At 35.5% G+C, this 135665-nt stretch overlaps 2 protein-coding genes and 2 long non-coding RNA genes across 9 annotated transcripts; 2 read left to right on the top strand and 2 right to left on the bottom strand.

Annotated features, from left to right (window-relative positions):
* Positions 1 to 2913: 2913 nt before the first annotated feature.
* LOC127866914 (uncharacterized) lies at positions 2914 to 26476 on the bottom strand. The gene is made up of 2 exons (XR_008043159.1): positions 26268 to 26476; positions 2914 to 6804 (listed from the first exon to the last, which is right to left on the bottom strand). It is a non-coding gene; the product is annotated as an uncharacterized LOC127866914 (long non-coding RNA).
* A 32987-nt stretch (positions 26477 to 59463) lies between these two features.
* Positions 59464 to 66216, top strand: LOC127866912 (uncharacterized). The gene is made up of 4 exons (XM_052407776.1): positions 59464 to 59715; positions 62239 to 62412; positions 63656 to 63946; positions 64583 to 66216. Exons 1-4 carry the CDS (start codon positions 59492 to 59494, stop codon positions 65346 to 65348), a joined length of 1455 nt encoding a protein of 484 aa, XP_052263736.1. The 5' UTR covers positions 59464 to 59491; the 3' UTR covers positions 65349 to 66216.
* A 5326-nt stretch (positions 66217 to 71542) lies between these two features.
* LOC127866913 (uncharacterized) lies at positions 71543 to 110547 on the bottom strand. 5 transcript variants are annotated; one of them, XM_052407778.1, is made up of 13 exons: positions 108787 to 110547; positions 103099 to 103858; positions 81048 to 81116; positions 80191 to 80496; positions 79366 to 79595; positions 78907 to 78978; positions 78470 to 78550; positions 78026 to 78099; positions 76489 to 76572; positions 74958 to 75229; positions 74461 to 74670; positions 73183 to 73366; positions 71543 to 71685 (listed from the first exon to the last, which is right to left on the bottom strand). In XM_052407778.1, exons 5-12 carry the CDS (start codon positions 79489 to 79491, stop codon positions 73314 to 73316), a joined length of 972 nt encoding a protein of 323 aa, XP_052263738.1. In that variant the 5' UTR covers positions 79492 to 79595; positions 80191 to 80496; positions 81048 to 81116; positions 103099 to 103858; positions 108787 to 110547; the 3' UTR covers positions 71543 to 71685; positions 73183 to 73313. The 5 variants fall into 5 exon arrangements, with proteins under 5 accessions (XP_052263738.1, XP_052263739.1, XP_052263741.1 ...); XM_052407779.1 differs by lacking the exon at positions 108787 to 110547 and having other exon boundaries at positions 103099 to 103230; positions 103699 to 108777; XM_052407781.1 differs by lacking the exon at positions 103099 to 103858.
* A 131-nt stretch (positions 110548 to 110678) lies between these two features.
* LOC127870494 (uncharacterized) lies at positions 110679 to 116130 on the top strand. Of its 2 annotated transcripts, none has more exons than XR_008044850.1 (4): positions 110679 to 110842; positions 112180 to 112288; positions 113708 to 113859; positions 115508 to 116130. It is a non-coding gene; the product is annotated as an uncharacterized LOC127870494 (long non-coding RNA). The 2 variants fall into 2 exon arrangements; XR_008044851.1 differs by lacking the exon at positions 110679 to 110842 and adding an exon at positions 111765 to 112001.
* Positions 116131 to 135665: the final 19535 nt, after the last annotated feature.

Below are 135665 nucleotides of genomic sequence, written 5' to 3'. Positions count from 1 at the left end.
CAGTGACCCGAACTAGTAAAATGGTTTTCGGATGATAACTCAAGAACGCTTAGGCCTAGGATCATGAAACGTGATAGGTAGATTGATCATGACTCGCAGATGATCCCTATTGATTTTCAGGTCACTAGGTCAAAGGTCAAGGTCACAGTGACCCGAAATAGTAAAATGGTTTTGGGATGATAACTCAAGAACGCTTATGCCTAGGATCATGAAACTTCATAGATAGATTGATAATGGCTGGCAGATGACCCCTATTAATTTTCAGGTCACTTGGTCAAAGGTCAAGGTCACAATGACCCGAATTAGTAAAATGGTTTTGGGATGATAACTCAAAAACGCTTATGGCTAGGATCATGAAACTTCATAGGTACATTGATCATGACTGGCAGATGACCCCTATTGATTTTCAGGTCACTAGGTCAAAGATCAAGGTCACAGTGACAAAAAACATTCACACAATGACTGTCACTACAACGGAGAGCAAATATGGGGGCATGCATGTTTTACAAACAGCCCTTGTTAAATTTGAAATGCGAATCGGTTTAAAAAGTAGTAAGTGTTCCATTATTGGCAACCTTACTGTAGTGTTGTTATTTATTTGATATAATTGTACTTTTGCGGTCGGAAAGTGAGTGAAATAGTTGTATTACGCTATTTGTAGGTATATGTGATTTGTTGTGATAAAATCCTGTAAGTATATGATCATTTATAGCATGACTAGATTGGACTCTTTATTAAGTCCACGTATCTTCCAAGTAGTTGCCACATAACAAAAACGTCCAAATGCAATCCCCTACCCTAAAGTATGTCATCTACATTATAAGTGATTAAATGTATGGCCATTTATCTCGACGTTATAACGGTCAAATACTGATCGAGTATAGAAAGTCATCGCGCTGTTCTCAACCTCGCAAAATATTAATTAAATAATGTATTTCCATTATCACCTTTTTACACAGGGTAAAGTATTTAGTGAATAAGGTTATGTATACAGTACATTTATATTTTACTAACAATAATAAGTTATGTTTATTGTATCGGAAGTAAACGAGCCGCCGAAATGGCTGCTTGCAAAACTGTGTCTAATTATTATGTTTGTTTTAATAAATTTTGTTTGTATGCGATGGAATCATGTTTTAATATTATAGCTTTGTATCGTTTCATGAAATCATTATTTGTGACACAGTGTGTAAATGTTATTAAGAATAAGTTGTGTTTCATCCAATTTGAGAACTAGCAAGATATTTACATGTTTTAACAATGACAATTTATTTTGGTAAGAGTCGTCCTAACAACAAAACAAACGAGTTTGTTCTTTAAAAATTATTGCTGTTTATTTTGCGACTTGAATCAAGAAAAATGCCCCTTTTTTCAAAATGAGCCGCTTTCTGGGAAAACCCCGCCACTTGAGCCATTTGCGAAAATATTGAGAATTTGGCTCAAGAAAATTCTGATTTGCGAACATGCTAAAAATCTCGTTAAATTTCATTGAAAATTTTCTTGAGCCAAATTCTCAATATTTTCGCAAATGGCTCAAGTGGCGAACGAAAGCGCGAGCCCGGGACTCCCGGGCGTAATGCATCCCAACTTGTCTGGATGTTCGTTCAGAAGACACTTCTTTTAAACGAGACATTGTGTTAAAGCAGTACCATACTCCCGGAGTAGCCTGTGCAGATCGCACAGGCTAATGTGATATTATACTTTACGTCAGCGCTTGTTGATCTGGAAACGATACTTTACGAGCATTCATTTAGCCCTTTTTCTCAGAGTCGGCTTGAATGTTATCACCTTTGACCTGTAACTTACTTTAACTTCCCTCGTTAAAATTACGTAAATTGTTTCTACATTATTGATTTATATAAATATATAATGTGTTTAATTTATGATGACGTATCTCTTATTTCTTTTACGCTATTAAACACCAGCATTTGACAATGCACGATAAATGTAATATTTTTTCATGTAAACGACATTCGACCGATCACAATAAAAAATATGGAAATCTCTCAAATAAGAAATATTTGGCATCGCACTGAAGTGCGGCGACTAGTATGAAATACGTTTTTTTCGCTTATCGGAGGAGAAGTTATTTTACGGATCAATGTATATATTATTGTGTCAGAATATCTTGCATAGTGGTGATTTTTAGTGTAAATTAGTGTAAATAAGTACTGCATGTGTGCCTTTTACATTTACTACGACATTTATTGCCAATAATGCAAAGCTAATTCTTTTAATTAATAACTGATCACAGGTACTGGGCAATAATAAAAGATCACAGGGACTCGGCAAATAAGCGAACCGGTGAAACTCTGGTTTTGTATAAAAACAAAACTTCTTTGTACCACTATCTTAGCATTGACCTTGTTACTAATAAAGGCGCTATAGAGCGCGAAGCGTGACCCGTATTATTAATTGTAATCATGAGTCTTGATAAAGGAAGCAGCCGTTTACGATATACCGCTGTTTACCAAGAACTATATCAACGCCCTCTCGAACACGAGACGCATTGGCACGATGTCAGTGGGTGCCGTCATCAACAAACATTGCAAGCATAGCCGGTAAAGATAAGGTTGTAACGAACAAATGTATTGACGTTTTCACACGTTTTTTATCACGAAGGCAAGTCAAGCAATAGCAATTCGTAATTTTCAAAACATCGCTCTTACAGACATTGCGTATATGTGTGCTCTACATAAATTAACATGAATGTATCAATTATCAACTATTGATTGATTTCTTTAAATAGCGCGACAGCACAACAGAGCTGTTTTATTTAACGCAGTTTTGTATTTTAAGAAAATGTAAAGTTTAAAAACAGTTGACATAAACACTTGAAAAAAATATTTGTATGTGGAAGAGAAACCCCCAAATATCCTTTTTGTCACGTAATATGAATCACAAGTCTGAATGTAAAGTTTAAGTTCTTTATTTAAGATAAACAAATAATTTCAAAACCAAAGTAAATAACACAAAATGAATATTTCCTAAGAGAAGGCAAGGGTGTGTGTTATTTGCATATTTTGACGAGGTATTTATACCAATTTCGTTACGTACTCGCCTAATTCGTGACCCACGCCTGTCATCAAGTAATGGGCGTCAAACATGTGATTTTGCCGTTCTTGGACAGATGACATATCGTCCCACCGGACTTTACGCCTCTGTACTCGCGGGTCTCCATTTAATTTTACATCTCCAATTTGTATTCAAACCTGTAGTGCGTTCAGTTACAGCGAACGTTCGCTATAATTCTCGAACGGTCGCGAACGTTCGCTTTTGAACGCTCGGTTCGCCGCGAACGTTCGATAACCGAGGCGAACCCTCTCGGGAGGTATTTCGCTAGCGAAACCAAGATGGCGGACAAATAAATATGTTGTATTTGTTCAGTGTAACTTCGATATTTTTTCCTTTTTTGTAGTACATAAAATGAATTGAACAATAAACAAAGTGTATAGGAGGTTTTGGGGATTCCGATAATGACGTCACGTTTGCGCATCCTCAAATTTTGGCCGTCAACACTGCGGCCATTCTGCTATTGTTTGCATTTGCGTTGCGATCGTGATAAGATTTCAATCATATTCGCGACCCAACAACATAATACTCAGAAATTGAAATTCTTTAAGATTAAATAGAATCCAATGAATGAACACAAATGAGGACGAAAACAAACAACTTGATTGATTTTATGTAATCAACATAAAGAAACTATTTGAACCTATATGTCCGTAAAAACTTAATTGTTACAGATTAACTAAATCCTCTTGATACATGTAAATGTTTTCATTTAATTGTTCACACCAATTTCGAAACTCCTTATTTCAGCATTTTTAACCACCCATTATTTAATTGCCACTTTGTTCATCACAAACAGATTATCTCCATATGATCGGATACTGTCCAGACAATAACTAAGAAAACAGGGTGTCATAAACCCAGGGACCCATATTTGTATGACTCAGTATGGGGTCATTAACCACATGTGTCTGGTCATTAAACACAATTTATGATACCTCCGTGTCATCTCTTGGCATATTAAGCCAAAAACTTAACAGTTGCTTTAATAAAATATTCGAACATATTTAAAAAATAGACGTACATTTGTCCGAAATGGATTAACAGGGACTATTAAGTATATATATAAGCCAGTTTTAACATAACACTTAAGTGTTTTATAATGACAATACATTGAAAAATATTGTAGAAATTTACTGCTACACAATTATCGTATTTAACGGGTACCTGCAAATGTAAACTCCGATGTAATAACGTGTAAAGATCGTGCGTTTTTGCAGTGTTCCAAACATCATCGTGAAAACAAGTAATCGCGTTTGATCATAATATCGATATAAAATACTTGGGTAAAATAAATGTACAGATTTATGGATTAATAAAATGCCAGATTAGTATCGCTCATAATCACTACAAAAGAGTTTTCAATATACATGTGCATTCAAAGACAATTCAATTCTCAAAATATGTAGGTGTTGTTTTTTCCATTTGAATGCTAAAATTTATTAAAATTTTCATTAAATGTAAACGAAACGAAAATTCATTCAATGTAAAAGAAAATTACAACTACATTTGAAGATTGTAATGTATTGCGCTATTTTAGGGCTTTGTTTTATAACTGATTCAATGCACCTCTTACACTAAATTTCGATCGCTAATGAAAAATAACACTATCGCATCCACACCACTTATAATTATAATCAAATTTTTATAGGTTTTATTATTTTTGAAATATCTGTAAGTTAAGTACTTTCTGTGTTATTAGCGATTTCCGCCATCAAAATCACAATCAATTTTCTGGGAGCCGCCATCTTGCAACGTTCGCGCCGAACTTATCGTTCAATAAGACCGAATCGGAAACGAACAATCATTGGCGAACGTTCGCTGTAACTGAACGCACTACTGGAAAACGCATCGGAATGTCGCTTCTCCCCGCTTAATGTACTTACTAATTGTTTCTATGCATTTAACAAGCCATGATACTTTTAGGTATTACGTAGAAGAGACCTAATAGTATGTTATGACGTGTTAATTACTTTGTTTTCGTTTGGTATCTTAATTACTAACCGTCTTTATTTAGTTATAGTGTAGTTACTTATGATTTTGTACGTTTCTTGCCTCTGTATTACAATTTGATTATAAAATTACTAACCCTAATATAATTACAATTTGATTATAAAATTAGTAATCCTAATATAATTTTCTGTGTTACGTCACATACCTCATTTTCATCGAAGAAAGATTTTATATTTCATGATTTAAAATCTTTAGAAAGATCCAATCCTGAATGACAAGATATCAGTACAAAAATTTATGTTATGATAAAAAAATATTAGATTTTCGACGACAAAATGTGAACAATTTACAATAATGAAATGATAGATGCCAGAGTATTACAAATTTGGTATGATATGTAACAACATAGTTAAAAGCATAATTAACAGCATCATGAGCAATGACAACATTTTCTATGGTAATATATCAAGTTTTTAAAAGTAAACGCTGGCATCGTGATGTAAAAGTGGGATGACTGGTATGTATAGGACCCCTCGCCGGTGACGAATCGTCCGGTCGGCAACTGCTTCCGGTGGCGTTGAAGGGCTCGTCCGCTGTAAAAAGTTGTAGTATCAAGTAATTCATGTTCTATGCAGACAGAAAGCGCGTAATTCATCAAGGCTATGTGTCTTTATGCAATGTAAAGCTCATCATTATTAAAATTATATAACAAGACTGCATAAGTAAACAGGTATATCATTGGTATAGTGTACTTAATTATTTACAATGGTTCATCAATAAAGGCAATACCCGTTACCCATGCAGGTTTCATTATGATTTCTTAACTCAAATAGCCATCACCTACTAATACTTTTTTTAAATTCATTATGAGTTCAGAACAAGAGTTCATCTTCCCAGTTTTCAGGCTCTCGTGGAGGACTTGCGGGTCGCGGTATTTGTCTGGGCTCCCTTTTTTGACAAAATGTACACGTTTGGGTGGTTTCCGTGAAAATATACGAATCGCCACAACTGGCGTGACAAGCAGATGGACAACAATCATTAAAATGATAATTGTCCAATACTTGGTACCAACAAACGTGACATGCATAGAACTGAACACTGGGAAGATGTTTAAAATGTAACGACATAGATAAATCCAAAAAATCCAATGCTTTATCATTCATCCCTACAAAGTCGGTCATTGGTAAATGTCGCCAAACGTGTGGGAGAGAATTTGAATGGGTCAAACGAAGGTTAGCTGTTTGAGCTATATATGAGTCGATGCCAAAAACGTCTATGATAGATAGACAAAGTTTATAATTTAGAATGTCATCGTAATGGAGGAAATGGTCAAGCATTTGATCAACAAGTACGGGAATGTGGAAATAATCGATGCAAAAAAGTAGGTTAGTGATAGAAATTCTGTTAGAGAATAGCATATACGAGAATACAGAAATTTTTTCATTGTCGTGTACTTTGTCTAAGTCATTGAATGTTTCGAAGTAGTACGCGATTTCCCGTAGATCCTTCTTATCTGACAGGGGTAATTTAATTTTTATGTCTTGGACTGCTTGGGAATGAAACCGAAAGAAAACATCGAAGAAAGAGGAATGGAAGGATTAAAACCCAAAGTAGTCGACAATTTCAGCGAACATGCTTATGCTACTATTGTTTGCGTAAATAATGTTAAGGTAAATTTCTCTGTGTCGACTTTCGTCGCTGGTCGATGAAATCGGTGGGTGGTTCCGGTGGTGATCGTCAATTGATTGTCTGTGGTATAGCTGTTGTACGTCTTTATATCTGGAAAATAGAATTACAATAGACGCAACTGAATAGCAATCACGTTGATTTAATATGAAAGTAAAGGTTCTCATATGGCAAAGAGTACTTTGGACGAATAAAACGTTTATTTGCCGCTAGGTTTTTAGTGTTAAACCATTTAAGGATTTATGTAAACAAAAGTAAGTACGTGTGATTATTTAAACATTTACGCCGAAATGTGGGATTATAAAAACGCTCATCCATGCGTCCGTCCGTGAGTCAGTACGACATCTGTCCGTGTAACTTTCGTGCCAGGTCTCCTATATAGTTTGAGGATTTTCATGAAACTCGCTTCAAATATTAAGCATATTGAGACGATATGCAAAAGACACGAGTCAGGTTTGTAGACTCACATAATTTTGAAGATTTGAGCAACCGTTGTAGTGTCCGTTTGATCTCATTCACCCCATGATAAATTGTTATGAACTGGCCTTAAGTGTTAAGGGCATCGCTACGATGTGCACAATTCACGATACAGTAAGGGCATCGCGACGATGTGCACAATTCACGATACAGTAAGACTAAGGGTAAATATCATACTTTCAGGTCAAAGATTTGAGCCCCCATTATAGTAAACGCTACATACCTCCTTTGCCCTTAGATGGGTGTCATGCAACAGTCCAAAATGTTCAGTTCATTGAATCTAGTAGCAGACGGCAGTCGCACTGGGCCAAAGTCATACTTCAAGGTCAAAAGTTAGAGCATCGATTGACATATGCCTTACAACTTCCGGTATGATAAAAGGCCAAACAAACTCTTATGATTTGTTTACGTCCTTTTAGTGAGAAAGGAAAATCCTAAATGTTTGTCATGTTTTTTCTCTCTCTATTTTTAAGCAAAATCCAAGACCAGTATTCAACCAAGCCCCAAAGAAAAGGAGACAGTACAACCCAGACTCCCTTTTCAACGGTTATAAATATGTCATTGAACACAAGTTTCCTGTAGAAAAAGCTGCTCGGGTGTTTAATGTACCTGTAATTACATTGCGGGACAGGGTGTTGGGTAGGGTGGACCCTAATTGTCAGACCACTGGTAGTTCTACTGTGTTTAATAATCCACAAGAACAAAAGCTTGTCAATCACATTATGAGGATGTCTGAATATGGCTATGGGTACACCCATCAGGAATGCTGTGACATAGCAACAGACTTTGCAGTTGAACTTTGTATTCGCCAGAAACACCAACCACTAAAATTGAAATGGTCTAGGGGGGTCATCAAGCGTTGGCGAGTGTTGAAAGTCCTGAAGCCTCGTGCTCTTAAACTAGCATTGAAATACAAAGTACCACTTGCTTATGTAACGAACTAATTGCCTATACAAAGTACATATTGCATTTATAAACTATTAATTGTGTAGAACAGTACTCATTGCTTTTTAAAACCGATATAAGTACTAATTGCCTATAAAAAAGGTGCAAAGTACTTATTTCCTATTCAGAACCTGTGCAAATTATTAATCGCTTATACGAAACCGGATGATATAAACGGAAATATAAAACTAGAAAATAAAGAAAGTTTCAAACTGGTATCATTTCTTAGTATCGACAAATTAAAATGAAGTATCTCCTAAAGGAAAATCGAGTATTGGCGAAACATTTTGTGCATGATTATCCACTTCATTGGAACGACGGTTAAAGCACTCGCAGTTAGCCAATTTTCCTTGAACTCGACAGAGTATGAGACAATACCAAATATTCTAGCCGTAATGATTATACATACAAATTACTATTTATTGATTTTTTTTGTAGACCAATCCACGAATTTAAGAACCCCACGAACAATTGTGACTAACGTTACAGTTATAAAAATAGCACCATAAATACATTAAATTCTACACACAGTTTCCACTTGTGCTTCGAAATCCACGTAAATCCAGATAATGCACAAAGGGAGGTGCATAACAATGTGTACTTAGGTAACACATAACATTTCCTGTAAAACGCGAATGAAGTCAGGCTGTGTCGAACCGTCATACTCTTTTTGGTAAAATGGTTAGAATAAGTGGTAATTGTTATAACCCTTTATGTGTATTGTCATTTTCAGAGATGCTGTATTTTAGTCACATAACATGCAGCGGATGAAAGACAACATGCGATTTTATAATACGACGATTTCTGATCAACACCGAATTGAAATAGGTGTACAACATAACATAATGCAACGTGCAATAGTAATTTAAAATACAAATAAACACAATCTATGGCTAAAACTTTCTATCAAGGCGGTAAAGAACATTATTTAACAGTTATATTTAGGATCGTTTTTTAAACAAAAGTTTCTTTGATATATTTTTATTAATTCGAAATTACTGATTTGTCACGTTAAATAAATAACTTGTAGAATGTACAAATAGATAAATGCATATAAAATATATGGCTAATATATGTTTTTCCTAAGTCATTGGAGGCACAACATTTATACATGAAATGGCATTCGTCTTCTAAATAAAAGTAATCACAACATATACAATAACGTTCATTCTGTGGAAGCTCATCTACCAGTGTTAATTCCCTACTGATGTACAGACACTCTTAATCTCACAAAAAATAATCGAAGACGTCTAGGAATTCAGTTTAATATTCTACATAATTCAAAAGTTGTTTATACATATCCAAAACAAAACTGTTATTCATTTTACCATACCTCTCTTCTAAAAAATTGTCAACAAGTCAAGATTTGAATTTGTTTCCAGGTCTACATTTGAACTCGCTAATTAAACTATTTACTTGCAGCAGGGACGTGTCTAAATTGTTTTCAACAAATAATAGTAAATCAAAACAATATCAACTATATTTAATCCCATGTTACGGTTATCACGTATGTCAAGTTCAAGGCCTTTTATAAATAACAAAAGCAAAATCGGCGACACCACCTCTCCTAACGAAATTTGACTGTACACTTAATGATAACCTTCCCCGAATTATTACTTCATTGTTGTTTTTCGAAGCTGTTGTAACAACATATAAATATTGTATTATGTTACATGTGAATAATAATAAAGATCAGTTCTGTTCACAGTTCCTCCCGAAACAGTATCATTTGTCAATGAAAATACGATCCAAACAAAAGAGAAACAATGGCATTCCACACATATTATACACCCTTTTGAATATAATGTCACAACAAAACACTGATTAAGGCATATCTAAATAATACATTGATGTAGACACAAACACATTGAATACTATATAGTAAAGGATGATACATGCCAGAGTTCGGAAATACAACGACAGCCTCTCAACATATCTTCCAGATCGATGTTCGGAATGGCTTGTTGAATGTCATACTGACTTAGATAAAAAAAGAATCAAACCAAAAATTGATCATTGGAATGGCATGTTTTAGGTCATAGAGACATAGATAAAGACAACAAGAATCAAAACAAAAGAAAATGTAAGCAAGAAAAGTTGAGACACTTGTGAATATCGAATTTTTTTAAATATAAAACATCGGTTCTAATATAACCAAGGCAACAGTACTAACGCACCATAGATTTCAAAGGAACTTTTCATGCAACGTAGTTAATCTTCGCCCCTAAAATGATCAAAAATATTGTGCATCAAGGTATATAAAAAGTCACGTGTAATTTCAATTATAATAATTTACATTTCAAGATAGAAATGATTCAAAATAAATAATCATCACTATTGTAATTTGGTGTATTACACCAGCTTGCATTTAGCGCGTTACATTAGTGTTGAGCTTTTGATAATATATAAGCTTGATTATTCTGTAAATCTGAAGACATGTATCCTTTAAACTTAATACTCCAATATTTAAAGACTAATAGCGTTATAATGACGAATGCATTAGCACTTTTGTGACCGTGAGCCCTGATCTGTCTTTTTATGAACCGCGTCGTGCTAAAAAGAGTCGTATGCCATATAAAAAACAAGAAGTTATTCGTGACTTTTAAGCGGATACTGTAGCTCTTTGCAAGACTACACGAATAGCCTCATATTGCATAAGACCAAATTCGCATGATGTCGATCGATTTCAAAACCATAAACACACCATATAACTCGATAGCGAATCTTTCAAAAGCAAACAAACAAATGAAGATTAAACAAATTCTGATTAAATAACCATACATTGTCCATAAATAATAACACAAGTTTTTTGATAATCGTTAGAAAACGAAATGAAAGTTATTTGGAAGAAACAACTGAGCATACTTATCTTGGAATGTAATTGAAACAAAGTTCTCAACAACGTAAAACGTTGAATCTAAACAAGTATTTGGCTGTACAATTGGAAATTCCCAAATATGCGTGTCATTTAAAACATGAAGTGATTGCACATCAATTAAAAGAACGCTTAGTCAATCTTAGTATTTGCTCACTCATTTTAAATATGATTCTTAAAAATGGAGCGACGTGCAATAATAAAGGCAAGATACATAAAATATATCATCGTGGATTGATAATATCGGAATGATGTTGTGGTTAATAAAATGCTGTCAGACCGTATTATTGTATAAATGTTTATATAAAACAATGTTGATATAAACACGATGGAAAGGTGCATTGAATGTCAGTTTATTATCTCCCTTTTATAAACTGTACATTAATTGTTTTGTGGGAATTCAGTCCTCTCTTAAGTCTACAATCACCCATGCATGCTTGCACAAGTCGTCCGATAACACTCATTAATTGCTCCAATACAAGATTCTCATGGGTCAGCTCATAAAAAATAGATATAATTGCAAATTTACTGACCACGCTTGTTTTTGCCAACACCGTGGACTTAACTCCATTAATAGTGTGGTAGAGTATTATACATCCAATCAAACTTCTATTCCATGACATATGACTATTTTTTTTCTGTATTGTGTTATGATATCCATTCATTCATATTTAATAATAGCAAATGCTTTGATTCTGCTAGTAAACATTTTCATTGTTTCTGTATACTGTATGTCTTTTTGTCATGTGACAATAGTGGTAGACGTCAATAAATGGATAATATGAATCAATGGACTTTGTATGGCATGTTTCCCGCCTAATTACTACAAAGGAGAACGATGCTATACAATGGCTAATAAAGTGCATGAAATTCGGATACAAAAAAGGTAACACGAGGGTATCCAAATTAATTATGTTTATTATGATAAATAGAATACATACACCGGCAGAACATACTAAAGTTTTTGTAAGTTACAAGTCGTAAATAGAATTTCTGTGAAAGCATACATTCAATAAGAAGATCCAGTTAACTGAACGATCACTTCGAGGTCAATGGAGGTTACGTAATAACATAAGCAGAACATGACTATTTCTTAGTTTTCAACTGTCAGCAGGAACAGAAACCTGCAAGTAAAAACGCTTATTATTCGCTCAATAAACGAAGTGTTCATGAACAAAACACACATATATACGTGTATTTACTAAAGTGCATGTTCGTTGCAATTTGCTTAATTTCAATGTAAATGATCAGCATGTAATTGTTCGTTAGTCATGTGCATTTTGTTTTTAAACGATTAACAGTGGTATTTATGTTTTCGTAAATAAATTTGAATAAGAAAACTTGTACATTTTACTTTGATTGTTATGAACGGCAATGCACGCAGTTTGTGTGAATATGACTGTAAACTAATAAATGGATAAGGAACAACACTTGGAATATACACAAGTTTTGAAAAGTTACATGTAAATTTTGAAGGATGAACATGTATAAGGGTATAATTCTTATAAGCCATAGTTGTCCCCGTTCCGCAAAAAAAAGAAAGACAGTCAAAAACATCAATTCGGCATTTTTGGGGCTGAATTTAAGAATGTTAAACGAGCACAGTTCATTCATGGTCCATATGTTTTTACTATAATACGTACATGAATAATAACGGTAGTGAAGTGGTGCAAAAAAAAACAACTGTCAAATGGAACACATAGTAATATACACACGATCTGTTGATAAATTAACATTTATATTAATAACCTCAATATTATATGAAACTTAGTAGTTATAATGTAAAAATTACAATTTTCCAAACAAACATTTAATAATGGCCTGGTATTTGGACGGTTAAGAGTTGCATATCGGCCCGACATCAGTTTTTATAAATGTCCAAAATAAAACCTGAAAGACGGCGTGATTTCGAACCGACACGGCATATTGTCATCCCTTTTTAATCGCAGTTATCCCAAAATTTAAATTCTCCAACCGACATCGCGTCAATATAGATATCTACATATGTACGATAACGGAGTTATCTGTCGCCCGAGAACGGACCTGCTACATGATGCGATGTTGACCCGACTTTGACCTCGGAATTCTGCAATCATTCCAGCGCAATGTTTCCGATATTCAAAATCGCTATATTCTTCTACCTTTGAAACCTTATTGACTTTCACTGCGTTCAAGTTATTGATCCAATGCTCCGAAAGTTTGGAAACAAAAGACTAAACAATTTTTGCTTATGTGTTTTTTCACGTGATTTTTTCTACAATCTACCATCTCGTATTTACATAAGACATTTTAATAAAATATAAACACATTTTTACATATTCTCAAATGCATTCAACAACCAAAACTAAACTCATTGAAAAAGCAGACTTACAGTATATGTACAACATATACGATCAAGCAAGTTTCAATCGCTTCCTTCTACTGATGTTGAGAGTATGTTTGCAAAACTTCCCGTTGCTGTGAAACTGTTGCTTCCTCTCGCTTAAGAATAACAGTTAACATTCGATGTAATGGAAACCCGATATTTTGATAACTTACCTGTAATATTAGTATACATTATCATTAAATCGTCGAACACAAACATCACGCAAGGCAACAATAAGATGCTCGCGGATTGTTAAACAACTACACACATAATTTAAGCAAACACTTCGCGAACACATTAACTATTACTTTAAACAATCACTTCCAAGAGGTAAAGATCCACTGACACACGTAAACACATCTTTATACGCAAAATGAAAAACAACACAGACAGGCATCTTTATTTTGAAAACAAAGAATGGAAACCAAAAAAATGTATGGCCATATTTAACTTTTCATGTTCATTCTAAACAATATAAAGAAGTAAAACTCCAGTTGCTGGAACAGTATTGCATTCTCATTATAAACAATTAGCTGGTCCTTTATTTAAGGCAAGTGACCAATGACCAAAAACAGTACGAAACAGCACAATACGAAACAACATAAACCCATAGAAGGGGTCACCGCCTTGGAACGGTTAATGCAAAGCATTGGAGGTTTAAACCGGTTTTAGAGCGCTCAACCTCACACTTGGCCCAGCAATATTCAGGATACATATAAGTGTAAATAAAATTTAACCTCATAGCATTGCAACTCAAATTAAACAATAATAAAATAAAATTAAAACGCATTCAATTTAATTGACAATATAAATAAATAAATAAATAAATAAATGAATAAATAAATAACTAAATAAATATTTATAAATAAATAAATATTTATAAATAAATAAATGTATATATATATAAATACGTTTGTTTAATAAAGCTCTTCTAAAAACTACTTAAAAACCATTAACATAACATACATTATAATATAGTTTGTGTTCATAAGCAAGTGTCCTTATCTCGGCTCTATGTCGCGTCGATTTCATTTATTTTTCACTCAGTATACGTCTATTGCAAGGGAGGGTCGATATTCGGAAAATATTCGTGTGTACAATCTGATAATTGTGAATTCTTTTTAGGTATGAAAGAAATTGATTTAATTGAACAATACCTATAATTATTCCCAAAAGAGAAGCTTAGAGAGAACATATAACCTCGCATTTGGGACTATATTACTAATCAATCCACTTGTGTATTTCCTGTCATATGTCCCTAATTAAGCCATAAACAGCTGTCGATTTGTGTGATTATCCCCCAGGCATGCGTACAGACGATCTAACCTTCGTCAGCTAAAGTGCACGCTTCATTGACTGTAAGTAATAAGCTGCGCTATTTGATTGGCTGAAGAAGATACATTCAACTAATGAAATTCATCCATACATTTAGCTATAGTTAAATGTTTACAAATGGCTGCCGCATGAGACTTGTGAAAAACAATCTTTCAATTTGTAGCAATTAAAGAGTTTAGACGAACGCAATGGACAATCATTATTACTTTTTCAGTAATTTCTTTGATGAATTTAATTGGTATTAGCACTTTAGAGTGATAATCCTTTTGAGTAACAAGTTATTGCCAGTGAAATTCAACTGCACACTTAATGAATGGCAATTATTTATTTTTTTGATTTGTTTTTTTTTACAAATCGGGCTAACTGCTTTGATGTTCATCCATAGTTTTTAAATTAAAAAAGACTAAAAAATGAAGAATTACTTTGCTATATGAAACTAAATCATTTTCTTAAAGCGTGACAACATCGAGGCAGCAACACCCGAATTAAACTACACAAGACACCTAACGACTCCCTTTGTTGACACTTTTGTGAACGAAATGGACTCCCGATTCAGTTATTTCAGACTAAGGCAGCCATGGGATTGAAGTTTATACCTGAACAAATGTGCTCCTCTCCTGTCAGTGCTAGTGACATTGAATGTTTCAATGATGATCTCCCTTTCTCTCAGTCCCTCCCTGCCGAGTTGCACTTTATATGGCAGGCTAGGTGGAAAGGTGTACCCAACCCTCCTACTTCCCTTCAGGGCTCTGATGCACGTTGTGATTCCCAGCTGTACCCCACCATTTACACTGTTTTGTCCATATCATGTGTGTTCCCTTTCACATCATGCGAGTGTGAAAGGAGTATCAGTGCCCAAGGACTTGTTAAGACAAAACTAAGATCATCAATGGGTCAGGACAGGTTTTCCGCCGTGTGCCTGCTTTCCATTCATAGGGCCATGGACATAAACATTAATGTTGTACCTCAGTTGACCTAGTAGGATATCCAACAAGGTTAAATAGGAGGTCCACCCATCTTACACCGTTAAAAAAGTTATGGATAAAGATAATGTATCCCACCACTTTAGTGGTTTGAGAGACATTTGATTTACCCCTGTGTGTCTGTCTGTCCGTGTGTCTGTCACACTTGATGTGTGAACTCAAGTTCTTATTTGTTTCACATGCACTTTTATCATGCAAAATGCTGATTAGATAGCAGGAAATCGCATCATTTCAAGGTGCCATTTCAAAAAAATTTCGACGACGGAAGGGGACACCCATCCCGTACCCTCCCCTGTTGAGCCCCCCCCTCTGAAAATTTTCTGGATACGCCACTGTATTAGCCATTCTTAAACTCACGTGTAAGTGGCTACCATGATACATTCAACATTGGGTCGATATGTACATGATTAACTTCCCACCGTTCTCGGTAAAATCTGTGTAATATAAATGATTTCAGCATTGAAACGTACATGCCAACTTCTTAAATAATGATACATTGTGAAGGTCACCATTTTTGGTTATTGTCGTTGAATAATTAAGTTTTCGAAAACTGATGAAATATGGACCAATAACAAACTGGAAAAAATATCTGAAGAACTTATAGTGGAAACTTATCTTAATTAATTTTTAGCAGTAAACAATTATCGAAACTAATTTTTAATTGTTAATACCGTTCGTATGCATTCAGAAAACCCACAAAGGGTCATACCTTATATTAGGAAATGGTAACCATAATGTCTTAATGCAGTATTATTTTCAGATGATTTATATTGCGAAAATGATGACGCGTATGAAATAAAACTCATTGACATGAATGAATCTGACCAATACAACGGGCTATCCCTCCCGACATTGTGTCCTGACATCACGTGGGGAATTAAATTTATTCGGTTCTTAAAATAGAATGAAATAAAAATAATAGCAGGGCACATTTATACAAAATTGTTGTATCCATGCTATACAAAGCATTCTTTAATCCAAATAAATTAAGTATACTATTTTATGAAAGAGTATTAAAGTAAATTAGACCCCTTCTCTGCCCTTCCATAACTTTATTTCGAATGGAGTTTTGCCTTCTTGGGATTAAGAGAATAGCCTACGCCAATCACAAATTGTCTATCTTAGGCTTAACAAACATGCATGAAAATCAAACAACGTTCCTTAATAGTACAACGCAAAAAGACCATTCAGAATTTAGAGTTTCAGCATTTTATACAATGATTTGTTATTACTTCTGTAAATTGAATATTTGTTTGTACCTTTTATAAATCTGCTATTGTGTTTTGGATTTTAAAATGACAACACATTTTGAGTTTGAATTTTTACATCGACTGTACATATTATTTGGACCTCAATCCATACTTCTATCTTTCACTTTGATCTGTGTTGCATTTATTTTTTTGACTTTGACAGTCAATGTTTTTCCCTCCTGATAACTTAACGTATGCTTTATGATTTATATATATATTTAAAGAATTAACGTAATTAATATTGATTGACACTGGTAAAGTCAAACAGACGGACAAGTATACCGACAGTTTATTATGACGACGCAAATAGGTATAAACATAACATTCTGTAACATCCAATAGTTATTTGAATACATATACAAATGAACAAAACAAATAACAAGAACATATAAGTGCTATAGAAGCGTTAATGAACATAGTTATTTAGGATCGAATTTCTTATAATCAAAGCTTCTTTTATTTATTTGCATTCGTTAGAAATGACTAATATGTCACATGAAACTTGTGGAATTAACATACATAAGGGTGAATATAACATATACGGCTGATATATAGTTTCTTAAATCAATGTGACAGCGCTATTTACATATACAATTGGAATTGTCTCCAAATCAGTCAATACAACTAAGACAATAACATTAATTTCGTGGAATGTTATTATATATGAGCACATCTGCTAATTTTGATTCCACACGGCGATAAAAGGCTCCAAATCTTACCAAAAATATATATCTTATACAAAACTGTTGTTCATTTTACTTTACCACTCTTGTTGTTATTTGTCAACAAATCTACATTTGAACTCGCTAATAAAACTGTTTACTTGAAGCAGATGACGTGAAATGAAAACAGCCATGTCATGAGCAAATAATAGTAAAATCAACACAATAGATTATATACTAGTATTATAACCAGAGTTAATATTATCTTGAAGGTAAGGCGCAATGTTTGCAACAAATAAGGCAACCCAAATCTGAGAACACACCTCCCTTAGATATCCAATTATAAACTTCTTAATTACTTTCGACAAATAAGTAATCAATTGTTATTTATCGAACCCGTTGTCACAATACATGTTATATGTAATTATGTTACGAGTGAAGCATAATAATGATTCTTTTTGTTCTGTTCACAGTTTATCCCGAAACAGTATTATTTGTCATTAGCATATGATCCAGACGAGAGATAAACACTCGCATTTCACATTCTTTACCCTTTTGAATACTATGTCGCGACAGGACACTGACAGGCATAGTTAATAACGGAAATACAACGACAGTCACTCAAGTTAATGACACAATTCCAGGTTGATTTGCGGAATGGCTTGTTGTACGTCATAATGACACAGATAAAGAAATATAGAATAAAAAATGTAAGTATGAAATGTGGAGAAAGTATACATGTTTTTACAGTATATTTCCACACTTAAACATAAAACATGGCTTCTATGTATACACTAGGAAACAGTCATAACGCACCATATAGTGCAAAGAAACTTTTTAATTATCGCAGTTTAGCTCCTCCCCCGTCCAAAATAAAATAGATAAATAAATAAATACAATAAAATACAAATTTCATATTACACTCAAGCTATGTGGATTAAAGGTATATTAACAAATTCATGAGACATTTCAATCATAATAGCATATATTTCAGAATAAAATTGCTTCTGAGTAAATAAGAATCAAATTTCTAAATTGTTGTAATACAGCTTCACCAGTTCCCAATAAGTTTGTCCTACTATTGTTGTGCTTTCGATCATAATATAGATTGATTATTTTGTGAATGTGAAGTATAATGATAATGCACTGTACATTAAATTCACATTTGTTTAATACAACTCTCCTTCAAACTGTCACGTAATCGTTCCTAGTTCATGGACAACACATAGTTACTAGCAATGTTCATAACTCTTAAATTACCGACGTGTAGCCTATCATTCGATATCTCGTCATGCGCGAATTGCCAAGATGACGAGATTTGCATTAACTACCATTTTCTCGTGTCACGCATGGGACCAGTCGGTCCCTCTGTATTATATCGGTTTCTCTGCATAATATAGGATAAAATATTCAGCAACACCATGTATCAGTTTCTAGTCCAATTTAATGTCTAACATACTTAATATTTTCGGTTATACAAATACGTTGTGATTGCTACATGATTGTGTCTTTCTCGATCCGTACGTCTCCAAGTCTAAACGCTAACTGCCTTGTTTCCCTCTAACATCTGGCCCGTGAAACTCAGTTATGAATCCCATTGGTCAGTGTTCTATACGTGCTTGTTCCTGATTGGCTGACTTTCAACCTACTGGAGAAGTCACTATTCAAGAATGCACACGTTAATGAGCGTTGTGGTACAAATAATAAAAAATGCAAATACAGCCTAAGGCTTGTGTCAACAGCATTGTAACCCCTTTGTTGTTAAACACACACCAGATCCAAATATTTAATCTTTTGACCGTCATGCATACTCGCTACTGATACACTTGTCAATATTTCGTACATAAAGAAACCCCAAATATTTCACCCAATTTCTCATCATTATTTGACAAAACTACTTAAAATTCATGAACTAACACACACATAAGTGTATTTGTGTGTGTTCATCAGAAAGTGCTGTGATGTCGGCCCTATGTCGGGACGATTTCATATATGTACTCACAATACGTCTATTGCGATACATGGGGTCGATGTCGGTCTTACCTATATTTGTGAGTGCAATCAACATCTGTTCATTTCGCTTAATTCAATAGGTATGAAGTGCTAGGGCTTTATTGACATAGAAATATCACGAAAAAGAATAGCTCACAACAAACACAACAACTTCAACATCAGGCCTATATTAGCCCTTCATCAGCTTTCGGGTTAAGTATTACCATCATACTGCCAGCATTAGGCCGATATGGGCATGTCAGCTGTATATTTTGTTATATTTTTATGTATGTTAAATAGATTCAACTACTGAATATCAATAATTATATTCTTCGTATGATATAAAAACTAGTATAATGGGATTTGAAAAACTAAACAAAAAGAAACTAGCCTTGCATCGGCCGCAGTTTGCCTGGTTCTATTGAGCGCAAATCCGGCCCGAATTCCAAACAACATTTATGTCGAGTTTAACGAAGTCATATCAATTATGAACCAAATCGCAACACATTTGTCAACGTCGGCATCGTAATGTCGCTTTCTATCAAAACAAATGTTTGTGGTACGAGGCATCTCTCCAAAAATGTTGTTTACGCCTTAATTGTCATTTGCCTAAAGCAAACAATCACGTTTAGCGTGAAATTCCATTAGCCAATGAAAACGTAATCTAATTCTGATTGTTTGTTCAAACCTCTTTGTTCAAACAGGCTGATAATATTGTTTTTGAAATATTGTCTACGTGTCTTACGTACACAAACAATTAAAACATATCACACTGATTGATTTTTTCTTTGGAAACACTTGAATATGATAGAAAGTTCATTTGTTAAACGGCATGAATAAGATGTCCTTGAAAGAAATGGTATCTTTTGTTCATTAATGAAATATTGTGCAAATCGTGTCTTTTATTTCACTGCAAATTACGTGCACATATTCCAAAACAAACCGTATAACGTACCAGGGTATAAAAAGCTTGCTACCTAAAGAGTACTGTATGATGCTGATGACTTGAAAAACAAGCACAGAAACATAAATGCTTGTAATAACGCAATGAGAAGTCCTTTGACTCAATTCATTATGCTATAGCAACGTTATATTGACTGCATTATTAGCAGTCTCGATTGACAGCCAAGAGCCACTTTGCATGAGCCACCTTCGGTGAGTATGTTTCTCTAATATTTAAGATTCATCAGAAAGTGTTCATTATTATTTGAATTCACGTGATAAAATAGTAACATGTGTTCGTATGTACACATTTTCAGAAAGGCCTGTCTAAATGGAAAAGCATTTCCCGAAACTTAGTTTTTCGACAGTCTCTGTTCTTGGTGGAAAACAAGAGAGATACAAAACATAATTGCAGAGTAGAGAAGTCATTAATATATAAAAACATTACATATTGTTTTCAGAAAACATGACCATATTGTCAGATCATTTCGTAAATATATCTCACTTTTATGAATGCAACACATCAACGTATTGTTATATATAATGATCACGTCAGTCATGATAACCCCCGCCTACCATGTTGTATTGCTGCATGCCTATCGCTGTATCTGTGTAGTATTAAACTAGCAATCAAACAGACCGGTGTTCTCGCGTTGTATTAAAACCACATACACAACAATTGGCGACGAGGATTGAGCAGAGGTTTTATTTCGGGAATTTTATCCTTTCTTTCAAAATGAAGTATTGTGCATAATGTTGTGTTTGGGTAAACAAACGAAGTGAAACGCATATAATTTCATTGGCTACTTTATTATCCTTCAACGATAGAAGCAATCAATGCCTAACAACTAACTAACACAGAACAGTGTGTGTTGTTGTAGGTTATTTACATGTCGTTCCCGCGTCTTCGTGACTACATTTGGTATCGACCTGCCCCTGTGATGTTTCAGGGGAGACAATCTCAAGACAAATTCTTGTCTGGACGCAGCTCCGCCGAGGGAGTGCAGCAAGCAGCTCTGCCTTTTTGGCCACTCTCGTCACCGGCCGTCGTCTTCAACCCCGAGACGGTTTCCCCAGTGCGTTGAGCGCACTGAGTACCGCCGCCCCGGGTCCACTATCTAGGGCCACACCCTCGATGTTCTGATGCCAACACCAGGTCCACCCGTACGTCCTCCATATTGGTAGGCTCCCTGTCCCGCTCTCTCCAGTCCCTCTCTTGGAAAGTATAGTGTGAAAGCCACACTACCTCCTAGGCCCTTGCATACAGAGTGGCTCGGGCCCCCGGTCTTTAAGATCCTGGAGATAGCGAACCCCCGTCGATGTACCAGTCCCTCTCTTGGAAAGTATAGTGTGAAAGCCACACTACCTCCTTGACCCTTGCAAACAGAGTGGCTCGGGCCCCCGGTCTTCAAGTTCCTGTATCAGCGGTTGACGAGACCGCTGTATCTTCGGGGAGACAGCGAACATAGCAGTATAGAACACGTCCGGCTCGAGGGTGGCGGACTCAGCTGGATTAGCAGAGCCGCCCGCAGAAGTTCCCTCTATAAGGAAATATGTACAGGTGAGATCTTCTGCGGGTGACTCTCGCCTCGGTCGCGACGCGCACGCTCCAGCTGCTGACCGAGACTAACACAGAACAGAGGTCAACATGCAGTTATGAAGAGCATGGGGCGGAGCGTTGCTACGCTTCATTTACAAGTAGGCGTGGCGTAGCGGCATTATCTATCGTGTGTATTCTCTCAATGGTGAATTATCACAACTGTTTTCTAGTTCTTTAGGAGTGAGACAAGGGGTAAATCTATCTCCTATACTTTTTGAATATACATGAATGATCTTGATGCCTTCTTACAACAAACGGGTGATGGAATAAATCTAGAGGTTAATATAAATAATTCAATTCACTTACTTGTCTTGCTCTATGCAGATGACACCATAATCCTGAGTGAAAATAAGGATGAGTTCCAAAATAAACTTAATTTCTTCTATAATAATTGCAAGACTACCACTTATAGCTGACCTTTTTTATATTGTTATGAAAGCGAATTTATGTTAGAATTATCTAAAACTAAGCAAGTAGATTTGATTAATTGTTTTAACCTTACTAGTAGGTACATTGATGACATACTTAATTTAGATAATCCATTATTTGAACAATATATTCACAAAATCTACCCAAAATAACTAGTCTTAAATAGATCGTGTATATTCAATACAGACGCTGCGTATTTAGACTTACATTTAACTATTAATTATAATTTGATCAAAACTAGTTTATACGACAAACGGGACGATTTTAACTTTGAAATTGTGAATTTTCCGTTTCTAGATGGCAACATCCCTAAAGGACCTTCCTATGGTATTTACATTTCGCAGTTGGTACGTTATGCCAGAGCATGTTCGTGTATTAAAGATTTTAATGATCGTAATCTAATATTAACTAAAAAATTGCTAAAACAAGGCTTTTTGTATAATTTTGTATAATTTGCTAAATTTTACTCTCAGTATGGTGATTTAATTTCAAAATATAATGTTTCTTTAAAATGGCATTTAAATAATGGAATCTCCCATCCATCATTTTACGGAGATGTTTTGAAGCGTGTTCGCAAATTAAAATATGTTAAACCAAATGTTCATATTAAACTTTTCAATTTAATTAACTTGTTTTTATCAAAAGGATTCGATGCTTATGTACTTAAAAACACGTGTTTGATGGTTTTCGATTCACTATATCTTTCTTCCCTTAAAATTTGGAATCGTTAGTGATAATATAGGCAATTTTCACTGTTGAATAAAATTGTGTTATTGTGTCGTATGAACAAATCTGCATGAATACTACATTATAGGCATTTTTCACTGTTGAATAAAATTGTGTCATTGTGTCGTATGAACAAATCTGCATGTAAACTACATTTGGACTCAAATCGTACATCAAATCATTTCTGTCTTCATTTGTAAAAACACCTATATACTGTTTTATTCTAATAATGTCGCTTTAATGGAATTACCATTTTCATTAATTTGCTTCTTAATATTAAATCACCTAAACTTGTTTTATTAGCAGCACAGCCCTATTAATATTTTTATTTAGTACTGCCCTTGGAATTTGTTCACGTCATTATGTCATTATGGATTTTTGTGACGTCATACGACCGACTTTCCCAGTTGTAATCTACATGCATAGGTCATTGGGTTTATAACGTTCCATTTTATTTATATTTTCTCTCTGATAGGCGTTTCTTGTTTGATTTAATTATTTTTAATTTGTTTAGCAGTCACAAAAACAACCAAGCTATGTAATATGGAATTTTTACACCCATTATTGCTGCTTCTTCCTGTATTTGCGCGATGATTATCTGATATATTAACTCTATGATTCTATATTCTCAAATCTTTTCTATAAAGAAGGAATGTAGTTGACAATTGTTAATAGTTTTATTTGATCGTTCGTCAAAAAGTTGTAATTCTGTTACTCTTGTATCTTCAATGCAATTGAGTAATTAAATAGTAATTGAATTGAATGCGTTTTAATTCCCTTTTATTATTGTTTAATTTGAGTTACAATGCTATGACGTTAAATTTTATTTACACTTAAATGTATTATGAATATTGCTGGGCCAAGTGTGAGGTTGAGCGCTCTATAACCAGGTTTAAACCCCCAATGCTTTGTATTGACCGTTCCAAGGCGGTGACCCCAGCTTTATTCATAGTTTGTGTTTATGTTGGTTTGTATTGTGCTGTATTGTGCTGTTTTGTACTGTTTGGGCAATCGGTCACTTGCCTTAAATAAAGGACTAATTGTTTTTAATGAAAATTCAATACTGCTCCAGCATCTGGAGTTTCACTTCTTTATATTGGAAATTAAATATTAGTTATTCCAAAACTAAAGTTATGGTCTTTGGTACAACTAAAATTTCCAAATAAAGTTTCCATATAAAAAACCACTTGCTCGAAACAGTCAAAGAATACAAATATCTAGGCGTTCTTTTCTCCTCATCTGGAATTTTTTTAAACTGTAGAAAATATCTCGTGGAACAAGCCAAAAAGGCATTGTTCAGCTTATTCACTAAAATAAATAATCTAAATTTACCAATTGACACGCGAATAAAACTATTTGACCAAACTATAGTACCTATACTTACATATGGTTGTGAGGTCTGGGGATATGAGAACTTAGACATTATCGAAAATTTCCACTGTACTTTCTTACGAAGAATAACTAAAGCTAAGAAATCAACGCAAAGATATTGCTTATATGCAGAACTTGGAAGATACCCGCTCGATATTAGGGATAGCATCGAATACCAATATCGGTATTCGAATGTTCGCAAATTCATTCAATCGAATATTCGCATAAAACGGCTGGATTGATTTTACCTTGTTATGTGTTAATTTCCATTGGTTTGTAAGTTATATCCGTTTGCTAAATACGAGGCTGTTTATTAACGTTGCTATCGAATAATTGTATCGCTGTCGACTAATACTATGACCGATACTGTGATCGGGCACAAATAGAATGAAAAACATCGTGTCATTGAATTTTATTTTCTAATGATTCCACAGATTTGTAGCAGACCGCGCATATGTAAAACTAAGTTTACACACGTCACACGTTGCGGTCTGCTTATCCACAGACCGTGTAAAGTATTCCATGCTGCAGAAGGGGCTGGTGGCATTTTCAGATTTGAATTATGATTCCTTGATGATTGTTTAATTTATATCATCTGTTACTTTTGAGTAATTCACATATTTCAATGTCTGCTCAAAATGTGATCACTAAAACTTAATTATTATTCGCAAGTAAATTGAAGCCCTTAATTGGTACCTTTTTGACAAACAACAGTTCGGGCCCTTTCTTATAGTAAGTATATTGCATTGCGCGATTTGAGTAATTCACACATTTTAATAGCTGTACATACTGTAATCACAAAACTTAATTATTATTTGCCAGTCAAGTGAAATCGTTAATTGGCACCCCATTGGCAAACAACAGTCGTGGCCTTTCTTAGAGCGTGTATATTGCATTGCGCAATCAACACTGATACGGGCCGCGTCATCAGTTTGACACGAAGACATCACGTCAAACATGTTACTCCCAGGTGATTTCGGCTGCTTGTTAGTAAGCGGTTCGCAGGTCATTAAATATTGGTGAAATTACGTTTGGAAAAAATGCGAATATCATTTTTATCATTCGAATGCTGACCATTCAATCGAATATTCGAATAATTTTGCCATCCCTACTCGATATAATTATAAAACAAGAATGATACAATTTTGGAACATGATAATAACAAGTAAACACAATAAACTGTCATTTTTGATGTACAAATATATTATCAACTCAAATATAGACATAAATGGACTAACTTTATTTCCAGCATCTTACATTCTACTGGCCTTTCATTCTTATGGTTACAGCAAGAAAACATCTTGACTAATAACATACATACGCAAGTCAAGACAACTTTAACAGACCATTTTAAACAGGGTTGGAATGCTCAGATACAATGCTCCGCAAAAGGCAAAATGTACGGATTATTTAAAAATAATACCAACTTTGAACATTACTTAACAGCCTTACCACAATCACTCCGACTAAGTATGCTACATTTCCGTACATGCAATCATCTATTCCCAGTTGAAACCAGCCGCTTCTCTCAAAACTTCATATCTCATGAGAATCGGAAATGTAACCTCTGTAATAAAAATGACATTGGGGACGAAATACATTACCTTTTAATATGCCCTCACTTCAGAGAAAAGAGAACACAATTTATCCCTTCTTATTATACGCATCGCCCAAACGTCATTAAATTCCATGCTCTAATGTTCACTAACAATCCTGTCACACTTAAAAACACAGCTTTATTTATAAAACACTTAATCAATGCCTTTCGGCGCTCGTAATTAAATAGTTGCATACCGTAAGACACATGATTTCCTTTGAGTAGTATACCTTTAATACTTTAGCACTTATGACCCACTATATAACATAAAATTTATCTTCCTATGACGCATGAACTAATCGAAATGCCATTGTTTAAATGTCCACTCGTTCACGTTTACAAACAGTCCAACTCAGTCATCAATGAACTTAAACACTACACTGCCTCATCATGTTTATATAACGCGCCCGTGAATGAATTGTCTGTTCTCGCTTCTAATAACCGTCCCCTAACTACAGGGGCAACATAAAGGGTTATCCACATGCTATCGTTGACATTTCATGAACTGAAATCCATGAGAAATGTGTAACCGAACTATTTAATCGCTTAAAAGTTCCCCTTCGGTTAACCTCCCAAACTTTACTTTCGATGGGAGAGTACTCCATTTATACTAAGGGGAATCGTAATTAAATTTTGAAATAGATATTGCAATGGTTAATCTAACTACTGAAAGACATGCACATGTATGTATTATTCATAGTAAACGACATAGCGTGTAAAATAAACTGAATTTGAAGAATTATGTTCCACGGCTAATGTTAACTGTAATTCTTATATCTGCTTCTTCAATCTGTATAATCACAACAATCATTATCATCATGACCATCATCATTGTTGTCGTCATCACATCGCCATCTCGATCATCGCCATGATAACTATTTTCATCATTATTGGTATTATTATAAGTATTATCGTTGATGTTGTTGTTGTTACTGTTATTACAAGTTGTTGTTTTTTTTGTATTTTTTTCTAATTAATGCTGACGTTGTTGATCATGAATCATACCTTTGTAAATAGAGCGTATCCACATACAAGTTTTTAACTAATAATTAATCGTTAAATATTAATTGTTGTTATTGTTGCTACTATTACTATCAATTATTATTATAATCAATGTTGCTGTTGTTCATCATTAATCCCACTTTTGTAATTGGAGCGTATTCAGATAATTACCAATTAAATATGTAACACCTACTGGTTCCAAAGCTAATTTTTTTTTCTGTATAGACAATAAACTGTTTAAATAACCATTTCGCTACTGACCCTCTACTTGAGGCTCTCCACATAACAACCACTTTCCCACATGAGCTTCTGTGATTTATCGTATATACTACTGCATGTTTGATATTTATGTAATGATTTATCGTATATACTACTGTTTGTTTGATATGTGTGTAATTCTTTGATGAATAAGCTCACATGTTATTAAAAAATGTCACTGTTTTGTAACCTGTGAATAGGAATAAAGTACTGTTCTGTTCTAAATACACAACACATAAAATTCTGGATATTACATCTGTGATAATCATGGCAACAGCGTTAATAGGAAGCATTAATACATTTGACGGTTACACGGAAACGTGGACTTCTTTTAAAGAACGCCTGGAGCAATATTTTATTGTGAACGATATTGAAACTGAAAAGAGAGTGGCTGGATTACTTACCCTCCTAGTGGAAAGGACATATTGTATTCTCAGGAGTGTAACGTCGCCGGCAAAGCCGTCGGATAAGACGTACAAGGAACTGTGTGATTTGCTTAGCACTCACCTTAGTCCAAAACCGCTGATCATTGCCGAACGTTTTCGATTTCATACACGAAATCAGGCGACAGGGGAATGTATCAAGGACTATGTAGCGACATTAAGGAAGTTGGCGGAATTTTGTAACTGGGGCATCAACCTTAACGACACATTAAGGGACAAATTCGTTTTAGGTCTTCGTGAGGGAACAACACAAAGTAAGTTGCTTTCAACAGTTGACCTAACATTCGCTAAAGGAATAGAATTGCGACTTCTATGGAAACATCGACCAAGGACGCCGCAGAACGTCAGTCGTCGGCAGCTACCGGAAGTGTACACCGGATAGCTAACCGTAAACACACAAAGACAAGACCACCGCCTAAAAGGGAAACGGTGCAAATTACTTCCAAACCTTACTGTATTCACTGTTGGAAGAACAACCATGTGACACAAAGATAAATGTCTGTTGAAAATGCCGTATGTCACTTCTGCAAGACAAAAGGACACATTCAGAAAATATGTCTTAAAATGAAACACGTCAATGCAATGAACACCACAGATAATGACAATGTTTTGATTATTAATTCTGTGATCCGTGGAGACAACACAATAACAGTGTCACCTGAAATTGACGGACATATATTCAGAATAGAAGTTGACACAGGATCGGCAGTGACATTAATGTCGGAAATTGATTTCCTGAAACGGTTCGGAAATGTACAACTACATCCCGCGAAATCAGTACTTAAGACGTACTCCGAGGAAATCATAAAACAAGTAGGTACCAAGGTTGTAACAGTAAAGTACAATGGACAATCAACACAATTACGGCTTTGTGTGGCTCAAGGCACTGGTCCTATGTTGTTCGGGAGAGACTGGCTAACGGCTATCAAGTTAGACTGGCAACGCATTGTTACCGTAAAGAGATATTGTCAAAGACAGACTTAACACAATTTTGAAAAACAATGCAATTGTTTTCGATGAAGGTATCGGAAAAGTGAAGGACATAAAAGCCAGGTTAACATTGAAAGAAGACGCGTCACCCAGATTCTTGAAAGCAAGGACAGTTCCGTACTCGATGAAACCTAAAATAGAGCGTGAACTCGACAGCCTTGAAAGGCAAGGTATTATTTCGAAGGTAAATACCATTAGACGGGAAACGCCAATCGCTCCAGTATTGAAAAGCAACGGACAGGATGTTCGGATTTGTGGAGACTTTAAAGTGACAGTCAACCAAGCACTTAAAGTTGACAAATACCCCCTACCAAGGATCGAGGACATCTTTGCGAATCTGTCACACGGACAGAAATACTCGAAACTGGATCTTCGCCAGGCGTATCTCCAACTTGAGGTCGACGACGACAGCAAGCAATTGTTGACCATTAACACTCATCAAGGGCTATATCGGTACAACATATGTGTGTACGGAATATCGTCACTTTCCGCAATCTGGCAACGCACAATTGACCAGATACTTCAAGGAATACGGAGTGCAATGCATTCTTGATGACATGATCGTGACAGGGGACAGTGATCAGTTCCATTTGGATAACCTCGAGAAAATGCTTTGTCAATTGAACGAGTTTGGTTTAAAACTAAACAAAGACAAATGTGTGTTCTTTAAGGATAGAGTTACGCATTGTGGACACGAGATCGACAAAGATGGATTATGGAAGTGGAATGACAAGGTGCAGGCTGTGATTAACACATCCACACCTAAAGATGTTACTTCTTTAAGGGCGTATCTCGGTGTTCTCAATTACTACCACAGGTTTCTGCCAAATCTCGCGACTGTCATTAAACCACTAAACGCGATGCTTGAAAAAATCGTAAATTTATTTGATCAAAAGAATGTGGGATCGCGTTCCAAAGTTCAAAAAAGCTGATCACTTCTGAGCCCGTGTTTACGCATTATAACCCAGATCTACCTGTAAGACTGGCGGCGGATGCCTCTCCGGTAGGAATATCGGGAATATTGTCTCATGTCATGACAGACGGTTCTGAAAAACCTATTGCTTTCGCGACAAGGCCATTAAGCAATACCGAGCAAAGATACGCGCAGATTGATAGAGAAGCGTTGGCTATATTCTGGGCAGTAAAGAAATTCTACTTATACCTGTACGGTCGAAAATTTTGTCTAGTAACGGACTGTCAGCCGCTGCCATCAATCTTCAGTCCAAGCAAAAGCATACCCGCAACAACTGCTGCGCGCGTACAAAGATATTCTTTGTACCTATGTGGTTTTGATTACGACACAGATTACAAATGCACAAAACGGCAAACAAATGTTGATGGGTTGTCCAGATTACCCGCGCCGAATCATAATCATAACTTTGATGATGTGGAAGAAATATTCTACACTTCACAATTCGAGCAACTCCCTGTAACAAGTTCGCAAATTAGCCGCGAAACGCAGCGCGAGCCAGTTATGCCACGCGTCTTAGAATACGTCAAAAGGGCTGGGCTTCAAACGCTAATGACCCAGTACTCAAAAGCTATTATTTCCACCGAAACGAGATAAAACTTCATCGTGGGTTTCTGATGTGGGGAAATAGGGTTTTGTTAAATATACGTCACGAAGACAAACTCGTAATGTAATTTAAGGAGACTATAATTACATATACATAATGCCATATCCACAACATATACACAATCCCCGAGTAACCACATTTATAGGACCTATATATCCCTATTACATTCACTAATTCCCTAAATATTGTACAAGTTGAGACCGAGCTTGTGACGTAACAACTATATTACGTCACAACTGGTAATACAACCTGGGTTTGTCATGTGACTACTATTATCATTCCCATTAAACTAAGAACGAGTGTGCTCGATCTGTTACATGGTAGCCACCCGGGAGATGTAAAGATGAAAGGACTAGTTCGGAGCTATGTCTGGTGGCCGGGGATTGATGCCGACATTGAAAGTCTGGTCAAACGTTGTAATTGTTGTGCAATGCAACAAATTACCAGCGCATGTCCAATTACATCCGTGGGAATGGCCAAGCTCTAGCTGGGAGCGGATACATGTAGATTTCGCGGGCCCGTTTCTAGGACGAATGTTTTAAGTCATGGTTGATGCTCACTTTAAGTGGCCTGAGGTCATTGAAATGAATACAACGAACACAGAAAGAACAATTAAAGTCATGCGAACCGTATTTGCAAGATATGGGTTACCGAACAAAATTGTTTCTGACAATAGAAATACGTTTACATCTGAAAGCTTTCAACTGTTCATGAAAAGAAACGGAATTCTCCATATAAGGACTGCGGTCGTTAAGTCATCCACAAATGGTCTTGTGGAGCGCTTCAATGCTTTTTTCAAATCTAGCATTCGCGCAATGAACAGCGAAACGGATGACCTTAACCAGAAACTGAATTGCATACATATCGTATTACGCCGCATTCTACAACCGGCAAAACACCAGCAAAATTGTTCTTAGGTCGTGATTTGTGAAGTAGGTTAGATTTGCTTAAACCTGATACTAAGCAGCACGTGAATGACCGACAAATGAAAATGTCAGTTCCGGACAGAAATAAATTTCGCGAACTAGATTTAGGTAAGAGTGTCCTTGCCCGAGATTTTAGGCCTACCTCTAAAGAAAAATAGATAAAGGGCACTATTGTTTCACGCGACGGACCACTTATGTACTAAGTGGACATCGGTAATACAGTGTGGAGAAGGCAAATTGATCAGCTTCGCGCTACGGACGTGCAAAACGCTTCAAATAAAAATGACACAATTCCATTACCGTGCGAACCGCTATCTGTTACCGAGACTCCGTGTCATATCCAATTAATGTCAGACCACCCAGTACTAATTGAGAACAAAGATAATCAAAGCGCTGAAGGCACTGAAGATGTTCGCTATTTCATAATTTAACACGCAATTCATTTTTGAAAATCAATCGCAAGTTTGAAATGAACACACGCCATTCAATTTTATAATGTGTTTGTCATAGCGCACGGGTCGAGTTTTGTGTGCACTTTTTATCATCCTTATTATTTCATAGAAATAACTAAGACAAAATAAAAACAAGGGTCAAAATTGTCACAAAACCAGGTTTTCATTGTGAAAAAAAAATCTGATTAAGGGAGACAACTCAAACTGAACTTTTGAAATGAACAAACAAAATTAACCCCCTTTGTAAGTTTGTTTCAAAATAAATCTATTTTAAGTTGTGGTGACCTTGACATTGGAGATATTGACGTGATTCTTTCTTGCGACACACCTTCCCATGATGGTGAACAAATGTGCCAAATAATTGTAAAATCTCACAATGAATGACATAGTTATGGCCCAGACAAGCTCATTTATTGCCAATTTTGACCTTTGAACTCAAAGTGTGACCTTGACCTTGGAGATATCAACGTAATTATTTCGCGCGACACACCGTCCAATGATGGTGAACAAATGAGCCAAATGATTTTAAATATGACAATGAACGACATAGTAATGGCCCGGACAAGCTTGTTCCGCCCGCCCGCCAGCCCGCCAGCCCGCCAGCCCGCCCGCATTCGCCAATCTAATTACCAGTTTTTTCCTTCGGAAAACCTGGTTAACAACATGCTTTTTGGAAGTTCTGAAAGCATAGAAAGTATGATGAAAATGGTAATGAGAACTTAATATAAAGAAAATTTGCAGTCACCATCATATTAAAGGAATATTTTTTTCTAATATCAAATGACTATCTCACCTAAAATATAAATTCTTAATGAAAGTTCCGTGTACAAAACTTTTGATTTTTGACACCATATACAAATTCAAAATATACAATAATCTTCGTATCTTGTATATGGAAGAGTGAAAGTATATAAACACTGCTGTTTATGCTTTACTTGTTACCCGAGCAGTTCACACTGTGTCAACAACGCTAACATAAACATAGGTATAGAGCACTAATGCGCTTTTAGGAGTAGCTGTTTCAGTGACTTTTACATAACGCCAACAGACACGCATGAATATTTTCGAATATTGAATAAGCTGATTCGAGATACAACCTCTGAATTTTTGCTACATCAATGCGTATGTGCTCAATTCAAAGGATGTAGCACTGTTCAGTGTAAGGAATTCCGGACTACTCTCCGTATGCTCAAACGACACAAATTGTGGCCCTGTTACAATTACGCGTTACAATCCATCTCGCAGAATTTAACTTTCGCCTCCAAGATGAGGAAACAATCATTCGCGAAATAGTATAGTGTCACGATAAGAGAAATTCGTTTAATTATCATACCACAATGTTTGCCGTGCTTGGTCAGCACGTCTGGAAATCATTCCTGAATGTGTGTATAGGCTGCCATTATTAACAAGTTTGCTATTTTGAATTCAATTTTGTATCAAAAAGCATTGTTCTTGAATGTGGCATTTTCAATTCGCAATGAGATTTGTAATGACCCTCGTCATGCGAAAATGGGTCTTATTCCATATGCGCCCATCATATAAATAGCCCACTCAGCTTTCCCTACTTCTGGTAAGTGATTTTAAAGCGAACAGCATCGCCTATGACCTGACTGCGCAAAAGCACATGTTGGGTTTAACAAACGCTTGCCGAAACGCATAAGACCCATTTTCGCATGACGGCGCTATTGACGTGTGATTTAAATGTGTCGAAAGAAAACTGCGTTTAAATCAAATATAAACATACGATATATTTCGATAGTGAAGAAAGATACTCATAACAAGGCATATGAGGACACAGGTGTGCGGTAAAAATGCCAGAGGTATTACCGCTGGCATTTTTTCTTATGGCATTTTTACCTAAGGCATTTTTACCACTTTACATCTGGCATTTTTACCTATGGCATTTTTACCTCTGGCATTTTTACCTGTGGCATTTTTACCTCTGGCATTTTTACCTACATTCTCGGACACATGAAGTGCTCTCCCGTAGAATATTTTTTATTTACTCACACTAATGTGTGGTTTGACAATGCTAACACAAATTTCATGCGTTGAATATGCAGCTTACAAGTGAAAAACACAACACAATAGTTTAACTTTTGTTTAATTGTATTGAATTATTTAGAAAAGTAAATTGCTAACTTTATTTCAAAGTCAGCGTATACGCCGACTACATTTGTAAAAGACATTTATTGTTATAAATATATTTAATATAATATATTAAGTTGTTTTCGGTTTTAGCGATTAAAAAGGATTTTCGAGGTTGCCTATAGTATGCCTGTAGTAATTGATGAACTCATATCCAACTGTCTATGTATTGAGAACTGTGAATATAAATAAGCTTAACCTTCTACTAACCTTCTACTATTGCATTCGTATTATTATTATAAATTGTTTGTTATATTCGGGTTTAGCGATTATGAAACTTTTTTTTGTCTATCGTATCGCTGAAGTTATTGTTGAACTTATGTTCAACGTTTTATAAATTGAGAATATAAATAAGCGTCAACTGTTTCCCGAATCTCTCAATTTACGACCTGTACTACGTCATTGAGTTGTATGCGAGAGCGTAACCTATTGCGTTGTTATAACCCGTTAACTTTCCATTGTTTATCGACAGGCGCATCTTATAATAGCCGCATATCATGAATGCCAAATCACCCGCGAAAAAGAACCACGTGGTCAAATAGGACGCAAAACGTAAATACCATGCGACTACGACTATTATTATGTAAGAACGCTCCGCAATTCCTTTGAAGCCGGAGCCTTGTGATTGCTATTACGTAAAGAATTGACCTCTAACTGAAGTAAGCAGACAGACAGACAGACAGACAGTTTATTCCGACTTATACACAAGTACATCGTCTTCATACTAAAGTATATACATTTTTTCTGTCACGTAACTAGGTATAACAACACAATATTAAATAACATAAAATACACATTAACGAGTACAAATACTTATAAACTATCAAGGCGGTAATAAATTGTATTAAACAGTATTATTTAAAATCGTATTTCTAATAACAAGTGCTTCTTTGATATATTTACATACATTGAAAATAACTGATTTATCACAGAAAATTAATAACTTTTGGAATTTATATACTGATGGGTTAATATAAAATATACGGTTTAAATATTTTTTTCTTAAATCCGTGTAACAACGGCATATACATATAAAATGGTATTCATCCTCTAAATCCAAGTCATTACAACATAAACAATAACGCTCATTTCGTGGTATGTTATTTTGGGCGTATCTGCCCGTTTGGATTCTCAACGGATGCGCAGAGACTCTTAATCTTACAAAACATAATCGCAAACGTCTGGGAACTAAGTCTAAATATGCTTCATAATCCAAACAGCTTTTAATAACTTTGTACATCACTGAAACAGAACTATTATTCAATTTACCGTACCACTCTTGTTTAAAATTATCAAAAAGTCTACATTTGAATTCGCTGATAAAACTATTAACTTGTACAACGTTTGGATTTTCAAAAACATAACTAAATCCATAATTATTTAACAAATTCTTTACATTTGAGACCCAGTTTGTACAACCTTTATTTCAATCATTCAAGGCTTGTTTGTATACAGTTTACATTATGATATTCTCATTGTTGAGAACCTTAAACCAATATTTAACAATTTTAACAAATCTGTTAACATACAATGGGAATCTACGTAATTCTCCATAAACAGCAACATTACATGTATTTATTTTCACCTGCAGCAATCGTTTACAGAATTTCGAATGTATACGTTCAATATCATCTGACTTGGTGAAGCCCCATACTTCTGAAGCATAATTTAATATAGAACCCACAAATGAGTCAAACAACTGACAAAATATTTTTGGTTTTATGTCAAATTCTTTGCATTTAAACAATAATGTATTCATGGCTTTAAGGGCTTTACCAACCAAATGCTCCTGAGTAAGTTTAAAACTTCCGGTATAATTTAACACTGTGCCTAAATAATTAAAGTTGTCAACCACTTCAATAACATAACCATTGTATGTCCAGTTTTCGTTATCTTTTAGTCCGCCCCTCTTCCGAAAAAACATTATTTTTGTTTTATCAGTGTTTACATTTAACCCCCAAGAATTGCAATATAAGTATAAGTTATCTAAATGAGTTTGCACTTCAGCTGGTGATTTGCCTAAAATAGCCATGTCATCCGCAAATAATAATAAAATTAACACAATATCTTCTATATTCAAGCCAGAGTTAATGCTATCTTGTAGGTAGAGTTCAAGGTCTTCAACAAATAAAGAAAACAAAATCGGTGACATTACCTCCCCTTGTCTCAGGCCAACAGCATAACTAAAACAATCTGAGTAAGATGAACATGATTTAACACGAGACTTGACATTTGAATACATATCCTTAACTATTCTAAGCAATTTGCCTTGAAAACCAGACTTAAACATTTTCAGCCATAATGCATTACGGTATATACTATCGAAACATTTTAACATGTCGACGTAAATTACATACAAACGTTTATTTTCATTTAAATAATTTTGAACGATTGACATCAGTATAAAAATAGCATCAACAGTCGAATATCGTTTCCGAAATCCGAACTGCGCATCCGAAATAATAGTATTTTCATTGCAAAAACTTTCGATGCGCTTATTTAAAATCGTGGAAAATAATTTTGAAAAACAACTTACTAGAGTAATCCCTCTATAGTTATTGACATCGTTTACAGAACCTTTTTTATGCAAAGGGATTATAACGCCTTCTGTCCACTTATCGGGAAAGAAACCCGATACAAAGATACCGTTAAATAAGTCACACAAATGGGCAGATAAAATATCAGTAAGCAAAGGAAACGCAGCACCTAATTGACCCATTCCTTTTATGTGCGAAGGCAGATTTAATTTTACTAATGTATGGTTTGCGAATCTATTATAACACACATTATAATGCGGTAAATATGCGACTAACAAGTAAAAAACACTATAATTAAACTTTTGTTTTGAATTAAGTTATTAAGAAACCAAAATTCCAAACATTATTTCAAAACAGCAAGACTACATTTTTTAGAGAAAATTCTTGTTATATTTAAATGTTTTTCAACAGTTTCAGCGATAATGAAACATTTTTTATGTTGTCTATCGTATCCCTGTAATAATTGTTGAACTCGTGGTCAACGTATTATTAATTGAGACCTGTGAGTATAAACAAGCGTAACCTTATACTAGTGCGTTATTCTCACCCGGACTCCCCTTTGTTCATCGCCAGCCTCAGAGTTTTGAATGAGATGAGCGAAAATACTACGTCACGCAGACGAAGCAGAAAGAGGACTATTTTAATCATTCATAAACAATCTCCTCCGCGACACGTACAATACGATCATTGTTTTTTTATTCTTTTCTATAAAACACCATTCGAAACTATTGCATTTATCACGATATTAATATAATGTTTCTATTTGTGAATAAACATTATTGGAGAACTCAAACCTCTTGCATAAATTATACAACTCTTTCTTGCGCGTAGTAAGCGGGAATTGGGTTAATCATACCTAGGCCGTACTGACCTGAATTTTACACTAAGCACTAAAAATGATAATGATTCTCAAAATGATCCTCTGGTTTTAAATGAGCAATTAAATAAGGAGCTTCGGTATCCATTGATAAACAGGCGACAGCCTTGACGACTGTCTAATCAGTAGTAATTTGTAACTAATCAGATTAATTGCTGCAGTACTTTTCCTCGGACATTTTGGTACTTGTGAATGCTAATGAGCTGTGAGGAATTTATATCATTGTGTAGTAACGATATATAATTATGGACAATTAATGCGTAATTTCACAGTAATTAGATAAGAACACTGACTGAGTTGATATTTGAACAAGAAATGTTATGTTTGAAAATGATTATTCATATTATTTTTTAAATGTATTATGAATTGATTTTTATAAATAATTATATGATCAACACATTTAAAAGGGGAGAATTGTTATGTACAATGATCACGTCAGTCATGATAAAACCCGCCTACCATGTTGTATTGCTGCATGCCTATCGCAGTATCTGTGTAGTATTAAACTAGCCATCAAACAGACCGTTGTTCTCGCGTTTTCTTAAACCCACATACACAACACGTATCATTTGTTTTTTACTGTTGATATACGTCTTATTTAAATGAAAATGTCTAGTGTCCTTATATAATAATGTGTGTTAATGGTCTACACACCATGTGCTTTGTGTAATAACGTTAAAATATAGTTACTCATATACTTCAATAAGTTACTAGGTAATTTATAAGTGATTTTGAAAATGAAAAGATAAATATATCTTACCTGATGTTTGTTTACCGTTCCTTTTTGTTTTATTGCCAAAGCAATGTACGCTGTAATTTAATTCCTTTCAAATAGTGTGATACCTTTTTCAACATATCTATATGAAGACAATAAATACATATTACTGTTTGTAATGCGTGTTAACACAGAGTACTGCAATAGTTAAACAACTTATATTTTTATTGTAATTCCTATACATATGGTTTTTTTAAATGAGATTTGTTTCTACAGTTGTATTTTTGTTTTAAGTGAACCTCCAATATTGTTTTTAATATTACTAATATGTAACTGATTCCAATGCAGATCAATGGAATGATTTGAAAACGGATGATCCTTTTTACTGTGTTTTTACTTACGTTTCTTAACCATAGTGTTCCTTGTATATATGTTGTTGTCGTTGTTTTATAATCTTATTTGTGATAGTTGATTTTCTTGTTATGATACCGAACTAATTGAACTATTGCTAATTCGGTACGCCAATTTGTTGTTAGAAATTCTTATAACCTTAATATTGATAAACTATAACATGATATACCATTTTACGATTTCATCACAGGAATTTATGAAAATGATTTCACAATAACACATGTTGTTTAACCGAAACATTAACTACTTCAAAATCTAACATTAAACTGTCTGCATTTTGTGATCCAATACATTCATATAGAGGCTATCAAAATAGGCGTGCGAAACATGCAAGTGGTGGAATTATTGTGTATATAAGATATAATATACGAAAAGGAGTATAGGTTACAAAATATGTAATAGATGGTTTACTGTGGATTAAACTTAATAAACAATACATAAAATGTCATGTATATTGCGGTAACATATACAGCACCCGAAAATTCTCCTCTTAACGCCCGATTTGATAAAGACGTTGTTTAGATTGTGGAAACGGATATTAATAATTTCAGCGAGCTAGGTGCGGTTTTTGTATACGGGGATACAAATTCAAGAATCGGACGAAAGTTTGATTATATTGCGTATGATCGTAGTTTAATTAAGCCTACAGACATTGACAATCCTTTGCCTAGGGCAACTTGTGATTTAAATTCATACCGCTTCGGGCACGCATTGTTAGACCTATGTATGGCTACACATTTTCGAGTTGTTAACGGTAGATTACATAACGATAAGAGAAGAATAACGTGTTTTGAACACAATGGGCAAAGTAAGTTGACTATCCATTAACACGGTCGGCAAATTTTGAAAATATTATGCACTTTGAAATAAGAAATTTTGATGAATGTTAAAAGCATGCCCCCATTTAATTAAATCTAAAAACTAGAACTACTAGCAAAAAGTATATGCGGGCCAAAAAACATTTGTTAAATGAAATTATATGTGTCGCATAATTTGTGGATAACGCAATAACATAAACGTACACAAAGTCCTTTTTTCTGTGCGTTTTACTTATGCTTATTAAACTCAACACAACGTTTTCAAATGTTTGTAAAATTCAAAATAAAAGCGAATACCCCCAACGGCCCCGCCTGCGAGACAAGGGGCTAGGGGCGGTGTTGGGATAGTGTGATATAGTGTATTTTGAACGAAAATGCCCAAAACCATCAATTAACTCTATCAATTAACAACAAGAACTTTTAGAACAAAGAATTGACAATCCTATTTTGAAGAACTTGAACAGTCAAAAAGTGCCATGCTTGTTTACTCGGTCGAGAAGTCGCTACACGACGAACACCGACATTCAGGAACTAAACACGTGTCTAGAACGCATGTGCACACACTGATCCATCTTGTACTCTGAGAAAAACACATACAAATAAAAATCACTTGATTTCTACCTGCCGAAAGTGTCAGATTAACTTATATCTTACACAAATTGTGATGATTTCAAATTGTGTTTGTCAAAACAGCCATTAAGATCACGTCAAGCTTTGTGTAACACCTGAGTCCTCGTTTCATTGGCTTGTACTGGACATACTAGCACATCAAAGTCACTCAAAGCTTAGCAAAGTTTTGCTTACTGGTTCCCTCTCTGAAAATTGCCATTCCGTCGATGTCGGATACCACTAAACCAAAATGAGATGTAAAAAACTGGTGTAAATTTCAACTTCCAACTCGTTCAATATTTGTGAGAACATTTGTAAGTGTAGTTAAGTCAGTTGGAGTGCTGACACACACTTTGGGTCTTCACACAATGCATCCTTAGGAGTAACATGAACTTCCAAACATGCCACACCCCCTTCTCAGCATGAAAACCATATTTACATACATATAAATAAATCTAATAAACAAATATTACCAATTGACACTCATATTTATTTTATTAGAATTCAATGTAATAAATATTGAAACTTAAATGCCAATTTAAACAATTTTAGATAATGCACGTGTGCGCCAAATGCACGGGTTTTAAAAAGCACTTGTCAATGTTTACAAAATTACACTTGAACCCGGCCTCGACTATAAAACAGTTTGACTCACGGGCCCAGAGGCTTTAAAATATTGTCCAATGGCAAGAATCGTATTAAAAGTTGCTTAGGCTTCCAGTCCGAGACAAGAGATGGCCGACAAAAGTTGAAATGTCAATTCGTTTTCGAAAATAACCGGATTGTATAGATCGGTTGTTCCTTCGCATATTAATAAATAGTAAGAAGGTAAATATCGGTTTATTTATCGACTACATGCGTGGAGAGGACCGTTAATTTGAATTTGTTATGCCAATGCAAACGAACTTCGATTGATGGCTGTCAGAAAATATATTTTTTTAGTTGAAACCCATGTTACTATTATTATATATATAAAAATCAGTCAAAACACACTTTATTATACTATCAAAACACCGTTCCAGCTCCCTATGGCCTGCGACAACAACAAATTGTATGCTTTCTATCCGGCTGTTCGCATGATACTGACTATTTACTAAAACCAACATACAGCAGTTAATTGTAACGCGTTCAAAATCTCACGGGCCGTGTGCAAAATCTCGTGTCTAACAACTGTAACGTAAATATGACGTATACGACGGACACATAACAAATACATACGGCATTGACAAACAAGGTAAACAAGGACTCGTGCCCGGACTTATTAACGTTTAATACCCGACGCTTATGAAATGTTGATCTAGGCGAAACTGCCGTATGAAGATTGTTTGAAATTTGGTAATTTTTTATTGTTGATACAAATTTCGATTATTATAAAAATTCAATAATGCCCGAAATATTCGTTACGTTACATATTTACAGGGAAGCTTTAATTTCCGAATTACCAAGCGATAGTGTTAATCTTTGTCAAGTCTAATACGCGGGATAGAAAATTCTCTGTGTCTAAGAATAAGAGAACTGTATACGAAAAACGCGCAAACTGTGACAATGATCCGAGTCAGTAGACACATACTTGAACATACTTTTTCACGAAAGAAGATACAATTAAAGAATGTTATACCTGACAAAGAAGTCTAAAAATGCGTCTTCCCGCTCTGAACTCTGTGGACAATATGATTTTCACATCACTACACTCCGCGCGGATAACTAGACAAGTTATAAAACAATGAAATTTCAACTAATAATAGAAATGATCACTCGAGCGTAGAAGCAGGTAATTTAAAGATGGAGTCAACTCGACCGACAAACTTATTTTAAAGTATGGTAAAAATACAATATGGTCACATTAATGACACTTCATCACTTTTTCTTTACAAGAAACCCATCTTTGAAATATCCATTTACTTGGAAAAAAATAGAAAATTCTAAGTTTAGAAACATTATAGCAAAATTAAGATTATCTTCTCATGTTCTTTTTATTGAAACTGGTAGGCACCAAAACATTCCAAGAAATGAAAGAATTTGTTAATTATGTACACTTATTGAAATTGAAGATGAGTACCATTTGTTTTGTTATGCCCTGTGCATGATAATTTTGGAAATACACCTATACTGATGTTTACAGAAGAAGACCAAGTATGTTTAAATGTATACAATTATTGAATGAGACCAGCAAATCTATACCGATACGAATTGCTAATTTCTACATTAAAGCATTTAAACTTAGAGCCGAAAATGTATAGATTATTTTTCCCCAGAACTGGAATTTTGTATATAATATCTAACCACATATTTTTTTAATCAATTACTTTTAACTTTGTTAAAATATAATAAAGAGCCTTCTCTTACATATTACATTGTCACAAAAAACATGTATATGAAAAATTTATAATCAAAATGTTTGTTTTTTTGACGCATGAGTATTTATGTATATTTATTATTGCTGTATTGTTATTTTGACGATGAGCTGTATAAGCTTAAGTCGGAAACAAAATTTCTGTCCTTTCTGTTCATTTTATGATAGTTCGTATCATCCCATTAATTGGATAATTTCTAAAGATTACCATTCTTTTGTTTTGTTAAATGTGACCAATCAATTGAACTTCAGGTGACTAACATTTTACCAAGAAAAAACACAGTGTGAATGACTCATACAGATAAAATGCTCGCATAATAGTTCATTTCATTAGTATAAATTATTATTTGGATAATATTTTCTAACAAATGTTAGTTCCATCAGAAATCATAACTTAAAAGAATTATCTAAAAGAACGCGTTTTCATAAGCTGTAGCCTTAATAAAAGGACAAAATCAAGGATTATCCAATGGCATACTCAAAAATAAGCCTTGAAATAAAGATCTTACCAAAAGTTAGATTATAAAAACCGGCTCATTTTTTTCTTGTTCTTGACTGCATCAATTTAATTACCGCCCATGTGATATTTAAGAGGAAATGTTAATGTTTTGCCAATTTACCCCGGCGGCCCAGATATTCGCCAAATATTTAATTTTGGGAAATAGAACAGTGCATGGTGGCCAATGAGATCTTAATGCTTTCTGGTAGAACGTTGCATCTGTGGCTAATCAAAGGGGCAAATAAAATGTCATCGCGGGGAGCTGGTTATTGTTTGTCATCGCGGGGAGCTGGTTATTGTTTGTCATCGCGGGGAGCTGGTTATTGTTTGTCATCGCGGGGAGCTGGTTATTGTTTGTCATCGCGGGGAGCTGGTTATTGTTTGTCATCGCGGGGAGCTGGTTATTGTTTGTCATCGCGGGGAGCTGGTTATTGTTTGTCATCGCGGGGAGCTGGTTATTGTTTGTCATCGCGGGGAGCTGGTTATTGTTTGTTGAGGAGGAAAACAGAGGGTCTACCGGAACCCTGGTTTTGTTATCAAGAGCGTTGTATTGTTTGCAAAAAGATAAAGTTAAGCCCGTCCATAGTGGTGTTACAGCTTAATAATATTTGGATTGGGGATGCAGTACCCTTCCATCATTTTGGTTTGTGTTTAGAATGTGTATACGTTTTGGGTTGAGGTATTGTGTAGTTGTCAATCTGTTCCCGACCATGGTCCTTTGTGCGTAAGCAGTGAACACATACATGGGCTTATAGGTATGACCTGTATTCGGCCCGTCATCGATGCCCTGCTAAGTCATTTCAACAATTTAGGATACTGAGTGCGAAAGTAGAACTAGACAAATAAGTGTTTTTGTTTGACTCGTATTAGGCAAGTTATCGATTCCTTGCATAATAATTTTTACAGTTATGTGATAGACCATTTAGCTGTGTGCGTAGGAAGACATAGACAGATGCGCTTATGAGTATGTCCCGTATTCGGCCCATTATCACACTAGTTTTAATATGTTAAGATAATTTTAGATCTATGATAATTGTGGTGAATAAATAAAAAAAATCATTGGATAGTTACTGACGATATATTTTATCGAGGTATCCCGTGTCATGCAGAAATTTAAACACATGGAGCCACATCCGCGAGGCGACAACGTTGGGTGGAATCATAAACAAGTTTCGGCCTATACTGAGTGATTTGTGGTAAGCTGCTATAACCCCTCCATGTAGTTCTAAACGTTGGACATGACAAGAAAAGATGTTCGAAGTGGTCGGAATTTTAAATTGGGGACAGAGGACAGTTAGTAATAATCACCGCGTAAACGCGATACCCTCAGTCTAAGCCCTATCAAGAACGGGACAGACGTTTTTGACGTTTTTGATTGTATGATTAGGGTTGCTCATAAGCGGGAAATGATAATCAGCACAGTATTTTGTTCAGTTTAAGTCCTGTACATTACACGCGCTCTCTGTAATGATTGCACTCAGCAATAGATTTAGATCTGATGGTATACCCTCATGAGATCCTACCCTAGCAAGTTGGTTAGCCTTTTCGTTCCCGAAAATGCATACGTGACTCGGTTTCATAGGATTTAAGTTAACAATTTTGAGTTGTTTCTTAAGTCAATTTTGTTAACCCTTCATATATCAAGTCAGGTCGCGGTTTAGATGTAACTGCATTTACCGCTTGCAGAGCGCTGAGTGAGTCCGACATGGTAACAGTTGGATCGATCGTGCGTATCTAATTCATTGAGCCAGGTTATATCGCTGTTAATTATGGCTACCGGTAATGAACATGTTAATATCGACAATTACTCTTTTTATTTAACTCTGATCTGATTGATGATTACATTTTTAGGAGTACATACTACACTAGCGGCGCCGGCTAATTATTTTTCTTCGATTTTGCTTCCGTCGGTATATTTATGGATGTAATCGATATTTGTTATGTGACACATTGCATTTAATTGATTGTGTTATTCCAGCTTTTTATTTCGATAATATTGTTAATAACATTTCTTAAAAATAAAATACGCTGCTACAAATCTTAAAATTCAGCGCTATACGAATTCCGGTTGCAGGCGATGAATCGACAAGAGCAATACAAGAGCAATAATAACCGATTTCAATATGATGGGAGATAACTGCACATATAAACTGCAGCGGATGATTTGAATTCTCTCCCAATCTGTTCAATATACTTCCTTTATATAGTCATGACGTTCTGAAGTACTTGCCCCTGTAGCGCAATCGGTTAGCTGGTCGTCATTTTGTCCCATTATTGACCTGAAGGGCAGCGGTTCGATCCCCACAAGAACCTTTCACTTTACTTTTTTTCTTCTAATATAACCATTTCCTAGTTTATTTTTTATTTTTAATTTCAGTAGAAAAATATAGTTATCTCAACTTTAAACCAAAACTAGCTAAAACACTTAAACTTTTAATTAAGGTTTATTTTAAGTTAATCCTGCATCGCGGTGCATGATTGCGACTAATTTTAAGTGTGCAATGGGTAGATTTGACCCCGCTGAAACATTTGAAGAGAGCATAGCTTTTGCGAGTGAGCAGCTATACCCCAGCATCAGAAAATGCTTCATGCTGCTCTTCGTTATGCCTGTCTCCACCGCAACTGCAGACAGATTGTTTTCCACAATGCGAAGGGTCAAGAGATACTTGCGGAGTACAATGGGGACGGAACGCTTGTCTGGACTTGGACTCCTTAATGTATATAGGGAAAGAGAAATTAACGCTGAGCATGTGGTCGACATTTTTGCACAAAGAATAGATCGAAGATAAGCATTACTTTTCAGGGTGTAGTATTGCACATACAAGTGGACCTGTGTTTTATGTGAAATTAGAGGATGTTTTCTTTTTAATAAATTACACATTAGTCCAAACTGGTTTTATTGATAGAGTTAAATAAAAGTTTAGCATGCTCGCTCAATACTCAGCGAGCATGATGTTGTTTCATTCAAACAGTGTTTCTTTTACAGTTTAATTAAAAAAGAATTTAATTTTCTGTTAACAAAATACCCCACATAAAATCAGTTACAGCAGAAAATAATGACGGGCTTAGTTTTTTTCTTTTAGCGGTCTTTTTCAAGCAAGAAATTGACGAATTAAATTGCCAAAACGTGGCTGAAAGATTACACCAACACGCACCATCTGCAATGAATTTTTACAAAATTTTCTAGGGGGAGGCCCCCCCCCCCCACAAACCCCCCTAGCAGGAGGGGGAACCCCCTCCCGCACCTATCCCCCACTCGCAGCTTCGCTGCTCGGTCGTGCATATAGTGGAAATAGCCTCAGGAACGCCCCTGTTAAATATATATAATTATTTGGTCAATGACATAATTAGGTCAATGATAATGATTTTAGTTCATTAATTCAATAATACGCACGCACGCACGCGCGCACGCACGCACCCGCACACACGTACAGGTACCATACAACACATACAACCATAACAAGAGAAAACAGATAAGGACAACATATAAACATAAAAATTTAAATATACACTAATGATATAAGAATACCTAGAATAATGCCGCATGATTAAACACCAATGCGCACGTTTATAGAGACCGAGTTTTAGTTTAAATACTATGATACTATGTATTCGCATAGAATATGTCTTAAAGACGGAAAAATAGAACGTTCACTTAACCGTTAAAAGCCTTCGTTATTTACTTTATCATCAACCATACATACGCGACTACTATAATATATAACTCGCCGTACTGATCAGTCTTATTACAAGTGGTGCGACAGAAGTGGGATATCCGTCCGAAAAATTACGTTGTAAATCAACGGGACAACTTACCTTCGCCTGCAGACGTCATCGAGAGCTATTTCTGTCAAGATTGTCTAAAAATAGCTTTACGTGGTATTCAGTATGAAAATAAACTTTGAAATACAGTAATTTCGGCCAAAGCCTAATCGAGAAGCGGTATTAAAGGGATAATCGACGCAATTTAATAAATTTTATTATCAAACGTTACCGTATTTGCGTGTGACAGAAATTAAGAATACGTAATAAAATAAGAATATATTTTTTTAGAGATATGGCTTACCTACCAGTGCTATTCAGAATTAAAAGTTTGCCATTGATACTATAAACCATAGATAGATGGCGGGTATATGTCGGTTAAATACACTTTGGTTATTTCGGTGAGATATTATTCAATTATTTGAGTGAACTATGATTAGGCTGTTCCTGTAAATCATGCAGAACATATGTGTATTTCAAGAAAAATGACGATTTTTTATTTTTAAATTGTTTGTTATAGTTATGGCTATTACTATAAACAGTATATGAACGTAGATATAACCGTAAACCTGTAATTACGTTTAGAAACTTAAAAGGATTATGATATCGCATTTTTGCTGTTTACTTATGAAATATACACACGCAGTTACTCTTTTTAAGCCTTTATTGTCAAGTATTCACTCCGTTCTATCATATAGCTTGTGTAGACAAGATTGACACACAATTTGAAAACAAAATCACAGTTATGGACTTGTTTAGGCCAATAATAACTATGCTTGTAAATTTGTAGACGAAATTGATACAATTGAACACGAAATCGGCCAAATAGAAAATAGGTTAAACTTGTTAAGGCTCAAATTAGAGAGTGAAAATTTTCTGTTGTTGACATGAGATAAGCGAGTTGGAAAAAGGTCGCCAATTTGACAGCAAAGTGATTTTAAAACAAATAACATTGAACTTTATCTAATATAGCAGCCCTGCAAATTCATTCACTGCAGTATTACAAACTGTCCTTTATATTCGACGATGAAAACACATTCGATGATCCCGAACATAACAATTGTATAAAAAAAATCCAAGAATTCTGTGACAGCAACTTGCCAATGTCCGGTGCGAGGGATACCATTCACATAATACGAGGCGGGCTGCAAACGTCCACTTGTTTTAAGATTGAACTACATGTATTACAAGGATAATTGACTGTCGACCAGAGACTGATGACCCTTCAGACAGACATGCGCCTCAGTGACCAATACCCACGTGAAATTCAAGAGCGTCGGAAGAAGCGAAACATATAGTTCATTTCAAAGCCCGCCGCAAAGATACAGGCTAATTTTTGGTCTATGACATGCTATGTGGTAATGGCTTCCTGAACTCAATTATTGTGGTGTTGTGTCGTTATGTGAAACATGGCATACACAAACATTCATATCCATTTAGACAAAATTGACAATTGTTCGTACCCATGACTTAAATTCAATAAAAAAGCTAAACGTTGTAGTGTAGGGAACATTTTACATTTTAAAGACATATTTGGGTCAAATTAAACCTTTCGATTTCAATAAGAAAGGTTGCATTTCCGTAAAGATTTTGAAATCGTTCATTGGTACTGAAAATGATCTCTATTTAATTCGGTAGGAATATTAACAGATCGGCGATGCGCGTGTATCAAATGCCAGACTAAGTTGAACACATTAATTTACAACGATTTATTAATGTGCAAGTTTAGGACTTTGCAGTAACCGTTATGGAGTTCACATACTGGTATTTTAACTGGGTACGGTTATATGGTATTGACCTAATTTAAAGAATGTAGTATTTAGTTTCGTGTGTACGGGATATTTTAGCCGGTCTCTTTCACTTGTTAAAAAATAAATAGAAATACATTTGGCGCTAGCGTTGTTGACTATGTAATCGCAAATTACGTTGTATTTTTGTTATTTAATATTATGAATCTTAATGACTTATCCTTGTTTTCAGATTATTGCCTTATTGAATTTAGCATTCTGTCTGATTCCGATGAATGTTTCTATGCTGTAAAAAAAATGGAGAGATAACAACAAAGCTGATTTAAAAGATACATGAGCGTCACAAATTCAATTGACTTTTTCGATAATGTAATTAAGTCTTTTTTAACAATGAACTTGCTGTATTGGTAAGATGTCTGATCTTATTTATAAAGCGTCTGATTCTGTGCATGGTACCTCATTTACGTCGAAAAAATTCACCTGTAAAACAATCTAAATGGTTGAATACTGATAGTAAACTGGCTCAAGATTGTATGTATAAATGCAAAAAAAATATTTACATTAGCCAAATCTGATTATAATCGGGTTGCATTTTTGAAAGCTAGGAGTGAATATGTTTAACGAAGCCCACATAAAAAACTGTGTATTACATATAAAAAAAACCACTAACTGTGCGCACTGAGTAAATCTATCTTGAACTGTAGAGAGGGGATATACATGGCATCACAAATTTAAAAAAGAAAAATGATTCCACCCACTCGAGGGATGGTGCATCTGGTCATTTCGAACATATTAAGTATTAGAAGTTGGTACCTGTCATGAAAAAAACTCCACCCTAAGCAAAAAACTGAATCAACATGCATTTTTGTTTACCTTTTAACCCCTTTCATCATGAAACATAAGATGAAATTTTAAATGAAAACTGTTTACACCTCTCCGATGTTGCAAACTTCTAATTGTGTTCGTATAAACATTTTAATACATCATTTGGTTGACCGCAAGCAACCGTCAATATCCCCAAACAGATGACCAAATTAAACACACTGTAAGACAAGCAGTTACACAGTTGTCAAACTTTTTCGAAATGAGTGTAGTCATATAAGCAGACTGTGAGATTAACGGAGCATTATTTGTTCATGTTCTTGGGAGGGGTGAATATTCGCAAGATATAGAGTAACATTAAGGAGTAACATTTTTATGCTATTAATGTTAGATATCCTAAATGAGTATGAAAGCATTAATTCAACAGTATATAGGCACACAGCACGTACAGCATATACATATATGGCGGAATGTGCCGAAAATGCCCCTTTTTGAGTTCCTTTTTCATGTTCAATGGGTGGGGTATTATTAATTTGTTTATTGGTCAATCATTTTAAAACACCTCAGCAGTACCCTAATACAGTTCTTTTCGGGTTCATAATTTTCAGGGCTCAGTCGACGATGTATACTAATGGTCTACATTGTCATTTTATACGTAATTTAGTGATCTCGTCTATTTCAGGTCATAAAAGCAGTGATCTTACAGGAAATGTTGAAGATTTTTACAATGACCGCACAGATATGTTCATCCTATCTCTGACATATTTTTAATTATATTTTTAAGACAGATATCCATCCAGAGATTGGGCAAAAATGCGCTATTGTTCTAATTTATGAAAAGGGTGTGAAGGATTATCCCCCTAAATATAAAGGGATCACTCTAGTAAACATTTAGTCCAACATACTCTCATGAATACTTCGTTATTGCACTAAAGAGTGGTATGAAAGTGGTATGAAAATGAAAATATATTTAACGAAGCTAAATTTGTATTCAGACATAACCTTATTATGATTGAAAGCATGTGTATACTACACTTTACAATTCCAAAACGCTTAAGAAAATAATATGAAACTTCACTTCGCATTTATAGATTACGAAAAAGCATTTGACGCGGTCATGCATAATGAATTCTGTGTAAAATTAATTTATTCAGGTGTTGGATGCCTTTTTTGCACTAAAAATTGGTGTGAAAGTGGTATGAAAGGGAAAATATATTTAACGAAGCTAAATTTGGATTTAGACATAACTTTAACATGATTGATAGCATTTTAATACTAGACGTTACAATTCCAAAACGCTTAAGAAAATAATATTAAACTTCACTTCGCATTTATAGATAACGAAAAAGCATTTGACGCAGTCATGCATAATGAATTCTGGGTAAAATTAATGTTTTCGGGTGTTGGTCGTAAGATGCTAAATATGCTAAAGTTAAAGATGCTAAATATGCTAAAGTAACATTCATCAAAATGTAAAATCGTGTGTTAGTCATACTTATAACATAACTCTTTGATATTTCTTTAGAGATCAAGTAAAGTGTTCCTCTTTCACCCCTACGCTTTATCCGTAGTAGAATAAAACTCGATGTAAAAACAAAATTGTTTCTATTTGACAAGTAAGATGTACGTATAATAACATACGGCTGCGGAGTTTATACAAACAATGAGATTGACAAAATAAACCTCAAATTTTGTAAATATATATTAGTTGTCCGCCAACAGACATCAAATGAAGCTGTCGTAGGTAAACTAATTTATCTGTTATCTTTAAAGAGAGATCTCTCACATTCTGTAAGAAAAATTATTCATTCACTAAACTCCATTATACGATATATACATATGATACGAATATCATATATACTACGTTCGCTAACACGTATGTAAAACCTGCTGGATACAAGCTATTGAAGATCTTATTGACAATTTAGGATTTAGTGATATATATTGAATGAAAATGTTAACATAAAATACCATTTATCCAAAATTTCAACAACTTCAAGATCAACACGTCAAGTTATGATCTGATGTGATAGATTCGCAAACTAAATTAAAGTATTATGTTTAAAATACAATGGCTTATTATAGTGTATTTGAATAATATGTTTACATAGAGATTGAAGAATTTAGTATAAAATTAAACATTAAATTCTATGATTTCTAGTACTAACACTAGACAATTAAGAACTATTTCTAAATTAGTGAATGATGCTTTGTAAAAACGAAATAATTACCTTGCTAGTTAGTTACGTTGTTGCTTCTTGATAACGCTAACAATGTAAAACCAACTATTTATTTATTATAGTCATTTAGTTAAAAGTTTATGTTAATTGTTTTTGTTTAATATTACAACATGCAACTTTCTCAGTACAACTCCTTTTACCAAACTGGTACAAACACATCTTTGAGAATAGAACAACTAATGTACTAAAGACATCATTGCTCTATGTTATTGTAATTATTTTTAGCTTTTTTCTTACAAATACAGTATGACCGCCTAGCGGCTGAAAACTTTAAACGCGTTGTATCATTTGTCTGATTAAAAATAATGTTTCGCGCTACAAAAAAATGTGCTTTGCTTTTTTTACAATCAGCGTTAAACCAATGCGGCCCATCTCATTGTATATGTATTACATTTTTATCTTAACTAATTATACAGCGTCATTTGGTTTGCCACGGTGTGATATCCAATAAATTATAGACGACAGGTCATTAATACATGAATCCAAATCTAACCAAGAGACCCATGAGGGCCTGAATCGCTCTACTGCTATAAACACTGTGCAAGTTTTGAGAGAATAAGATGGAAACTGTGTACTGAATCGCGCAAACAAGGAGAATTTTCTCAAATTCAAGGGGACATTATTGTGTACTTATTTCTACAAAATTTCTTGAGGTATCATCCGGAAACTATCTGGTGGACGGACCGACAGACATAAAAAATTATCAAACTTTAACCAAGGTTAAAGTGTTTCATCTGGAAACCATTTTACTATTTCGAGTCACTGTGACCTTGATCTTTGACCTAGTGACCTGAAAATCAATAGGGGTCATCTGCCAGTCATGTTCAATATACCTATGAAGTTTCATGATCCTAGGCTTAAGCATTCTTGAGTTATCATCCGGAAACCGTTTTATTGTTTCGAGTCATTGCGACCTTGACCTTTGATCTAGTGACCTGAACATCAATAGGGGTCATCTGGCCATTCATGATCAATGTACCTATGAAGTTTCATGATCGTAGGCCTAAGCGTAATTGAGTTTTCATCCGGAAACCATCTGGTGGACGGACCGACATGTTCAAAACAATATACCCCCTCTTCTTCGAAGGGGGGGGGGGCATAAAAAGGGGTTGAGTCCTCATTGATACAAAGACACTGTTCAAGTTTGCCAAGAATTGGATGAAAATTATGGACTTTATCACATACAAAAATGAATATTCATATTTTTCTCAAATTCAAGAGGAGATAATTCTTGACTTATAACTCCGATATTGCTCATTTTCAACAGGGTTTGACTCATCATTCAGATAAAGACACTGTGCAAGTTGGGAAATAATTGGATGGAAACTGTGGACTTAATTGCGTAAACAAGCCTAATTTCACAATTTTCTCAAATTCAAGAAGAGATAATTCTGGACTTTTTACTCTGATGTAACCCATTCTCAATAGGGTTCGAGTCCTCATTAATATAAAGACACTGAACAAGTTTAAAAAGAATCGGATGAAAACTATAACACGAGAAAACTCCAATTTAAGGAGCCCGTTTAGAATACGTACGATGCATTCTTTGCAGTGAGTAAACAATATATTTCCAAAACCGGTTTGTAAGGACATCATGTGATTTGCGAATCGGTAGATCATTATAATAAACATGCTCGACGGGTATGTTTTCGTAACGGTTCAAATTTTCTAACAAGTACGCGGAAGCTTAAATCGCCCATGAGAGATAATTTGCAACACGTTTTATAACACAATAAAAGCGAATTGTTAAACCTATAAATTAAATGGTCTTCTTGTGGGATGTAATGGTGTTACAAATACCGGTATTCATCATGATAACAGCCCAAAGTGTTTTTACATAGAAAATGCATGCATTTTTGTATCAATTTGACGTTGGCTGAACATTATTTGTATTGTTAACAACAAAACCACCACTGTTACGTTTAGATTTTGTGTTAAAATTAGGTCTAAAACATTCGAAGTGTTCAAAATCTTTGAATGTTATATTTCCGCCTGAGGAATGCCATGTTTCAAATAGAAGAACAAAGACATTTGTGTAGCATGAACACTCCGGTGAAGATAGTTTAGAGCATAAACCTTAAAGATTCATAACAAGAAATTAAAGCGGCTTCCGTTGCTGATCCTAGCTCGGAACTTGAAGTTGGCGCGGCTCTCAGTTACTGATTTTCCTACTTGTAGTTTAATGCCGGGTGTTGGAGCATCGAAACGGCAGTTCGGGTGCTGGACCTGGGAGGAATGTTTCTACTGCAAATATTTTATCATCAATATGAACGCTTTTCTTTAATTTGAGCTTTTATCATGTATGGTATGAACATTTTAGGTGACTCATGGATCGCCCTTCTGAGTTGATCACTGGTGCATTTATTAGCGGCACGAGGTTTGTCAAACATTTTGTTTCTATTAAAGGGACTGTCAACCACGAATGACGAAAAAAGAAAAGTTCTAAAATGCCGTATTTTTTTTTACAATTATTAGTTTATATTGATAAAAATATCACGACTTGTTTATTATATTACTTGAAAAAAGTTCATATTTTCAGTAAATTCGGTAATAAAATTTCGCGATGTGAAATCGAAAGAACATCGCGAAAATATGTGACATAACAAAATACACACTATAAATAACGCAAGTAGATTTTATTTTTAAAAAATATGTACAATTCACTACGCATGCACAATTTGCATTCCTTTGTTTACCACGTGACGATGATGATCAATCTACTGGCGTTATTTATAGTTAAGGACGTACAGTGGGATTAGGGATTTCGTTCCGAAAATAAGGGGTTGCATAGGGATAAATATTTTTGGGGATTAATCTCTAACAATCCGTTTTTTTAGGGATTAATCCCTAACAATCCCTACTAGGGTTTTTTATGGATCTTTTGGGATTATTAGGGATGCTATCACTCTGCCCATGCGTACGGGTGAAAAGGTGGGGTTAAGAATGTAAGCTTTTGATAGTATTACGCATGCGTAGGGCAGAAAAGGCGGAGTTATTATCGCTTGCGATAATGACTCCGCCGTTTAAGCCGTACGCATGCGCAGAACTATCAAATGCTACAGTAAACGCGGCCATCTTTACTTCGATCCTACATGTGCGAATATCTTTTATATAAAATTTAAAATGTTAAAGAACTCAACTATACTCATAGTGCAAAGTATCCTTGGATGTTTTAATTACTTTAGTTAAAAGAAAATCAAGCATTTGGCGGAAGTTATTTTAACAACAATAACGAAGAAAACTCTCCCCAAACGTTTTCTTCTAAAATGCCTTACAGAACTCCGAGGTTTTTGCTAGTTCTTCTTGATAAGGCCTAATAAAAATGTAAAAAAATAATGTCTCACATATGTCCATAAAATCGAGTTCAATCAACCTAATACATCGTAACAAACACAATAAATGTTACCATCGACGCCCGTTTGCGTGTATTTTGTTGAGAAATGCTCAAAACATAAACTTGATAACAAATCGTTTATGGCGGAAGTTGTGAATTGTCGATAAGTGCAAAGCGAAAGAAAAGGTTACACTGCACAAATTGTTTTCACCGTAGCATCTGACGATCTGGTCTTATGGTAGCAGTTGAAATTGTATTGCGTATAACAGTGTAGTTTGAATTAGAACACATTCTTATTATTATTCTCGCTGCGATTGGATAAGTGGTAGAGTCCGTGCTTTTAGATACGACATTGTAGAAACAGTTATTGCGCTATATACTAATTGAACTGAAAATCCGGAAAAAAATGGATGTAGTGTCGGGTGTTCTTACATGCCTAGAGATAAGGCTGTAGTATGGAATACTTAATAAATATTTTATTTTTTTCATGCTATACAATTTAGTATTTAATTAATTAACGGAATGAAATGAATATTAGCATAAACGTATATAGATGTATTTCTTCTTATGTACATATTGTAAAGCTTGATACTGTGTGTGATTATGAAATAAATATTAAAATAAAAGTGCATAGATGTATGTCTCCTAGTGTACATATTGTAAAGCTTTGATCATGTGTGTAAATATTGAAATACATATTAAAATAAAAGCATATAGAACCCGTCCCTTGCAGTTGTCTATCCGTATGGTCGTTCGTTAGTGGGAGACAGTGGACTGAGAGAGACGTTTAAGATTGTGGAGTGCTTGAGGCTGTCTGTATTAAAGACTTTGTTGACTAAAGAGATGGGTGAAAGTGTATTATGCGTAGGGAAGGTTGCGTTTTAAAGAATTGTTCTGTATGTGAGTGTGATCTTTGTCAGTGTTGTTCGAGGTGCTGTGCAAAATGCGGATGTGTTGGTGTGATAGGTGTTTTGGGGAGATTTTTTATTTGATTATTGTCACTTATTAAAATGTTATGATAAACAGACAAGAACAACAAGCGAATAATATATATTTATACTAGCATTTCCCCAGGAATTTGGTCAGGCACTGCGGCAGACGGTTGGTGTCGAATTCTTTATATACTTTCTAAATGTTATACATCAAAATCCACACAACTTTGGAGCTACCAAATCACAACATTTCTTTAAATATTTATGTATTTGTCCTCAGTTCATTTCATTTAAGTCATGTATTATAATATTAAATAACAACCAAAATAAACAGAAAGCAAAAAAATATTGAAAACATTCTGTGACCCATGGAAAATCTTGCTTCCAACTACTGGTCGTTCATTAGATTGTATTTTGTCATGCACAAAGACTAAAGAAAAATGTGTTGCAGGTATATAGCGAATTTCGTAAATATGAAAGAAACTATACATCTATTGGATCTGAATATATTAAATATTGGAACTGTTAAGCTATAGTCGCCGTTAAGAAAATAATGTGAACAAATTTTAAAGTCTCTATAACGCTCAAAATCAACGAAAATTTCGTTCAGTATTTCGTAAAATAAAGTTAACACCTTAACAATCAGTGTTCCTTATAGCAATATCCAAAATTTAAACGCTAGATGTGATATGGTTACTTAGATTTTTGTAGATACAAAATGCTCGTGTTTATTTATTTGTGGCCACAATTAATTACCGCGAATATATCTATTCATACGACACACGAATATGGAAGGGTATTTAGGTAAAAATTACATCATTCGTGGTGAATATTTACATTATGACTGATTCTTTTTCTAATATGCTTCACGGCAATTCCAGCATGCTTGTTGTGTATTCGTTTATACTTGATGATTGTTGCTACATTACATCATTCATGATGAATATTTACATTATGCGTGATGTTTATTCTAACATGCTTCATGACAATTCTAACATGCTTGTTCTCTTTTCGGTTATACTTGATGATTGTTGCAACATGCTTGGTGTTTATCCAATGTGTGTGTGTTCATTATTCCAGAAACCAGTCATAATCGGCTTTGCCACTAAGCGTAATTAACAACGGCAGTTAGAAACAGGAGGTAAGCAGAATGCAACTAAGCAGAATGCAAGTTACCAAATTATGTCAACAGGTGACGCGCGTTTATTTTCCGTATGTTGAATACATTACTTTTCGGAAAAAAGCGAAAACATCCGAATCATTTTCACTAGTAAACTGAATAAGCTAAATTAGTTGCCTTTGTTATATAATCACCAATAAACTAAATACGTTTATTATTGCCATTAAGACCAGTAGGCCTACACAATAAATTGACTGCCGTGAATATTTTTGATATTTGTAAGTTGCAGTTGGCACTCAAGAAAATATACATGTATTTTATTCAGGACATAACGGGGCTGATGTGTTGGAAGTCACATCCCTAGTGCAAATAATTACAGTAGACGTAATCTTCCGATGTTCATTGTATATCGACCTCATATGTATAAAGTAGCCCAGACCCCCATTGCCTCAGAACTGTGCGTGTTACTTTCAGATTTATCTAGTCTGTTTACCAGGCTATACTTACAATGTCTATAAACACATATTGATCATGTTATGTCTATATTATGTCTGTGGTATAGATAGTGAAGCCTTAAAGTTACAAGTACTCGTGTCTAGTACAACTATTGTACCCCTCGTTGAGAAAACAACTACTTCTACTATTAAAATATCATAGAACATAATTTTCAATCAATTTGGAAAAAAACAACAAATTAATATAAACAGGTCTGTCATAAACGTTGACGTCGCTCTTGGTTACCAGAAAAATTCCCACGCACGGATTTCAACCGTCATTGTTTACAATCAATTAAGTGCACACGTACTGGAATTGGTGTAGCGTTTTTTAAAGGTGTATGTCCAGCGCGTGTGCCGGAAGAACATGGCTTAATGTATTTATTTTTTTGTTAAGCTCTGTAATATTTATATTTATCTGTATGAACAAATGTCGGTGAACATTAATCCGGTTTTAATTTTTGAAAATATTGAGGCGTTCATTAATTATGGATCTAAAACGGAGCATTAATCCGCATTAAAAAAACACCGGGCATATTGCATATTAGATCGGAGACATGAAATTATTTAGAAAGAAAGCAATAAGAGGTTCAATCCTACATGAGCAAGTCTCGCTGCGCACGATTACGCTCTTACTGCTCGTATATATTTGACTCTTATGAATCTTGGCCAGTACCTAGTGTTTTATTTTGCTGAATCTAAATTATGTCATGCATATATATGTACTTTAAGCAGCATGACCAACAGCTCTTTCGTATGTGAAAGAGATTGACACGAAATACCTACCCATCTATAATAAAGTTTATATGTGCACTTCAATATTATAGTTTTATAGCATGTTATGTGGTGCAATATAAGTGTACTCTAGTAAATTTGAAATTATGTAATGGATTTCTTCTCAACATACATGCAGAGTTCCACATAACTTTATCAGCAAAATCTTGGTTTACACTCTATAAAAAATCCAGCCTTAAAGTCTATTATTATTTCCTTTTTTCAGGAAAGTATAATTTTTGGCACATCAGCATTTAGGTTTATAGTCTAAGAAGAGCTGTTGCCGGGTAACAGCAGACTTTTTGCGATAAAAGGACCTGATAATGGAAAACGTTTGGCTTTTCGACTGTTTTAAAGATGGTCTGTTATTCATAATAACGTTAAAGAGCTGTTGATTTCATAATTGTAATGAGGGCCTAGACGAGTGGGAACTCATTGATGAAATGTTTACATTATATGCATTGATATTGAGTTTTACGCATGATAAAAAAATGAATTCTTATTTTATTTGTCCAATGTGTAACCGTACGCACAGAATTTAAGTCTACTGTTTTTACTAAATTTAATTCATTTTTTTTACGACTTTAAGTGTCTTATCTGGAGCTCTGCATACATGCATTAGTAGCATATATTGAAATATATCCATAGAGTTTCTTTGGTTATTGAAGGTAAATTACTGTACAAAATTATGGTTAGTCATTAACAAAAAAAGTTACGTCTACAAACACGCGGTAAATTTGGGTTCAGTAGCAAATATCACACAGAGGGGCGCAACTTCTGCTATAACATACAATTTCCGTTATACGCCGTAAATTTCCGTAGTCGTCCGTAGCATTTCGGAACGACTGTCAATTGACATCATTGTATCACGCATGATTGTATGTTGCTTTGTGCTTGGGTGAAACTCACATCTTGCCATCGCGTTAATTTATTCAACGCATCAATATTTGATTCCATTATGCACTGCGCATATTATGGCGCACCAAAGGGGTCGAAACTTTAACTTCTGCTCGAGCAGGAAAAATGCTGCTCGAGCAGCATTTTAATGCTGCTCGAGCAGCAATATGCTGCTCGAGCAGCAAATTTACTGCTCGAGCAGCATTTTTTTCTGCTCGAGCAGAAAAATCCTGCTCGACCAGCATTTATTTTTAGAATAAGCCCTCGAACCCGTTAGCCAATCAAATTTCAGCTTACAAACCGACGACATAAATACCTCTATGGAAACGAAATAGACCTAACAATAAATAACTTTAGAAAAAATAAAACGAACTCATAATTTGTGTTTTAATGAATAATTATTAAATTCTCATCAGTTTTTCGTAGTTGTTATTTATTTATTAATCTTCAAATCGTTTCGCGTTATTCACCTCGGCACCATATTCTCACTAAGATGGCGGCGGCAGGTGAATTTATCGACGAGTGTCATCGCCGTATTTTGAATTTAGCAAGGGTATTACGAGAGAACGATTCGTCAATCGAAATTCTTGAGTCTTCATACACAGAGCTTACAGCCCTCATCAGAAATATTCGTCGGGTTTCTCAAGAATCGCCGGATGCCGTCGAGTTGGGCCATATCGCCGAAAGCATTATTCATGCAATAGATGGTCAAAAACGGTAAGATAATTTTATTACCAGCCTTCTATCAATACCAATATTGAAAGTCAGATAAAGGGCTCAAAGGGAATGTCAACCACGACAACGAAGAAAAGAAAAGTTGTAAAATACCGTATTTTTTTACAATTATTAGTTTATATTGATTAAAATATCACGACTGGTATATTACATAACTTGAAAAAAGTTCATCTTTTCATATTAGGTAATACAATTTTGTGATGTAAAATCGAAAGTACATTGCGAAAATAGGTGACATAACGATATACACACTATAAATAACGCAAGTAGATTGATCATTTTATGTATAGAATATATACATTTCGCTACGCATGTACAATTTGCAATCCTGGGTTTACCACGTGATGATGATCAATCTACTTGTATTATTTATAGTTACCTGGTAGTAACCTGGTAGACATAGCCAGTAAAATTTATTACCGAATATATAGTGATATGAAAACTTAACAACTTTTTTCAAGTAATGTGCTCTACCAGTCTTGATATTTTAATCAATATAAACTAATAATTGTAAAGAAATACTGTCTTTTACAACTTTTCTTTTCTTTGTCGTCATGGTTGACAGTCCCTTTAAGAAGCGAAAGCTTTTCTACGGAAATGGCCTCTACTACATTGTGAACATTTCGAAGGAACACATCCAAATATGCTGCTTTTGGGTGGATCCGTGGGTCTTTCTTACTGTAATCTGCACGAATATTTCTTTATTGGTATGATAAATCATTACCATTTACAAACAAGGTGTCGATAACACATGATTTTTGTAATAACATGAAACTCATTTTCATGCTAAGCAGAATAAACCAATTAAAAATCTGAACTATTAGACTACACTCACCACAGTGATCAAAGTAGGTCAGGTGCTTTTTCATCGGTTCAGTGGCTCGCATTACTCGTCATTAAACAAACGTCTGCAAACATTGAATAAACCAAAATGGAAGGCGGAGCAGATTTTTTTTTCAATGTGAAAAGATGATGCAAGAATGTGGTTTATTTGAATTTTATATGGTGTTTACATGAGGGGGGGGGGGGCATTTATGATGACTTAAGAATAGTTGTTATCTTTTTTTCCTTATCGTTCTGTCAATTTTACTGCCAGACTGAAAATTTTTTGCTGCACGAGCTTTAGTTCTAAACGATTTCACTTTCCACGCAAGCGAGAAACCACGGCTCGATGAGAAAAAGGCTAAGTTGAAATAAAGAGTCTGTTAGTGTACAGCAGAGTGTACTAGCCTGTCTGACCATATGTTTGACTGGTACCACCAAAACAGTGTCAACAAACCTATAATTTACCATTCCAAAAGTTAATTCAAGCCAATTTTTTGCAAAATTACATATAAATTTTGCTGAAACTGACTTATTTACCCTCAAAAAGTGCAATTATTAGAATGAGGGCTATCTTTATATAGTCTATTATTGTAACGGTTGGTAAGGAGTTTATCTGTGGTGGGTTCGTGTCAATAAGGCAGTTCACTATTTAGACGTTTTGACCAAAATCCCTTTTTTAGTAATTATAAAACAACAAATAGTTTTATAATCATACTAGTTTAAACCACATTTATACTGATAATTTTGCCTATGCACTGCAGTATGCATCCCACGTTATATAGGCATATAAACCCTCAGGGACCCATCATACCAGAAAATATGTGTCCAGTTGTCAAAAGTGTATATAGAATAAATTATACTCATTTTTTAACATAACAATTTTTTGTCACTTGTCAGAAAAGCCTTGATAATCCAGTCTGAGGCATCATTATACTATTTGATACAAAAGTGTGTAAAATTCTGATTTTTAAGCACAAGCCTGAATTCTCCTACTCCCGGATCAGATTTTAGTAGACTAAATGCGTTCGTGCTTATTTTAATTTTTACACTGATACAATCCCGTCGACTGGATCATTGGTACTTGGAAACAGATTTTTTCCTGTGACATACAGTTTTGGAAGATGTTTGTCCAAGGGACGCATAAGTTTAATATTCTAAAATTGATTGATTTTTCACCTGTCTCAGTCTGAATTAAATTTTGTTTACATCCATCACTTTCTGCTTGCCAGCTTCCATAAACAAGAAAACACAATATTAAATTGTATAGAATTGTAACAGGCATAAATACGTCAATGATGCAGTTGAATGTTCAACTGATTACTGCTTTAAATTTGTGTTATTGATTGTTAAGTAAAGAACATTAAGAACAAAAACTGAATTTTATTTTTTAAAGATGTAAATCTCACTGAGCACTTAGACTTAAGAGAGTTTAGAATTTGTCATTTTCCGATATGTGAATTCACTGTTCTTCCAGCAGTTAATTACACAAACATTTCAAGAAATAAATCCTTCGCTTTAAAACCTCCTTGAAAATGTGGTTTACATCAAATTGAATTGATAATTTTGATAAAACTTTCTTTGATACAATCAGGTTTGGGCCAAAATTAAGTCCCACATTTATCTGCAATCAGCACTGTGTAAATGTTTGTTGGTTTAATGTGATTTCTTTATATATCCCAGGGTTCTAGAGCCAGCATTTGAATTCAGAAGACCTCGCCAGTTAAGGACAAAAGGGCGGCCACTCTACTACATTTCACGAGAACATCTCACACATCTTGTGGAATTAGGGTATACCAAGAAGCAGATGGCACAGATGCTCCATGTTTCCACTTCAGTCGTGAAGCGCCGGTTAAGGTAATAGTGCTCTTAACCTTTGCAATTTCTTTGGTAGCATTCTGTCAATCAGTGGCCCGATCTCAACCAAACTTATTCTGAAGCACAGAGGAAACTAATTATTGTTAAAAGTAATTGGGTGGAGTTATTCCTCTAATTGACATGGCAACTGGGCACCAAATCTTAAACATTCTGCTTCTCCAAACCTTGTGACTGGATTTCATAAACTTTTTATCATAATTGTTCCTTTATTGACTGTCTATCAAGTTTGTAAAAATCATTATGGTATCTAAAAAAACATTGCCGCCCAGGGGGCTGAGTCTATTTTCATTATATGCCATAATAGAAATACTTTACAATCTTCTCTGAAACTGTTGGTCATATTTTAGTAATAATTGGCATAAAGTGTTGCGTAACACTGCTAATGTGGTAATATCTAAAAATTCATGAACCTCAAGGGGTGGGGCCTTTTAACCTACATGATTTATGTAGAAAAATTTAAAAAACATTTGGGATCTAATCTGAAACATAGGAAAACTTTTAAAAAACTTCATATCAGGTGAGCGACCAAGGGCCCTCTGAGCCCTCTTGCTAGAAACAATTGTCCATATGTTATATTTGGAGCCTACCCATCTACCCATTTAGCAAATATAGGGGATTTTATACAAAGGACTATAATAATGGTGTATTTTGAGGTGTATTTAATTGCAAATAGTGGGGACTTTAACCAGAGGGCATCTAGGGAAGCCTCTGTTTAGAGGCCCTCTGATAAGGGTATACACTGTTTGCTTGTTTTCATATATATGGTATCATGGTACTGTGGATTAAGGTTTTCTCGTGAGTCATTTGCTCAAAGACATTACAGGTAGCTACATGAAACTTGGAACTTGCAAGTATATTTATACATGTATGTATATTAACTATTTCATGGGTAGTCCACACTGGCGTTGCTCATAACCCTGCGACCTTTATTTATCAACTCCCCTTGTTTTGATTTTAAAAATTATCAAGTGATCACAAAATCTCTATGTTTTTTCTTTGAATAATGAGCTTTGGAGTTGTACAAATTCACAATAAATAACATTATGGTCTATCAGTTTGCTCTTAAAAAAGAAAAAATCAATGCCTTTTTCTTAGATGCAATGGCTAATGCCCCTTAGTATGTTTCCTCCTTATGTAGCCTGTATAACTAGAACTTCATGATTGATCACACATGTGTTTCATACTTTATCATTTTTTAATGTTTGTTTTGTTATAATTTCAGACTCTGTGGTATCAATTTAAGAGCAAGGTTCTCCACCCTTTCTGATGAGGAGCTAGACAGACGAGTGCAAGATTTTGTCACTGGGAACAGGAACTTAGGCCAGAGGATGGTTCAGGCCATGTTACTGACAGATGGGCACCGAGTTCAACGGCAGAGAGTCGCAGACAGCCTTATCCGGGTTGATGAAGCAGGAGTTGCCATGAGGTGGGCCCATGCTATACAGAGAAGAACATACAAGGTTTCTGGACCAAATGCCCTCTGGCACATTGATGGCAACCATAAGCTGATCAGGTAACTACACATGTCTTCATTTACACACAGTTAGTAATTGTTTATGCCTAAACTTAAGGTTGTCAATTTTGTGTGCTTTTTGATGGAAGTTAGTTTGACCAAACAAGCACTGTGCAACTGCATATAGATGACTTGGTGCAAAACTAAGTCTTCCGCCAGTAAGAAATAGACAATACATGGTATTGTGCTGAGCTATCAATGTTAAAAGTGTTTTGCAATCTGACAAGACAGTCCAGATATATTTGCTGTTATATTGCAAGGGCAGTTAAGGGGCATCTTCCCCTTCGAATATTTTTTAAAATAATGCAGATATTACCTTAATTTAACTTGCATTTTACCTTGATTTAAGATTATCTAAGATAAGACAAATATTATTGAAAATAATCACATATTTCTTGAAAAATCTGTTCTGAATAGTTGTGTATTTTTTCTAAGAAAATGGTTGCATATCCAAAGTGCCATTTAATTTATATTACACTTCTATTTTGGAAGTTCCATCATCTACGTTTACCGGGTCTGTCTTAGCAATAAGTATTGTTGGACAATAGAGTTACTGTTTAAATAGTTATTATTATAGTACTGTATTTTTCTAAGGCTTATTTATATGCCAGCATTTTTATCTTTGCTTTTTTTCAGGTGGGGCTTAGTAATCCATGGTGGCATTGATGGCTACTCCAGGCTGATAACCTTTCTCACAGTAGCTTCCAACAACAAGTCAGCAACCATGATGGAGAGTTTCCTGGGAGGCACAACCAAGTATGGTGTTCCATCACGCGTGCGTTCAGATCACGGGTTGGAAAACACTGGTGTTGGAGCTTTCATGCTTGGGTACAGAGGAGCTGGCAGAGGGTCATTCATAACTGGCAGGAGCGTTCACAACCAACGCATTGAAAGGATGTGGAGAGACATGTACAGGTCATGTACACACGTGTTTGCGGAGCTTTTCCGCCACCTGGAGGAGACTGGGAACCTCCATCCATCCAATGCTATACATCGATGGTGCTTGCACTTTGTGTATCTGCCTCGAATTCAGAGAGCCCTTGACACATTCAGAGAAGCATGGAACAGACATCGCCTTAGAACAGAAGGAGGAATGACACCAACCCAGTTATTCTTTCAAGGTGTTCACAGGTTTGCTGGTCAGGGACACACTGGTATTGATGACCTGGTCATGCCTCCAGATGATGCAGATCAGATGATAGACGAGGCAGAGTATGGTGTGGAAGAAGAGGGCCTCATCACAGAAGAGCCTCATGAAGAGCAGGTCAACGAGGAAGCCAGTCCTCTCGCACCAGAGCAGTTAGTCAGACTGAGAGACCTCGTCAACCCTCTGGAGGGATCAGACCTTGGAGTGTCCCTGTTCACTGAAACTGTAGCCTTTGTTGAAAATGTGAATGTTTAGTTTGTTGTTTTACTGCAAGAGAGTGTTGTGACAAAGATGATGTTTGAAATACAGTTGAAGCTTGACATCATAACGATCACCCCAATTGTAATATCGAAACATTTCTTGCCATTCCTAGCAGTATTATTCTGATCATTTATGTCTGCATAATGATTATATTTTAGTAGCTATGCGTCGAATAATAAAAATATGGACTCATTTCTACATATTTTTGGATCACTCCTGGCATATTAATTGACAATAAAAGTAATGCTATACATCGATGGTGCTTGCACTTTGTGTATCTGCCTCGAATTCAGAGAGCCCTTGACACATTCAGAGAAGCATGGAACAGACATCGCCTTAGAACAGAAGGAGGAATGACACCAACCCAGTTATTCTTTCAAGGTGTTCACAGGTTTGCTGGTCAGGGACACACTGGTATTGATGACCTGGTCATGCCTCCAGATGATGCAGATCAGATGATAGACGAGGCAGAGTATGGTGTGGAAGAAGAGGGCCTCATCACAGAAGAGCCTCATGAAGAGCAGGTCAACGAGGAAGCCAGTCCTCTCGCACCAGAGCAGTTAGTCAGACTGAGAGACCTCGTCAACCCTCTGGAGGGATCAGACCTTGGAGTGTCCCTGTTCACTGAAACTGTAGCCTTTGTTGAAAATGTGAATGTTTAGTTTGTTGTTTTACTGCAAGAGAGTGTTGTGACAAAGATGATGTTTGAAATACAGTTGAAGCTTGACATCATAACGATCACCCCAATTGTAATATCGAAACATTTCTTGCCATTCCTAGCAGTATTATTCTGATCATTTATGTCTGCATAATGATTATATTTTAGTAGCTATGCGTCGAATAATAAAAATATGGACTCATTTCTACATATTTTTGGATCACTCCTGGCATATTAATTGACAATAAAAGTAAGAAGATATAAAGCAGTGAACATTGAATGAACATATTGACACATCATTTGGTGGCATAAGTCACTGTTATGGTCTTTCCTTGTTTTTCATTTTTTTCTCAAGTTGTAACCCCTGAAAACTGTTTCATGTTTCTTTTTCCAGTTTTCTGTTATAAAGTTTTTCTTTTATTGAAATCTTCAACCGATTTACAATATGTACATTTCTACCCAATGTTTTTCTCAAAATGCAAACGGATTTTAATAGTGATTTTTTTTTTTTTAACTTTAACTTCAAAGTTAATTTTCACAAATTCTCGGTAAAACTTTTCATTTCACATGGATTTTCTCCCCTTATTGAGGTCATAATGGAAAAAATTGTCGGTAAACCTTTTCAATCAAAAAAGGAATAATTATGTGCATCTAACGTTGTTTCGAATTGACTATATAATTATGTATATCAACAACCTGCGTTTTTTATAGATAACTAAACTCACAGAAATAGATGTAGACTTTAATAGCAATGTAAAATTGCAGCAAAGTGCTTTACAAAGACTCAACTTGGTGGCCCTAGCATCATGTTGTAACACAGTATTTTGTGAAGTTGGAAACAGACATCCATTTGGGAATAAATTGTGTTTTTTCAAAAGCATAATATGCAGTTTTATATGTTGTATTTATTTATTTTGACAAATTATAATTAAACAAGAAACCGTCGGAGACGGGTTATATTCCCAAAATGTTTTTTTTGGTCACAATATTGCACTCTATATTCAGATAAAAGGAAACGTCTTGAGGCGCATAACTTTGGACAAAATAATACGATGGATGGATAAGCAACTTAAAAATTTCAAAGGGCCATAACTCTCTAAATAAATCTTCTAACAAGAACCCACTAATAATTTGCACAACTCATCAAGGTAGTTAAGCTTCCCATAAAGCTTCATTGTATTCCAGTCAGTAGTTGGGGAGAAGTAGCCCGGACAAGAATTGCACTATATGTACAGTTTATAGAAAATTTTAAAGGGCCATAACTCTGTGAAAAATAATCCGACGAGAACATGCTGATAATATGCACATCTCCTTTTGGTAGTGAAGCTTCCCATAAAGTTTAATTGAATTCCCGTAATAAGTTGCTGAGAAATAGCTCGGACAAGAATTGCACTATATGTACAATGGGAAATTTCAAAGGGCCATAACTCTGTGAAAAATCATCAGACGAGAACCGGCTGATAATTTGCACATCTCTTGGTAGTGAAGCTTCCCATAAAGTTTCATTGAATTCAGGTCATTAGGGGCTGAGAAATAGCCCGGACAAGAATTGCACTATATGTATAGTTAATGGAAATTTTCAAAGGGCCATAACTCTGTGAAAAATCATACGACCAGAACCCGCTGATAATATGCACATCTCCTCTTGGTAGTAAAGCTGCACATAAAGTTTCATTGAATTCCGGTCATTAGTTACTGAGAAATAGCCCAGGCAAAAATTGTGCACAGACAGACACACGGACGGACAGACGAAGCGGCGACTAAATGCATAAAAAACTAATTGCATACATAAAAGCATCATTTAAATTAAATTAACTGCAAATTTTGATTGTTTATTGATTTTTTTAAATGAATTCCGATGAGCTAATAACAAGAGCTGTTTGTTAAACATGCATGCCCCCCATATGGGCTGTCCGTTGTAGTGGCAGCCATTGTGTGAGTACGATTTTTGTCACTGTGACCTTGACCTAAAGACCTCAAAATCAATAGGGGTCATCTGCGAGTCACGATCAATGTACCTATGAAGTGTCATGATCCTAGGCAAAAGCATTCTTGAGTTATCATCCGAAAATCATTTTACTATTTCGGGTCACCGTGACCTTGTGACCTCAAAATCAATAGGGGTGATCTGCAAGTCATGATCAATCTACCTATGAAGTTTCATGATCCTAGGGGTATGCGTTCTTGAGTTATCATTCGAAAACCATTTTACTATTTCGGGTCACCGTGACCTTGACCTTGTGACCTCAAAATCAATAGGGGTCATCTGCAAGTTATGATCAACCTACCCATGAAGTTTCATGATCCTAGGCGTATGCGTTCTTGAGTTATCATTCAAAAACCATTTTACTATTTCTGGTCACCGTGACCTTGACCTTTGACCTCAAAATCAATAGGGGTCATCTGCGAGTCATGATCAATGTACCTATGAAGTTTCATGATCCTAGGCCCAAGCGTTCTTGAGTTATCGTCTAACAACCACCTGGTGGACAGACCGACCGACATGAGCAAAGCAATATACCCCCTCTTCTTCGAAGGGGGGCATAAAAATCTGAAACCTCATGAATATTAATTAGCTAAAAATTATAATTTTCCTGCAATTAACATAAGTTTTGCCTGTCTAGAAGGAAATTCTGAAAATGTTTATGAGTTAGGTTTAAACAAATCGTTCATTGCTGGATTAGACAGCAGCAGCTGGAGCTGTCTTATCCAGGTGTTATACTTGATTTGAATAAGATGACACAATTGCGTAACAAGGGCTGACTTAGTTAAGGAGCCTAGGGGTTTACCAAAAAAACAAACAATCATTTTAATCTAGGAAAAGATTTATTCAATTGCTTAACATATAAATTCAAGACGTGTTTGTGAAACACTTTGTTCTCCAGTACTAATATTTATCAATTGGGGAAAAGCTATGGTTCATCTAAAGTAATACATTTCTACCTGAATATTTGACCTTTCACCTTGAGCGATGATCTTGAGCAATTGTTAAAAAAGTTAGTGATTGTAAATTCTATAGTAATTTGACCTTTGACATTGTTGGATAACCTTGAATATCACCACTAAAAAAGTGCAGCTTAACGAGATACATATTTAAGCTACATATCAAGTTGCTACATGCAATAGTTCCAAAGATATGGCAAGTGTAAAGTATTTGACCTCAATGGATAATATTGACCATCATAAGTGTCTCTACTCAAATTGTGCAGCTAAAGGAGATACTCATGCATGCAAAATATTAAGTTAATACCTGCAAAAGCTCCAAAGTTATGGCCAAGGATAGTCTTTGATCTTGTTTAAGTGTTTGACCTTAGACCTCAATGGATGACCTTGACATTGTCATCCAACCTCTCACATTAAACCCATTTAAATGGAAATAACTTTTTATCTCAAATTATTCAACTGTATAAGTTTCATTTCCATGTCAAATATGAAATATGTAAATGAACTTGTAAAAAAATTACTCTGTATCTAAAATGATATTTAGAAGACTTTTGAAGATGACCTTGGCATGTAACAATTAAATTGTGACTTCGTGAGATACACATGCATGCCATATATCAAAGCTAGCTGCAATAGGTCATAAGCAATGGCAAATGACAAAGTTTGAAGAATACCAGCAAAACAACCAACCAACAGACAGAGCAAAAACAATATGCCCTATATTATACTGGGGGCATAAAAAACAACAAATTTTGCAGTGTGATTTCATTTCAAACAAATTGTGCATTAGAAATAGCAACAAATATTTAATTTCAACTCTTCACTTATCTAGATACTATTGTCACATATTTTGTTTGCCGTATATTTAACAACTAAGTTCAAACAAGCAAGTTTGTTGAATTGATATCCCCCACCAATATGCTTCTGGACACAAAAGTGTTATATTTGACACTCAAAAAAGCATTTTTTCATGATACAAAGGGCCATAACTCTTTTATTAGCTAATGGTGTACAATGCCATTTGGCGTGCATCATCCTCTTATCCATATATATACTCATACCAAGTTTCAATGAAATCCGCCAAAGCACTTCCAAGATATGGCTCCAGACACAAAAAAGCATTTTTCCAAGATAAAAAGGGCCATAACTCTGTTATCAACAGATGGTGTACAATGCCATTTGGCGTGCATCATCCTATTATCCATATATATACTTATACCAAGTTTCATTGAAATCCGCCAAAGCACTTGCAAGATATGGCTCCGGACATAAAAGTGCCGGACGGAAAGACGGACGGATAACGCCAAAACAATATCCCTCTGCCTATGGCCGGGGTTGATTTTTTATTCAAAAAGTCTCTTGTTTATTATACTTGCTTTTTTACAATTCAGACAAGTCTGCAGAATCAGCTTAACTAATACAGATTTACGTCAACAAGAGTTGACAATATTGCGACTAAGTTATATCAGAAATATTGTATTTGCACTAAATGATGTGGTCTAGCACTTAATCTATTTAAAGCCAGACCGACGTATCACAATAGCTCATCTTGAGCTTTGCTCAAGTGAGCTAAAAATTAAGATCTCTTTTCTTGGTAGCGTGTATATCTGAAGGCTCTCTCTGATGAAAAGAAAAACAGATAGCTGTTCTACCAGTCAGAAGCCATGTTAGAAATACAGCTTAGGAATGCATTATGTACATGTATTTACAAAACTGATTATAGTCATCAACATATTTACATATATAACAGACGCCATGTTAGAAATACAGCTTAGGAATGCATTATGTACATGTATTCACAAAACTGATTATAGTCATTAGCATATTTACATATATACAGCAAGGTAGTGAATATGTCATCTGTTAAACATTTGGAATACAGGTTATTAAAAAAGACAACTATTAATCCATCAATCAATCATGCAAGCCAACAACCAACTATCAGTCAATCAAATAAGGCCTCTGTTTGTTGATTAAAGTTCCTGAGACTTTTTCCAAAGTTTGCAAGGTAGGAGAAGAAAAAAAAAGAAAAAAGATAGTTAGTGACAAGTTTGAAGAAGATTTAACAAAACTTTGACTTCGAGTGTTTCAAAATTGAAGCACTGATGTGCAGGAGAGAAAAGAAAGTTTCACTGTAACTGGAATGTGTTACTGTTGATAACCAGTTCAGTGTAATATTGAACAATGTTTTCAATTGCTGGTGGGCGAGGTCCAAGAGTGACAACCAGGGCACATGTGTTTACCCTGGTTGCTTCACCGAAGAAGACTTCAATCTTCTTGTGGAAGCCGATGGCAGGGATGGCTCTAGCACCCGTCATCCACATTAGAATATCATGCGGCTTCAAAGTGAAGCCATTCACCGTAGCAGCAGATCCTGAAATAATAAACAACATTGACCTTAATATGCATGTCTCCTGTCAGCAGTAGAATAAATATTGTCAGCCAGAAAAAGTATGATGCCTGTGAACATAGCAAACAAAATAATTAGACTAAATGACAGAAAGATAAATAGATGATTTTATTTTTAATTACCCTTTGTTGCTTGAAGAAAGGTGCGGAAACCCTGGGCTGTTTCCTCATCTAGCTGCCTGTGGTTTCCTTCTCTGTAGTTGAACTGCAGCAGATCGCGGACTGCTGCTGCAGTGACCTCCTTCTTCCTGCCACTCAGAAAGAGGAAGGCCCCATCTTTGTTACCCTGCAGAACATCTAGGATCTGGTGTGTCTGCAGACCTATTCATTTTGAAACAAAAGCAATGTATAATCTAGTATAAAAAAGGTCATGTACAAGTTCATTGACAAGACTGTGATGTCCTATCTAAGGATAAAACAAGATGCGTTTGTGAAACACAATGTCCCCCTATATGACGTTTGACCTTAAAGGATGACCTTGACCTTGACCTTTCACCACTCAAAATGTGCCGCTCCATGAGATACACATGCATTTCAAATATAAAATTGCTAGCTTCAATATTGCAGAAGTGACATTACATGAGCAATTTTGACTCATATATTTGACCTTGAAGGATGACCTTGACCTTAACCATTCACCACTCAAAATGTGTAGCTCCATGAGATACACATGCATGCCAAATATCAAGTTGCTATCTTCAATATTGCATAAGTATTCATAAAATAAGCGATTTGGGCTACATATATTTGACCTCTGACCTTGAAGAATGACCTTGACCTTTCCCCAACTCAAATTGTGAAGTTCCATGAGATACATATGCATGCCAAATATCAAGTTGCTATCTTCAATAATTGCAAAAGTTATTGCAAATGTTAAAGTTGCCGCAAACAGACCAACGTACAGACCAACCAACCAACCAACCAACAGACAGGGCAAAAACCATATGTCCCCCACTACTATATATAGGGGACATAAAAATCCTGTATATTAACCCCATTTAGAATATTATAGCTAAGACTAACAACTGCATTGGAGAAGTCATTAAAAATTGTAATAACAAGGAGTGATATAGAATGATGTAAACTTTTGTTTCTTTGATTAAATCAAGTAGTTTGGGTGGAATTGCAGCTTGATACTCGAAATCCTATCTTTACAGTAATGGATGTTTGATAAAAGCTGTTGATAATATGACGTCAAACCGCTTCATCATAAGTCCCACAAAAATATTTTTTTTGGCAAATTAGGCAAAAAGGTAGGGAGAACTATTTAACCATGTGTCATAGAAAGTGTTTTTTGTAATGATAGTTACATTCATTTTTTTAGTGACAGTTACATTCAATAGTGAAACTAGAATGTCAAACATGACACTAGTCACAATAAAAAGTTAACACAAGACATGATGTTGTCGCGCTGAGCGGTTATTATCATAACACCACTTTAATGTGTTGCAAGTATACAGTAACATATTTGGAAAAAAATGCATTCAATGAAGTAATTTGAATTTCTTAATTAAGTGGCATCTTCTTGCAGACAAAATGAACCATTAATAAAGATTTCAATACCTTAAGACGTATCTATGAAATGACATCGTAACAACATTATTACATGCCCTGAAACACTACCCTACATACAAATAACTGCGAAGTTGCATACAAAGCGTTTACGCTGTTGAACTGTTTCATGCATGACAAGAAAGGATAGTTTTACTTGCTCGCAAAGTTTCATCTTTCCTGAAAGAACCATATTAAAATGATTGCAAAAGTCTATGTAAATCTTGATCCTCCCTTGTACATGAGAGCCTTAACAAATAGACCTACCTTCCTTGAATTGCTCCATTTCTGCCCGGCAACCTCCCAGCAGGTTTTCAACAAAGGCGCCTTTCAGCAGCGGGATATGAGCCCTGCTGAACCGGTTTGTTGGCAGGCTAAATCCTGCTGCACAAGCCTCATCAAAGAGGTTGCTGTAGAGGCCTGCCAGCTCCCGGTCTGGTGAATCGTCCATCTGCAAATAGATTCATCATTCTGTATTAATCACATACCATGAAGTAGGTTGGCATTTAAATGTGACAACTTCTAATTTCAATTCATTAACCTCTGAATTTAGCAAGCAAAATAAATAAAAGATAATTTCCAACAAGCATATACTCTGTTTTTAGTTGATTGTAATTTTTTTATTGTAAATCTATTTTTCTATCTATGCCTATCTGTATCTATCTAAACATTGCTTAGAATTTCATGAATTCATCTGATATATATATTTATTATTGATTTATTTCTGATCTTCCTCACACTAATCTTTTTACCAACATGTTAGCCTCACCCACCTTCAGCAACGTTCTTGCTACTGCTGAAGGTGAGTGACATTTTGAAGGACTGATACTTGACAATTGAAACTGTGAGGCAGTAATAAAAGTAAGCACAAGTTAGGTTGTAAAAATATCTCTATAATTAATAGCTGAATGTAATGTGAAATGTATTTTTTTGTTTTTGTTTTTTTTCTTCTTAATATTGAAGGGACTACAACAGTGATCTTTACAATCATGGAAAGTGTTAAAAATAAAGATTGTCTCTTAAGGTACTTCTATGGTTTGTAAAACTGATTATATTTTCCAGAAGGACGGATATAAAGTTTTAAAGCTGTGGAAGATTACTACATAGTACTAATCTAATTGCGGGGTTAATCTACTCAAGATATACTTCTATTATGTGCTGGGAAACAGTGTAACTCAGTGTTGCCGGATCGGTAAGAATAATCCATTAATCAAACCCTGCACATGTATTATACTTTACATAACAAAATTGTACCATTTATGATTTTTTTGTAAAGGTTAATTAATATAAAAAATGAGTTTTTTTTGGATCAGAATGAGTTTTTAATTAAATTATGATGAATTTGAAAAATATTATGCATATATCCCAAAGGCCGTATTTCTCACATTGAAGATCGACATATTTTCTTAGAATTTCATGAATTCATCAGACTTACTCAACCAAACAACAGCCAAATTTTCTAAGAATTCTGTCTAGGAAGTAAAAACCAAAATTGTACCGTAAGCATAACTATGCAATAAATCAAACCATTGAAAACTCAATTACCTCCTTCAGTGAATTCACAAGACTGTCTGGCAGGTCCTCTATATCCAGACCGACTCTCCTGTAGCAGGTGGTTGACAACAACATCAGCAAAAATCGGCAGTCCAGGCCCGTCTTGGAGGATGGAGAGGGCCACAAGCTGCCCAAGGTGGCGAAAGGTGCCCCGCTTCAGCTCAATGTAGTTTTTGGCTAAAGTCAAGCGGCCAGCCTTGCCTGAAATAAATACCAAATATAAAATCTTCGGGCTAACATCTTTTTTTTAAGCTATTGCTTTTGGCTTGAATCACACAATTCACACAACTGCCCAATTATCAAATATTGATAATGGAAACCCATCTAACCTACTTTTTTTTAATGACTTTATATGTGTGACACAAGGGTGAAGGTCTTTTAAAATGTGACTCTTTTCATAACTTGGCCTGTATTTGTAGTGTTGAAAGAACAAACCACTGTAGAAAAATTACAATTGAATATTCAAGCGTTGAAAATATATAACATACCTGTGAAGAGTGAGGACATTGTGGCCTGGTTCAGGAACAGCGACCAAAATTCACGCCGTAGACCCCCAAGGTCAACACCCTCCTCTCCAGTTAAGGTCAGCCGTAAAGGGCTGTGGAGGTCCCCTTGAGCAAAACGAATTGACTGAAGAGCGTCCCTAAAAACATGGCTCCTTCGCACCTCTATGTGAAAAGGATCCTCCATATCCTGACTGATAAAGAGGCTCGCATGCTCCCTGATGGTCTCACCTAGGGATGGTACGCCTGAAGTTGGGCTGAAACATTCAAGCATGTCAAACTGACAACACCTGTATTAATAAAAAATCATTTCAATGCCATTTCAATAAAAATGATCTATAAATCATAGTGCAAACGAATCACAAAGTCTGGACTGCAAGATTCTCATTTTTTTCATAGTAACATGAAGTAGATAGTTCAAATGATGCACATCTGTGAGATGCATACACTTTTGTCAATATTATAAATAAAGGATATAACATGAGTGGTCATTGAGAAGTAAATCACTTGTTGTCTGAATGATATAATCAGAAGCTCCTTTTTCCCATTATATATCAAATTCCAAGAAGAGAAGTCAATTCATCAGAAAGATCTCGGTTACATAAATAACATTATGTGTTTGTGAAACACCATAATGTCCTCCTTACTGCTTGGCCCTTATTTTGATCTTTGACCTTGAAAATGACATTGACCTTGAAAGGTCATTACTCAAAATATAAGGCTGTCTGAACTTCACAGGCATTTAAAATATAAAGTTGTATCTATAAATGTTCAAAGTTATACCCAATTTTAAGTATTTAACCTTGAGGAATGACCTTGACCTTGACATATTACCAATTACAATGTTCGACTGCATGACATAGTCATGCATCTCAAAATGATGTATCATCATCAACTGGTACAAAAGTTTTGGCATATCTAAAATGACAGAGTTTTACCTCTCTATTTGGCCTTTGACCTTTTAAGATGACATTCACCTTCCAAAGTTTTGGCCAATGTTAAGTATTTTATCTTTAAGATGTACATATCCTTTGACCTGGATTAGTGAACTTGACCTTACCAATTCACTACTCCAAATGTTCAGCTATATGAGGTACATATGCATATCAAATATGAAGTATCTGAATGAACTTGTTCAAAAAGTTATAGTTTATCTTCAATGAGCAATTTTGACCTTGAAGGATGACCTTGACCTGTCTCACTTAGAATATGCAACCCCATGGATGCCAAATATCAAGTTCTTATCTGCAATAGTTCTAAAGTTACAGTCAACTTTAAAGTTTTACGCAAACCAACAAATCATCAGACAGGGCAAAAACAATATGTCTCCCAGTATAGACATACAAATTAGTTTATCTGTATCGTTCTTAAGAGTTTTCTTTAAGAGTTTAGACTTGTAAGGATGTATTTTGTAAAGATATTGCTAATATATGTTCATTGTGTTTCCGTTTGCTATACATTTGCATACCATATGAACTATTTATATGAACACTTATTTACTGCATATTTATCTTACTCTATGTTGTTACTGAGGTTCACCTCAGGGATTTCCTCTGGTACTTCAGCATCTGTCTCCTCATTGGAAGCAAGTAGTAGGCTCCTAGAAAAAAAATCAGTTTGTTATATAAATCTTAAAACATGAAAAATTGACCCTTACCTCAAACAGTTTAGCCCTCAATATCAGAACTTGGTTTGAAATATAAATAGTACATAATGTAGTTAACAATTGTACGTAATTAATAATAGCCTTTTTGCAACTTTTCAAATAACCATTAATACATAAAGTTAAGCCAATTATCAAAAAAATATATTTGCATGTCCTTAGTATTCATTACATACAAATTAACTCCAAGGACCAAAACTTGACCTGATGAAACCCACACTAGTAAAACACACAATCTGACTTGCAATATAATTTTGATGCCAGGGTTTAATTGTGTGCAGGGCCCTTATTTGGCCGTTTTTGGGGCCAAAATTCTGCCCCATTCCCCCCTTAAAATAGTATCCCCCTTAAAAAAGTATACTTTTTCCCCTATTTCAGCTAAAATTTCCCGCTAAAAAGAAAAGTTTTTTTTATTTACTTTTATACCTTAGTTGCCAGCTGGTATTGTGCTATTAACCTTTGATTTAATGTGTATTTATGAAAATTACATTAAAATATAGAAATTTTAAGTGCTGAATGGCTGGTGAAAAGATTTTCTAAAATTCCCCTTTTCGCACAGGGATGACGCAAAATTCGCCCCTTTAAAAGCCCCGGCCCCAATCCCCCAAAGTGTAGCAAGGGCCATGGTGTATGTTGGTTACCTATTCTAACACGGCACGTGACTTGTTTTCTATAGACAAAGAAGGAAATCAAGCGTGGGTTATTCTGCAATAACTTATGGGCGGAGCTTATACACTGAAAGCACGCGCTGTAGCTAAACAAAACATGCCGATACATTTTCCACCAGCGTAATAATCCGGTATTTTATGAATGAAAGTCACGTGACAAAATACTACGCTATGAACAGAAATGCGTAAACATGACCCAATTTCCCACGGTGTTCGTCTGCTGCTTCGATACTGAAATGGCTGAAGTTCGAATCGGAGTTGTTGTCTTGTAGGTTCAACACTCTTGCGTTAATTTAAAGAGTACAATGAAAACATGTTAGTTTACGCAAGTTGTTGTTCTTAGTTAACCAAACGTGAGAAATGAAATGGGTTTTTTCCATCCAGTTTGGCTGTTATTGAGGGCGGAGATCTGATCGACAGAACAGCCGAAAGCTATTTTTATGGGCGGAGCTTCACATATAATAGTATGCAAGAAAAATAAGATACATTCTATAAATCTTTAGTAAAAATCGTGTTAGAATCGAAATAATTCGTGTACGTTATAGTTTGTGGTCGAATAACCCACGGCCGGAAGTTTAGATGCGTGGTTTCAAATCACTCGTGCTTCGCACTCGTGATTTAATCCCTACGCATCTAAACTTCCGGCCGTGGGTTATTCGACAACAAACTATAACGTACCAGATTATTTCTTAATTAAGGCGCTCCAAAAAAGAATAACTCACCGTGTAGCGTCCAGCATGCTCATTGGCAAAGTACGGAAAAGAATTGTTGGCGTACCAGCCTCGTAGAATCCATTCTGGAAATAAAGTGCTTGTTCAATTGGTATTTTCATAGGTCATGTGTTTTGATATTGGCAAAAGGCTTACAAGTACCCAAATCAACACTATTTTAACCCCATGAAGTGTCATTGCAATACCGCAAGTAATTTTGGAGTTATCAGCATGGACACAAAATGACATTTAAAGGGTAAAAAGGGCAATAACTCTACAATGGCTTATTTTACTTTTGTCAACCACTGAACCACCGGGTATGGTGTATGAAAGGCTTTGGGTATGGCAAGCAAAGTGCACATTATAGTCTTAAACCACGGTTTAACAGTTAACTAACTAGTTAAAAAACCTCTAAATATGACCCTGAATTTTTAGTGTCTTGCCCCACTTATTCACCTGTATGGTGGGCTCTTCTTCCTCGTCAGCCTCAGTTACCATGACCTCACTTCGTGTGTCTGTCACAGTCTCAGCTGCTGCCTGAAATATATAACAACACAGTAAAATATAACAATAATATATAACAACACAGTAAAATATAACAATACCTGACACTAAAACAAACCCAAACTAAATACTAGTATGATTTGCGTAGTCACTTAAAATGAATTTGCTGTGCTGTACATATGCTTGATTTCATGTCTCTTCTTTTTGGCAAAGGGATTTATCATGCACTGCATACCTATATATTTTGCTTTAAAACCAAAGGTCAAGAAGATAAGTCTAATAAAAGTATCAGTCGCAGCATTGCAATGCTTGTCAATATGAAAATCCACTGATGATGGTGAAGAGCTACAAGTACATTTATACTGAGCCTTATATTAAAAAAAATTCACCTGTATGGTGGGCTCGTCAGCCTCAGTTGCCATGACCTCACTTGGTGTAACTGTCACAGTCTCAGCGGCTGCCTTAAATGTATAACAATACAGTAAAATATAACAATACCTGACACTGAAACAAGCCTAAAACATACATGAATTGAAAAATGAGTGCTGATAGAAAATAAAGATGTGTGACTTGGTAAGAAATTATATAGGCTTGACAGACAGACAGACAGACAGACAGACAGACAGACAGACAGACAGACAGACAGACAGACAGACAGACAGACAATATAGGCTTGACAGACAGACAGACAGACAGACAGACAGACAGACAGACAGACAGACAGACAGACAGACAGACAGACAGACAGACAGACAGACAGACAGACAGACAGACAGACAGACAATAGATCCCTTTTTATTTTTTGTATCAGGGTTTTATACAATATATCTTGAAACAAGACAACTCACAGTGACCTCCTCTGCTGGGAGGACCCAGAGGCGTGCCAGTCTACTTGGTCTTGCGTCTTTTATGTGACGGGTAGTAAGTTGGGCGAGGGGGAGGAGCCGATTCCGCGCAGCACCAATCATTACCATAAACTGCTTGCCTGCAAGCACCGGATACCTCTCGTTGATGAGGTGGACGAGCTCCTCCTCTTCCCATTCGATGCAGAGGGACACTGGCCGGTTATCAGGTCGACCTACACGAAACCAAAGACAATTCATTAAAAAACATTTATGGCTCCAAGCAAAGTAAATAACAAGCAGCAAGCAATATATGAGATAGATTCACAACTTTATAAATATCAACCAAAAGACCCAACTCAACTAGTAGTCAGTAGCTACTTGTATCTATAACCCATCTCTTTTGTTTCAATTCTTTCTACAATTCAGAGATTTTTATGGAAATGGGGAACCAATTTTATCTAACAACCAAGACTTTCTCATACATTTCAATCAAAGTCAAAAGCTCAATTAATCTTTGCACAAGTGCCTCTTTTCATGGACCTGTAAAATCTAAGAAAACAAACAATTTATAACTTATGTGTTATTATTTATCTTCAGGTTCTTCGAGATCATGAGTTTCAGCACCTGTATTTGATCAAACGTGAATCCTGCTTATGCCACTGCTAGGGGGCGTGAGTAGTATTGCAGTTTCCACTACTTCTCATGAACAGACTCAAAGCCAGTCTGCAGTTTTCTTTATTTGGGCTGTTATTTTCGGAGGATCAAACCTATCCAGAACACATTTATGTCCTTAGATTTATCTGTGATGCGATTAAGCGATTATCATACCTAGACCTTTTGCTGTCAGTTCCCGTAACACCACCCGATTCGTTGAGGTGTAGGTCGGCTTGTCTAATGCTGTGATCAGCGCACTCACGTCGTCAGTTCTGCGTCGATCACGTGCGCTCCGACGGATTGGGCCGCGCCTTTCAGCAGCCGAAGCAGGTTCAGGCTGCCTAACCTGCGCCGCAGCTGTCCTGGCCAAGAGGGTAGGCAGGGCATGCAGAAGCTCCTCTTCTTGATTCTGGGTAACAGCGTGGTTCCTCAACGCCTGCAGGCGGATAATTGCAGTGTCTATTGTCCGACGGAAGACACCTTTGGTAAAGAATACATATGTTGACATTAAGACATTGCTGGCAATATTGGAAAACTAGAGCTGTAGGTGCAATGTATCTGAAAATGTAAAATATTTATGAAATTTGATCATTCACTGAAAAAATCTTCCATTATCAAAGAAACAACTGTATATTCACCTCACTGCTCAAACCTTTTATTTTTACATATGACCTACGAGGTGGAATATTTAGCCACTCAAAGTGTAAGTATACACATGCATTTAAAATATCAAGTTGCTATCTGCAATAGTTACATTGATATAGCTAAGTGTTTTTCTATCTTTGACCTTGTTGGATGACCTTCATCTTGACGAGTCATCCTGAACATAATTAGCTGACTGAGATACACATGCATATATAGTATTAAGTAACTGTATCAGCTGGTTCAAAAGTTGTGGTATAAATCTTGAATGATAGAATTTGTTCATTAGACCTTAGACCTTGAAGGATGACTTTGACACAGATATCAGGTGACACAATAAAATCTGCTATACTTTGCAATGCTTTAACTGAGATACATAAAAAACTTACCATGCCTGACTCGTGGAACAACGTTCTCTCCTCTTCCATCGGCAGTTGCTCCATTGGGTTGAAGATCTCCTGAAAACAAGAAAATACCAGTAATTTCATTATCTTATAATCAATCACTGGCATTGTGCAAGACCATAGCTTGTATGTTAAATCCAACATTTGGAATCACATATTCCAGGTTAATTAGCATATAATTTATATGGTATCTAGACTACAGAATGAATACCCAAACTCATATACAATGTATAAACTTGTGAAACAAGAATATCAGTGAAACTGATGGATGCTCCCCGATGATGTGCATTATCAATCTTTTTGTTAATAACCACCAAAATATTGAAACCACTGTGAGAAACTGTAACAAAATTGTGACAGAAAAATCTATGTTTAGCCTTGGTGACCTTGACCCCAGTGACCTCAAACCTCATTAAAAGGAAGAGGTTCATGCAAGGTACCAACATGCCAAAAATGTAAGAGAAAGGTAAAATATTGAATGCGCTATAAAAAACTGTAACCAAATTGTGACTGAAAAATCTAAAATTTGCCTCGGAGAAATCGCTCAGAATTGTAAAGGATGTTTCAGATTCTGAGGAAATCTACCGTATAAGGGTTAAAGTTTTTTAATTGTGTAGATATTTAGGTACTTGAAACAGCTGGGGCTAGGGGATTTGGTCAATAAACGAAAAAATAGGACATGTTTTACCAAGGCATGAAGAAATTTTAGTTGTACCCCTTCTCTATATGCAGTATTATGTATTTTTAGCAAAAAGGATTATTATCTTCCTGCTACACTCTAGCTTCCATTTGATTCTTGTAAAACATTCTTGTGAAAGTTTCTTTTATTTGGTATTACAAACTAAGCAACAGAATCTTAAGAATGATCAAATACACTTAAATTTTCCAGCGCTTTTTTTCTGGCGAGCTGCGGCCAGACTAATCTGTACAAAGCTATTGTTAATTGTTGATGTGTAGTTTTGAAATGAAATCCTTAAGTGTTGACTTATCACAGATAACATTCTCTTAAACTCTGCATGTTAGATTTTTCATGTCTTTTACTAAATTTATAGGTAATTGTATACACATTTCTGCATTGTTCGCCGGGTGAAGTAACGGACCTTCCCAGTACAAACATCTCTAACTTTGAACTTCCGTGCAAAAAATAATGTCATCACTTCAATTATGTCTTTCTGTCTAAATGTGTATATTCTGGCCGCAATTATCTGCAAGAGCTACAATTCTAAGCTTGACGAGATATGTTGTATTTTAAAGTCCATTCTCCAATATCAAAATATCTTTATAGACCGGAAAAAAGACATATTATGCACTGCACGTGTCCCATCTGTCAGAAACAATTCATGATCAGGTTTAAGAGAAACTGATATATTAAGAGTTATTTATTTTTTCATTGCAAACCTTGATTTCAAAGGCTGCTGCCATTTGCGACTCACTCGCTAAAAGGCCAATATATGATACTGAACCAAATTTATCCTTTAATAACTTTTGTTGGTCTAAACAGATCCTGATGAAATTTCACAGTTATGCAGAATCTCCAACATGTGTTATAGCCCCAGAATACACGTGCTCCTTACAGCTGATTTGTATGGAGGACCATTAGTGACAGAAATAATTGAATAACCCTCGTAACAAAGTTACAGATGTTTTTTTTATACAGAAATTGACCATAAAAGAGGAGACAATCAACAATGGACAGACTCAGAGTTATGGCTCTTGCTCACGAAACACACTCTACTATTTGGTATCATATGTGTGCATTTCTATGAATATAACATTATGTGTAACAAATTAACAGAGCGGAAGAACTTTTTTTTTTCATTAAACGACCATAAAGGGGATATAATTCATCAACGAACAGTCAGAGGTATGGTTCGTGCACGCAAAAGACAGTCTACTATCGGGTATCATGTGTGTGCAAGTACTTGAATATCAACTTATCGGTAATGCCAAGCCAATGTGACACCTTATGTTAAAGTCCATTTTGACCCAGGCGTTTTATGTACCACTTCGAAACTTACATATTATATAGGTGTTATTGTCCATTAAGTCATAGCAGTATTAACATGTATAAATTCAGCACAAAAAGCAAACTCAAACTCTTTGAAATCTTAGTAGAATCAGTTTTGAATTATTCGTCTGAAATAAAGGGTACTAACCATCAAAAGTATTGAAGCCGTCACACGAAATTTTTAAGGAAATTACTGTGTGTAAATAAATCAACCAAACTTAGCGCACTGTATGAAGAACACGGAAGAATACCCTTTGACGATATACAGAAAACAAGGGACAAAATTGTCACAAAACCAGGTTTTCATTGTGAAAAAAAAATCTGATAAAGGGAGAAAACTCAAACTGAACTTTTGAAATGACCAAAAAAAATTAACCCCCTTTGTAAGTTTTTTTTTTTTTTTAAATCTATTTTTAGTCGTGGCGACCTTGACATTGGAGATATTGACGTGATTCTTTCGTGGGACACACCGTCCCATGATGGTGAACAAATGTGCCAAATGATTTTAAAATCTCACAATGAATGACATAGTTATGGCCAGGACAAGCTCATTTATGGCCATTTTTGACCTTTGAACTCAAAGTGTGACCTTGACCTTGGAGATATCGACGTAATTATTTCGCGCGACACACCGTCCAATGATGGTGAACAAATGTGCCAAATGATTTTAAAATCTGACGATGAACGACATAGTTATGGCTCGGACAAGATCATTTATGGCCATTTTTGACCTTTGAACTCAAAGTGTGACCTTGACCTTGGAGATATCGACGTAATTATTTCGCGCGACACACCGTCCAATGATGGTGAACAAATGTGCCAAATGATTTTAAAATCTGACAATGAACGACATAGTTATGGCCCGGACAAGCTTATTCCGCCAGCCCGCCAGCCCGCCAGCCAGCCAGCCCGCCCGCATTCGCCAATCTAATAACCAGTTTTTTCCTTCGGAAAACCTGGTTAATTCCTTCGGAAAACCTGGTTAATAAACATAATTAAATACTAGTTATACTCCAATCAATTAATGAGAGTACCTTGATCAAAATCACATACAATATGCTCAAACACGATACGGACAATGGACATACATACAACAATCAAAACTGGGCATACCATGTTAAATCCATTCTCGACAGCATCGGTATGTCTGAATTATGGATAAACCAAAACATAACCGAATCTCAATTTATTAGACAATTATACTCAAGCATGGCACGGCAAGATTAACAGCTCTTATCTCTCTACTTACTGTTTATTCAAACATAGTTTATCTTTAGAAGTTATTTGGACAAAATCAATGAACCAAAATATAGAATTGCCCTAATGAGATTCCCTTTATCATCACATAACCTAGAAATAGAAAGGGGGCAATACAATAATATTGAAAAAAAACTGTAAGTGCAAATTATGTAATATGAATACTGTAGAAACTGAGCATTATTTCTTACTTGTTTGCCCTAACACCTAAGAAGATAATTTTTTTAAGTCACAGTACTGCAGATGGTCAACAATATCAAAGTTTCAAAGACTGATATCCAGTGAAAATAAAACTATACTTATTAGCCTATCAGCGTTGATATTTGAAGCTGCAAATTTACGACGCTTACTAGATAGGTAAAACTAAATAGTCTTTTAGAATGTAACAACCATTTAACATTATTAAATCCTTTATATCACGCACAACATATCTAAGACTACTCAAATTCAATTTCTCCCTCCATATAAATTTGAATTGCATTGTAAGAAATGCTTGTTTGTTTCTACTCCACTTGTTATTTATTTTTTCTTTCTTTTTATAACACATTTTCAACAATTATACAATGTAAACCGTGAAGGTTTACCAAAAAGGCAAAGCTATTAATTATTTATGATAGTTATACAAGTTCAACTTACAGAAATATTAAATGTTTAAACTATAATCATCATTCTCGTATTAAAATAATTTGAATACTGTACTTCTTAACATTGCATTGCTGTGAATGTTGAATATATTTTTTTCCAACGAATATATAATTATTGTTTACCATTCAAGCATATGTTAAAGAAATTTTTAAGTCTTAAAAGCTGGCAAACAAATATAATCTATGGCAATATATCAGTCTAAATTCGTAAATCATATCACACAAAATACATTTAATTCATAAAACACACATTCATATCAAATTATATTCTTTTTCTCTATATATTATATATATATGGTATATAAAGTGTTAGATAGTGGTATATAAAGTGTCAGAGCCGGTACATAAACGGACTGGAAGGTAAGGTGTAACATGCCAAGCGCCACAAAATTGGGCATATAAAAAGCTGTTTTAGCTGCTTAAGGGGTGTTGCGGCAGTTTATTTAACCGAGGATATATATATAGCAACACCGATGATGCTATTATCACGACTCAATATTTTTGTTATCAGTATCATCAGAAATGACCGAGTTGGTTCATAATACAATTGTCAGTGGTTCGATTCCAGGCGGGGGTAACTTTTTTTTTTACTTTTTTTTCTTTCTTTAATTTCATACTTGTTTTATACTGGAGCTCTTTAGTCCTGTTGTTTACATTTATCAATTTTAAGCATTTAAACACAAACTTCAAAACATGCCGAAATCTGTAAACATGTAAGTTATTAATGAATAAGGCCGAGTTTGATACTGTATGGTATTATGTTTGTGATTAAATATTGTTTTTTATTAATTTCTTTTGGTAAGCTGTTGTGATCCCAGTTAAGATTGTAAAAAATTTCTAATGTTTATGCATATTTCTGACAATCAATGTACCGGTACTTGGGTTTTGTTTTATTGCTGTTTTTTAATGAAATTTGACGTCTAGACGGTAGGGATAATTAAAACAAAAAATCTCTGTTAAAAGTGCGGTGACCCCCTTTTTTTATTTTTGTTTCATGATAACAATACATAAATGAAAATATTTGAGAAGTTTCACAAAAAGTTATAAGATAGAACTTTTTTAAATTTCATTTTTGTGGTAAAAATAGTAAAAAAAAAGGCGTTTTTTGGGTGACATAAAAATTATAAAAATTAAATTTCTTAAAATTTAACTTGTGTTCTCCATTTTTTTGGTTGTTTGTGGTTTACTTAAATGGTATATGATATATATTAGCTTATATAATCTCTACATGTTTCCAATTTCATAGGTTATTAATCATTATTATGCAATTAGAGATTTTTCAGTTTTAATGAAAAAGTACATATTATATAATGGTGAATAAAATCCAAACAAAGCCGGTGACCCTATGTTTTTATTGCACTTTTCATTTAGTATTTGTATGTAGTACTTGAATAAAAATTTTGAGCAAAAGTTATTAGATGGAAAAAAATCATCAAAACTGCAGCAACACCCCTTAATTATACAATTCCATGAACCGGTTTTTGATTATACAATGCCATGTACTAGTTTTCAAAACTATCAATGCTTTATAATACTGCACTTACAGTAAACACTCGCATAAGGCATAAAAAAGATGTTTGTTATGGGGAACCCATCATCTTTTGAAACAAAATTGTATTTAAAAATTTAGCCAAAAATATGTAGAAATACCACGGAGTGTATATTGACAGGAGTTGAATCAAGTATTTGACCCTTACTAAGTAAATTCAATTTTATGCAAAAACTAATCATCTGATTTTATTGGTTTATACGTTATCTTGTTGCTTATTAATTCCTCTTTCAAAAAGTATAACTTTTAGTATATTTCCGTTTTTATTAATTGATTTATAGCGAGTAAAACACGAAGAATAAACATTTTATGTTTTACCCCCGCGTGTTTAACCTTGGTGATACTTTGTCAGCGACCAGTAGCTATCGATAGCGTACATCTAAGCGCCGATGTTATACATTTTGATGAACCCACTAACGTCTTTTTTCTAATTTTACTTTTATTTCTCGGCCGATTTTGACAAATTATATACATGTATCATTAGAAAGCATCAGTTCGTAGTTTTCAGATATATAAATATATATGAAGGGATTCTGGGTAGGGGCGTGGGGTATTGTTTGAGTGGAATCCATAGTGGTAATCAGGTAAGTGTTGTTATGTGAAATTAATAATAAAATGTGATCATAAATAAAGAAGTTATGGCAATTTAAGCAAAATGTTCAATTTTCAAGTGTAAAAGGGGCCATAATTATGTCAAAATGCTTGATACAGTGGTCTGCTCTTGTTTATAGGTTGGGGTCATGTTGGTACACAAGTATGCAACATATAAATGTCAAAGGACATAGGAAATATTTGGGGTAGTATTCAAACATAGATTTATCAATAATATGCATATTCAAAGTATAAAAGGGGCAATAATTATGACAAAATGCTTGATAGAGTTGTCTGCTCTTGTTAATAGGTTGGGGGTGATGTTGGTAAACAAGTACAGTCAATCTTGTATTAAGAGACCACTCAAGGGAGTAATCAAAAGTGGTCTCTTAATAAAATGGTCTTTAAATAAGAAAAGGCCATTCTGGAAGAATGCTTACCCTCAATTTTAATCTATATGAAGGATAATCTCTTTTGTCAACAATGATTTTAACTTTTATAATAAAATGAATATAAACACAATACATAAACAATATCTTACTTATAATGTGTTTTATTTTTTTCATTTATTATAAATTATCATCAATTATAAATGAATTGTGTGTACATATTTATTTGCAAAAACAACATAGACAAGGAAATATTTTTCGCGTTTTTTTTTCACCTGACACATTTTTATCCACGTCTTCAAGCACCTAGGCTTTACGCTTAAGAATGTTCTGAATTTGAGTTTTGCCAACTCATCTGCAATTTTACGTCCAAAACCAGAATTTTCTCGTTCAATGTCTACACTTTTTGTTTTGACATTTTAATTTCTGCATGTACGCTTAAGGAAATCTGACTCGATTATGATACATAATGAAAAAAAAAAAACACGTCAATTGAAAACAAACAAACAGACCTGATTGGAAAATTTATTAAGTAAATGACAATGTGATTGGCTCACAAATCTCTACTAATTAGCATAATTACAAATTGGTAATGTACGGATTTCGACAGATATTGCCGATTAAAAGTTTATTTTCCGCACTCTTCAGGAAATGTTTGTCGCGTACAGTGCATTGTTTCTGCACCTGTTATCTATACTCGAGAAAAATCGGCATTGTCTCTTAACGTTCCACATAGTAAAGTATTTAAGCTGTAGACTGTGCTCAATACGTTCCTCTATTATTCAACTCAATAAATTAATACGCATTCTACAACAATACCGGTCAGAACCGGTCAACGAGAAAAAGCATAATCATAATGGTTGGTGTGAAAACAAAGCAGAGGTGTAACAGTACATCTTATCGGCTTAGATAAACAATTAACACAGATTTGTCCCTGAAAGATCAATAGATTAACCACATTTACCTTCTAGTGGTCGCTCAATTCAAGATTCGGACATCAAAATACAAAAAAATCAGCGGTCGCTGGTCGCATAAGACAAAGGTCGCTTAATACAAGTGGTCGCATCCACAAGATTGACTGTATGCGAAATATGAAAGCAATATGTCAAGGGACAATGAAAATAAATGGGGTAGTACGCAACTTTAACATTTGCTGCATAATCTAAGTGAAAAAGGGGCCATAATTATGACAAAATGCTTGATAGAGTTGTCTGCTACTGTTTATAGGTTGGGGTCATGTTGGTAAACAAGTATGCAAAATATGAAAGCAATATGTCAAGGGACAAAGAAAAAATTTTGGGGTAGTACGAAAACTTTAACAATTGCAATAGTCGAGCTAAAAACTAATCCCCATAGAGTTAGGTTTCATGTTCACTGCACTTCTCCGAGTTGCCATCTGTTTATATTTCTAGTTTCAAGTAAATTCCTTCAGTAGATATGGTTATGCTCCGGACAAAAATTTACTTTATTAAATAAAGGGAGATAATTAAAAAACTATAGAGTTATGGTTCTTAGTCACTGCACTTCTCCTACTTGCCATCTGTTTATATTTCAAGTTTCAAGTAAATCCCTTTAGCAGATTTAGAGTTATGCTTTGGACAAAAATTTACTATGAAATAAAATAAAGGGAGATACTAAAGGTAAAATAAAAAAACTAAGGTAAATAGAGTTATGGTTCTTCGTTACTGCACTTCTCCTACTTGCAATCTGTTTATATTTAAAGTTTCAAGTAAATCCTTTCAGTAGTATTAGAAGTCAGAGTAATGCTCCGGACAAAAATTATGAAAACTTTGAAATAATATAAAAGGGGAGATAATTCAAAAACTAAGGTACATAGAGTTATGGTTCTTTGTCACTGCACTTCTCCTAGTTGCCATCTGTTTATATTTCAGGTTTCAAGTAAATCCCATCAGTAGTTTTACAGTTATGCTCCGGACAAAGTTTCGGACGGATGCACAGATGGACGGATGGAGACTATTACTATTTCCCCTCCGAAAATTTTTCGGCGGGAAAAAAAAGCACATTCTTCTATAGATATGCACAGTGTGTAAGACAACTTATAAGGGGTGCCAACCTACCCTACCTTGAATTGTTTTGACCATTCCCCGTAAACAGAAAAAGATGTATTAAGTCCATTATCAATTATTCATTGTTTTAAATTGATCTTTGCCCTCAGTTACTCATATTTATGCTCATTTTCCCAGTTCCAGTTATAAGCTTATACGTGTTGTTAGCCAAAAATTTTTCAGACAAAAAGGGTTTGCTAATCACAAGTGTCCACTGTACAATTATCTTCCTCTAAGTCATTTTTTAACTGTAGGTACTTTGACTAGTTGATAAAAATAAATAATTTACCCATGCTTGAGCTGTGCTGTCTCTGTCAGTTTTTGTAATCACAAGTAATGCACCAGGGATCACAATGAAAAAGTCCCATCAGAATTGAGTAATAATTCACTATATGATACGTATACTAATAATAACTTTGGCTATATGCAGCTGCTCACTATTTGGTGGTAACAATTTGGTGGTTGTGGTTGAAAATAAAAATTAATGTTCTATATAGCACTGGGTCGCATCACCAGTATCCAATCAGAACATAGCTAGATGCTAAGGAGTTTTCCATCCTGACCCCCAGGGGAAGGTGAGAAATGAATGTCAGGTATTGTCAATTGTCCAATATACAGGTCTGGGGGAGAGGGGTGCTTCATGACACTTCCAGGGTGATATACATACATCCCTTGTGCCAATAGTACCTACCAGAAACAATTAGACACAGGTGTGAAAGAAGGTGGGATCTAGCAATTCACTGGGACAGGGTACTCCAATTACAATTAATTGGAATGTTGTCATGGCACTTTCAGAAGGTATACTAAACCAGCAAGCAACACACTCCACCCCCTTCCACCTACCTCTAAAAATGGTCAAAGGGTTTAAAAAGTCCCCACACTCCATAGAAAAATTGTATTAGAAATAACCTGTTTTGAGATCATTTAAAATACTTATATCAGTGATTATTTTCTAACTTTGAAAAATGGGCTTCTTATACCATTTTGTAAGAAAATAAAACACCACAAAATAATGATTTTTTATATAATGTAAAAATTTCATATATTAGTTGAAGTTCTAATTCAATTATTAATTTTATAAAATGAAAACACTTTTCAGATGTTGTGAATAAGGGTTTTAAAAAGGGATCAGGGTTTGTACTATATACATTATATTAACATAAAAAAAAATGAAAGTTCTTGTTACTTAAGGCAATATCTTCCTTTGCTTATTTACTGAGAATGGTACTCTCAAATTTTGTCTACATGAACTTTAACACATTTGAAAGCACCAACAATAAAAATATTGCCCATGTGGATCTATCAGAAATGCCCGTTTTGGGGCAAAACATATATGTTTTGACAAATCAAGAATTTTTTAATCACATGCTGAAATAGGATAAGAGACATTAGCCCTCTAAGGTGTAAGGCCCTAGGACGTAAGCCACTAGGAACTTTGCCCCTATGACATTAACCTGTTCAAAAAATTGCATGCTAGGACGTTAGCCCCATGTGATTTTAAAAAGTTCATATCTCTTTTTAAAGTAAAGATTTTTGTTCCATGTTTCAATTTACATGTAAATGCATACAACTTTTGTGCTTCATAATATAGGATGATAAATTCTCCCTATTCAAACACTTGTTGTTATAAATTGCATTTTTGTGATAAACTGCATTAAAGTATGTTCAACTGTCATATCTATTTTAATTATTATTGCAAATAAAAATGGTTTCTCACACTGTATATTTTTATTTATTTCCTCCATTCTTTAAGCCTTTCAGTAGTGGTAATTATAAATGGATTATCATCTCAATGGTTTTGAGTAATCAGGTGGTGATAATTGGACATGATTATCTGCTCAATCAAGTAATGTAATAGAACAATGGACAGTTCAGATTTATATAAAATGCAAAATAACGAAAATAGAAGGATTCTTAATTTTAGTTTTAAGTTTTTTTTATCATTACTAGTTATTACTTTCCTTTGCTTAAGACATCATTTTAAAAGAGAAATTTTTTTTTCCAAATAATGCGTCTCAGGAACCATTACTAACTAATGATTTTCTTTCAACTATAATTTCTCGTCTATAAGTCATTCATTTTGTTTGCTTATATCATGCTTATATCATCATAACATATAAATGAAAAATTAATAAATTAATATTTGTTCCAAACTGAATTGTGTGACTGGAACCATTTATGTAGATCTAATGATAAATCTTTAAACTAAAAGTAAGATTCCTTCTATTATCAATTTTAACACAAAATAGAAATCTCAATATCCATGGAAAAACAGAATTGTCAATTATAAAAATCTGAAAAACATGTCCACCCCCTACCCCACACATATCCCCACCCCATATGACACAATACTGAAACAAATACAGAGCTATACTCATGGAAACAACATATGATATAAGCACTGGGGGGGGGGGGGGGGAGGGTCACTGTCCACTTCTAAAATAAGCACTGGGGGCAAATGTCCAAATGCAAAATAAGCACTGGGTGGCTAATGTTCTCCCTGTCATTTCTACTGGAGGGCAATTGTCCTAATGTTCTTCTTTTTTTTTTTGGGGGGGGGGGGGGCTTGTGTACTTGGGGCTTATCCTATTTTTAATTCTAGAGGTCTATTACAATTCTTTTCAATACATGTACATCGCTTGTACCAGGCTTTTAAATTGAACGTATTTTACTCTTTTTTTTTCATTTTTTCTTTGGTCATTAATTATTTTGCACTTTTACAACTTACACAATATATGGCCTTACAAGATATTTACAATGTGTAGACCCAGATCAAAACCATAACCCATTCTATGCAGAGAAATATCGGGGCCTGATCAGGAGCCAAACTTATTGCCTGGAGATACACCTAAGAATATAAACAGCATAGAATGGGTTAACAGAGTTTCACTTTTAAAAGTCTCTATAATGCTCAAAATCAACGAAAATTTTTTTAAGTATTTCGTAAAATAAAGTTAACACCTTAACAATCAGTGTTCTTTATAGCAAAAGCCAAAATTTCAACGCTAGATGTGGTATGATTACATAGATTTTTGTAGATACAAAATGCTCGTTTTTATTTATTTGTGGACACAATTAATTCCCGCAAATATATCTATTCATACGACTCACAAACACCATTTTAGTGTTCATGTGTCGTATGAATAGATATGCAAAACAATAATAAAAACAAGCATTTTGTATCTACAAACATCTATTTTACCAGACCACATCTGACCTTGAAATTTCGGCAATTGCCATAAGGAACACTGATTTTTAATTGGTTAAGTTTATTTTACGAACAATTGTACGAAATTTTTGTTGATTTTGAAAAGTAATGTTACTTAAAGTCTACACTGGTTACAGGAAAATATACATTTCATTTACAAATATTGATATTGCATATAAAAAGTTATTTTTCCATTTAATTTTTTATAACTTTACCAATTTTTGTCCTAAAGAGACATTTTTTATGTAATATTTATAGACCCAGATAATATTTTTAACTTTTTACATCTTTTTCTTTGCGAAAAATGTGGGTTTTTTGGCTACAAATGAAAATTAATAACTATAAAAAAATTAAAATGAATGTTTTAGATAACCATTTATCAAATGGAATTGTATTCTTAGGTATTTGCAATTGCATTTGAGCATATTTTAGCAGATTTCATGCATACTTTCTTGGCATTCTGAGAATTACTTTATGTGATTTTTGAATATTGAGGTTAAAAATTATGCTATTAACAGAAGAAAAATACATTAAAATTTAAAGGAATTAATCTGTGCTTTGACATTCTATACGCTAATAACAGAAATATGCTAGTATCAGGTATGCTAATAAGTGAAATCCACTGTATTAAGTATTCATAATATACATACTGAATATAACAATAATACGACACAATTTAATATAGATTTTTGCAGACTTTAAAAGCTCAGGTATAGTCTTAACAAGAGATGTGTTTGACAGAAACACAATGCCCCCTACTGGGACGCTTTGAAGCCATGTATTTGACATTTGACCTTGTAGAATGATCTTAACCTTTCACCACTCAAATTGTGCAGCTCCATTTGATACACATAATGTGACATGCATGCCAAATATCAAGATGCTATCTTCAATATCTCAAAAGTTATGGCCGATGTTTTTAGACGGACGAACAGACTGACAGACAGACGGACTGCTATTTGCCGCCCTACAGAGGCATTAAAACATTAATATAGCTTTATACCATAACTTTAAGATTCACTTCAGTAAATTTTACTTTTTAGATTCTAACATCTAGAAGCAATTTATTTAAATAATTTTCTTGCTTAGTTTGTTTTAGCGAAAAAAATCCCATCCACTTTTCATAAAAAAAGGAGTACGGTTGCATCGGGTTTTGAATGGGCACAAAATAAATCATTTTGTACAGATATTGCCGATGAATTATCAAAAATATGTTAGGTAACACAGAATCTATGAAACAATTTAATAATTCATCTCCTTTAATTTTTTACAAACATTTATATTGACACACAGCTTTCAATCCTTAAGCGTTTAAACGCCACTTAAAAACAGCTCTATTTTAAATTGTGTTGATCAAAAATATAAGTGGAAATGGTTTACTTATCACTGCTGCACGTGTTTCATAAGCTAACCAGGTGAATCTGTCCAGCTTGTAATTGCCGCACTTAACCTAAATCCCATATCTCTAAATGAACTCTCCCTTGTAGATATGAAAATTAGTTATATAATTGTACAGTCAATAGAATTACGCTATATCATTCTCAATTCAGACAAAACAATTGACCTAATGACCCAATTTTTTTCTGTCGTGTTCTCGGAAAACACTTTTTAATGTGTTTTTTGGTTTAATAAAACAGAAAAAGGGCAACTCATTTAACTCAACAGACATAAAAGCTTACCAGACTCCTTGCAAGATCATTTCTACTTGGTGCTCAAGAATATGGTGCATTATCCTTCACCTCACTATTGTACCACTCATTTTAACTGCAGCCAATGCATAGAATCAAAACTTGAAATAGTAATGTAGGCAGACAATCATATCTGTAAAAATTTAACTTTTTTTCCAAATCATTAATGAAGCATAAGAATAGCAGTAGAATGATAGATCAAGATGTACCTTTTTATTTCCTGCAAATATTTTTATTGAAATTATTGCCGACAAGACATGTTGTACAATCGCATTCCATGGTTAAAATGAGTCTGTAATTCAATGCCTAAACTCTTTCTGCAATGTTTGGGGGAGTCTGCTTTTGGGACATTTGAATGAAACGACAGATATGAAAGGTAACTCTTTTTAGTGCCACCAGTGTAATTATTACGCATCTTTTACGCACATCATTATGCACTGCCAAGATATTCAATAAACGGTAAATTGTAAACATTTCAATTATGAAAAAAATGAAACAACTTGTAATTCAGACACAACTCACATTTTACCTGTTGTTTGCTTTGAACAAGCTGATTTACCTTGGTGAAAAATAATTTACATTGAAATTCAGAAAACTCCTCCAGAACTGGTAAACAGACATGATAATTTGGATAATTGTCAAAGTTAGGACCGCAGATATACATGTACGGAGAGAACGAGATTGGCAAACAATGGTAATCAGAATGGCACAATCACAGGCAATCGGCACCTGTGTCGGAAGCAATAATTAAGAATCATAAAGTAAGTAAATCGATAGAAACAGACAACCTACACTCCCATTGATGATTGAGCCATTCTCATCAGCCATCGTCGTAACTTCCGCAAAAGTTTTAACAGCCGTTAGACATTTATGATCGATTTTCTTATTTAGCGAATGGCAACATTTTTTTGATTGACTAGTTCGCAGCCAAAATATAAAGCACTTACCGCGTGTCAATGTTAAACTTTAAACAGATCGTCACATAAACTTGCAGAAGATGTGAAAAAGGCACCATTACGGCGGCAGCCATGTTTTCCAAACAAACCAGTTTCGCAGCAAAACGGCAAATATAACAAGAGTTCTGATTGGCTGATGCCATAATCTAACAAGAGCACCGCCTTGCGGGTGCAGACCGCTCATCTATTTTCTTTTTAAAGGTGAAGGGACTCTCATTTTCAATCACAAAGGAGGGAGGAGTGGAGTGAAGAAGGGTGTATAGTGTGGGGTTGTGGACATTTATTACATTATCTTCCAAAAAAGCGAAAAAAAAAAAAAAAAAAAAAAATCAGGGGGGGGGGGTTTGGGTGCGATGGTTGGACGGTATTTCAAACATAACCGTTTAAAAAAAAAAATGGGGGGGGGGTATAGTGTGAGGGTGTGGTGATAATTTGTGAGATGATCTTAAAAAAAAAAAACAAAAAAAAAAAAAAATCAAAAAAAAAAATTGGGGGGGGGGGGGTGGGGGGGGTATAGTGTGAGGGTGTGGTGGTCATTTGTGAGATGATCTTAAAAAAAAAAAAAAAAAAAAAAAATAGGGGGGGGGAGGGGGAGGGGGGGAGGGCACGGGGGATGGTTTGGGTGAAGTCTATTGTGGTATGTCAGGTAAGAGTAGTTTCATCAAAGTATCAATCAAATCTAATCATAAATAAAGAAGTTATGGCAATTTTAGCAAAATTTAATAATTTGACCTTGAGAGTCAAGGTCATTCAAAGGTTAAAGTAAAATTCAAGTTGCCAGGTACAGTAACCTCATGATAGCATGTAAGTATTTGAAGTTTGAAAGCAATAGCCTTGATACTTCGAGTGGATCGAAACACAAAATTTAACCATATATTAAAAGTTACTAAGTCAAAAAAGGGCCATAATTCCATAACAATGACAACCAGAGTTATGCAACTTGTCCTTTTACTGTACCCTTATGATAGTTTGTGAGTGTTCCAAGTATGAAAGCAATATCTATGATACTTTAGGGGTAAAGTGGACCAAAACATAAATCTTAACCAAATTTTAAATTTTCTAAGTATAAAGGGCCCATAATTCCGTCCAAATGCCAGTCAGAGCTACATAACTTTGCCTGCACCGTCCCCTTATGATAGTTCATAAATCTTGCAAGTATGAAAGCAATAGCTTTGATACTGTAGGAATAAAGTGGACCTAAACACAAAACTTAATCAAATTTTCAATTTTCTATGTATAAAAAGGGCACATAATTCTGTCAAAATGCCAGTCAGAGTTACATTACTTTGCCTGCACAGTCCCCTTATGATAGTTAGTAAGTGTTGCAAGTATGAAAGCAATAGCTTTGATGCTTAAGGAATAAAATGGACCTAAACACAAAACTTAACCAAAATTGTCAATTTTCTAAGTATAAAAAGGGCACATAATTCTGTCAAAATGCATGCCAGAGTTATCTAACTTTGCCTGCCCAGTCCCCTCATGATAGTAAGTAAGTGTACCAAGTTTGAATGCAATAGCATTGATACTCACTGAGAAAAGTGGAACTAAACGCAAAACTTAACCAAAATTTTCAATTTTTTAAGTATAAAAAGGGCACATAATTGTGTCAAAATGCACGCCAGAGTTATCTAACTTTGCCTGCCCAGTCCCCTCATGATAGTAAGTAAGTGTACCAAGTTTGAATGCAATAGCATTGATACTTTCTGAGAAAAGTGGACCTAAACGCAAAACTTAACCGGACGCCGACGCCAACGCCAACGCCGACGCCGACGCCGACGCCGACGCCGACGCCAAGGTGATGACAATAGCTCATAATTTTTTTTCAAAAAATAGATGAGCTAAAAATAAATGCTGGTCGAGCAGGACTTTTCTGCTCGAGCAGAAAAAATACTGCTCGACCAGCAAATTTGCTGCTCGAGCAGCATATTGCTGCTCGAGCAGCATTTAAATGCTGCTCGAGCAGCATTTTTTCCTGCTCGAGCAGAAGTTAAAGTTTTGACCCCTTTGGTATCCCATAGCATATTGCACAAGTCTCTCTGCACAAACCAACATACACATACCCAGCATGCAATTTACGAACAAGAATGTTGCATATGTACACATGCATGATACCATTAAGCAGAATGTAAATAGACATTGGTCATTAGGCAAGATGTAAGCGTCATCAAGCATGAAAAGGTTTCTACATACAAATTGAAAGTACCATCAAGAATCATGACACAGTCATAAAGGATGTAATTTTTACCTAAATACCCTTCCATACACGAACACCATTTTAGTCTCCATGTGTCGTATGAATAGATATGCAAAACAATAATGAAAACGAGCATTTTGTATCTACAAACATCTATTTTACCAGTCCACATCTGGCGTTGAAATTTCGGCAATTGCCATAAAGAACACTTACATAAAGTTTATTTTACGAACAATAGTATGAAATGTTCTTTGATGTTACTTTAAAAGGTCGGGAGCAATCAAATAAGACGTTTGATTCCAATTAATTGTATTTATAACTTAAATTACACACAACCGCAACACACATCAGTAACGGTTTATTTTTGAAGCAAGTTCTTTATACTTTTTTATTTTCTGCAATAGTCGTAAACAATTAAAATATTTAAAAGATCGCTGTGGCGTAGTGGATATGGTGTCCGCCTAGCGATCGCGAGGTCACGGGTTCGAACCCACTTGGAGCGTTCCTTTGATCTCCCCCAAAAGACACCAAGTACTGGTTCTAGTCCCAGGAAAAGGACTCGAGAGCGTTTTTATAAGCATACGGCTTTCGATGCAATCGAGCTACAATAAATAGGTTTAAACTAATTAAAATAAAACAAACAAAAATTTGAGCATATCTTTAATTGCTCTTACTCCACATGTACCGGTAATATTAGATCATTATCGGCCATTATTAGGGGACAAACACCATAATTGATCCCCATGAACGACCCGTAAATCGTTCATACGTGTTATCTAAGCCCCTTATGCACACACCGCTGATAAGAGCGTGCATGTTTTGATTGAACATTGGCCGAATGCAGACAGCAAGCGCTTGTGAGAATTTCAAGTGCACGCATTTTAGCCCGCTGCGCTAAAATCGCCTGGGGAAATCATAATTCTTATAATCCATCCATTATACTTTTGTTATTTTCTATTTTGTATAGGGCTAAAAGCAATTGTATGCTTTAGAGCTAATACATGTTATTTGCTGATGACACTGCTGTCTATATCACGGTCAACAACCCCACTGAACAAAATACCCTGCAAGAAGATCTAGATCGGCTACAAAAATGGGAACACTCTTGGGATATGGAATGTAATCCTTCCAAGTGTACGGTTATGAACATCACCAGGTCAAAACATCACTACAAATTCACTTACACACTCCACGGTCATACCCTTGAAACATTTAGTGATGCTAAATACTTGGGTTTTAGCATCACATCTGACCTCAGCTGGAATAAACACATAAACCAGGTTACCACAACAGCCAGTCAAACACTTAACTTTATCAAACGCAACATTCCCATAAAACACCCACGCATAAGAGAATTTGCCTTCAAAACCCTTGTACGCCCACAATTTGAGTATAGTAGCTCAGTGTGGAGCCCACACACACAGCACAACACCAACAAGATCGAGATGGTCCAACGCAGGGCCGATCGATGGGTTACAAATGACTACTCATATCACAACAGTGTCACACACATGCTAGACAAATTAGGGTGGCGTTCACTTGAGAACAGAAGGTATGACTCCCGGCTACTGATGTTCTATAAAATTGTCCACGGACTGGTTGCTGTACCAATGCCTCCCGACGTCACTCCTCCAACCCGGCTCACTAGACATCTGCACCCTCTTTCATTCAGACAAATCCCCACTCCAAGCAACTGCTATTAATTTTCCTTCTATCCAGCCACTTTTGTCCCATGGAACTCTCTACCAGCCACTATTGTACAGGCACCTACCCTGGACCAGTTTAGGCAGGGAGTGACCAAACTAGACCACAGTTTCTAAGCAGGTTGGCTGTTTTTAACCTTTTATCTGTATATTTCTTCTTTTAACTAACACTATCACCTTTGTTTCTATGTCTTACAAATACATTATGTATTTCTTTTTATTTCCTATACACTTCTTCCTTAATTTCCTAGCACTGACACGCGCCTGCTTGTAATGCTAATTGTTGGCGACTAGCAGTATATATAGATAGATAGATGTTGCTGCTGTAGATGTTGTATTAAAATTCCCTTACGGCAGATCTAAGGGTCGTCGGTCCTTTTGTTTCTTCCAAAAGTCTGTTCTTAAAAACATAAAATTTATATTCGGAGAAAAGCATAGGTAAACCGTTTATTGATACATGTTGTTGTAAACACACCGCGTGCGTTCCTTTAATTTTTCTTTTGGTTAATAAAAACTGTTCCACAAGTTGACATTCACATTTACGGTTTACGTGTTTGAAACTTTGATTTAAATCTTTCTTCTGCGAGCACACCATGTCATGTAAGTTATCTTCATTTGCTCATTATAGATATATTGACAATCTATTTGTGTGAATTCATGCCAGAAAATAGTTAATGTTGCTAATTTTACCAATAAATCAGCGCCCGGAATCCAGGCGGTAAAATTTCTATGGTAAATCGTGAAACCGGTTACTAGATTTACCGAAAGCTTATTTACTTATTCCCCAACCTCCCACCGCGGCTGTAATGTTGTGGCTTCACTGGACCATAATGGCAAACCAAAGTTATAGCCGGTGTAAATGGTAAAGGAGCCCATGGTGTTTCCCATGATTCCATGATAGGAGCTTTTGTCGTGACTCTTACGTTACGAACATTTTGGGCATTATTAAATTAATAATTATTTGAATCACCAAACGAACATTACCTATTTGGACAACATAGGAGACAAAACATAGAAGAGCAAAGGTGAGCACAAGGTAAATAGACTAGTGAAAATATACCTTTAAAGTTGACTTGAATTATTATATGATTAAACCGATAGCAACAGAAGCTTAAATATATGCAACTCACAGTTAAATGTTTCATACTAAACTACTATTATGTATAACTCAAAGGGCTGAACTATGTCCATTTGCGATTTGTAGCGGAAAGATTCAACAAAATGTTAATGATAATAAAATGCTGTGCCACATTTTATTCAGATCTGTTAGCAGTTTATGATAGGTGTGTATCAAATAAGACACATTTCATAAATTCAAGCAACATATTAAATTTTCGACTGCAACAATAGTATGGTATATTTATTTGTGGCAAACAGGGGTCCCACTCCAACTATAGCTTGAACTTTATTCATTTTGTAACCTTATTCATTTTTCTTCTTTTTTCAATCATTGATACGTCATAGGAACAATCATTGTATAGCTTTTTTATCTGCCGTTTTATTTATAATTATTTTTAAAGATAATTAATAGCTGGAGATGAATATATTTCTGATTTTTAAACGGGAATTAAACATGAGCACTAATAACAGTATTATTCCACTTGGTGCGTCTAGAAAACTACCATAAATTCATATACGATGTAATCAACCAAAAGAGTAAAATTCGAAGATAAGTGGTTCCGAAATCGGGGACATTGGCCTGCCTGCCTCTCTGCCTGCCTGCCTGGTGGTTAAATTTTTCTTACGATGTTATTAATATAGGCATACAACATGTATTTTATTTAAATATATATCGAGTTAACACTACAGGTAGTTAGATTACCTAGAGAAATCATCCGTTTGCAGCTCATTCCCATTAATTCCTTAACAAATAATAACGTACTCTCAACATGATGTTCATTAATCAATAATACGCTGATGTTTTTGATATGCTGCTTCGATGCTGGGTGATTAAATTACTTATTTCCTTTCATACAGACGTTGATGTAATTAACGGGATATTTCTAATGAGAAACTATACATTATTTTGAAGTTAATTTCCGTAACCGATGTGTGAAGTGGTAAATGCTTCTTTTGATGTACTACAGTGTTATATTGCTAATTTTCGACAACGAGAGTACTGTTAAAGATAATTTCCGTAACCTCTGTGTGAACTGGTTAATGCTTCTTTCGATGGACTACGGTGTTATATTGCTAATTTCCAACAACGGGAGTTTTGTTAAAAATAAAAAAATCAATAATAAATACATATAAAAGACAGAAGAGGGGTGCCGTACATATTGCTACCGAGGTAATTAATGTATACCTTTGAAACGAAAGTGAGGTATAATAAAAAGTGCCATCGTGTGAATACACAATTTCTTTGAAATATGACTTTTTATATCAACGTTATTTAGTCCGTTCACGCATATTTAAATGCTATCGATTGACTGATTGGTATGTGTCAACATCGGACACAAGTTGTTATAAAAACGTACAGCGTCTTAATTATTCCGATACCGCTGACTGATAAAAAAAATAATGTGTTCAAACGGTGACTCTGTTCGAGCTCTCCCCAGCTCCAATACTATTTACTATTAAATTGTTCGAGAAGTGTATCGATGTTTGAACCTTTGTTTTATATGTCTGTAACTCAAAAATTTAAGTTATAAGCAGCTTTAAAAAATAATATTGAATTGAAATGTTGGAACAGATGACTACGTGAACACCCCGCTGTAACAAAACACATTTGAATCGATAAATAAACGACGGTCTGAATACTTATCCTCCCAAAATCGTTGTATCCGAAATTTCGATTTTATTTGCGGTTTCTAATTTTGAGCATGCCAAAAGAAATTCGTAAAAATAATGCATTTAGATTGTCCATGTATGTATAAATGGTCTGGCGTGAGTTGTAGCATAATCTGTAACATGTTTCTATATTTATTTCGCGATCATTGAACCTTGTTGACAATGTTTACCTTAAATAACAAACAGAAACCACAATTATGTAACAGATAAGCATTAATACTGTGTGCTAAATCGATACACACATTTTTAAGGAATATACAGAAACAGTATCAATACCAACTTTCAACAGCATGTTAAAATAGTAATATAACAAAATGTTGTATAATTTTATAGGAAATTGTGTATTCTTGAATCCGAATGTTAAAGGAGAACAGACAAGTGCTAAAAAACGATGATTTTGATGATCGGTAATTTCCGTAATGCGTTCGGCACTTTCCGCCACCATTTTCCCTGATGACGTAGTCGTGAGACAACTGCATATGACCCAGTGCGACATTCATTAATTGTTATTTACGGTTACTAGATTTAATAAATTTCAACAATATAACAAAGGTATCTCAAAATATCAACAATAAACATTTAACTATGTGGCAAGAAACATTTTATATTAACAGTTTGTTCCTAATTCTCCTACTATTGTATATGAAACGCATATATCCAATGCGCTTTCGGTAATGCCATTGCGCTTTCGGTACCGATACCAAAAGCGCGCGCTTCGGTAAATCTAGTAACCCCTTGAAACCAGTTGCAACTCCCAGGACCCGGAGGGTCAATAGCTGGGAGTTGGATTATTGCAACTAAGGTTTTTACTATCAAAAATAAAAAAGGTGTTTTCTTATGGATACAGTTAAATGGCGATTGCGAAGAGATTGGGATTGGAACATTCATATTCGATTACGGACAGAGGAATGTAGTGTTTTTACGATTAGCTCTTTGTGGGGTTCGTCAACAACTACAGCAATTAATTGTAAGGACACTAAATACAATACTCACGTTGGCATCTACTGGAATGCTCGTCAGGATGGCACCAATCGTCCTCGTCGTCTTCGAGGGAACTCGTCGGCTCGTCTCGTCGGCTCGTCGGTTGCACGTCACAGAATGGAACTTATACCTTCTGGGAATGGCCTTCCAGAGAAATACGTATTATTGACACGGTCACAGAATGGCACTTCACACACAGCCACAGGCTAACATAAGCAATCACAGGCTCACAATAGACTGATCCCGGAAAAGCACGAGTTTAGAAAAACCCACTTATCACCCCGGTACAAACAACGCTGGTTCATTACATCAACCAATAATAGCTTACTTTAAATAATAACGGTTGATACGGTGTGTGATTTTGAAAGGATTATAAATGGGTCATGTTTATTTGTACCAGCAGATTAGTTGGTTTTTCTAAAAAGTTGCTTTTTCCGGGATACATATATTACTCCTAGCAATACTCAGCTAGGGAAAACACGTCCACTCGCATCAATCACCCGTGCACATGAGACCGTATTATCTCGTGCTACCCAATATACCGATTTGTCGCTGGTTCCCAATCACGAGGTATGTGCGCATTTTTAGACCGGGCACCGGCACAACACTCACCCACTTTTCTCCTTTTGGGACGACGCCACACAGCGAAGGAATCGTACCGGCGCAACCGATGAAGTAATAGTGCCCCTTGCGTAAGCACCTTGACCTAACACCTCAAAGTTAGGTCTGCATGCCGGCCGGCTTTCGTCCGACCTCTCTGTTTGCGCAACGCCTGCAATAGACTACAACTAAAGTTATTTCCTTATATGCCCTAACAAAAAAGTCATTTTCCAAACAAGGTCCTGTAACTACTGCCATTTTCTTGTCCACACAATCAATGGACAGGAGTATCCACCTTACAACATATTTACACCAACTTTAACAATAAAATAAATGCCAATAAATACATCCGCCTTGCAGCACACATGAAAAGGCCCTCGCCCCCACATGGAACTGCATAATCTATAATAAAAATCCTGTTGGTTATATAATAAAATCACAAGAAATTTAACTAAGGGACTACAAATGCGTTAACATACATATCTAAGTGGCAAAAAGGTTAAAAGTATAAGAATAACAATAATCTTATTTTTGTCCAAGTATAATACCTATAATTGCTTTATACAGATTAAGTACATTTTGCAGCATAATCTTAACAACTTAAATATAAAAAATAAAAAAACTATTGTACCCACCCCCACCCTTTAACAATATTTTAGACAGACAACTGGTGCCCGGCAGTACACTCTCCTCCCAGTTTACTCCTCTTGGGCCACCGCCCCCATGGTAATCGTACGGTCGCACCCAAGGCAGAAGAGACAGAGACTCAAATGGGACCATGATCTCCCCCTTCCCGCAGGCACAGGAGTGCCTTCGCCTAGCGGGTTACATACATACCGCTGCATTCTAGTGGTTAAAAAACAATATTGTTTCTTATGGATATCTAAAATTCCATCATATTAGTTACAGTCCACTCTCGTTATCTCGAAGTCGGCGGGAACAAGAACAAATATCGAGATAACGAGAGTTCGAGATATCCGATTAGACGTTTACAGAAAAATGAGACGAAAATTTACCTTGTTTTAACATCAAAATACCTTCTAAGTGGTCTAACTAAAGCCGTCACCGTGTGGCATAATACTCTCTACCTGATATAAACGCATTTTTACGAGGCACGATTATTTATTCTATTTAAATTCTTAAAATGACGTTTTAAGTATTACAGAATTGCATGAACACATGCGGTTATAATTTTTCTAAACTGTCGAGTAAACATCCGGTAATGTTGCTATTTAATGTTATGATGCAATTGACGTCCAATCAAGACGAGGGCTTTATATACGCAACAAATATAACTCAATGCATTTTGGAATCTAGTTTGTAAAAACAATTGTATGTTGGCCTTTCGGCAGGCTGTGTAATAATTGCAGTTAATTGATGTTAAAGTGACAGTTAAAGTGACAGGCCTTACTCAAGTGTTAATGGCTAACGACATTACACACGTGTGATCATTGATGCAATCAACGGATCAATTTCCTACCGCCCGCACAGTATCGTAAGCAGCCAGGCGAAGCGGGACGGTGAAGTATGAAAGAAAAATTTTCTCGACTTTTGCCGACATTGGGACAGTTATTCGCACTTCGAGATAAACCACAGTAAAAACATGTAAAATCGGGACTCGGGACAAAATTTTATATCGACATATCGAATTATTCGACATAACGAAAATCGAGATATGCGATGTTTATTAATTTAGATAAAGAAGGAAAAAAGTTGGGACATTGCGCTTACTTCGACATATCGAGAATATCGAGATATCCGATGTCGAGATAACGAGAGTGGACTGTATATAAAATAAAAACATTCTTGTCGGCTTTTATCCGAAAATTACAAACAATATACTTACAAAAATAACAAACAAAATAAAGTGTACATGCACCGGGAAACACCTCCGGCCATTCAGGAAATCAAAGTGATGCAACGAGACAGTTGCCGTCAAGCATGGTCACATAAAAAAATCAAAAGACCTGCAAATATTGTTTAAAAGAAAAACTCCGGGAAATACCACTTCCGGCCATTAAAAAAAACAAAAAAAAACAGTATGGAGTGCGACAAAATTCTACGACATTGCTCAGCATATTGTTGGTAGAAAAGAAGTTCATTTATAGAAGTTACTGAAATAAATGACATGATACAGCAATTACGAAGTGATTGAAGTAAGATTGATTCACAAATCTTAACATGGTAGGCTAAAAGGTGACGGAGTTGCCAAGACTGGGATATTGCAGGGAAAACCGGGTTACTATTTACCATCTGCGTAGTTACCACATCCGTTGGTGCGGTGTGACAGCGGTCGTCCGACAATGTCACACCCGACCACAAGGAAAAAAAAACACTTCACGGGAAATAATCAAACACATCCGTGAATGTGCAAAGCACTTTAAAGCGCTGTCATATAAAAGAAATTACAGGAAGTTAAGTGCGGACGGCACAAGCTAATCTGGGACGACACTTTATGTCCATGCATTAAACCCCCTTTTCGCAGAGCACTGCTCAGATTAATTTCAATTTTAAAATTCCAACAATATGGCGATAAAAGCCTGGGCTTAAACTGAGACAATAGGACATATATCTATTCAAAACAATCTAATCAACTTACTCCCAATGTTTAATAGAAATCCTACTTTTGTTATTCTGCGTACACCGTAATACATTATCAACACCACAAATCAGATAGAGTTCCCAGTAAAGATATATCAAAGTAGTAAGGAAGATCACAGAAATAAGGTGACCATACCTCTGTTAGTATTATGTGACTGCAATTTATTGTAATTGTTTAATTTGGGGGGTATTGTATTTAATTGTTTTCCAGTAGTAGTTCTAGTTCTAGTTTTACTAACAATTAACCTCGCCCTTTTACAAGTTTAGGCGGTACTGACTTTGGAAGTTAGACACTCTGGTCGCCAACCTAATTTCCAACGCTGGGACCGCTCCCAGCGGCGAGAACTAGAGGGTCGCCACCCTCTTAAGCCACGCCTAACAGGCCTTCGAAATTCATCCTCCTTCTTTTGTCCGGGGCAACTCGGTATCCGAATGCGCCGCCCCCTCGGCGGTCAACCGTGTCGACTCCGTATCCGGTCGCACACTTCCGGCGTTTTTTTCCAATGTAACGCCATAACCGGACGCCCTGCACCGACGGTCTATCGCGGTGATATAACAACCGGACGCACTGTTCCGGCGGTCTGCCAAGGTGACACCAGCCAGATCCACATGCCCGGCGGTCGGTTCGGCCTTATCTCCAGTGGTCGGTTTGGCCACCTCTCCCACTGCCTGGCGAATCGCCTCTCCCTGGGCCACTTCGGCCGCCACCTGGTCGGCCCTGTTAAACGCCAATTTTCTCGCCGCCTCTCGGCTGGCTGCTTCGGCAGACTGGACCGCCACCCGTTGTATGCGAAACGCATCCATGCACACAGAATCCCCATGGTCTCCTTCAGTGCTCTCGCCAATGACCATCCTTGGATCACTGACGACATCTGGCACTGTTGGCAGCACCAACGGAACTGCATCGTGCACGTCCTTGGCATGCTGTGGGCCTCCCCTCTCGAGGCTCAAAACCTCATTATTTTTGGCCACGGGCTTAGTACTTTCAAGACACATACGCTGGATATGTCCCACACCACCACACTTAAGGCACGATATGTCCCGCCTTTCCACCCAAGGCCCATCGCCCCAATTGGAACCATATCTACCTCGCTTGGATCCCTCAGAGCGGAAATTTGAAGTTCAGACGCCCGGGGAACAAAGGCCCCGCAAACTGGGGAAGTAAATCGTCCCATTGAGCTACGTCCGCCTCAAGAGCCGAAATTTGGGCTTCGAGTTGGGCCCTCTCGCGATCCTGACTTACCGACTCCTTCTCGAGCACAGACATATCTATCCACCTTTCGTGTGGGTCCATGGGCCTATTTGCGAATGACCGCCCCATTCCACCCTCCCCAACATGTTCCGCCCCATCCCCATACCCCAGGGCTTCTCTAAATAATGCGGGGTTAGTAATAAAATCCAAATCGGTCATGTCACCAAAGGTCAGCCGTCGCCCTATAATTTTCCCTAAGCTATCTGGGAACAAATTTCCCGTATTTTCCCGTATCACAACAATGGCCTCTGCCAGTTGTCTTCCCACCCCCAGAATATTGCATAATCTAGTGGGAGTGTCGAAGTTCACGCGCTCTTTCCTGGGGGCTACCGGTGACAATGGTGGGGTGTATCCACTTCCCATATCCATTTCAAATTTAGAAATTTAAAAGTGAATATGAAAAAGTTAAATTAATAAACAACCTAAAATAAATGGGCCGAGAAATTCTGAAATAAAAACTTTTGTATCTACTGGTAGACAATTAAAATTTAATTGCCCAACAATAACCAATTAACAAAATCGCTATCACTGTTGTTGCTATCAATAATCAATAAAAACTGAAAATAAGAAACACGTCGCTTTAACTTGACGTTAAGCACCAATTTCCCGGGACCCAGTTTACATTCGCAATAACACTGCTATAAATAAAATTGCCAAGGACAAAACTCGTGCCCGTAAACTTCTTTTACCTCGGACTTCAGTTACCGATACATCAGCAATTTACACTGCTATATACAGCAGTCAACCAAACACGTTTTTCATGAACTGCTGCGCACAGAATACGCGCCAACTAATCACGGGAAAATTGCCAATAAAAAAACACGTGGCCATCCGTTGATTACACAAGCAATTAAACTGTTACAAAAAGCATTGGACAATCACGTTTTTAAGAAATATTTCGCCAACTGATAACACGGCCGGCGAATGCCAACAATGGAAAAAAAACTGCGATGCTGTCTGTTTGTTACACACTTCTTAAAATAGGCGAACACTGAGTTCAACAAGTTAACAACAGAAATCAAGTTTTATGAAACGAACAGTTTCTTTACATTTCAAATTAAATTTGATCCGTCGATTGAAAATAAATTATGCGATGCCGATTGATTTTGCAACTAGCCTAACCGTTTAACACAATTTTCACTTTGCCCCACGTTTGGCGCCATTGTCGTGTTTTCACGGTTAGCTCTTTGTGGGGTTCGTCAACAACTACAGCAATTAATTGTAAGGACACTAAATATAATACTCACGTTGGCATCGACTGGAATGCTCGTCAGGATGGCACCAATCGTCCTCGTCGTCTTCGAGGGAACTCGTCGGCTCGTCTCGTCGGCTCGTCGGTTGCACGTCACAGAATGGAACTTATACCTTCTGGGAATGGCCTTCCAGAGAAATACGTATTATTGACACGGTCACAGAATGGCACTTATACCTTCCGGGAATGACCCTCCAGAGAAAAATGTGTTCACACACAGCCACAGGCTAACATAAGCAAATACAGGCTCACAATTACTCCTAGCAATACTCAGCTATGGAAAACACGTCCACTCGCATCAATCACCCGTGCACAAGAGACCGTATTATCTCGTGCTACCCAGCATGCACTATACCGATTTGTCGCTGGTTCCCAATCACGAGGTATGTGCGCATTTTGTAGACCGGGCACCGGCACAACAGGAATTAGAAAAATAATCGCGAGACTGCGTTCGGAACAACAGCACCCCACCCACCGAACAATTAAGGTGAAAAAGGAACATTATGAGTTTGTGAATTTTTTGTACATACAACATAACGAACTAACTGCCTCTGAGGTGAAAGACAAAATCTACTACGTTTTCGGTGTTAGTTTGTCCATTGCAAGAGTTAAAATAATACGGAGAAAACTTGGGTGGACCTACAAACAAGCGTCTTATTGCCAAAAATTGTTCTGTGAGGAGGCATTTTGCATTAGAAATGTTGCGGACAAGAAAAGTATTCCTAGATGTTATTTTTACAGGTATGTTTGTAATGATAACAATTTAAAACAATTTCTAGTGTGTATAGTAATTAGTATACAAGGTCCCTTTGACATAATGTCATGATAGGGATAATATATTCTCACAACATCAATTGGTCTGGTTTAAATCTGGAAAAAGTATCTGAAAATGTATATCCTTAATCATGGAAAATTATGTTATAATATATACCTTAGGCAGGCATTGAAGAACCCACGCGACCGCTCGCATATGCAAGTGAAGTTGACAGTCAGGCGAGTAAAGTTTGTTAAATACTAGACCGACCGGGCGAGTGCTGTTTTTCAAGTTGATAAATATAAATTCAGTTCCAGAAATCCTGCCACATCGATACAAATTGCGAACAATATTTCAAACGAACAAAAAAAAGGTTTAGTACAAAAAGAAACTGTGTTTTCGTTTTGACAATTAAAAATGACGTCACGGGCACAGTAAAAATAATTCTCGAAATCGGCTGCGCTCTTTTCGTAGGTGTCATTGCTCTTAGCTAATCGATTAAAAGTGAAAAAACAGTTAAATATATTGGTCATTCCGTGAAGAATAAAATTTCATTTTAATGTAAATATCAATAAAAAAACAATACATAACTGGTTAATTAAAATACTTCTTATATTTTATTAAAAATAAAAAGAAACAATAATTATTAATAAACAAATAAATAATATTTCGTGATCAGAAGCCTTATTGCCAAAATTTACCATATTGAACCATTTGTCAATCAAGCGTGTCTTTCAGTAAATGTTTGTCTGAAATATTAAAACTCAGCATGGAAAAGGGTTCTATTTTAAAATATCTGCAAGGTAGTGGAGACAGGGAACAGAAAGAAAGGTCATCAAAACGAGAAGTGGAAAGTATTGAGAAAAGTATTTCGCATCCTAATGCAAGTACATACGCTTTACAAATACATGCAAAATGAATGATGGATTAAGTCAGATTGAAAACGCATGTATGTCATCGTAAATAATTTGGTCAGATGCTTTATTTAACTATGACATCTAGTCTGCAGAGCGTTTGAATAACTTTGACTTTTGTCCTGCTCCGACATCCAGGCGCTTGCTGAATGAAAACGTCCCCACGTTACGATAATAAATCCAAAGAGAAAATACTGAAAATTAACAAAGCATTGTTGATCGAAGCTTTTGTATCATACGCATTAAATTTAACGAATTTGCGTAAATGTCAAATTGGTTGCGTTTTCAATACGCATGATATTGTATTTCTTTGCGTTTTTAAACATTTTAATGGGGTGAAAGACGCAGATACGCAGCTTATCTGGGGCACCGCATCAGATAATGTAGTTAGTTTTTTTGCAGTTTAGTGTCACTATGTTACGTAGGTTAAAAAAGGTTCTAGTTGATCATATCTATAAATATAGATATATATTTTGTTTAAATGCAGGGCGAGTAGATTAAAGTGAAGAACGAGTGGATTGTCAGGCCTACTCGCCCTGCAGGGCGAGTGACTCTGGAAAAATTCTTCAATGCCTGCCTTAGGCATTATATACCTTAGTCATTGTATGTTCCCTTAGGCAATTGTTTTTAAAACGGAACATACGAGTTCACTCAATTGATTGTATCGTTTGCTATGTTGTTGTTTTGTGTGCATTTTTATCAGACATTTTTTTATCGGTGTCAACTATTATCAATCTGTGTAGTCATCACCAATGTTTTTTATCGTTGTCAACGCGATAATCGCTTACAAACATGCACGGAATCAAACAAATGTCTGTATATCAAAGACCAATTATAAACCAGTTCGCGCAGTCACCTTAGCAGACAAAACAATGAAACTGCTATAACATTGATAACACAATGACACAGATAATCGATCTATATGTACATAACAGGCCTCAAGTCTCTTAAATTGCTTTGCGATGTTTTCACTAACAGTTTCCATAATTGACCACCCTCATCAATTGCGGACGCGTCTTAAATCCGCTGTTAACAAGTGTTTGATTCTTTGTGTGACGTGCAATAAACCGGTGCTGACTGCTTATGAGACTGCAGCGATTGGTTTATCACCATTTTTGAAATGGAGTTGCTCAGGCCAAAATCGACTCACCCTGGGCTCACGGGCAAACACGATTTTCCATCCCTGACCTTTAAATGTTTGTACTAGCATTGAAGTTTTATCAAGATGAACTTGGTAACTTAAAAGTAGTAATGGCCCCTTGAATTGATTTAAATTATAAGGAATGTTATCTCTCCTGGGGCTGCTGTTTTTTGTGTGTAACTATTGTTAGAAATTTCATGAAATTAAAGATATGTGTGTATTGTTTTACTGTAAAAGTGCTCTTAAGTTGTGTTGGAATTAATTCTTTTATTTGACTTAAAATTGTGGGATTGTGTCTTTCTGAATCTGCTGTATAGAATCCTATTGTGTAACTTAATATTATGGATGTCACATTTGCATTATTGTAGTGGTTTTCTAACACGTTTCTTTGGGATGAGTTGGTTTGTTCATAATTATACTTTTTTAAATGCCAGCAACTGGATGATTGAATGAGTATTAGCTAAATTTGAGTTCTTTGGCATACACATCATATAAATGTCCATTTGCTTACCTAATGGTACATGTATCATAACTATAGGTTTTATTATGTACATGTGTATCTCTGAATATTTATTACAGATGAGACATCAATAGAAATGTCAGCAAGCGGCTCTTTCCAGTTCTATAAGAGAAGTTCATCATTGGCCAGTCTTCCAAGGAAGTGTCCAAGCCAAAGCATGCCTTGAAGGTTTGTGATATTTTTTTACCTGCTGTTTTATTAAATTGTCTTTTAGGTCTGTGAGAGGGTGATTAATTCAATTTTGAAACCTGTGTACCACAATACATGTGAAATTTTTGGTGCAGGACTGACAAAAGACGAAAGCATGTCACTTTTTTGTCAGTCTGATTGACTGACAAGAAATTCAGTTGCCAATGTATTAGTTGTTAAAGAAAATAGAACAAAGTCTTCATGTAAAGATGCATAAGGCACATAATACATTATGCAATATAATTAAAAATAAAAACTAAAACAATTCCTTCTTCTTATAGTATCGAACATTTATTTGCTTTAACAGACTGACAGGAATTTGTTCGGACTGACACATTATTAAATTTAAAGTCTGTCTGATTGAATGATTGATATGTACATGTACTTACATGTACATATGTCCTTTGCAGGCTATATTTGCTTATCAATAATAAATACACAACTTAATGAGGTATACATGTGACATTCTGAAAATATGTTTGGTTTGTTGTATCATGAAACATACACTAACACTGCACCATTCTGTTAATGAACACCTTAAATGTTCCATATTAGTTGTGATCGCATTTTTTTTCTGAAAATGGTTAAGTACTTATTGTGGCAACATCATATCTTCAATAAAAACAAAATTCATTGTTTTTATGAGATATTCGGTATTTTGATGTATGAAAATCATCTATAATTCACTTGATTAGCTATTACTTTATTTGCAAACTGTTTTGCTCAATGCGGTGAACTCAACAAAATTCAATTTATGGTCACAATTGTATTTTGGTATATGTGCGTCCGTCCTATGGTTTGTCTTCCATCCAGATTATATTGATCTGGAGTGTTACTCTATTCATAAATTTGAAATGGGTTCGTTCGCAATCATGAGATGGCATGTCATGCGAAAGAATTGTTTGGCTATGAAAAATGTCATAGATTGTGATTTCAAAAATTGGGTATTATTTTCTTGTCCAGCTTGTAACTTTGTCATTCATTGGTTAATTTGAAATGACTTGACAAACATGATATTTACCAAAATGAGGCAATGTGTCATGAGCAAGATGATATACTGTCTTTAATCTTAAGGTTAATCACTTGTCGGTTGAAAAAAGGGTATTATTTTCGTGTCCAGCTTATTGATCTGTCGTTAGCAAGCTGAATGTCAATTAACTTACCATAAATGTTCACAATCATACAGCAATGTGTAATGCCAAAGAGGTGAGTGGTTATAACAAAGGTCAATGTCACACTGAGGTCGAAGGAAACAATAGTGTATTATTTTACGGTGAGGCTCATAACTTTGTCATGACACAGAGACTTGATATAAGTTCACTTCTTTTTCTTTACCTTTTGCAGAATAAATCATACTTTTTAAAGCCAACATGCTCATGGTCCCATGCTGAATTTCAGGTTCACATGTGGGGAGGCATCAGTTATCAGGGACCAACACGCTGTTGTGTTTTCACTGGCATAATGGACTCCGTTTCATACCAGCAAATCTTGAAATCAAGTCTCTTGCCACTGCCAACAGAAAATATCCAAATGGATTTCGACTTTATCAGGTATATAGTTTTCCCATCAATAATCAATTATTAATGTAACAGAATTGCATTGTGATATTATATGGATTATATGTATGTACTGTAAAAATATTGTAGAGATATAATAATTGATGTATTTAATGACATCGTCACATGATTTTAATACTGTTTTGGAGGAATAAAATCTGACCATTTCCTTAAGCCAACTGTGACTTGTTGTCAATTTAAACAAAGTTTGAAATCATATTAACAACATATTGAAATTGAGTAATAATACACCCATCATCATTGGGTAATTAGGACTATATAGGAGTCACTTTGTTGGTTGGTCGGTCTGTCCAGAAAACTTCATCTGATCTTCACCAAACTTGGTCAGAAGTTGTATCTAGATGATGTCTAGGTCAAGATTGAATTTGTGTCATGCCAGGTCAAAAAATAGGGCACAGGGTCACTAAGTGCGTTTTAAACCAAACATTTGTCCAGACCATTACTATGTCATTTATTTTTTGTTTTTAAAATGACTTTAACATTTGTTTACCATCATTAGCAGTGTATCATGCGAAAGGAGTGCATCGATATCTCCAAGTCAAAGTCACACTTTGAGTTAAAAGGTCAAAAATGGCCATAAATGAGCTTGTCCGGGCCATAAATATGTCATACAATGTGATTTTAAAATACTCTGTACATTTTTTTCACAATATTGGACAGTGTGTCATGCAAAAGATTAACATCGATATCATCAGGGTCACACCTTGAGTTCAAAGGTCAAAAACGGTCATAAATGATCTTGTCTGGGTCATAACTATGTCATTCACTGTGAGATTTGAAAATGACTCAGTACATTAATTTTTGTTTCAGTCATTGGGTGGTGTTTCATGCAAAAGAATTTATGAGTGCAATGGTCAAAATGGCCATAAATGATTATGGCATAATAATTCTTAAACATAGCTTAGCTTCTTTTGTTATGTGAAGAAAGAGCATTCAAAATAGTATGTTTCAGTGCAGCGTGTGGGAGTTTATGTCTTGTCTGTGACAAAGCTCCAGTATTTTTTGCCATGAGCTGTTTCTGAATAACTATTGTATGAAATGACATAAAATTTAATAATATTTTTTAGTATCATTTTGTGTTGGTACACTTGAAAGTTGTGTTCATTCAGCGCTAGTTTTATGACCATTAAATTGATTGAAATTGAGAATGTTGTTTATCTGCGCTGTTGTATGGAATTTAATGTGATTACAATTAAATGTGTATCATCATTCTTCTGTGGTTCTTGCATAAGTTTCGTAAGGATTATTTGGTTTGTTCAGAGTTGTACCCTTAAATTGATTGCAACTTTAGGATATATTTTCATTTGGCGGAGAATATTAATTCGTCAAGTTTGCTGGTGTTTATGGAGTTTCTATTTTTGCCCCATTAACCAAAAATATAGGAAAACATGGGACAATAAGTTTGTTATAAATAATATTTAATGTTTTTGAGTCAAATGTGTATCTAATGATTTCATTTCACCCGATATCCAAAGCAATTAGTCCTAGGGATACAGTAGAACATTTCTTCCTTGTATAACTGAGTATTGTTAGGCTAACATTCCTGTCCATTTGCGGAATAAGTCATGTATGCAAATGGTATGGTTGACTTCATAAAATATATATAATGTTTATTTTTAAGGATAATGACGCCAAACACACCAGTCGATCAACTATGCAGTGGTTGAATGATCAAATAGTGAAGACCATGCCTGCACCAGCATCGAGTCCGGACCTGAATCCTATAGAGAATGTTTGGGCAACATTGAAGGATTATTTAAAGCGACAAGTGAAGCCTAGAACAAAGGCTCAACTTGTCCATGGAATAACAGCGAACAACCTAACAGCGGAAGACTGTGCAAAATACATAGACCATATTCACAGAATCTTACCACATGTTGTTCTAAATGACGGTGGACCATCAGGATTTTTGTGAGGTGGATCATTAAAAAATCAAGGACTCCAACAAAATGCATATACAGTGTATATGTGACCAATGTTGTACTGAATAGTTTACTGACATTTAGGTTAGCTTTAATATATCCTTGTAAATATTGAAACTTGTTATTTCTACCAGAGTTTGTCTGTCAGGGAAGACTGTTTTGAGAATGATGAAACTTAAAGAATGATTAATTAAATTAATTTAACTATTGACTTAGATTTGATCTACATTTTATTGGAAAGAACGAACGCCAGACTTAAACTAGCGTGTAAAAGATTAAAAAAATAACAAATATTCAGGTATTTTTTTGCTTTTGCAAAATACATGTGACACATTTATTTTTCCAATTTTATTAATGAAAATAAATAAATAATTGATTAACAAATAATAATTCATGAAACACATGGCATAAACTGTGCATATGGCTTTGTGTCTAAAAGATTATAGTAAATTTGTTACAAATGTGAATAAAAACATTTGTTATTGAAAGCAAATATTTCTAATGCCTTTGTTTTCATTTAAATCAGATAACAAATGGAGTAAATTGAAAATGGTAAGCTGTTGCTATAGCCCTTCTTAAAAAGTGTTCCTCTGTTGGAGACATATGCCCCCAGAACATGCCATTGACCTAGTGACCTAAAAATCAATAGGGGTCATCTGCCAGCCATGATCAATGTACCTATGAAGTTTCATGATCCTGGGCCTAAGCGTTCTTGAGTTATCATCCTGAAACCATTTGGTGGACGGACCGACCGACCAACATGTGCAACATTCAACATTCAGGCCTCAATATTAACCTAAAATTCGTTGTCTTTCATTGCTGAATGACAAACATATAGACTTGACACACCTTTAATTGCACAATCCATTAAAGCCACACACATTGAAATGTAATACTTGGAATAGTAAATAACAATATAAATTAGAAACATATTTTATCTATGCCAATTAGAATATATTTTTTGTTTACAAGGTAGAAGTCCGTCTCGTTTACGCTTTAAAACTTAAAAATAATCGCGTTTGTCGAAATGGACATATACCTCTAGAAATCTTACTTCGGTTGTAAATGCGTTACCGTTTAAAAAATAATAAATGTCTTGCTTACTAGGCTATAAATTAATTTTATCAATCTAAATTAGAATATGTGGTGGTAGAAATTCGTCTTGTTTGCGCTTAAACTTAAAAATAGTCGCCTTTGTTGAAATGTATGCATATTTATAGAGATCTTACTTTCGGTTTTAAGATATAAAAAAACAACTTGCTAACTAGGCTATAGATTTAATGATATTTTTGCAAACTTTCAAATTGCAACTTTATGTTTTGTTTTGATTAATGTGTACGTCATTTCAAGGTGAGTGGCTTTAACATCTTAGTGTGAACTATCCGTCATTGTCAGTGGGAAATTTAAACAAATGCTGCATTTAGTTCATAGTTTAGAATGCCTTTTTGAAAACCACCGATGAAATCACTTTTTAGTAGAAGATAATTATGCCTCACAAGATACAGAAAAGTATAATTTCCAAAACATGTCGATTAACTTGATCGTTTCTTTTTGCTATGTATCATAAAAGACAAGTTTTCTGAGCATATTGCATATTTATTTCTCTGGTGTAGTATCCATCAATAACAAACAAATGAAGCATAATATCGAATGCACAACATAGACATAAGAGAACAAATGGCAAAAGGTTTATATGCATATGTATGTTATTTAGCATTGCACTAACATGCCACAAAGGTTTCAGTGTAATTTGACTAAACTTTGGTCTAGATCTAACTTTGGTCTAGATCTATAATAAATTAATAACACAAACATAAAAAAAAGATACAAGACAGACCATTATTTGATTGAAATAATCAATTACTATAATACAACACAAAGGACCTTGTTATTTTAAACTTAACAATCTTTTAAATGAAGAGTATCAAAATCAAATTAAAGCCCCATAAATACTCATCAATCAACAATTTAATAAAATAAAGTTAACCCATTATTAATCAGAGTTCCTAATAGCACTATCAAAAATTTCAATTCTTCAGGTTGTCTGGTAACATAAATGTTTGTAGATACAAAATGCTATTTTTTTTTAATTTCCCGCACATGCATCTATTTACGATACACGAACACTAACATGGTACCATGCAAATGTACCATATATATTATATTATAAAAAGTATAGATGAGAAAATAAATGACATGTTAGTAAGAGCAAGAGCTATACCCATGGAACAAATACCGAATACTTTGGAAATCTTAAAAAAAAGACAATACCAAAGTAAAACCAACAGTTATCAATACATAACATAGAAGTAACATACATAAAGCCTATAATAAACGTACAAAGACACTTTTACTTAAACCTTTATAGCAAGAAAAAAAGATAATGACCAAATACTCTTAATAATTCACATTTCTTTAACTTGAATATAAAAAGACTCACAGAAAATAAAAAAACAAATGTGACGGATTGCTTACAGAATACGAGTGTTGAAACACATTGAAAGAGTAAATAATGAAAGTCCCGGTTCAAACAGTTTATTTGCAGAATTTTAATAATATTGTCGCCTCTTTTGGAGTTGGGGCATCTTCTGGATGTGATGCCCTTTTTAGAGTTGACTTTGGAGTCGATGCACCTTTTGGTTTAGGGGTCACTTTCTTGGTTCTTGGGTTCGGGATTTTTTCATTCTTTAAGAAACATTTAAACATATAAACTGAAAATGATTTATATAAAATTCCTTGAATATGATAATACAAATTTAATTTGTAATTTATTACATTCAATTCAACAGCACAGACAGAAAAAAATTTCAATCAATAAAACTGATCCCAACAAACAGTTAACCAACACAAAACTAGAGCTTTGTCACAGACACGACTATCCCCCACATGCCGCATTGACACAGAATATTTTGCATGTTGTCTTAAAACAAAGCGGATGCCATGCTCTATGTTTAAAACGCACTAAGTGACTTAGTTTGTGACCCAGCATGGCCCATGTTTGAACTTGACATACACATCATCTAGATACAACTTCTGACCAAGTTCGGTGAAGCTGTGATGAAAACTTTTTTGAATTATTAAGGGGATACCATGCTCAATGTTTATAACGCACTAAGTGACCCCGTGACCTAGTTTGTAACCCGACATGACCCATATTCGAACTTGACCTATAAATCATATAGATACAACATCTGACCAAGTTTGGTGAAGATCGGATGAAAACTACTTGAATTAGAGAGCGGACACTGAATACGGACCGACCGACAGACAAGCTCAATCCTATATACCCCCTAAACTTCGTGTGGGTAAAATGATATCAATCATTTATGTTTAATTGTATCCAATACTTATTTTTAATTTCATGGCAGAAAATTGCTCAATTTCAAATGATTAAGGGGGTATAACCCTTGAAATACCAAGTTGATCCTTACATGATTGTGCGTGCACAACATAGTATGATGATACATATTTATTAATTGTTTCATGAAATTCCATGCAATAGAAACAGCTATGAACGAACAAATTTCAGTGCATTTCAATTAAGGAGGCATAACTCTAAAGCAACCAAGGCTGTCAAAACATAATTTGAGTGTGCACCACACATGATTCATACTTATTTTATGTGTCATGAACTTCCAGGAGACGCAGCAAAACATGTCAATACATAAAGGACATAACTCTGGGGTAACCAAGGCTATTGAACAGAATTTACACTTGCATCTTCGCAGTTTAATAAATTAAATATTTCTTATAAGTTCCATGCAATAGTTAATTAGAAACAGTTTCAGACATAGAAAAAAAATCATTAATTTTAATCAATATACATAACTGGAGTTACGAGCTCGAACCAAATAATTGTACGCGTGCATCTCCACAATATAGTTACTGAGAAGACAAATGGCCGTTAAATGGATAATGGCAAAACAATATCCCTCCAATGGCAATGGAGTAAAAAGGCCAGATATTTAGAGAAACAAACATGTACATATCTTTTGTTTTCTGTTTTGTTGTTTTGAAGATGACTTCTTGCGTTTTCCAGAAGTTTTGGGAAGAGCTGAGTTGGTAACAGTTACTGGGTCAAGACTCTGGAAGAAAAACAACCGAACATAATGTATAACGAAAGGCGATCATAGACAAGTTATGTCTCCCAGAATGGGCGGTTCACATATTTGACACACAAATGTACATTTAGCATAACAATATTAAACTGGCATTGCCCAATATTCATGCAGAAATTTAAAAATCAATTTTACACACTATTTGATATGAACAGTTATAAGTACACGGCTTATCGATTAACCATTGTTCTGGTCACAAAGCGACGTTAATTTGTTAGAATGGTTCGGTACAAACCAATTATGTGGATGTCAAGATGATAACAAGTAAATGCAATGAATTGAAATCCACCGCCGAATGGAAATATCCTTCAGGTTGTAGCAAGGGTACAACTCTAAACTGACTCTGACATCCACATAAATCTAAATTAAAAAACTACAAAATACGCATTTGCTTTCAACTTCCACTCAATAATATTCCGCTTATGACGTTTCAGTAAATAGGTTGTGGTCATTCGAAAGTTTGGACAAGGACGCAGGAAACACATATGGCAGGGGTATTTCTATTGCTCCATCACCATTTTTGGTTAATGTTGATGCATAAAACATACACATAAATATCATTGTTCTGACCAATAGCTGCATTGTAATACAAATGATAACACAATGTACCTGCTGGTCAAGAAATCAACTTGTTTCACCCCTATCCCTCTTTTGGTCAATCATCTTGCTTCTTGATGTTGTTAACCACTCTCGCTCCCATTGGTCTAGTTCATCCTTTGTGTCTAAAATAACATGATTATTGTTTACGCCATGCTTTGAATGATAATTGGTGATTAATGTGATAATGTTAAGAGTAATGAACATGAAACATGGATAAATTATCAATTCTCTTCACATTTATGGTTTTATGAATATTTCAGCAAGGCTTAAGTTTGTTTATTGAAAATAGCCAACCCTTTCAATTGATATTTTATTATTAAATTTATACTTAGTTGATTTTTTCCCCAATTCTTAAGGAAACCAGTAATTTGTCTCCAAGACTTTATTCAAATTCTGTGAAAACTACACAAAACAAACAAATACATTGTTAAAACTGAGTCCCATTCGTCTGTTTTTTTTAATTTGCAAAATACATATCCGCAAAACAGAACGATAACTACCATCAATTATAGAACATATTGAAGCATCGGAATAAATGCCTTAATGGAAGTATGCATCACTATTTGTAAATTCTTTCACTACACTCCTGAATAAATGACAATTAAGCAGGGACTGAGGACCTACCTGCAAGATGTAAGATTTCACAAAGATGGTCCCCAGCTGCTTTCAGATGAAATTGCTGTCCCACAGTCGCATCTTCTTTTAGTTGACGCCTTGGAATAACGGCCGTTGTTCCATCACAGTCAAAGAGGACTAAACCGTATGACATCCTGGAAGGAAAATATGACTTATTCACAGTTTGATTTAAAAGTTTATTTGTCGATTAAAACTGCAAAATGAATGCCCATTAGGGAATGACGGTCGTTTTAATACAATAGTTATCAATTTTCTACATGTAAGTACTGTTGATTATTGTCAGTGAGCATCTAATAATGGGATACTCATGCACATTTCACTCATAAATATTTTACTTCTACTTTTACTGCTACTAAGTTTTGCTCACGCCCGCGAGTACAACATTTTTTTGCAGAATATTTAAAACAACAAGCAAGATGGTTTAAAACGTGTAGCCTCTATGGTCTATAAATTATATAAAAGTATGTGTCTTTAATAATAGCTTGATAATGATAATTTGTTGATTGCAAAGATATGATAGATATTATTAGACATCACGCTTTTGTAATTAATGTGTACCTTTCAAATATAAAAAGTTATATGCAAAATGTTTCATCAGTTTGGACCAATATAATAGTCAATTAGAATCTTTATGAAAACTTTATTACCACCTGCCAGCCAATGTGGAAATTAACTGCAGGAAATTAAATATGAAACTAGAAATGGCGCGGCAGAGGCCGACGCGTATCCCCACGCAACATGTTTGACCTAGGGGTGCCCCAGGGTTGGTAATGGGGCCATACACAGTTGAGATTGACCGTATTGTCATAAGAGAAGTTCAGTATCAATTAGGAGAGAATCGGTGTAGAAATAAAGAAATTATAGTAAAAGACAATTTTGGGTGGGTGTGGCCTATTATGAGCGGGGCGCCCCAGGGTTGGTAATGGGGCCATACATATTTGAGATTGACCGTATTGTCATAAGAGATGTTCAGTATCAATTTGAAGTAAATCGGTGTAGAAATGAAGAAGTTATAGTAAAATGCAATTTTGGGTGGGCGTGGCCTATGTGGGCGGGGCGCCCCAGCGTTGGTAATGACGCCATGCAAAGTTGAGATTGACTGTATTGTCATAAAAGAGGTTCAGTATCAATTTGAAGTGATTCGGTGTAGAAATGAAGAAATTATAGAAAAGGGCAATTTTGGGTGGGCTTGGCCTATGTAGGCGGGGCGCCCCAGGGTTGGTAATAGGGCCATGCATAGTTGAGATTAACTGTATTGTCATAAGAGAGGCTCAGTATCAATTTGAAGTGAATCGGTGTAGAAATGAAGAAATTATAGTCAAAGGCAATTTTGGGTGGGCGTGGCCTATGTGGGCGGGGCGCCCCAGGGTTTGTAATGGGGCCATGCATAGCTGAGATTGACCGTATTGTCATAAGAGATGTTCAGTATCAATTTGAAGTAAATCGGTGTTGAAATGAAGTAATTATAGTAAAAGGCAATTTTTGGTGGGCGTGGCCTATGTGGGCGGGGCGCCCCAGGGTTGGTAATGGCGCCATGCATAGTTGAGATTGACTGTATTGTTATAAAAGTGGTTCAGTATCAATTTGAAGTGAATCGGTGTAGAAATGAAGAAATTATAGTAAAAGGCAATTTTGGGTGGGCGTGGCCTATGTGGGCGGGGCGCCCCAGAGTTGGTAATAGGGCAATGCATAGTTGAGATTAACTGTATTGTCATAAGAGATGTTCAGTATCAATTTAAAGTGAATCGGTGTAGAAATGAAGAAATTATAGTCAAAGGCAATTTTGGGTGGGCGTGGCCTATGTGGGCGGGACGCCCCAGGGTTGGAAATGGGGCCATGCATAGCTGAGATTGACCGTATTGTCATAAGAGATGTTCAGTATCAATTTGAAGAAAATCGGTGTAGAAATGAAGAAATTATAGTAAAAGGCAATTTTGGGTGGGCGTGGCCTATGTGGGCGGGGCGCCCCAGGGTTGGTAATGGCGCCATGCATAGTTGAGATTGGCTGTATTGTCATAAAAGAGGTTCAGTATCAATTTGAAGTGAATCGGTGTAGAAATGAAGAAATTATAGTAAAAGGCAATTTTGGGTGGGCGTGGCCTATGTGGGCGGAGATCCCCAGGGTTGGTAATGGGGCCATGTATAGTTGAGATTAACTTTATTGTCATAAGAGAGGTTCAGTATCAATTAGAAGTGAATCGGTGTAGAAATGAAGAAATTATAGTAAAAGGCAATTTTGGGTGGGCGTGGCGCCCCAGGATTGGTAATGGGGCCATGCATAGCTGAGATTGACCGTATTGTCATAAGAGATGTTCAGTATCAATTTGAAGTAAATCGGTGTAGAAATGAAGAAATTATAGTAAAATGCAATTTTGGGTGGGCGTGGCCTATGTGGGCGGGGCGCTCCAGGGTTGGTAATTGCGCCATGCATAGTTGAAATTGACTGTATTGTCATAAAAGAGGTTCAGTATCAATTAAAAGTGACTCGGTGTATAAATGAAGAAATAATAGTAAAAGGCAATTTGGGGTGGGCGTGGCCTATGTGGGCGGGGCGCCCCAGGGTTGGTTAAGGGGCCATGCATAGTTGAGATTAACTGTATTGTCATAAGAGAGGTTCAGTATCAGTTTCAAGTTAAACGGTGTAGAAATGAAGAAATTATAGTAAAAGGCAATTTCGGGTGGGCATGGCCTATGTGGCGGGCGCCACAGGGTTGGTAATGGGGCCATGCACAGCTGAGATTGACCGTATGGTCATAAGAGAGGTTCAGTATCAATTTGAAGTGAATCGGTGTAGAAATGAAGAAATTATAGCAAAAGGCAATTTTGGGTGGGCGTTGCCTATGTGGGCGGAGCGCCACAGGGTTGGTAATGGTGCCATGCATAGCTGAGATTGACCGTATTGTCATAAGAGATGTTCAGTATCAATTTGAAGTAAATCGGTGTAGAAATTAAGAAATTATAGTAAAAGGCAATTTTGGGTGGGCGTGGCCTATGTGGCCGGGGCGCCCCAGGGTTGGTAATGGCGCCATGCATAGTTGAGATTGACTGTATTGTCATAAAAGTGGTTCATTATCAATTTGAAGTGAATCGGTGTAGAAATGAAGAAATTATAGTAAAAGGCAATTTTGGGTGGGCGTGGCCTATGTGGGTGGAGAACCCCAGGGTTGGTAATGGGGCCATGCATAGTTGAGATTAACTGTATTGTCATAAGAGAGGTTCAGTATCAATTAGAAGTGAATCGGTGTAGAAATGAAGAAATTATAGTAAAAGGCAATTTTGGGTGGGCGTGGCGCCCCAGGATTGGTAATGGGGCCATGCATAGTTGAAATTGACCGTATTGTCATAAGAGAGGTTCAGTATCAATTTGAAGTGAATCGGTGTAGAAATGAAGAAATTATAGTCAAAGGCAATTTTGGGTGGGCGTGGCCTATGTGGGTGGAGAACCCCAGGGTTGGTAATGGGGCCATGCATAGTTGAGATTAACTGTATTGTCATAAGAGAGGTTCAGTATCAATTAGAAGTGAATCGGTGTAGAAATGAAGAAATTATAGTAAAAGGCAATTTTGGGTGGGCTAGGCGCCCCAGGATTGGTAATGGGGCCATGAATAGCTGAGATTGACCGTATGGTCATAAGAGATGTTCAGTATCAATTTGAAGTAAATCGGTGTAGAAATGAAGAAATTATAGTAAAAGGCAATTTTGGGTGGGCGTGGCCTATGTGGGCGGGGCGTCCCAGGGTTGGTAATGGCGCCATGCAAAGTTGAGATTAACTGTATTGTCATAAAAGAGGTTCAGTATCAATTTGAAGTGAATCGGTGTAGAAATGAAGAAATTATAGTAAAAGGCAATTTTGGGTGGGCGTGGCCCATGTGGGCGGGGCGCCCCAGGGTTGGTAAAGGGGCCATGCATAGTTGAGATTAACTGTATTGTCATAAGAGAGGTTCAGTATCAATTTGAAGTGAATCGGTGTAGAAATTAAGAAATTATAGTAAAAGGCAATTTTGGGTGGGCATGGCCTATGTGGCGGGCGCCCCAGGGTTGGTAATGGGGCCATGCACAGCTGAAATTGACCGTATTGTCATAAGAGAGTTTCAGTATCAATTTGAAGTGAATCGGTGTGGAAATAAAGAAATTATAGTAAAAGGCAATTTTGGGTGGGCGTGGCCTATGTGGGCGGAGCGCCACAGGGTTGGTAATGGTGCCATGCATAGCTGAGATTGACCGTATTGTCATAAGAGATGTTCAGTATCAATTTGAAGTAAATCGGTGTAGAAATGAAGAAATTATAGTAAAAGGCAATTTTGGGTGGGCGTGGCCTATGTGGCCGGGGCGCCCCAGGGTTGGTAATGGCGCCATGCATAGTTGAGATTGACTGTATTGTCATAAAAGTGGTTCATTATCAATTTGAAGTGAATCGGTGTAGAAATGAAGAAATTATAGTAAAAGGCAATTTTAGGTGGGCGTGGCCTATGTGGGTGGAGAACCCCAGGGTTGGTAATGGGGCCATGCATAGTTGAGATTAACTGTATTGTCATAAGAGAGGTTCAGTATCAATTAGAAGTGAATCGGTGTAGAAATGAAGAAATTATAGTAAAAGGCAATTTTGGGTGGGCGTGGCGCCCCAGGATTGGTAATGGGGCCATGCATAGTTGAAATTGACCGTATTGTCATAAGAGAGGTTCAGTATCAATTTGAAGTGAATCGGTGTAGAAATGAAGAAATTATAGTCAAAGGCAATTTTGGGTGGGCGTGGCCTATGTGGGTGGAGAACCCCAGGGTTGGTAATGGGGCCATGCATAGTTGAGATTAACTGTATTGTCATAAGAGAGGTTCAGTATCAATTAGAAGTGAATCGGTGTAGAAATGAAGAAATTATAGTAAAAGGCAATTTTGGGTGGGCGTGGCGCCCCAGGATTGGTAATGGGGCCATGAATAGCTGAGATTGACCGTATTGTCATAAGAGATGTTCAGTATCAATTTGAAGTAAATCGGTGTAGAAATGAAGAAATTAAAGTAAAAGGCAATTTTGGGTGGGCGTGGCCTATGTGGGCGGGGCGCCCCAGGGTTGGTAATGGCGCCATGCATAGTTGAGATTAACTGTATTGTCATAAAAGAGGTTCAGTATCAATTTGAAGTGAATCGGTGTAGAAATGAAGAAATTATAGTAAAAGGCAATTTGGGGTGGGCGTGGCCCATGTGGGCGGGGCGCCCCAGGGTTGGTAAAGGGGCCATGCATAGTTGAGATTAACTGTATTGTCATAAGAGAGGTTCAGTATCAATTTGAAGTGAATCGGTGTAGAAATGAAGAAATTATAGTAAAAGGCAATTTTGGGTGGGCATGGCCTATGTGGCGGGCGCCCCAGGGTTGGTAATGGGGCCATGCACAGCTGAAATTTACCGTATTGTCATAAGAGAGGTTCAGTATCAATTTGAAGTGAATCGGTGTGGAAATAAAGAAATTATAGTAAAAGGCAATTTTTGATGGGCGTGGCCTATGTGGGCGTGGCCTATGTGGCCGGGTTGCCCTAGAGTTGGTAATGGGGCCATTCATAGCTGAGATTGACCGTATTGTCATAAGAGAGGTTCAGTATCAATTTGAAGTGGATCGGTGTAGAAATGAAGAAATTATAGTAAAAGGCAATTTTTGTGGGCGTGGCCTATGTGGCCGGGCTTGCCCCAGGGTTGGTAATGGGGCCATGCATAGTTGAGATTGACCGTATTGTAATAAGAGAGGCTCAGTATCAATTTGAAGTAAATCGGTGCAGAAATGAAGAAGTTATTGTAAAATTACATAAAAAATGAGTAAAAATCTCTGACCCGGCCCCGCCCCAACCCTCATAACTTTTGACCCAGGGGTCAAATCAAAATTCCGTTACTATCACCGTCGCACATATGCTCATAGCTACCATGTATGTAAGTTTCAAGGTTCTAGTGCTAATAGTGTCAGAGGAGCAGTTGGCCAGGACGGACGGACGGACAGACGCACATCACCACAATATCCCCACTTTTTCTCCGAAAAACGTGGGGATTATAACTGAACTCATACAAAAAACATAAGAGAAGGCATGAATCATGTAACACGCGTCTCCCTACCTCAAAGGTAAAAGTCACACTTAAAGGTCCATGTTAAATCTGCTCATCAAGCAGCTTCTCTGAATATTAACTTTATTATTTATAACAGTCTTAAAATGCAATAGGTCGGTCCTATACCATAACAAATTTGCACACACTATGAACATATTGCATTGACATACACTCATGCAACTTATTATGGCAGTAATATATTTAACAATGCACTGAATTCCTTTGCAGGATGAATAATAACTTTAGGGTAAAGATCCCATAAAATGTCATGAATATGTGGGGGTTGGGAGTGAAGAGATCACTGTTTAAAATACATCTCTTGTTATACCCCCACAAACAAAGTTAAGGGGGTAAATAGGAGTTAACTTCTCTGTCTGTTTGTCGTCTGTCGGTCGCTCCGCATTAAGTGCACGCTCTCTTATTTAAGCTGTTTCTGATCTTCACCAAACTTGGTCAGAAGTTGCATCTATATGATGTATATGTCAAGTTAGAATATGGGTCAAACCGGGTCAAAAACTAGGTCACGGGTCACTTAGTGCGTTTTGAACATTCATCATGTAACCCGCTTTCTAATTCATGTAGTTTATAACCAATCTTCACCAAACTTGGTCAGAAGTTTTATCTAGATGAGCTCTAGGCAAAGTTTGAACATGGGCCATGCCGGGCCAAAAACTAGGTCACATGGTCACTAAGTGCGTTTTTAAACATTCAGCATAGTGTCCGCTCTCTAATTCAAGTAGTTATTATCCGGTTTTTACCAAACTTGGTCAGAAGAGCCATCTAGATGATCTTAAGATTAGATTAGTTTTTCAGTTGATTTTTAAAATGACAGCTTTCCCCTAATCGTGCTAAATGCCGTCCGTATCATGTCCCCATCAGCATTAGAATGCTCACCTGAGCGTTCTTTTGCGGACGCCTACATGTATTGTGCGTGCGGATATGCGGATGCGGATGAATGGAATAAGCGCAGTGCATTTCAACTTGTTCTATTTTTTTGCAGATTTGGAGGTGGATACGGACATACGGAATACTAACCGTAGTGGATCTTCACCTTCCACTCTACAGGGGCGGTAACTGTATCAAGCTGTTTTCAGTCTGGTTTACTATATATTACTAGTTTTTTGTAATTGTAAAATGTGGTTTCCCAGCAGTCTATTGTGTCTGTTTCATCAAGATAAACTCAAATTGCTCAATCAAATTTACAGCTTTTCAATTTAATGTGACAGAAAAAAGGGGCTGCTAAAAGAATGTCAGTTGGCAACACGTTATGTCCATTTTAAAGGGTTCAATATTCTTATGTGTGTTTGTATAGTGCATGAATAGGCAACATTTATTTAAAGTATTGGATGTGCTGCATAATATCATTTTAGTATTAAAAGTATTTCACAAAGTAGTATTTAACACAATATTAAAAAAAATATATTTAAAATAATTAAAAGCAAATTATTATAAATACATGAATAGGTTTATTAAAACAATGCTAGTGATCAGGTAATCTGGTATTTAATTGTTTAGTTAGTAACAATGCTTCTTAATTTATTTGTAAACTGCTTTTTAAGCAGTACCCGTTTGATCACTCCTGATCAAGAGCTTTGTATTAGTACTGTTAAGGGCAGTATGTAATATGTTTACCGTATCGTCACTGCATCAAGGTGCACTGTTAGGGTACTCACAAATTGAATTACTTTAGCACCATGTTCTGATTATTCCAAGCCTTTCGCGTAAGAAAGCGAACATCTAAGTGTGTTGGTCCCAAAACATTCAACTAAAGGAATTTATATTAACTTCCTTATGCTTCAGATAAAATGTTTGCATAGGTTGTCATGTGAGTTCATGGATAGGCAGGTTTTGTTTCATGTGGTTTGCTTGCTTATTTTGAAATATTCCGATTGCGTGTTAAGATCTCCATCATGTGAAGGTTTGAAATAAATCTTCCTGTTTTGGTGTTTGTTAAAGCACAATAACGATACATAACTGCCCTTCATTTGTATTGTGTTTATTAGTTTTGAAGACATAATATACTCCGAATGGGTGTTTACTGAATGACTTGCCATAATGTTTGTAATGTCTGATTTGAATAAAAGATTGATCACAAAAGAAGTTTTTCAAAAAATCTGTTTTATAAGTTGAGCTCATTCACTCTTGAGACGAATACATATTTGTATTTAGCACTAACCTTGCTATCCTTTCACTAGAAGCTTAAATGAGCGCCTAGACGAGTCAGAACTGTCAGTTGTTGATTTGTATTTTGTAATGTTACTCACAATTCAAAATGGTAATTATAATATAATAGCTTTGCAATGAAAATATTTACTCTCAAAGTTTTTATATAAAAAATTGTTTGGTATTTTCAATGCATATGCATGCCTTTACGCAAGCAAATAAGAATTATTCGGGCTAAAACACACACAATGAAATCAATTACAAAAGACTTAAGCAACTGACTGACTAGCTTGAATTTTTAGCTGTTCACTCTGAAGTAATTGTATAGCTACAGTAAAGCCAGGTCTTGAACTGAATGACTTTAGCTTGAATTTTGAGTTGTCCACTCTGAAGTCACTGTATAGCTACAGTATAGCCAGGTCTTGAACTGAATGACTTTAGCTTGAATTTTGAGTTGTCCACTCTGAAGTCACTGTATAGCTACAGTATAGCCAGGTCTTAAACTGAATGACTTAAGCTTGAATTTTGAGTTGTCCACTCTGAAGTCATTGTATAGCTACAGTATAACCAGGTCTTGAACTGAATGACTTTAGCTTGAATTTTGAGTTGTCCACTCTGAAGTCACTGTATAGCTACAGTCTTGAACTGAATGACTTTAGCTTGAATTTTGAGTTGTCCACTCTGAAGTCACTGTATAGCTGCAGTATAGCCAGGTCTTGAACTGAATAACTTCAGCTTGAATTTGAGTTGCCCACTCTGTAGTCACTGTATAGCGACAGTCATGAACTGAATGACTTTAGCTTGAATTTTGAGGTGTCCACTCTGAAGTTACTGTATAGCTACAGTATATCCAGGTCTTGAACTGAATTACTTTAGCTTGAATTTTTTAGTTGTCCACTCTGAAGTCACTGTATAGCGACAGTATAACCAGGTCTTGAAATGAATGACTTTAGCTTTTATGTTGAGTTGTCCACTCTGAAGTCACTGTATAGCTACAGTATAGCCAGGTCTTGAAATGAATTACTTAAGCTTGAATTTTGAGTATCATTGTATGTCTAGTGTGATGACTGAGTGTCCAGTATGCCATTGTATGTCTAGTGTGATGACTGAATGTCCAGTATGTCATTGTTTGTCTAGTGTGATGACTGTATGTCCAGTATGGCATTGTATGTCTAGTGTGATGACTGTATGCCCAGTGTGTCATTGTATGTCCATTGTGATGACTGTATGTCCAGTGTGCCATTGTATGTCTTATGTGATGACTGTATGTCCAGTATGTCATTGTATGTCTAATGTGATGACTGTATGTCCGGTATGTCATGGATTGGCCAGTGTGATGACTCTATGTCCAGTATGTCATTGTATGTCTAGTGTGATCACTGTATGTCCAGTATGTCAGTGTATGTCTAGTGTGATGACTGTATGTCCAGTATGTCATTGTATGTCTAGTGTGATGACTGTATGTCCAGTATGTCATTTCATGTACAGTGTGATGTCAGTTCACTGTCAGCAAAACATATGTAATGAGGATATTCAAATCAATTGCCATATTGAATAATTGTCATACACTGTCCTGAACACTTCCTGAACTAATGTAAACGAAGGGTTTAATGCAAGACTATTGTATCTGGAACATAACAATTAAATGAAAACTACGTTTCAAACTCAGCTTTCAAAATCAATACACTTTTAGTGTTCCAGTTTATGTGTACACAATTGTTCATGAACCTGAGCCTTAACTCTTTTTAAACAACAGTTTCTTGTTTCATTTCAAGCACTAACATGTGCGATATTATATTGTAGTACTTACTAGATTTACAAGATTAAGCTACTGTTACTTCTACATTACTTTCTGTTGAGCATTGGTCTCAGCTGTCATGTACATAATTACAATTATGCATACATATTATATGTAGATTAATTGAATCATTTTAAAGTATTGTATTTTATGTTCAGTCCAACCTGACTTAGCGGTAACTTGAATTAAGCGGTCTCCTGGCATTAGAGGTCAGTTAATATAACAACATTGAATTGTTTTTTATTACACCGGAGTCTAATGGTCAAGTTTTTTTTTCTGCAATTGAAAAAAGTCTGTCTTACGGACATGATCCCAAAAGAAAAGAGTGTCAAATGATCATTATATTTCAATCTTATTTCATAAATATCTAGCAAAGTATTATTTGCAAGTTTAATCCCTTTAGCAAACACTCGTTCTATGACATTCATTACATACATTTCCAAGAAAAATATGTTGTATACAAAACGTATTCTGCATGACACACGCTTTTCATGTATACATTCTTCTTATATGATTTCAGTCATTCATTGGATTGTGTTTTATTTGTAATTTTCGCTGCACAATGTTATTTCTTGTATCTTGTCTTCCATCTAAAAATCATGTTCACCTGCAGAAAGAGCGCTGGTGCTGTAAAATGCTCGTTTAAAGACATTGTCATTATTTTTACAACGCGTACATGATTTTAAGCAATAAACAAACATCAGCAACAAATTTGTTCTCAACAGGCTGGACCTTACAAAATTGTACAGGCATTGTTTCGCTGTGACTGAAACAAGCAATCATAGTGGTTCATTTGATTGGCGTTTTGCCACACATTGTTAAATAATTGCATAGTTGGTGTTATTTGTAATAAAGAAATATATACAGAACACTTGTACTTAAAATCATTTCTATTGGTATGCTGTTGGGAGAGAAGGAAGATAACTATTAATTTCAGGGTCATTAGGTCACAAGTATTAAAAACAAATACCAATAAATTGAGACCAGGGGCAGGTTACAATAACCATAACTTATTAAGTACTGTTATTCGAGTTATTGCCCTTTGCTTCTTCTTTTGCTGAGCATAACTACAAACTGTAAAAAAATAAATAAAGAAATTAATGTTAACTTCCTGATGTTTCAGATAGCATTGTGCAAAAGGTGTCATGTTGGTGCAGGGATAGGCAGTTTTTGTTTCATGTAGTATGCTAGTCCATATTGAATTATGCAGATTGTGTGTCTAGATATCTATCATTTGAAGCTTTGCAAAACACGCATATAAAACGTCCTCTTTGGGTGGTTGTTTAATCACAATAACAAAACAAAACATTCCTGTATTTGATGTTTTATTTTAAAGAAATAATAAATTCCCTGACTGGGTGTTTTCGAGATTGCTATCAGAGTAGCATATCACATGAACTATTGTGTGAGATACTCAACAATACTTAGCTGATTTCCTTGTCATTGTTTATAATGTCTGATTTGAATTAGAGATACAACTTGATCACAGTATAACTAAAGCCCTTGTGTCGAACATGTTAACAATACACTTCTATTGTACCAAATTCTTGGATCAAAGCCGGGACTCGGTTAGTGCGGACTTGTAGAATCATATCTAATAAATATATTTTTCGAAACCGAGTAATTGTTTATTTTCAAGCTTATTTTCATGGAAAACAATGGATTATCAATACAATCTGAATTATTGTATGAATCTAGCACATTCCCCCCTTAAAGCAAATTTATTTGTCCATCGTAAGCCCTTATTAGGGTATACTTAAATTTTTAACAATTCATATAATCACAGTTACAGTCAAAGTTTGAGTTAATAAGATAATTAATTGTTCAATATGTTGACATATGTTAATTTGGTTTTAAATCAGGACATATTACCAGGTGACTTTTAGTGTCTTTTTGAACATAACCACAGTATCAGTTGTAGCACTGGGGATGAAATAAAAACGTGTCCAAGTATGACGATAAATAATTGCATGCTTTTGTATGCCCCCGGATCCATAGATCGGGGGTATATTGTTTTTGGCCTGTCTGTCATTCTGTCATTCTGTTCCAAAACTTTAACTTTACAGTAAAGTTTTGCAATAACTTTTGAAATATTGAACATAGCAACTTGATATTTGGCATGCATGTGTATCCCATGGAGTTGCACATTTTGAGTGGTGAAAGGTCAAGGTCAAGGTCATCCTTCAAGGTCAAAGGTCACAAATTTAAAAAATTAATATAGAAAAGTTTTGCAATAACTTTTGAAATATTAAACATAGCAACTTGATATTTGGCATGCATGTGTATCTCATGGAGCTGCACATTTTGAGTGGCGAAAGGTCAAGGTCAAGGTCATCATTCAAGGTCAAAGGTAAAAAACTTAAATATTTAATATAGTAAAGTTTTGCAATAACTTTTGAAATAGTTAACATAGCAACTTGATATTTGGCATGCACGTGTATCTCATAGAGCTGCACATTTTGAGTGGTGAAAAGTCAAGGTCATCCTTCAAAGTCAAAGGTCGAAAATTTTTAACTTAAATATAGTAAAGTTTAGCAATAACTTTTGAAATATTGAGCATAGCAACTTGATATTTGGCATGCATGTGTATCACATGGAGCTGCACATTTTGAGTGGAAAAAGGTCAAGGTCAAGGTCATCCTTTAAGGTTAAAGGTAAAATATTTAAAACTTTAATACAGTAAAGTTTTGCAATAACTTTTGAAATATTTAACATAGCAACTTGATATTTGGCATGCATGTTTATCTCATGAAGCTGCACATCTTGAGTGGTGAAAGGTCAAGGTCATCCTTCAAGGTCAAAGGTCAAATATTTAAAACTTTATTACAGTAAAAATTTGCAATAACGTTTGAAATATAAAACATAGCAACTTGATATTTAGCATGCATGTGTATCTCATGGAGCTGCATATTTTGAGTGGTAAAAGGTCAAGGTCATCCTTCAAGGTCAAAGATTTAAAACTTTAATACAGTAAAGTTTTGCAATAACTTTTGAAATATTGAACATAGCAACTTGATATTTGGCATGCATGTGTATCTCATGGAGCTGCACATTTTGATTTGTGAAAGGTCAAGTTCATCCTTCAAGGTCAAAGGTCAAATATTAAAAACTCTAATACAGTGAAGTTTTGCGATAACTTTTGAAATATTAAACATAGCAACTTGATATTTGGCACGCATGTGAATCTAATGAAGCTTCACATTTTGAGTGATGAAAGGTCAAGGTCAAGGTCATCCTTCAAGGTCAAAGGTCAAAAATTTAAAACTTTAATACAGTTAAGTTTTGTAATAACTTTTGTATGCCCCCGGATCGAATGATCGGGGGTATATTGTTTTTGGCCTGTCTTTCTTTCTGTCTGTCATTGCGTCATTCTGTCACCCTGTCACTCTGTCATTCTGTCAATCTGTCCAAAAACTTTAACCTTATAGTATATTTTGAAATTGAAATTGACATTTTAAATATAGAACATAGCATCTTGATATTTGGCATGCATGTGTAACATTTTAAGTGGTGAAAGGTCAAGGTCATCCTTCAAGGTCAAAGGTAAAAAAAGCGGTTTATTAGGGGGCATTGTGTTTCTGACAAACACATCTCTTGTTTGTGTAGGAGCTTTGTGATTTCTTTTAGATTGAATCATGTACTTTGGAGTGAATACTGTAAAATCATTAATATGTATTCGTCAGCATAAAACTCTGCAGTTTTTCAAAAAGTTATTTTTTGGGGATACGAACTTCGTGGATTTCGTATTTTGGAAAAAATGAGAAATTAGTGTTTGCGTTATATTCATTGAGAAAGAGACTATTGAAATGTAGCTATGAAATTTGTGAAGAAAGAGGAAATACTGAAAATAGCAGATTGTAATTACATTATGAGGTTATATTTTCGTTATTAAGTCATTGCATCAGGCGAAAATGCCCATGGTATGAAGCTGATATATAATTGAAAATTCTGCGTTTACCTTCACAAACGGTATTATACTGCTACATATCATTTTTCTTCAGGATAAACTTTTTAAACTTAAACAGGGTTTACTGTTTGTTACAAGGTCTGAAATCATGTTTGTTACAAAGCATCATATCATGTCAAACAAAACCATTTTGACAAAAAACGCACATAATGCATTGACAAAATCGACTGAACGCTGAATACCCTATCTTGGTTCAGAGGACTGTTATTTAACTTGATATTTTTCAATTTTTACCACTATATGTATGTATGTATTTTTTTGACCTTGCAGTCAAGGATAACCCATTAAGTGCAAGCAATTACTTCCAATAGGGTCCTTTGGTTTTTGCTGAAGAGACAGCAAGCAGATGAAACAGTATTGAGATACAAGGAATACGGGTGCGATACCCTATCTCTTTGCGAATAGATCCCTTGGTTATTTTACGTGCTCAGTGTATAGCACCGATACACGCGAGAATTACCTAGGTTTCATACCAGTAAATCTCTAGTTGG

The sequence above is a fragment of the Dreissena polymorpha genome, chromosome 2 (assembly GCF_020536995.1).
Source record: "Dreissena polymorpha isolate Duluth1 chromosome 2, UMN_Dpol_1.0, whole genome shotgun sequence".
Taxonomy (NCBI): Eukaryota; Metazoa; Mollusca; class Bivalvia; order Myida; family Dreissenidae; genus Dreissena; species Dreissena polymorpha.
Note: the sequence above shows the minus strand (reverse complement) of the source record. Positions and strands in the feature narration are given on the sequence as shown.

Bases quoted from the DNA above. Each gene is read 5' to 3' on its own strand.
- LOC127866913 (XM_052407778.1), bottom strand. From the start codon at position 79,491: ATGGTAATGATTGGTGCTGCGCGGAATCGGCTCCTCCCCCTCGCCCAA. The intron at 78,551-78,906 runs GTGAATTTTTTT...TATATATTTCAG, and splicing joins CTGACGAGCCCACCATACAG to GCAGCAGCTGAGACTGTGAC. The intron at 76,573-78,025 runs GTGAGTTATTCT...TTTTTTTTCTAG, and splicing joins AGCATGCTGGACGCTACACG to GAGCCTACTACTTGCTTCCA.
- LOC127866912 (XM_052407776.1), top strand. From the start codon at position 59,492: ATGGCGGCGGCAGGTGAATTTATCGACGAGTGTCATCGCCGTATTTTG. The intron at 59,716-62,238 runs GTAAGATAATTT...TATATATCCCAG, and splicing joins GCAATAGATGGTCAAAAACG to GGTTCTAGAGCCAGCATTTG. The intron at 62,413-63,655 runs GTAATAGTGCTC...TTATAATTTCAG, and splicing joins GTCGTGAAGCGCCGGTTAAG to ACTCTGTGGTATCAATTTAA.